Raw genomic sequence first — 144,179 nt, forward strand, 5'->3', positions numbered from 1 at the left:
AGAGTGCACTGGCACCACTGGGGATGCAGTGCAGTGAGTCCAGTGAGTGCACTGGCACCACTGGGGATGCAGTGCAGTGAGTCCAGAGAGTGCACTGGCACCACTGGGGAAGCAGTGCAGTGAGTCCAGAGAGTGCAGTGGCACCACTGGGGATGCAGTGCAGTGAGTCCAGAGAGTGCACTGGCAGCACTGGGGATGCAGTGCAGTGAGTCCAGAGAGTGCACTGGCACCACTGGGGATGCACTTCAGTGAGTCCAGAGAGTGCACTGGCACCACTGGGGATGCAGTGCTGTGACTCCAGAGAGTGCACTGGCACCACTGGGGATGCAGTGCAGTGAGTCCAGAGAGTGCACTGGCACCACTGGGGATGCGGTGCCGGGAGTCCAGAGAGTGCTTTGGCACCAGTGGGGATGCACTGCAGTTACTCCAGAGACTGCACTGGCACCACTGGGGATGCAGTGCAGTGAGTCCAGAGAGTGCACTGGCACCACTGGGGATGCACTGGAGTGAGTCCAGAGAGTGCACTGTCACCACTGGGGATGCAGTGCAGTGAGTCCACAGAGTGCACTGGCACCACTGGGGATGCAGTGCAGTGAGTCCAGAGAGTGCACTGGCACCACTGGGGATGCACTGCAGTGAATCCAGTGAGTGCACTGGCACCACTGGGAATGCAGAGAAGTGAGTCCAGAGAGTGCACTGGCACCACTGGGGATGCAGTGCAGTGAGTCCAGAGAGTGCACTGGCACCACTGGGTCTTCAGTGCAGTGAGTCCAGAGAGTGCACTGGCACCAATGGGGCTGCAGTGCAGTGAGTCCAAAGAGTGCACTGGCACCACTGGGAATGCACTGCAGTGAGTCCAGAGAGTGCACTGGCACCACTGGTGATGCAGTACAGTGAGTCCAGAGAGTGCACTGGCACCACTGGTGATGCACTGCAGTGAGTCCAGAGAGTGCACTGGCACCACTGGGGATGCACTTCAGTGAGTCCAGAGATTGCACTGGCACCACTGGGGATGCAGTGCAGTGAGTCCAGAGAGTGCACTGGCACCACTGGGGATGCAGTGCATTGAGTCCAGAGAGTGCACTGGCACAACTGGGGATGCACTTCAGTGAGTCCAGAGAGTGCACTGACACCACTGGGGATGCAGTGCAGTGAGTCCAGAGAGTGCACTGGCAGCACTGGGGATGCACTGCAGTGAGTCCAGAGAGTACACTGGCACCAGTGGGGATGCAGTGCAGTGAGTCCTGAGAGTGCACTGGCACCACTGGGGATGCACTGCAGTGAGTCCAGAGAGTGCACTGGCACCACTGGGGATGTGTCCAGTGAGTCCAGTGAGTGCACTGGCACCACTGGGGATGCAGTGCAGTGAGTCCAGAGAGTACACTGGCACCAGTGGGGATGCAGTGCAGTGAGTCCAGAGAGTGCACTGGCACCACTGGAGATGCAGTGCAGTCAGTACAGTGAGTGCACTGGCACCACTGGGGGTGCAGTACAGTGAGTCCAGAGAGTGCACTGGCACCACTGGGGATGCAGTGCAGTGAGTCCACAGAGTGCACTAGCACCACTGGGGATGCAGTGCAGTGAGTCCAGAGAGTGCGCTGGAACCACTGGGGATGCAGTGCAGTGAGTCCAGAGAGTGCACTGGCACCACTGGGGATGCAGTGCAGTGAGTCCAGAGAGTGCACTGGCACCAGTGGGGATGCACTGCAGTGAGTCCAGTGAGTGCACTGGCACCACTGGGGATGCAGTGCAGTGAGTCCAGAGAGTGCACTGGCACCACTGGGGAAGCAGTGCAGTGAGTCCAGAGAGTGCAGTGGCACCACTAGGGATGCAGTGCAGTGAGTCCAGAGAGTGCACTGGCAGCCCTGGGGATGCAGTGCAGTGAGTCCAGAGAGTGCACTGGCACCACTGGGGATGCACTTCAGTGAGTCCAGAGAGTGCACTGGCACCACTGGGGATGCAGTGCAGTGAGTCCAGAGAGTGCACTGGCACCACTGAGAATGCACTTCAGAGAGTCCAGAGAGTGCACTGGCACCACTGGGGATGCAGTGCAGTGAGTCCAGAGATTGCACAGGCACCACTGGGGATGCAGTGCTGTGACTCCAGAGAGCGCACAGGCACCACTGGGGATGCAGTGCAGTGAGTCCAGAGAGTGCACTGGCACCACTCGGGATGCACTGCAGTGAGTCCAGAGAGTGCACTGGCACCACTGGGGATGCACTGCAGTGAGTCCAGTGAGTGCACTGGCACCACTGGGGAAGCAGTGCAGTGAGTCCAGAGAGTGCAGAGGCACCACTGGTGATGCAGTTTAGTGAGTCCAGAGAGTGCACTGGCACCACTGGGGATGCAGTGCAGTGAATCCAGTGAGTGCACTGGCACCACTGGGGAACAGTGCAGTGAGTCCAGAGAGTGCACTGGCACCACTGGGGATGCAGTCCAGTGAGTCCAGAGAGTGCACTGGCACCACTGGGGATGCATTGCAGTGAGTCCAGAGAGTGCACTGGCACCACTGGGGATGCAGTGCAGTGAGTCCAGAGAGTGCGCTGGAACCACTGGGGATGCAGTGCAGTGAGTCCAGAGAGTGCACTGGCACCACTGGGGATGCAGTGCAGTGAGTCCAGAGAGTGCACTGGCACCAGTGGGGATGCACTGCAGTGAGTCCAGTGAGTGCACTGGCACCACTGGGGATGCAGTGCAGTGAGTCCAGAGAGTGCACTGGCACCACTGGGGAAGCAGTGCAGTGAGTCCAGAGAGTGCAGTGGCACCACTAGGGGTGCAGTGCAGTGAGTCCAGAGAGTGCACTGGCAGCACTGGGGATGCACTGCAGTGAGTCCAGAGAGTGCACTGGCACCACTGGGGATGCACTGCAGTGAGTCCAGAGAGTGCACTGGCACCACTGGGGATGCAGTGCAGTGAGTCCAGAGAGTGCACTGGCACCACTGAGAATGCACTTCAGTGAGTCCTGAGAGTGCACTGGCACCACTGGGGATGCAGTGCAGTGAGTCCAGAGATTGCACTGGCACCACTGGGGATGCAGTGCTGTGACTCCAGAGAGCGCACAGGCACCACTGGGGATGCAGTGCAGTGAGTCCAGAGAGTGCACTGGCACCACTCGGGATGCACTGCAGTGAGTCCAGAGAGTGCACTGGCACCAGTGGGGATGCACTGCAGTGAGTCCAGTGAGTGCACTGGCACCACTGGGGAAGCAGTGCAGTGAGTCCAGAGAGTGCAGAGGCACCACTGGTGATGCAGTTTAGTGAGTCCAGAGAGTGCACTGGCACCACTGGGGATGCACTGCAGTGAATCCAGTGAGTGCACTGGCACCACTGGGGATACAGTGCAGTGAGTCCAGAGAGTGCACTGGCACCACTGGGGATGCAGTGCAGTGAGTCCAGAGAGTGCACTGGCACCACTGGGGATGCATTGCAGTGAGTCCAGAGAGTGCACTGGCAACACAGATGATGCAGTACACTGAGTCCAGTGAGTGCACTGGCACCACTGGGGATGTAGTGCAGTGACTCGAGAGAGTGCACTTGCACCACTGGGGATGCAGTGCAGTGAGTCCAGAGAGTGCACTGGCACCACTGGGGATGCACTGCAGTGAGTCCAGAGAGTGCACTGGCACCACTGGGGATGCAGTGCAGTGAGTCCAGAGAGTGCACTGGCACCACTGGGGATGCACTGCAGTGAGTCCAGAGATTGCACTGGCACCACTGTGGATGCAGTGCAGTGAGTCCAGAGACTTCACTGGCACCACTGGGAATGCAGAGAAGTGAGTGCAGAGAGTGCACTGGCACCACTGGGGATGCAGTGCAGTGAGTCCAGAGAGTGCACTGGCACCCCTGGGGATGCAGTGCAGTGAGTCCAGAGAGGGCACTGGCACCACCTGTGATGCAGTGCAGTGAGTCCAGAGAGTGCACTGGCACCAATGGGGCTGCAGTGCAGTGAGTCCAAAGAGTGCACTGGCACCACTGGGAATGCACTGCAGTGAGTCCAGAGAGTGCACTGGCACCACTGGTGATGCAGTACAGTGAGTCCAGAGAGTGCACTGGCACCACTGGGGATGCAGTACCGTGAGTCCAGAGAGTGCACTGGCACCACTGGGGATGCACTTCAGTGAGTCCAGAGATTGCACTGGCACCACTGGGGATGCAGTGCAGTGAGTCCAGAGAGTGCACTGGCACCACTGGGGATGCAGTGCATTGAGTCCAGAGAGTGCACTGGCACAACTGGGGATGCACTTCAGTGAGTCCAGAGAGTGCACTGACACCACTGGGGATGCAGTGCAGTGAGTCCACAGAGTGCACTAGCACCACTGGGGATGCAGTGCAGTGAGTCCAGAGAGTGCGCTGGAACCACTGGGGATGCAGTGCAGTGAGTCCAGAGAGTGCACTGGCACCACTGGGGATGCAGTGCAGTGAGTCCAGAGAGTGCACTGGCACCACTGGGGATGCACTGCAGTGAGTCCAGTGAGTGCACTGTCACCACTGGGGATGCAGTACAGTGAGTCCAGAGAGTGCACTGGCACCACTGGGGAAGCAGTGCAGTGAGTCCAGAGAGTGCAGTGGCACCACTAGGGATGCAGTGCAGTGAGTCCAGAGAGTGCACTGGCAGCACTGGGGATGCAGTGCAGTGAGTCCAGAGAGTGCACTGGCACCACCGGGGATGCAGTGCAGTGAGTCCAGAGAGTGCACTGGCACCACTGGGGATGCAGTGCAGTGAGTCCAGAGAGTGCACTGGCACCACTGAGAATGCACTTCAGTGAGTCCAGAGAGTGCACTGGCACCACTGGGGATGCAGTGCAGTGAGTCCAGAGATTGCACTGGCACCACAGGGGATGCAGTGCTGTGACTCCAGAGAGCGCACAGGCACCACTGGGGATGCAGTACAGTGAGTCCAGAGAGTGCACTGGCACCACTCGGGATGCACTGCAGTGAGTCCAGAGAGTGCACTGGCACCAGTGGGGATGCACTGCAGTGAGTCCAGTGAGTGCACTGGCACCACTGGGGAAGCAGTGCAGTGAGTCCAGAGAGTGCAGAGGCACCACTGGTGATGCAGTTTAGTGAGTCCAGAGAGTGCACTGGCACCACTGGGGATGCAGTGCAGTGAGTCCAGTGAGTGTACTGGCACCACTGGGGATGCACTGCAGTGAGTCCAGAGAGTGCACTGGCACCACTGAGAATGCACTTCAGTGAGTCCAGAGAGTGCACTGGCACCACTGGGGATGCACTTCAGTGAGTCCAGAGAGTGCACTGGCACCACTGGGGATGCACTGCAGTGAGTCCAGAGAGTGCACTGGCACCACTGGGGATGCAGTGCTGTGACTCCAGAGAGTGCACTGGCACCACTGGGGATGCAGTGCAGTGAGTCCAGAGAGTGCACTGGCACCACTGGGGATGCGGTGCCGGGAGTCCAGAGAGTGCTTTGGCACCAGTGGGGATGCACTGCAGTTACTCCAGAGACTGCACTGGCACCACTGGGGATGCAGTGCAGTGAGTCCAGAGAGTGCACTGGCACCACTGGGGATGCACTGGAGTGAGTCCAGAGAGTGCACTGTCACCACTGGGGATGCAGTGCAGTGAGTCCACAGAGTGCACTGGCACCACTGGGGATGCAGTGCAGTGAGTCCAGAGAGTGCACTGGCACCACTGTGGATGCACTGCAGTGAATCCAGTGAGTGCACTGGCACCACTGGGGATACAGTGCAGTGAGTCCAGAGAGTGCACTGGCACCACTGGGGATGCAGTGCAGTGAGTACAGAGAGTGCACTGGCACCACTGGGGATGCATTGCAGTGAGTCCAGAGAGTGCACTGGCACCACAGATGATGCAGTACACTGAGTCCAGTGAGTGCACTGGCACCACTGGGGATGTAGTGCAGTGACTCGAGAGAGTGCACTTGCACCACTGGGGATGCAGTGCAGTGAGTCCAAAGAGTGCACTGGCACCACTGGGAATGCACTGCAGTGAGTCCAGAGAGTGCACTGGCACCACTGGTGATGCAGTACAGTGAGTCCAGAGAGTGCACTGGCACCACTGGGGATGCAGTGCAGTGAGTCCAGAGAGTGCACTGGCACCACTGGGGATGCACTTCAGTGAGTCCAGAGATTGCACTGGCACCACTGGGGATGCAGTGCAGTGAGTCCAGAGAGTGCACTGGCACCACTGGGGATGCAGTGCATTGAGTCCAGAGAGTGCACTGGCACAACTGGGGATGCACTTCAGTGAGTCCAGAGAGTGCACTGACACCACTGGGGATGCAGTGCAGTGAGTCCATAGAGTGCACTGGCAGCACTGGGGATGCACTGCAGTGAGTCCAGAGAGTACACTGGCACCAGTGGGGATGCAGTGCAGTGAGTCCAGAGAGTGCAGTGGCACCACTGGGGATGCACTGCAGTGAGTCCAGAGAGTGCACTGGCACCACTGGGGATGTGTCCAGTGAGTCCAGTGAGTGCACTGGCACCACTGGGGATGCAGTGCAGTGAGTCCAGAGAGTACACTGGCACCAGTGGGGATGCAGTGCAGTGAGTCCAGAGAGTGCACTGGCACCACTGGGGATGCAGTGCAGTCAGTCCAGTGAGTGCACTGGCACCACTGGGGGTGCACTCCAGTGAGTCCAGAGAGTGCACTGGCACCACTGGGGATGCAGTGCAGTGAGTCCACAGAGTGCACTAGCACCACTGGGGATGCAGTGCAGTGAGTCCAGAGAGTGCGCTGGAACCACTGGGGATGCAGTGCAGTGAGTCCAGAGAGTGCACTGGCACCACTGGGGATGCAGTGCAGTGAGTCAAGAGAGTGCAGTGGCACCACTTGGGATGCAGTGCAGTGAGTCCAGAGAGTGCACTGGCAGCACTGGGGATGCAGTGCAGTGAGTCCAGAGAGTGCACTGGCACCACTGGGGATGCAGTGCAGTGAGTCCAGAGAGTGCAGTGGCACCACTAGGGATGCAGTGCAGTGAGTCCAGAGAGTGCACTGGCAGCACTGGGGATGCAGTGCAGTGAGTCCAGAGAGTGCACTGGTACCACTGGGGATGCAGTTCAGTGAGTCCAGAGAGTGCACTGGCACCACTGGGGATGCAGTGCAGTGAGTCCAGAGAGTGCACTGGCACCACTGAGAATGCACTTCAGTGAGTCCAGAGAGTGCACTGGCACCACTGGGGATGCAGTGCAGTGAGTCCAGAGATTGCACTGGCACCACTGGGGATGCAGTGCTGTGACTCCAGAGAGCGCACAGGCACCACTGGGGATGCAGTGCAGTGAGTCCAGAGAGTGCACTGGCACCACTGGGGATGCACTGCAGTGAGCCCAGAGAGTGCACTGGCACCAGTGGGGATGCACTGCAGTGAGTCCAGTGAGTGCACTGGCACCACTGGGGAAGCAGTGCAGTGAGTCCAGAGAGTGCAGAGGCACCACTGGTGATGCAGTTTAGTGAGTCCAGAGAGTGCACTGGCATCACTGGGGATGCAGTGCAGTGAGTCCAGTGAGTGTACTGGCACCACTGGGGATGCACTGCAGTGAGTCCAGAGAGTGCACTGGCACCACTGAGAATGCACTTCAGTGAGTCCAGAGAGTGCACTGGCACCACTGGGGATGCACTGCAGTGAGTCCAGAGAGTGCACTGGCACCACTGGGGATGCACTGCAGTGAGTCCAGAGAGTGCACTGGCACCACTGGGGATGCAGTGCTGTGACTCAAGAGAGTGCACTGGCACCACTGGGGATGCTAGGCCTAGGAAGTGCTGGGGGAAGAACGTTAGGTTTACTCCTCTATATATTACCCCGAAGTGGGCTTTTGCTCATGTTTGGTGTAGGGTAAACCCAGTGAGTAGTGGGAATCAGTGAGTAAATCCTGCTAGAATGGCAAAGACGGCGCCTATGGATAGGACGTAGTGGAAGTGGGCAACTACGTAGTACGTGTCGTGCAGGGCGATGTCTAGGGAAGAGTTTGCAAGAACGATTCCTGTTAATCCTCCGATGGTAAATAGGAAGATAAATCCTAGAGCTCATAGTATTGGGGGGAGTCTCATTTGATTGTTCCTCCGTGCAGGGTGGCTAGTCAGCTAAATACTTTGATTCCGGTAGGGATGGCAATGATTATAGTGGCTGATGTAAAGTAGGCTCGGGTATCAACGTCTATTCCTACTGTAAACATGTGGTGAGCTCAGACGATGAATCCTAGGAAGCCGATGGATAGTATGGCTCAGACTATTCCCATGTAGCCGAAGGGCTCCTTTTTGCCTGAGTAGTACGTGACTACGTGTGAGATGATTCCGAACCCCGGTAGGATCAGAATATAGACTTCTGGGTGTCCGAAGAATCAGAATAGGTGTTGGTACAGGATTGGGTCTCCTCCTCCAGCGGGGTCGAAGAATGTGGTGTTTAGGTTTCGATCAGTTAGTAATATTGTAATACCGGCGGCGAGTACGGGGAGTGATAGAAGGAGTAGGATGGCGGTAATTAGTACGGATCAGACAAATAGTGGGGTTTGGTATTGTGAGAGTGCGGGGGGTTTTATGTTGATGGCTGTGGTGATAAAGTTGATGGCCCCAAGGATGGAGGAGATACCGGCTAAGTGGAGTGAGAAGATAGCCAGGTCTACTGAAGCTCCGGCGTGGGCAAGGTCACCTGCTAGGGGAGGGTAGACAGTTCAGCCTGTGCCGGCGCCAGCTTCTACAGTGGATGAGGCTAGTAGGAGGAGGAATGATGGGGGGAGGAGTCAAAAGCTTATGTTGTTTATTCGCGGGAATGCTATGTCGGGGGCACCGATTATGAGGGGGACTAATCAGTTGCCGAATCCTCCGATCATGATGGGTATGACTATAAAGAAGCTTATTACAAAGGCGTGAGCGGTAACGATTACATTGTAAATTTGGTCGTCGCCTAGGAGAGTTCCTGGTTGTCCTAGTTCTGCGCGGATTAATAGGCTGAGTGCGGTGCCGACTATTCCTGCTCATGCCCCGAAGATGAGGTACAGGGTGCCAATATCCTTATGGTTAGTGGAAAATAGTCATCGGTTGATGAAGGTGACGGGTAAGATGGCTGAGTGTTGAAGCGTTAGGCTGTAGTCCTTTTTAGAGAGGTTTAATTCCTCTTCTTATCGGCTCTGTAGTGAAATTCATGTTGAGTTGCAAGCTCATCGATGCGCACTAGGGTGCGTCAGGGTCTTTGTAGGCAGAAGCCAATTGGTTTAGGCATTTAGCTGTTAACTAGAGTTTTGTGGGATCGAAGCCCATCTGTCTAGGGAGGCTTTAGCTTAATTAAAGCGTCTGACTTGCATTCAGAAGATACAGGTTAATATTCTGTAAGTCTTAATGTGCAGAAACTAAGAGGGTTTAACTCTTATTTAAGGCTTTGAAGGCCTTCGGTTTGGGGTGTTATCCTAAGTTTCTAGACAATGGCATGTATTATTGGGGACAGGGGAAGTAAGAGGATTGATAGTGAGGCAAGGACCGCAGTAGGTGTGCTTGGGGCTTTGCTAGTGTATCATTGTTTTATGTGGTTAGAGGAGTTGGGGGGAAGGGTAATTGTTGAGTGGTATGCGAGGCGTAGGTAGAAGAAGAGGCTGAGCAGTGATAGCATGGCAATTGCCATGGCTGCTGGTGTTATTTCCTGTTTAGTTAGTTCTTGGATGATAAGTCACTTTGGTATAAAGCCTGTTAATGGGGGGAGGCCTGCTAGGGATAAAAGTACTAGTATTAGGGTGGCGTTTAGCACTGGGGTTTTTGTTCATGAGGTTGTGATCATGGATAGGTTAAGGGCTTTGATTTTGTTAAGGGCTAGGAATACGGCTGATGTTATGATTGTGTATAGGTAGAAGGTAAGTAAGGCCAATTTGGGGCTGTAAACTAGGATGATGGCGATTCAGCCTAAGTGGGAGATGGACGAGAAGGCTAGGATTTTGCGTGTTTGTGTTTGGTTCAGTCCTATTCAGCCTCCTAGTGCTGTTGAGGCTAGGGCCATGGCGGTGAGTAGAGCTGGGTCGAGGGATTTGGATGTTAGTAGGAGCAGGGTTAGTGGGGGGAATTTTATGAGGGTCGAGAGTAGCAGGGCTGTTATTAGTGGCGATCCTTGTAGTACTTCTGGGAATCAGAAGTGAAATGGCACTAGGCCCAGTTTAATAGCGATTGCTGCTGTCAGTAGTAGACAGGAGGTTGGGTGGTTTATTTGTGTGATGTCTCATTGGCCGGTGACTCAGGCATTGGTTATGCTAGAGAATAGGACCAGGGCGGAAGCAGCTGCTTGGGTTAGGAAGTATTTCGTTGCGGCTTCTACTGCTCGTGGGTGGTGGGATTTGGCAATTAGGGGAATGATGGCTAGTGCGTTGATCTCCAGTCCTGTCCAGGCCAGAACTCAGTGGTTGCTGGAAATTGTGATTGTGGTGCCCAAGATGAGGCTGAAGGTTATGATTGGGGTCGCGTAAGGGTTCATTAGTAGAGGAGGGGGTTAAACCATCATTTTCGGGGTATGGGCCCGATAGCTTGATTAGCTGACTCTACTAGAAAATAATATAAGGGAAGTATGGAGAATTTTGATTTCTCTTGTGTGGGTTCAATTCCTACTTTTCTAAGGTCAACAGGAAATGAGAGGGCTGTTATACCTCTATGTTCACTTTATCATAGTGACCCTTTGTAGTTCAGGCACATTTCCTTATGTAAGGAGGTAGGCCTGCATAGCAGATAGGTATGCTGATGTGTCAGAGGCACAGAGCTAGTGTGAGGGGTAGGAAGTTTTTTCATAGTAGGTGCATTAGTTGGTCATATCGGAATCGTGGGTATGAAGCTCGGACCCATAAGAAACCAGAAGATAGTAGGAGGACTTTTGTGGCTAGGATGACGGGGAATAGTTCTGTGGGTGGCCCTAGGGCGCTTGGGTTTAGGAATATGATGGCTGTAAGTGTATTTATTAGCATAATGTTCGCATATTCAGCTAGGAAGAATAAGGCGAAGGGTCCTGCGGCGTATTCAACGTTAAACCCTGAGACTAGCTCAGATTCACCCTCTGTGAGGTCAAAAGGAGCTCGGTTTGTCTCTGCTAGGGTGGATACGTATCATATTATTGCTAGGGGTCATGAGGAGAAAATGAAGTATAGAGGCTCCTGTGCGATGGCAAAGGAGCTGAGTGTGTAGCTTCCGCTTAGTATGATTATTGATAGCAGGATTATGGCCAGTGTCACTTCGTATGAAATGGTCTGTGCTACTGCCCGTAGGGCTCCGATTAGTGCGTATTTTGAGTTCGAGGCTCAGCCTGATCATAGGACTGAGTAGACGGCTAGGCTTGACATGGCTATTAGGAAGAGAACTCCAAGGTTTAGATCTGCTAGGGGAAATGGGAGTGGTAGTGGTGCTCAAGTGGTGAGGGCTAGGACAAGGGCTAGTATTGGTATCAGAATGAATAGAAGTGGGGAAGAGGTAGAGGGTCGGATGGGCTCTTTGGTAAATAGTTTCAGTCCGTCCGCAAATGGTTGAAGTAGGCCAAAAGGCCCGACAACGTTAGGGCCTTTGCGGGATTGTATGTAGCTTAGGATTTTCCGTTCTACTAGGGTTAGGAAGGCTACGGCAATCAGGATTGGGATGATGTATAGGAGGGATATAACGAGGCAGCTTAGTGTTGTTATTTGAATCATGGGTGAAGCTAGGGAGAGGATTTGAACCTCTGGGGAAAGGGCTTAAGCCTTCTGCACTTGCCGGGCTCTGCCACTCTAGCTGGTCCTTTTCTAGGATTGAAAGTGGTGGGGGAAGGCCCTCTTCACGGTTTAGTTGGTTTCACTGCTTAGAGGGGGGGGGCGTGCTTGTGGTATTGGCCCCACTTTCCCGGTCCTTTCGTACTGGGGAGAGTGTGTCATAGATAGAAACCGACCTGGATTGCTCCGGTCTGAACTCAGATCACGTAGGACTGTTAATCGTTGAACAAACGAACCCTTAATAGCGGCTGCACCATTAGGATGTCCTGATCCAACATCGAGGTCGTAAACCCCCCTGTCAATATGGGCTCTTGAGGGGGATTGCGCTGTTATCCCTGGGGTAGCTTGGTCCATTAATCAATTATATTGGGTCTGGTCACTGTTAGCACTTTGAGGGGTAGCTCTAGGTAAAGAGGTATGGTCTTGTTTTTGGAGGATTTGTTCTCCTCCAAGGTCGCCCCAACCGAAAAATATCGACCAGGCTCTGCGATGGTAGTGGCCCCAGTGGGGTTGATTGAGGATTCGCGGTGGTCGTTGATTTTTAAGTTCCACAGGGTCTTCTCGTCTTATGTTCACATCCCCGCTTTTGCACGGGGAGATCAATTTCACTGATTATCTGTGAGAGACAGTTAAGACCTCGTTTAGCCATTCATACAAGTCTCGATTTATGGGACAATTGATTGCGCTATCTTTGCACGGTTAGGATACCGCGGCCGTTAAACCTAAGTCACCGGGCAGGCATCACCTTCAATACTTGTTTAATTTGCTGAAGGCTATGTTTTTGGTAAACAGTCGGGCCTTATTAATTTGCCGAGTTCCTTTCACAGATTTTAATCGCTCTTATAGGCGCTCCTGAGTCGGGTTAACAGGGTTAGTTAATACGTGGTCTTGTAGGGGTTTTTGTATCTGTCTAGGTCTGTTAATAATGTTTCTATGTAAGCTTGCGCCGTTAGAGGGGTGTGGCCCTGTACATGAGGGGCCTAGGATGATTCCTAGGATTGTTATGAGGATGGCAGCGGTTTTGGTGATAAGGGGTATGGTTATTGGGGGGGTTTTGGTTGGTGTGATGAAAGAGGTAATGATTATTCCTGCTGTAATGCTGCCTGGGGCGAGTCGGGTTAGGGGGGCGGTGATTAGTGGGTTGTTTTCGTTTATTGATACTATTGGGGGGATTCGGGTTTGTCCAGCTTGGACTAGGATGGTTATGCGGATGCTGTAGGTTGCGGTGAATGCTGTGGCTATAAGGGTTAGGAGTAGGGCTCAAGTATTTAGGTATGATGTGTTTAAGCTTTCGATGATGAGGTCTTTTGAGTAGAATCCGGCTAGGAATGGGGTTCCTATCAGCGCCAGGTTTCCGATGGTTAGGCAGGAAGTAGTGACTGGGAGTATTTTCTGTAGGCCTCCTATCTTTCGGATATCTTGTTCTCCGTTTAGGTTGTGGATGATAGACCCTGAGCATAGGAATAGTATGGCTTTAAAGAAGGCATGGGTTGAGATGTGTAGGAAGGCTAGTTGTGGGAGGTTTAGTCCGATAGTGACTATTATTAGTCCTAGTTGGCTGGATGTTGAGAAAGCAATGATTTTTTTGATGTCATTTTGGGTTAGGGCGCATGTGGCAGCGAATAGGGTTGATAGAGCACCTAGGCATAGGCAGGCAGTTAGGGCTGTCTGGTTGGTGGCTAGCAGGGGGTGCATGCGGATGAGCAGGAAGATTCCGGCTACTACTATGGTACTGGAGTGCAGTAGGGCTGATACTGGGGTGGGGCCTTCTATTGCTGCGGGCAGTCATGGGTGGAGTCCAAATTGGGCGGATTTTCCTGCGGCTGCGAGGATTAATCCTATGAGGGGGAGGATTGGGGTTTGGTGGGGGTGTACGGCTTGTTGGATCTCTCAGGTGTTGAATGTTGAAGCTAGTCATGCTATGCTCAGGATCAGTCCGATGTCTCCGATTCGGTTGTAGATTACGGCTCGTAATCTACACAATCTCACTGCAGTGCATCTCCAATGGTGCCAGTGCACTCTCTGGACTCACTGCACTGCATCCCCAGTGGTGCCAGTGCACTCTCTGGACTCACTGAAGTGCATTCTCAGTGGTGCCAGTGCACTCTGTGGACTCACTGCAGTGCATCCCCAGTGGTGCCAGTGCGCTCTCTGGACTCACTGCAGTGCATCCCCAGTGGTGCCAGTGCACTCTCTGGACTCACTGCAGTGCATCCCCACTGGTGCCAGTGCACTCACTGGATTCACTGCACTACATTCCCAGTGGTGCTAGTTCACTCTCTGGACTCACTGCAGTGCATCCCAAGTGGTGCTAGTGCACTCTTTGGACTCACTGAAGTGCATTCTCAGTGGTGCCAGTGCACTCACTGGACTCACTGCAGTGCATCCCCAGTGGTGCCAGTGCGCTCTCTGGACTCACTGAAGTGCATTCTCAGTGGTGCCAGTGCACTCTCTGGACTCACTGCAGTGCATCCCCAGTGGTGCCAGTACACTCTCTGGACTCACTGCACTGCATCCCCAGTGGTGCTAGTGCACTCTGTGGACTCAATGCAGTGCATCCCCAGTGGTGCCAGTGCACTCTCTGGACTCACTGAAGGGCATTCTCAGTGGTGCCAGTGCACTCTCTGGACTCACTGCAGTGCATCACCAGTGGTGCCAGTGCACTCTCTGGACTCACCGCACCGCATCCCCAGTGGTGCCAGTGCACTCTCTGGAGTAACTGCAGTGCATCACCAGTGGTGCCAGTGCACTCTCTGGACTCACTGCACTGCATCCCCAGTGGTGCCAGTGCACTCTCTGGACTCACTGCACTGCATCCCCAGTGGTGCCAGAGTACTCTCTGGACTCACTGCACTGCATCCCCAGTGCTGCCTGTGCACTCTCTGGACTCACTGCACTGCATCCCCAGTGGTGCCACTGCACTCTCTGGACTCACTGCACTGCATCCCCAGTGGTGCCAGTGCACTCCCTGCACTCACTGCACTGCATCCCCAGTGGTGCCAGTGCACTCACTGGACTCACTGCAGTGCATTCCCTCTGGTGCCAGTGCACTCTCTGGACTCACTGCAGTGCATCCCCAGTGGTGCCAGTGCACTCTCTTGACTCACTGCACTGCATCCCCAGTGGTGCCAGTGCACTCTCTGGACTCACTGCAGTGCATCCCCAGTGGTGCCAGTGCACTCTCTGGACTCACTGAAGTGCATCCCCCGTGGTGCCAGTGCGATCTCTGGACTCACTGCACTGCATTCCCAGTGGTGCCAGTGCACACTCTGGACTCACTGCACTGCATACCCAGTGGTGCCAGAGCACTCTCTGGACTCACTGCACTGCATCCCCAGTGGAGCCAGTGCACTCTCTGGACTCACTGCACTGCATCCCCAGTGGTGCCAGTGCACTCTGTGGACTCACTGCAGTGCATCCCCAGTGGAGCCCGTGCACTCTCTGGACTCACTGAAGTGCATCCCCAGTGGTGCCAGTGCACTCTCTGGACTCACTGCACTGCATCCCCAGTGGTGCCAGTGCACTCTGTGGACTCACTGCAGTGCATCCCCAGTGGTGCCAGTGCACTCTCTGGACTCACTGAAGTGCATTCTCAGTGGTTCCAGTGCACTCTCTGGACTCACTGCAGTGCATCCCCAGTGGTGCCAGTACACTCACTGGACTGACTGCACTGCATCCCCAGTGGTGCTAGTGCAGTCTCTGGACTCACTGCACTGCATCGCCAGTGGTGCCAGAGCACTCTCTGGACTCACTGCAGTGCATCCCCAGTGGTGCCAGTGCACTCTCTGGACTCACTGTACTGCATCCCCAGTGGTGCCAGTGCACTCTGTGGACTCACTGCTGTGCATCCCCATTGGTGCCAGTGCACTCTCTGGACTCACTGCACTGCATCCCCAGTGGTGCCAGTGCACTCTCTGGACTCACTGCACTGCATCCCCAGTGGTGCAAGTGCACTCTCTGGACTCACTGCAGTGCATCCCCAGTGGTGCCAATGCACTCTCTGGACTCACTGCAGTGCATCCCCAGTGGTGCCAGTACACTCACTGGACTTACTGCACTGCATCCCCAGTGGTGCCAGTGCAGTCTCTGCACTCACTGAAGTGCATCCCCAGTGGTGCCAGTGAACTCTCTGGACTCACTGCAGTGCGTCCCCAGTGGTGCCAGTGCACTCTCTGGACTCACTGCACTGCATCCCCAGTGGTGCCAGTGCACTCTCTGGACTCACTGCACTGCATCCCCAGTGGTGCCAGTGCACTCTCTGGACTCACTGCACTGCATCTCCAATGGTGCCAGTGCACTCTCTGGACTCACTGCACTGCATCCCCAGTGGAGCCAGTGCACTCTCTGGACTCACTGAAGTGCATCCCCAGTGGTGCCAGTGCACTCTCTGGACTCACTGCACTGCATCCCCAGTGGTGCCAGTGCACTCTCTGGACTCACTGCACTGCATCCCCAGTGGTGCAAGTGCACTCTCTGGACTCACTGCAGTGCATCCCAAGTGGTGCCAATGCACTCTCTGGACTCACTGCAGTGCATCCCCAGTGGTGCCAGTACACTCACTGGACTCACTGCACTGCATCCCCAGTGCTGCCAGTGCAGTCTCTGCACTCACTGAAGTGCATCTCCAGTGGTGCCAGTGAACTCTCTGGACTCACTGCAGTGCATCCCCAGTGGTGCCAGTGCACTCTCTGGACTCACTGCACTGCATCCCCAGTGGTGCCAGTGCACTCTCTGGACTCACTGCACTGCATCCCCAGTGGTGCCAGTGCACTCTCTGGACTCACTGCAGTGCATCTCCAATGGTGCCAGTGCACTCTCTGGACTCACTGCACTGCATCCCCAGTGGTGCCAATGCACTCTCTGGACTCACTGCTGTGCATCCCCAGTGGTGCCAGTGCACTCTCTGGACTCACTGCACTGCATCTCCAATGGTGCCAATGCACTCTCTGGACTCACTGTACTGCATCCCCAGTGGTGCCAGTGCACTCTCTTGACTCACTGCACTGCATCCCCAGTGGTGCCAGTGCACTCACTGGATTCACTTCACTGCATCCCCAGTGGTGCTAGTGCACTCTCTGGACTCACTGCAGTGCATCCCCAGTGGTACCAGTGCACTCTCTGGACTCACTGAAGTGCATTCTCAGTGGTGCCAGTGCACTCTGTGGACTCACTGCAGTGCATCCCCAGTGGTGCCAGTGCGCTCTCTGGACTCACTGCAGTGCATCCCCAGTGGTGCCAATGCACTCTCTGGACTCACTGCACTGCATCCCCAGTGCTGCCAGTGCACTCTCTGGACTCACTGCACTGCATCCCCAGTGGTGCCAGTGCACTCTCTGGACTCACTGCACTGCATCCCCAGTGGTGCCAGTGCACTCTCTGGACTCACTACAGTGAATCCCCGGTGGTGCCAGTGCACTCTCTGGACTCACTGCACTGCATCCCAAGTGGTGCCAGTGCACTCTCTGGAGTCACTGCACTGCATCCCCAGTGGTGCCAGTGCACTCTCTCGAGTCACTGCACTACATCCCCAGTGGTGCCAGTGCACTCACTGGACTCACTGTACTGCATCATCAGTGGTGCCAGTGCACTCTCTGGACTCACTGCAGTGCATCCCCAGTGGTGCCAGTGCACTCTCTGGACTCACTGCACTGCATCCCCAGTGGTGCCAGTGCACTCTCTGGACTCACTGCAGTGCATCCCCAGTGGTGCCAGTGCACTCTCTGGACTCACTGCACTGCATCCCAAGTGGTGCCAGTGCACTCTCTGGAGTCACTGCACTGCATCCCCAGTGGTGCCAGTGCACTCTCTCGAGTCACTGCACTACATCCCCAGTGGTGCCAGTGCACTCACTGGACTCACTGTACTGCATCATCAGTGGTGCCAGTGCACTCTCTGGACTCACTGCAGTGCATTCCCAGTGGTGCCAGTGCACTCTCTGGACTCACTGCACTGCATCCCCAGTGGTGCCAGTGCACTCTCTGGACTCACTGCACTGCATCCCCAGTGGTGCAAGTGCACTCTCTGGACTCACTGCAGTGCATCCCAAGTGGTGCCAATGCACTCTCTGGACTCACTGCAGTGCATCCCCAGTGGTGCCAGTACACTCACTGGACTCACTGCACTGCATCCCCAGTGGTGCCAGTGCAGTCTCTGCACCCACTGAAGTGCATCCCCAGTGGTGCCAGTGAACTCTCTGGACTCACTGCAGTGCATCCCCAGTGGTGCCAGTGCACTCTCTGGACTCACTGCACTGCATCCCCAGTGGTGCCAGTGCACTCTCTGGACTCACTGCACTGCATCTCCAATGGTGCCAGTGCACTCTCTGGACTCACTGCACTGCATCCCCAGTGGAGCCAGTGCACTCTCTGGACTCACTGAAGTGCATCCCCATTGGTGCCAGTGCACTCTCTGGACTCACTGCACTGCATCCCCAGTGGTGCCAGTGCACTCTCTGGACTCACTGCACTGCATCCCCAGTGGTGCCAGTGCAGTCTCTGGACTCACTGCAGTGCATCCCCAGTGGTGCCAATGCACTCTCTGGACTCACTGTACTGCATCATCAGTGGTGCCAGTACACTCACTGGACTCACTGCACTGCATCCCCAGTGGTGCCAGTGCAGTCTCTGCACTCACTGAAGTGCATCTCCAGTGGTGCCAGTGAACTCTCTGGACTCACTGCAGTGCATCCCCAGTGGTGCCAGTGCACTCTCTGGACTCACTGCAGTGCATCCCAAGTGGTGCCAATGCACTCTCTGGACTCACTGCAGTGCATCCCCAGTGGTGCCAGTACACTCACTGGACTTACTGCACTGCATCCCCAGTGGTGCCAGTGCAGTCTCTGCACTCACTGAAGTGCATCCCCAGTGGTGCCAGTGAACTCTCTGGACTCACTGCAGTGCGTCCCCAGTGGTGCCAGTGCACTCTCTGGACTCACTGCACTGCATCCCCAGTGGTGCCAGTGCACTCTCTGGACTCACTGCAGTGCATCCCCAGTGGTGCCAGTGCACTCTCTGGACTCACTGCACTGCATCCCAAGTGGTGCCAGTGCACTCTCTGGAGTCACTGTACTGCATCCCCAGTGGTGCCAGTGCACTCTCTCGAGTCACTGCACTGCATCCCCAGTGGTGCCAGTGCACTCACTGGACTCACTGTACTGCATCATCAGTGGTGCCAGTGCACTCTCTGGACTCACTGCAGTGCATCCCCAGTGGTGCCAGTGCACTCTCTGGACTCACTGCACTGCATCCCCAGTGGTGCCAGTGCACTCTCTGGACTCACTGCACTGCATCCCCAGTGGTGCAAGTGCACTCTCTGGACTCACTGCAGTGCATCCCAAGTGGTGCCAATGCACTCTCTGGACTCACTGCAGTGCATCCCCAGTGGTGCCAGTACACTCACTGGACTCACTGCACTGCATCCCCAGTGGTGCCAGTGCAGTCTCTGCACTCACTGAAGTGCATCCCCAGTGGTGCCAGTGAACTCTCTGGACTCACTGCACTGCATCCCCAGTGGTGCCAGTGCACTCTCTGGACTCACTGCACTGCATCCCCAGTGGTGCCAGTGCACTCTCTGGACTCACTGCAGTGCATCCCCAGTGGTGCCAGTGCACTCTCTGGACTCACTGCACTGCATCTCCAATGGTGCCAGTGCACTCTCTGGACTCACTGCACTGCATCCCCAGTGGAGCCAGTGCACTCTCTGGACTCACTGAAGTGCATCCCCATTGGTGCCAGTGCACTCTCTGGACTCACTGCACTGCATCCCCAGTGGTGCCAGTGCACTCTCTGGACTCACTGCACTGCATCCCCAGTGGTGCCAGTGCACTCTCTGGACTCACTGCACTGCATCCCCAGTGGTGCCAGTGCACTCTCTGGACTCACTGCACTGCATCCCAAGTGGTGCCAGTGCACTCTCTGGAGTCACTGCACTGCATCCCCAGTGGTGCCAGTGCACTCTCTCGAGTCACTGCACTACATCCCCAGTGGTGCCAGTGCACTCACTGGACTCACTGTACTGCATCATCAGTGGTGCCAGTGCACTCTGTGGATTCACTGCTGTGCATCCCCATTGGTGCCAGTGCACTCTCTGGACTCACTGCACTGCATCCCCAGTGGTGCCAGTGCACTCTCTGGACTCACTGCACTGCATCCCCAGTGGTGCAAGTGCACTCTCTGGACTCACTGCAGTGCATCCCAAGTGGTGCCAATGCACTCTCTGGACTCACTGCAGTGCATCCCCAGTGGTGCCAGTACACTCACTGGACTTACTGCACTGCATCCCCAGTGGTGCCAGTGCAGTCTCTGCACTCACTGAAGTGCATCCCCAGTGGTGCCAGTGAACTCTCTGGACTCACTGCAGTGCGTCCCCAGTGGTGCCAGTGCACTCTCTGGACTCACTGCACTGCATCCCCAGTGGTGCCAGTGCACTCTCTGGACTCACTGCACTGCATCCCCAGTGGTGCCAGTGCACTCTCTGGACTCACTGCACTGCGTCTCCAATGGTGCCAGTGCACTCTCTGGACTCACTGCACTGCATCCCCAGTGGAGCCAGTGCACTCTCTGGACTCCCTGAAGTGCATCCCCAGTGGTGCCAGTGCACTCTCTGGACTCACTGCACTGCATCCCCAGTGGTGCCAGTGCACTCTCTGGACTCACTGCACTGCATCCCCAGTGGTGCAAGTGCACTCTCTGGACTCACTGCAGTGTATCCTAAGTGGTGCCAATGCACTCTCTGGACTCACTGCAGTGCATCCCCAGTGGTGCCAGTACACTCTCTGGACTCACTGCACTGCATCCCCAGTGGTGCCAGTGCAGTCTCTGCACTCACTGAAGTGCATCTCCAGTGGTGCCAGTGAACTCTCTGGACTCACTGCAGTGCATCCCCAGTGGTGCCAGTGCACTCTCTGGACTCACTGCACTGCATCCCCAGTGGTGCCAGTGCACTCTCTGGACTCACTGCACTGCATCCCCAGTGGTGCCAGTGCACTCTCTGGACTCACTGCAGTGCATCTCCAATGGTGCCAGTGCACTCTCGGGACTCACTGCACTGCATCCCCAGTGGTGCCAATGCACTCTCTGGACTCACTGCTGTGCATCCCCAGTGGTGCCAGTGCACTCTCTGGACTCACTGTACTGCATCTCCAATGGTGCCAATGCACTCTCTGGACTCACTGTACTGCATCCCCAGTGGTGCCAGTGCACTCTCTTGACTCACTGCACTGCATCCCCAGTGGTGCCAGTGCACTCACTGGATTCACTGCACTGCATCCCCAGTGGTGCTAGTGCACTCTCTGGACTCACTGCAGTGCATCCCCAGTGGTGCCAGTGCACTCTCTGGACTCACTGAAGTGCATTCTCAGTGGTGCCAGTGCACTCTGTGGACTCACTGCAGTGCATCCCCAGTGGTGCCAGTGCGCTCTCTGGACTCACTGCAGTGCATCCCCAGTGGTGCCAGTGCACTCTCTGGACTCACTGCACTGCATCCCCAGTGCTGCCAGTGCACTCTCTGGACTCACTGCACTGCATCCCCAGTGGTGCCAGTGCACTCTCTGGACTCACTGCACTGCATCCCCAGTGGTGCCAGTGCACTCTCTGGACTCACTACAGTGAATCCCCAGTGGTGCCAGTGCACTCTCTGGACTCACTGCACTGCATCCCCAGTGGTACCAGTGCACTCTGTGGACTCACTGCAGTGCATCCCCAGTGCTGCCAGTGCACTCTCTGGACTCACTGCACTGCATCCCCAGTGGTGCCAATGCACTCTCTGGACTCACTGCACTGCATCCCCAGTGGTGCCAGTGCACTCTCTGGACTCACTGCACTGCATCCCAAGTGGTGCCAGTGCACTCTCTGGAGTCACTGCACTGCATCCCCAGTGGTGCCAGTGCACTCTCTCGAGTCACTGCACTACATCCCCAGTGGTGCCAGTGCACTCACTGGACTCACTGTACTGCATCATCAGTGGTGCCAGTGCACTCTCTGGACTCACTGCACTGCATCCCCAGTGCTGCCAGTGCACTCTCTGGACTCACTGCACTGCATCCCCAGTGGTGCCAGTGCACTCTCTGGACTCACTGCAGTGCATCCCCAGTGGTGCCAGTGCACTCTCTGGACTCACTGCACTGCATCCCCAGTGGTGCCAATGCACTCTCTGGACTCACTGCACTGCATCCCCAGTGGTGCCAGTGCACTCTCTGGACTCACTGCAGTGCATCCCCAGTGGTGCCTGTGCACTCTCTGGACTCACTGCACTGCATCCCCAGTGGTGCCAGTGCACTCTCTGGACTCACTGCAGTGCATCCCAAGTGGTGCCAATGCACTCTCTGGACTCACTGCAGTGCATCCCCAGTGGTGCCAGTACACTCACTGGACTCACTGCACTGCATCCCCAGTGGTGCCAGTGCAGTCTCTGCACTCACTGAAGTGCATCCCCAGTGGTGCCAGTGAACTCTCTGGACTCACTGCAGTGCATCCCCAGTGGTGCCAGTGCACTCTCTGGACTCACTACAGTGAATCCCCAGTGGTGCCAGTGCACTCTCTGGACTCACTGCACTGCATCCCCAGTGGTACCAGTGCACTCTGTGGACTCACTGCAGTGCATCCCCAGTGCTGCCAGTGCACTCTCTGGACTCACTGCACTGCATCCCCAGTGGTGCCAATGCACTCTCTGGACTCACTGCACTGCATCCCCAGTGGTGCCAGTGCACTCTCTGGACTCACTGCACTGCATCCCAAGTGGTGCCAGTGCACTCTCTGGAGTCACTGCACTGCATCCCCAGTGGTGCCAGTGCACTCTCTCGAGTCACTGCACTACATCCCCAGTGGTGCCAGTGCACTCACTGGACTCACTGTACTGCATCATCAGTGGTGCCAGTGCACTCTCTGGACTCACTGCACTGCATCCCCAGTGCTGCCAGTGCACTCTCTGGACTCACTGCACTGCATCCCCAGTGGTGCCAGTGCACTCTCTGGACTCACTGCAGTGCATCCCCAGTGGTGCCAGTGCACTCTCTGGACTCACTGCACTGCATCCCCAGTGGTGCCAGTGCACTCTCTGGACTCACTGCACTGCGTCTCCAATGGTGCCAGTGCACTCTCTGGACTCACTGCACTGCATCCCCAGTGGAGCCAGTGCACTCTCTGGACTCCCTGAAGTGCATCCCCAGTGGTGCCAGTGCACTCTCTGGACTCACTGCACTGCATCCCCAGTGGTGCCAGTGCACTCTCTGGACTCACTGCACTGCATCCCCAGTGGTGCAAGTGCACTCTCTGGACTCACTGCAGTGTATCCTAAGTGGTGCCAATGCACTCTCTGGACTCACTGCAGTGCATCCCCAGTGGTGCCAGTACACTCTCTGGACTCACTGCACTGCATCCCCAGTGGTGCCAGTGCAGTCTCTGCACTCACTGAAGTGCATCTCCAGTGGTGCCAGTGAACTCTCTGGACTCACTGCAGTGCATCCCCAGTGGTGCCAGTGCACTCTCTGGACTCACTGCACTGCATCCCCAGTGGTGCCAGTGCACTCTCTGGACTCACTGCACTGCATCCCCAGTGGTGCCAGTGCACTCTCTGGACTCACTGCAGTGCATCTCCAATGGTGCCAGTGCACTCTCGGGACTCACTGCACTGCATCCCCAGTGGTGCCAATGCACTCTCTGGACTCACTGCTGTGCATCCCCAGTGGTGCCAGTGCACTCTCTGGACTCACTGTACTGCATCTCCAATGGTGCCAATGCACTCTCTGGACTCACTGTACTGCATCCCCAGTGGTGCCAGTGCACTCTCTTGACTCACTGCACTGCATCCCCAGTGGTGCCAGTGCACTCACTGGATTCACTGCACTGCATCCCCAGTGGTGCTAGTGCACTCTCTGGACTCACTGCAGTGCATCCCCAGTGGTACCAGTGCACTCTCTGGACTCACTGAAGTGCATTCTCAGTGGTGCCAGTGCACTCTGTGGACTCACTGCAGTGCATCCCCAGTGGTGCCAGTGCGCTCTCTGGACTCACTGCAGTGCATCCCCAGTGGTGCCAGTGCACTCTCTGGACTCACTGCACTGCATCCCCAGTGCTGCCAGTGCACTCTCTGGACTCACTGCACTGCATCCCCAGTGGTGCCAGTGCACTCTCTGGACTCACTGCACTGCATCCCCAGTGGTGCCAGTGCACTCTCTGGACTCACTACAGTGAATCCCCAGTGGTGCCAGTGCACTCTCTGGACTCACTGCACTGCATCCCCAGTGGTACCAGTGCACTCTGTGGACTCACTGCAGTGCATCCCCAGTGCTGCCAGTGCACTCTCTGGACTCACTGCACTGCATCCCCAGTGGTGCCAATGCACTCTCTGGACTCACTGCACTGCATCCCCAGTGGTGCCAGTGCACTCTCTGGACTCACTGCACTGCATCCCAAGTGGTGCCAGTGCACTCTCTGGAGTCACTGCACTGCATCCCCAGTGGTGCCAGTGCACTCTCTCGAGTCACTGCACTACATCCCCAGTGGTGCCAGTGCACTCACTGGACTCACTGTACTGCATCATCAGTGGTGCCAGTGCACTCTCTGGACTCACTGCACTGCATCCCCAGTGCTGCCAGTGCACTCTCTGGACTCACTGCACTGCATCCCCAGTGGTGCCAGTGCACTCTCTGGACTCACTGCAGTGCATCCCCAGTGGTGCCAGTGCACTCTCTGGACTCACTGCACTGCATCCCCAGTGGTGCCAATGCACTCTCTGGACTCACTGCACTGCATCCCCAGTGGTGCCAGTGCACTCTCTGGACTCACTGCAGTGCATCCCCAGTGGTGCCTGTGCACTCTCTGGACTCACTGCACTGCATCCCCAGTGGTGCCAGTGCACTCTCTGGACTCACTGCAGTGCATCCCAAGTGGTGCCAATGCACTCTCTGGACTCACTGCAGTGCATCCCCAGTGGTGCCAGTACACTCACTGGACTCACTGCACTGCATCCCCAGTGGTGCCAGTGCAGTCTCTGCACTCACTGAAGTGCATCCCCAGTGGTGCCAGTGAACTCTCTGGACTCACTGCAGTGCATCCCCAGTGGTGCCAGTGCACTCTCTGGACTCACTGCACTGCATCCCCAGTGGTGCCAGTGCACTCTCTGGACTCAATGCACTGCATCTCCAATGGTGCCAGTGCACTCTCTGGACTCACTGCACTGCATCCCCAGTGGAGCCAGTGCACTCTCTGGACTCACTGAAGTGCATCCCCATTGGTGCCAGTGCACTCTCTGGACTCACTGCACTGCATCCCCAGTGGTGCCAGTGCACTCTCTGGACTCACTGCACTGCATCCCCAGTGGTGCAAGTGCACTCTCTGGACTCACTGCAGTGCATCCCCAGTGGTGCCAATGCACTCTCTGGACTCACTGTACTGCATCATCAGTGGTGCCAGTACACTCACTGGACTCACTGCACTGCATCCCCAGTGGTGCCAGTGCAGTCTCTGCACTCACTGAAGTGCATCTCCAGTGGTGCCAGTGAACTCTCTGGACTCACTGCAGTGCATCCCCAGTGGTGCCAGTGCACTCTCTGGACTCACTGCAGTGCATCCCCAGTGGTGCCAATGCACTCTCTGGACTCACTGCAGTGCATCCCCAGTGGTGCCAGTACACTCACTGGACTTACTGCACTGCATCCCCAGTGGTGCCAGTGCAGTCTCTGCACTCACTGAAGTGCATCCCCAGTGGTGCCAGTGAACTCTCTGGACTCACTGCAGTGCGTCCCCAGTGGTGCCAGTGCACTCTCTGGACTCACTGCACTGCATCCCCAGTGGTGCCAGTGCACTCTCTGGACTCACTGCAGTGCATCCCCAGTGGTGCCAGTGCACTCTCTGGACTCACTGCACTGCATCCCAAGTGGTGCCAGTGCACTCTCTGGAGTCACTGCACTGCATCCCCAGTGGTGCCAGTGCACTCTCTCGAGTCACTGCACTACATCCCCAGTGGTGCCAGTGCACTCACTGGACTCACTGTACTGCATCATCAGTGGTGCCAGTGCACTCTCTGGACTCACTGCAGTGCATCCCCAGTGGTGCCAGTGCACTCTCTGGACTCACTGCACTGCATCCCCAGTGGTGCCAGTGCACTCTCTGGACTCACTGCACTGCATCCCCAGTGGTGCAAGTGCACTCTCTGGACTCACTGCAGTGCATCCCAAGTGGTGCCAATGCACTCTCTGGACTCACTGCAGTGCATCCCCAGTGGTGCCAGTACACTCACTGGACTCACTGCACTGCATCCCCAGTGGTGCCAGTGCAGTCTCTGCACTCACTGAAGTGCATCCCCAGTGGTGCCAGTGAACTCTCTGGACTCACTGCTGTGCATCCCCAGTGGTGCCAGTGCACTCTCTGGACTCACTGCACTGCATCCCCAGTGGTGCCAGTGCACTCTCTGGACTCACTGCACTGCATCCCCAGTGGTGCCAGTGCACTCTCTGGACTCACTGCACTGCATCTCCAATGGTGCCAGTGCACTCTCTGGACTCACTGCACTGCATCCCCAGTGGAGCCAGTGCACTCTCTGGACTCACTGAAGTGCATCCCCATTGGTGCCAGTGCACTCTCTGGACTCACTGCACTGCATCCCCAGTGGTGCCAGTGCACTCTCTGGACTCACTGCACTGCATCCCCGGTGGTGCAAGTGCACTCTCTGGACTCACTGCACTGCATCCCCAGTGGTGCCAATGCACTCTCTGGACTCACTGTACTGCATCATCAGTGGTGCCAGTACACTCACTGGACTCACTGCACTGCATCCCCAGTGGTGCCAGTGCAGTCTCTGCACTCACTGCACTGCATCCCCAGTGGTGCCAGTGCACTCTCTGGACTCACTGCACTGCATCCCCAGTGGTGCCAGTGCACTCTCTGGACTCACTGCACTGCATCCCCAGTGGTGCCAGTGCACTCTCTGGACTCACTGCACTGCATCCCAAGTGGTGCCAGTGCACTCTCTGGAGTCACTGCACTGCATCCCCAGTGGTGCCAGTGCACTCTCTCGAGTCACTGCACTACATCCCCAGTGGTGCCAGTGCACTCACTGGACTCACTGTACTGCATCATCAGTGGTGCCAGTGCACTCTGTGGATTCACTGCTGTGCATCCCCATTGGTGCCAGTGCACTCTCTGGACTCACTGCACTGCATCCCCAGTGGTGCCAGTGCACTCTCTGGACTCACTGCACTGCATCCCCAGTGGTGCAAGTGCACTCTCTGGACTGACTGCAGTGCATCCCAAGTGGTGCCAATGCACTCTCTGGACTCACTGCAGTGCATCCCCAGTGGTGCCAGTACACTCACTGGACTTACTGCACTGCATCCCCAGTGGTGCCAGTGCAGTCTCTGCACTCACTGAAGTGCATCCCCAGTGGTGCCAGTGAACTCTCTGGACTCACTGCAGTGCGTCCCCAGTGGTGCCAGTGCACTCTCTGGACTCACTGCACTGCATCCCCAGTGGTGCCAGTGCACTCTCTGGACTCACTGCACTGCGTCTCCAATGGTGCCAGTGAACTCTCTGGACTCACTGCACTGCATCCCCAGTGGAGCCAGTGCACTCTCTGGACTCACTGTACTGCATCCCCAGTGGTGCCAGTGCACTCTCTGGACTCACTGCACTGCATCCCCAGTGGTGCCAGTGCACTCTCTGGACTCACTGCACTGCATCCCCAGTGGTGCAAGTGCACTCTCTGGACTCACTGCAGTGTATCCCAAGTGGTGCCAATGCACTCTCTGGACTCACTGCAGTGCATCCCCAGTGGTGCCAGTACACTCTCTGGACTCACTGCACTGCATCCCCAGTGGTGCCAGTGCAGTCTCTGCACTCACTGAAGTGCATCTCCAGTGGTGCCAGTGAACTCTCTGGACTCACTGCAGTGCATCACCAGTGGTGCCAGTGCACTCTCTGGACTCACTGCACTGCATCCCCAGTGGTGCCAGTGCACTCTCTGGACTCACTGCACTGCATCCCCAGTGGTGCCAGTGCACTCTCTGGACTCACTGCAGTGCATCTCCAATGGTGCCAGTGCACTCTCGGGACTCACTGCACTGCATCCCCAGTGGTGCCAATGCACTCTCTGGACTCACTGCTGTGCATCCCCAGTGGTGCCAGTGCACTCTCTGGACTCACTGCACTGCATCTCCAATGGTGCCAATGCACTCTCTGGACTCACTGTACTGAATCCCCAGTGGTGCCAGTGCACTCTCTTGACTCACTGCACTGCATCCCCAGTGGTGCCAGTGCACTCACTGGATTCACTGCACTGCATCCCCAGTGGTGCTAGTGCACTCTCTGGACTCACTGCAGTGCATCCCCAGTGGTACCAGTGCACTCTCTGGACTCACTGAAGTGCATTCTCAGTGGTGCCAGTGCACTCTGTGGACTCACTGCAGTGCATCCCCAGTGGTGCCAGTGCGCTCTCTGGACTCACTGCAGTGCATCCCCAGTGGTGCCAGTGCACTCTCTGGACTCACTGCACTGCATCCCCAGTGCTGCCAGTGCACTCTCTGGACTCACTGCACTGCATCCCCAGTGGTGCCAGCGCACTCTCTGGACTCACTGCACTGCATCCCCAGTGGTGCCAGTGCACTCTCTGGACTCACTACAGTGAATCCCCAATGGTGCCAGTGCACTCTCTGGACTCACTGCACTGCATCCCCAGTGGTACCAGTGCACTCTGTGGACTCACTGCAGTGCATCCCCAGTGCTGCCAGTGCACTCTCTGGACTCACTGCACTGCATCACCATTGGTGCCAATGCACTCTCTGGACTCACTGCACTGCATCCCCAGTGGTGCCAGTGCACTCTCTGGACTCACTGCACTGCATCCCAAGTGGTGCCAGTGCACTCTCTGGAGTCACTGCACTGCATCCCCAGTGGTGCCAGTGCACTCTCTCGAGTCACTGCACTACATCCCCAGTGGTGCCAGTGCACTCACTGGACTCACTGTACTGCATCATCAGTGGTGCCAGTGCACTCTCTGGACTCACTGCAGTGCATCCCCAGTGGTGCCAGTGCACTCTCTGGACTCACTGCACTGCATCCCCAGTGGTGCCAGTGCACTCTCTGGACTCACTGCAGTGCATCCCCAGTGGTGCCAGTGCACTCTCTGGACTCACTGCACTGCATCCCAAGTGGTGCCAGTGCACTCTCTGGAGTCACTGCACTGCATCCCCAGTGGTGCCAGTGCACTCTCTCGAGTCACTGCACTACATCCCCAGTGGTGCCAGTGCACTCACTGGACTCACTGTACTGCATCATCAGTGGTGCCAGTGCACTCTCTGGACTCACTGCAGTGCATCCCCAGTGGTGCCAGTGCACTCTCTGGACTCACTGCACTGCATCCCCAGTGGTGCAAGTGCACTCTCTGGACTCACTGCAGTGCATCCCAAGTGGTGCCAATGCACTCTCTGGACTCACTGCACTGCATCCCCAGTGGTGCCAGTGCACTCTCTGGACTCACTGCACTGCATCCCCAGTGGTGCAAGTGCACTCTCTGGACTCACTGCAGTGCATCCCAAGTGGTGCCAATGCACTCTCTGGACTCACTGCAGTGCATCCCCAGTGGTGCCAGTACACTCACTGGACTCACTGCTGTGCATCCCCAGTGGTGCCAGTGCAGTCTCTGCACTCACTGAAGTGCATCCCCAGTGGTGCCAGTGAACTCTCTGGACTCACTGCAGTGCATCCCCAGTGGTGCCAGTGCACTCTCTGGACTCACTGCACTGCATCCCCAGTGGTGCCAGTGCACTCTCTGGACTCACTGCACTGCATCCCCAGTGGTGCCAGTGCACTCTCTGGACTCACTGCACTGCATCTCCAATGGTGCCAGTGCACTCTCTGGACTCACTGCACTGCATCCCCAGTGGAGCCAGTGCACTCTCTGGACTCACTGAAGTGCATCCCCATTGGTGCCAGTGCACTCTCTGGACTCACTGCACTGCATCCCCAGTGGTGCCAGTGCACTCTCTGGACTCACTGCACTGCATCCCCAGTGGTGCAAGTGCACTCTCTGGACTCACTGCAGTGCATCCCCAGTGGTGCCAATGCACTCTCTGGACTCACTGTACTGCATCATCAGTGGTGCCAGTACACTCACTGGACTCACTGCACTGCATCCCCAGTGGTGCCAGTGCAGTCTCTGCACTCACTGAAGTGCATCTCCAGTGGTGCCAGTGAACTCTCTGGACTCACTGCAGTGCATCCCCAGTGGTGCCAGTGCACTCTCTGGACTCACTGCACTGCATCCCCAGTGGTGCCAGTGCACTCTCTGGACTCACTGCACTGCATCCCCAGTGGTGCCAGTGCACTCTCTGGACTCACTGCACTGCATCCCCAGTGGTGCCAGTGCACTCTCTGGACTCACTGCACTGCATCCCCAGTGGTGCCAGTGCACTCTCTGGAGTCACTGCACTGCATCCCCAGTGGTGCCAGTGCACTCTCTCGAGTCACTGCACTACATCCCCAGTGGTGCCAGTGCACTCACTGGACTCACTGTACTGCATCATCAGTGGTGCCAGTGCACTCTCTGGACTCACTGCAGTGCATCCCCAGTGGTGCCAGTGCACTCTCTGGACTCACTGCACTGCATCCCCAGTGGTGCCAGTGCACTCTCTGGACTCACTGCACTGCATCCCCAGTGGTGCAAGTGCACTCTCTGGACTCACTGCAGTGCATCCCAAGTGGTGCCAATGCACTCTCTGGACTCACTGCAGTGCATCCCCAGTGGTGCCAGTACACTCACTGGACTCACTGCACTGCATCCCCAGTGGTGCCAGTGCAGTCTCTGCACTCACTGAAGTGCATCCCCAGTGGTGCCAGTGCAGTCTCTGGACTCACTGCAGTGCATCCCCAGTGGTGCCAGTGCACTCTCTGGACTCACTGCACTGCATCCCCAGTGGTGCCAGTGCACTCTCTGGACTCACTGCACTGCATCCCCAGTGGTGCCAGTGCACTCTCTGGACTCACTGCACTGCATCTCCAATGGTGCCAGTGCACTCTCTGGACTCACTGCACTGCATCCCCAGTGGAGCCAGTGCACTCTCTGGACTCACTGAAGTGCATCCCCATTGGTGCCAGTGCACTCTCTGGACTCACTGCACTGCATCCCCAGTGGTGCCAGTGCACTCTCTGGACTCACTGCACTGCATCCCCAGTGGTGCAAGTGCACTCTCTGGACTCACTGCAGTGCATCCCAAGTGGTGCCAATGCACTCTCTGGACTCACTGCAGTGCATCCCCAGTGGTGCCAGTACACTCACTGGACTCACTGCACTGCAGCCCCAGTGGTGCCAGTGCAGTCTCTGCACTCACTGAAGTGCATCTCCAGTGGTGCCAGTGAACTCTCTGGACTCACTGCAGTGCATCCCCAGTGGTGCCAGTGCACTCTCTGGACTCACTGCACTGCATCCCCAGTGGTGCCAGTGCACTCTCTGGACTCACTGCACTGCATCCCCAGTGGTGCCAGTGCACTCTCTGGACTCACTGCAGTGCATCTCCAATGGTGCCAGTGCACTCTCTGGACTCACTGCACTGCATCCCCAGTGGTGCCAATGCACTCTCTGGACTCACTGCTGTGCATCCCCAGTGGAGCCAGTGCACTCTCTGGACTCACTGCACTGCATCTCCAATGGTGCCAATGCACTCTCTGGACTCACTGTACTGCATCTCCAATGGTGCCAGTGCACTCTCTGGACTCACTGCACTGCATCCCCAGTGGAGCCAGTGCACTCTCTGGACTCACTGCAGTGCATCCCCAGTGGTACCAGTGCACTCTCTGGACTCACTGAAGTGCATTCTCAGTGGTGCCAGTGCACTCTGTGGACTCACTGCAGTGCATCCCCAGTGGTGCCAGTGCGCTCTCTGGACTCACTGCAGTGCATCCCCAGTGGAGCCCGTGCACTCTCTGGACTCACTGCACTGCATCCCCAGTGGTGCCAGTGCACTCTCTGGATTCACTGCACTGCATCCCCAGTGGTGCCAGTGCACTCTCTGGACTCACTGCACTGCATCCCCAGTGGTGCCAGTGCACTCTCTGGACTCACTGCACTGCATCCCCAGTGGTGCCAGTGCACTCTCTGGACTCACTGCACTGCATCCCCAGTGGTACCAGTGCACTCTGTGGACTCACTGCAGTGCATCCCCAGTGCTGAGAGTGCACTCTCTGGACTCACTGCACTGCATCCCCAGTGGTGCCAGTGCACTCTCTGGACTCACTGCACTGCATCCCAAGTGGTGCCAGTGCACTCTCTGGAGTCACTAAACTCCATCACCAGTGGTGCCAGTGCACTCTCTCGAGTCACTGCACTACATCCCCAGTGGTGCCAGTGCACTCACTGGACTCACTGTACTGCATCCCCAGTGGTGCCAGTGCGCTCTCTGGCCTCACTGAAGTGCATTCTCAGTGGTGCCAGTGCACACTCTGGACTCACTGCAGTGCATCCCCAGTGGTGCCAGTGCACTCTCTGGACTCACTGAAGTGCATTCTCAGTGGTGCCAGTGCACTCTCTGGACTCACTGCAGTGCATCCCCAGTGGTGCCAGTACACTCACTGGACTGACTGCACTGCATCCCCAGTGGTGCTAGTGCAGTCTCTGCACTCACTGCACTGCATCGCCAGTGGTGCCAGAGCACTCTCTGGACTCACTGCAGTGCATCCCCAGTGGTGCCAGTGCACTCTCTGGACTCACTGTACTGCATCCCCAGTGGTGCCAGTGCACTCTGTGGACTCACTGCTGTGCATCCCCATTGGTGCCAGTGCACTCTCTGGACTCACTGCACTGCATCCCCAGTGGTGCCAGTGCACTCTCTGGACTCACTGCACTGCATCCCCAGTGGTGCAAGTGCACTCTCTGGACTCACTGCAGTGCATCCCAAGTGGTGCCAATGCACTCTCTGGACTCACTGCAGTGCATCCCCAGTGGTGCCAGTACACTCACTGGACTTACTGCACTGCATCCCCAGTGGTGCCAGTGCAGTCTCTGCACTCACTGAAGTGCATCCCCAGTGGTGCCAGTGAACTCTCTGGACTCACTGCAGTGCGTCCCCAGTGGTGCCAGTGCACTCTCTGGACTCACTGCACTGCATCCCCACTGGTGCCAGTGCACTCTCTGGACTCACTGCACTGCATCCCCAGTGGTGCCAGTGCACTCTCTGGACTCACTGCACTGCATCTCCAATGGTGCCAGTGCACTCTCTGGACTCACTGCACTGCATCCCCAGTGGAGCCAGTGCACTCTCTGGACTCACTGAAGTGCATCCCCATTGGTGCCAGTGCACTCTCTGGACTCACTGCACTGCATCCCCAGTGGTGCCAGTGCACTCTCTGGACTCACTGCACTGCATCCCCAGTGGTGGAAGTGCACTCTCTGGACTCACTGCAGTGCATCCCAAGTGGTGCCAATGCACTCTCTGGACTCACTGCAGTGCATCCCCAGTGGTGCCAGTACACTCACTGGACTCACTGCACTGCATCCCCAGTGGTTCCAGTGCAGTCTCTGCACTCACTGAAGTGCATCTCCAGTGGTGCCAGTGAACTCTCTGGACTCACTGCAGTGCATCCCCAGTGGTGCCAGTGCACTCTCTGGACTCACTGCACTGCATCCCCAGTGGTGCCAGTGCACTCTCTGGACTCACTGCACTGCATCCCCAGTGGTGCCAGTGCACTCTCTGGACTCACTGCACTGCATCTCCAATGGTGCCAATGCACTCTCTGGACTCACTGTACTGCATCCCCAGTGGTGCCAGTGCACTCTCTTGACTCACTGCACTGCATCCCCAGTGGTGCCAGTGCACTCACTGGATTCACTGCACTGCATCCCCAGTGGTGCTAGTGCACTCTCTGGACTCACTGCACTGCATCCCCAGTGGTACCAGTGCACTCTCTGGACTCACTGAAGTGCATTCTCAGTGGTGCCAGTGCACTCTGTGGACTCACTGCAGTGCATCCCCAGTGGTGCCAGTGCGCTCTCTGGACTCACTGCAGTGCATCCCCAGTGGTGCCAGTGCACTCTCTGGACTCACTGCACTGCATCCCCAGTGCTGCCAGTGCACTCTCTGGACTCACTGCACTGCATCCCCAGTGGTGCCAGTGCACTCTCTGGACTCACTGCACTGCATCCCCAGTGGTGCCAGTGCACTCTCTGGACTCACTGCACTGCATCCCCAGTGGTGCCAGTGCACTCTCTGGACTCACTGCACTGCATCCCCAGTGGTACCAGTGCACTCTGTGGACTCACTGCAGTGCATCCCCAGTGCTGCCAGTGCACTCTCTGGACTCACTGCACTGCATCCCCAGTGGTGCCAATGCAATCTCTGGACTCACTGCACTGCATCCCCAGTGGTGCCAGTGCACTCTCTGGACTCACTGCACTGCATCCCAAGTGGTGCCAGTTCACTCTCTGGAGTCACTGCACTGCATCCCCAGTGGTGCCAGTGCACTCACTCGAGTCACTGCACTACATCCCCAGTGGTGCCAGTGCACTCACTGGACTCACTGTACTGCATCATCAGTGGTGCCAGTGCACTCTCTGGACTCACTGCAGTGCATCCCCAGTGGTGCCAGTGCACTCTCTGGACTCACTGCACTGCATCCCCAGTGGTGCCAGTGCACTCTCTGGACTCACTGCACTGCATCCCCAGTGGTGCCAGTGCACTCTCTGGACTCACTGCACTGCATCCCAAGTGGTGCCAGTGCACTCTCTGGAGTCACTGCACTGCATCCCCAGTGGTACCAGTGCACTCTGTGGACTCACTGCAGTGCATCCCCAGTGCTGAGAGTGCACTCTCTGGACTCACTGCACTGCATCCCCAGTGGTGCCAGTGCACTCTCTGGACTCACTGCACTGCATCCCAAGTGGTGCCAGTGCACTCTCTGGAGTCACTAAACTCCATCACCAGTGGTGCCAGTGCACTCTCTCGAGTCACTGCACTACATCCCCAGTGGTGCCAGTGCACTCACTGGACTCACTGTACTGCATCCCCATTGGTGCCAGTGCACTCTCTGGACTCACTGCAGTGCATCCCCAGTGGTGCCAGTGCACTCTCTGGACTCACTGCACTGCATCCCCAGTGGTGCCAGTGCACTCACTGGACTCACTATACTGCATCACCAGTGGTGCCAGTGCACTCTCTGGACTCACTGCACTGCATCCCCAGTGTTGCCAGTGCATTCACTGGACTCACTGTACTGCATCTCCAGTGGTGCCAGTGCACTCTCTGGACTCACTGCAGTGCATCACCAGTGGTGCCAGTGCACTCTCTGGACTCACTGCACTGCATCCCCAGTGCTGCCAGTGCACTCTCTGGACTCACTGCACTGCATCCCCAGTGGTGCCAGTGCACTCTCTGGACTCACTGCACTGCATCCCCAGTGGTGCCAGTGCACTCTCTGGACTCACTGCACTGCATCCCCAGTGGTGCCAGTGCACTCTCTGGACTCACTGCACTGCATCCCCAGTGGTACCAGTGCACTCTGTGGACTCACTGCAGTGCATCCCCAGTGCTGCCAGTGCACTCTCTGGACTCACTGCAGTGCATCCCCAGTGGTGCCAGTACGCTCTCTGGACTCACTGCACTGCATCCCCAGTGGTGCTAGTGCACTCTGTGGACTTACTGCAGTGCATCCCCAGTGGTGCCAGTGCACTCTCTGGACTCACTGAAAGGCATTCTCAGTGGTGCCAGTGCACTCTCTGGACTCACTGCAGTGCATCACCAGTGGTGCCAGTGCACTCTCTGGACTCACCGCACCGCATCCCCAGTGGTGCCAGTGCACTCTCTGGAGTAACTGCAGTGCATCACCAGAGGTGCCAGTGCACTCTCTGGACTCACTGCACTGCATCCCCATTGGTGCCAGTGCACTCTCTGGACTCACTGCACTGTATCCCCAGTGGTGCCAGAGCACTCTCTGGACTCACTGCACTGCATCCACAGTGGTGCCAGTGCACTCCCTGCACTCACTGCACTGCATCCCCAGTGGTGCCAGTGCACTCACTGGACTCACTGCAGTGCATTCCCTCTGGTGCCAGTGCACTCTATGGACTCACTGCACTGCATCCCCAGTGGTGCCAGTGCACTCTCTGGACTCACTGCAGTGCATCCCCAGTGGTGCCAGTGCACTCTGTGGACTCACTGCAGTGCATCCCCAGTGGTGCCAGTGCACTCTCTGGACTCACTGAAGTGCATCCCCCGTGGTGCCAGTGCGATCTCTGGACTCACTGCACTGCATTCCCAGTGGTGCCAGTGCACACTCTGGACTCACTGCACTGCATCCCCAGTGGTGCCAGTGCACTCTCTGGACTCACTGCAGTGCGTCCCCAGTTTTGCCTGTGCACTCTCTGGACTCACTGCACTGCATACCCAGTGGTGCCAGTGCACTCTCTGGACTAACTGCACTGCATCCCCATTGGAGCCAGTGCACTCTCTGGACTCACTGCACTGCATCCCCAGTGGTGCCAGTGCACTCTGTGGACTCACTGCAGTGCATCCCCAGTGGAGCCCGTGCACTCTCTGGACTCACTGAAGTGCATCCCCAGTGGTGCCAGTGCACTCTCTGGACTCACTGCACTGCATCCCCAGTGGTGCCAGTGCACTCTGTGGACTCACTGCAGTGCATCCCCAGTGGTGCCAGTGCACTCTCTGGACTCACTGAAGTGCATTCTCAGTGGTGCCAGTGCACTCTCTGGACTCACTGCAGTGCATCCCCAGTGGTGCCAGTACACTCACTGGACTGACTGCACTGCATCCCCAGTGGTGCTAGTGCACTCTCTGGACTCACTGCACTGCATCACCAGTGGTGCCAATGCACTCTCTGGACTCACTGCTGTGCATCCCCAGTGGTGCCAGTGCACTCTCTGGACTCACTGTACTGCATCCCCAGTGGTGCCAGTGCACTCTGTGGACTCACTGCTGTGCATCCCCATTGGTGCCAGTGCACTCTCTGGACTCACTGCAGTGCATCCCCAGTGGTGCCAGTGCACTCTCTGGACTCACTGCAGTGCATCCCCAGTGGTGCAAGTGCACTCTCTGGACTCACTGCAGTGCATCCCCAGTGGTGCAAGTGCACTCTCTGGACTCACTGCAGTGCATCCCCAATGGTGCCAGTACGCTCTCTGGACTCACTGCACTGCATCCCCAGTGGTGATAGTGCACTCTGTGGACTCACTGCAGTGCATCCCCAGTGGTGCCAGTGCACTCTCTGGACTCACTGAAAGGCATTCTCAGTGGTGCCAGTGCACTCTCTGGAGTAACTGCAGTGCATCACCAGAGGTGCCAGTGCACTCTCTGGACTCACTGCACTGCATCCCCAGTGGTGCCAGTGCACTCTCTGGACTCACTGCACTGTATCCCCAGTGGTGCCAGAGCACTCTCTGGACTCACTGCACTGCATCCCCAGTGCTGCCTGTGCACTCTCTGGACTCACTGCACTGCATCCCCAGTGGTGCCACTGCACTCTCTGGACTCACTGCACTGCATCCACAGTGGTGCCAGTGCACTCCATGCACTCACTGCACTGCATCCCCAGTGGTGCCAGTGCACTCACTGGACTCACTGCAGTGCATTCCCTCTGGTGCCAGTGCACTCTCTGGACTCACTGCACTGCATCCCCAGTGGTGCCAGTGCACTCTCTGGACTCACTGCACTGCATCCCCAGTGGTGCCAGTGCACTCTCTGGACTCACTGCAGTGCATCCCCATTGGTGCCAGTTTACTCTCTGGACTCACTGAAGTGCATCCCCCGTGGTGCCAGTGCACACTCTGGACTCACTGCACTGCATCCCCAGTGGTGCCAGTGCACTCTCTGGACTCACTGCAGTGCGTCCCCAGTTTTGCCTGTGCACTCTCTGGACTCACTGCACTGCATAACCAGTGGTGCCAGTGCACTCTCTGGACTAACTGCACTGCATCCCCATTGGAGCCAGTGCACTCTCTGGACTCACTGCACTGCATCCCCAGTGGTGCCAGTGCACTCTGTGGACTCACTGCAGTGCATCCCCAGTGGAGCCCGTGCACTCTCTGGACTCCCGGCACCGCATCCCCAGTGGTGCCAGTGCACTCTCTGGACTCACTGCACTGCATCACCTGTGGTGCCAGTGCACTCTGTGGACTCACTGCAGTGCATCCCCAGTGGTGCCAGTGCACTCTCTGGACTCACTGAAGTGCATTCTCAGTGGTGCCAGTGCACTCTCTGGACTCACTGCAGTGCATCCCCAGTGGTGCCAGTACACTCACTGGACTGACTGCACTGCATCCCCAGTGGTGCTAGTGCACTCTCTGGACTCACTGCACTGCATCCCCAGTGGTGCCAATGCACTCTCTGGACTCACTGCTGTGCATCCCCAGTGGTGCCAGTGCACTCTCTGGACTCACTGTACTGCATCCCCAGTGGTGCCAGTGCACTCTGTGGACTCACTGCTGTGCATCCCCATTGGTGCCAGTGCACTCTCTGGACTCACTGCACTGCATCCCCAGTGGTGCCAGTGCACTCTCTGGACTCACTGCAGTGCATCCCCAGTGGTGCAAGTGCACTCTCTGGACTCACTGCAGTGCATCCCAAGTGGTGCCAATGCACTCTCTGGACTCACTGCAGTGCATCCCCAGTGGTGCCAGTACACTCTGTGGACTCACTGCACTGCATCCCCAGTGGTGCCAGTGCAGTCTCTGCACTCACTGAAGTGCATCATCAGTGGTGCCAGTGCACTCTCTGGACTCACTGCAGTGCATCCCCAGTGGTGCCAGTGCACTCTCTGGACTCACTGCACTGCATCCCCAGTGGTGCCAGTGCACTCTCTGGACTCACTGCACTGCATCCCCAGTGGTGCCAGTGCACGCTCTGGACTCACTGCACTGCATCCCCAGTGGTGCCAGTGCACTCTCTGGACTCACTGCACTGCATCCCCAGTGGAGCCAGTGCACTCTGTGGACTCACTGAAGTGCATCCCCATTGGGGCCAGTGCACTCTCTGGACTCACTGCACTGCATCCCCAGTGGTGCCAGTGCACTCTCTGGACTCACTGCACTGCATCCCCAGTGGTGCCAGTGCCCTCTGTGGACTCACTGCAGTGCATCCCAAGTGGTGCCAATGCACTCTCTGGACTCACTGCAGTGCATCCCCAGTGCTGCCTGTGCACTCTCTGGACTCACTGCAGTGCATCCTAAGTGGTGCCAATGCACTCTCTGGACTCACTGCAGGGCATCCCCAGTGGTGCCAGTGCAGTCTCTGGACTCACTGAAGTACATCTCCAGTGGTGCCAGTGAACTCTCTGGACTCACTGCAGTGCATCCCAGTGGTGCCAGTGCACTCTCTGGACTCACTGAAGTGCATCCCCAGTGGTGCCAGTGCACTCTCTGGACTCACTGTACTGCATCATCAGTGGTGCCAGTGCACTCTCTGGACTCACTGCAGTGCATCCCCAGTGGTGCCAGTGCACTCTCTGGACTCACTGCACTGCATCTCCAATGGTGCCAGTGCACTCTCTGGACTCACTGCACTGCATCCCCAGTGGAGCCAGTGCACTCTCTGGACTCACTGAAGTGCATCCCCATTGGTGCCAGTGCACTCTCTGGACTCACTGCACTGCATCCCCAGTGGTGCCAGTGCACTCTCTGGACTCACTGCACTGCATCCCCAGTGGTGCAAGTGCACTCTCTGGACTCACTGCAGTGCATCCCAAGTGGTGCCAATGCACTCTCTGGACTCACTGCAGTGCATCCCCAGTGGTGCCAGTACACTCACTGGACTCACTGCACTGCAGCCCCAGTGGTGCCAGTGCAGTCTCTGCACTCACTGAAGTGCATCTCCAGTGGTGCCAGTGAACTCTCTGGACTCACTGCAGTGCATCCCCAGTGGTGCCAGTGCACTCTGTGGACTCACTGCAGTGCATCCCCAGTGCTGCCAGTGCACTCTCTGGACTCACTGCACTGCATCCCCAGTGCTGCCAGTGCACTCTCTGGACTCACTGCACTGCATCCCCAGTGGTGCCAATGCAATCTCTGGACTCACTGCACTGCATCCCCAGTGGTGCCAGTGCACTCTCTGGACTCACTGCACTGCATCCCAAGTGGTGCCAGTGCACTCTCTGGACTCACTGCACTGCATCCCCAGTGGTGCCAGTGCACTCTCTCGAGTCACTGCACTACATCCCCAGTGGTGCCAGTGCACTCACTGGACTCACTGTACTGCATCATCAGTGGTGCCAGTGCACTCTCTGGACTCACTGCAGTGCATCCCCAGTGGTGCCAGTGCACTCTCTGGACTCACTGCACTGCATCCCCAGTGGTGCCAGTGCACTCTCTGGACTCACTGCACTGCATCACCAGTGGTGCCAGTGCACTCTCTGGACTCACTGCACTGCATCCCAAGTGGTGCCAGTGCACTCTCTGGAGTCACTAAACTCCATCACCAGTGGTGCCAGTGCACTCTCTCGAGTCACTGCACTACATCCCCAGTGGTGCCAGTGCACTCACTGGACTCACTGTACTGCATCCCCAGTGGTGCCAGTGCGCTCTCTGGCCTCACTGAAGTGCATTCTCAGTGGTGCCAGTGCACTCTCTGGACTCACTGAAGTGCATTCTCAGTGGTGCCAGTGCACTCTCTGGACTCACTGCAGTGCATCCCCAGTGGTGCCAGTACACTCACTGGACTGACTGCACTGCATCCCCAGTGGTGCTAGTGCAGTCTCTGCACTCACTGCACTGCATCGCCAGTGGTGCCAGAGCACTCTCTGGACTCACTGCAGTGCATCCCCAGTGGTGCCAGTGCACTCTCTGGACTCACTGTACTGCATCCCCAGTGGTGCCAGTGCACTCTGTGGACTCACTGCTGTGCATCCCCATTGGTGCCAGTGCACTCTCTGGACTCACTGCACTGCATCCCCAGTGGTGCCAGTGCACTCTCTGGACTCACTGCACTGCATCCCCAGTGGTGCAAGTGCACTCTCTGGACTCACTGCAGTGCATCCCAAGTGGTGCCAATGCACTCTCTGGACTCACTGCAGTGCATCCCCAGTGGTGCCAGTACACTCACTGGACTTACTGCACTGCATCCCCAGTGGTGCCAGTGCAGTCTCTGCACTCACTGAAGTGCATCCCCAGTGGTGCCAGTGAACTCTCTGGACTCACTGCAGTGCGTCCCCAGTGGTGCCAGTGCACTCTCTGGACTCACTGCACTGCATCCCCAGTGGTGCCAGTGCACTCTCTGGACTCACTGCACTGCATCCCCAGTGGTGCAAGTGCACTCTCTGGACTCACTGCAGTGCATCCCAAGTGGTGCCAATGCACTCTCTGGACTCACTGCAGTGCATCCCCAGTGGTGCCAGTACACTCACTGGACTCACTGCAGTGCATCCCCAGTGCTGCCAGTGCAGTCTCTGCACTCACTGAAGTGCATCTCCAGTGGTGCCAGTGAACTCTCTGGACTCACTGCAGTGCATCCCCAGTGGTGCCAGTGCACTCTCTGGACTCACTGCACTGCATCCCCAGTGGTGCCAGTGCACTCTCTGGACTCACTGCACTGCATCCCCAGTGGTGCCAGTGCACTCTCTGGACTCACTGCACTGCATCTCCAATGGTGCCAATGCACTCTCTGGACTCACTGTACTGCATCCCCAGTGGTGCCAGTGCACTCTCTTGACTCACTGCACTGCATCCCCAGTGGTGCCAGTGCACTCACTGGATTCACTGCACTGCATCCCCAGTGGTGCTAGTGCACTCTCTGGACTCACTGCACTGCATCCCCAGTGGTGCCAGTGCACTCTCTGGACTCACTGCACTGCATCCCCAGTGGTGCCAGTGCACTCTCTGGACTCACTGCAGTGCATCTCCAATGGTGCCAGTGCACTCTCTGGACTCACTGCACTGCATCCCCAGTGGTGCCAGTGCACTCTCTGGACTCACTGCACTGCATCCCCAGTGCTGCCAGTGCACTCTCTGGACTCACTGCACTGCATCCCCAGTGGTGCCAGTGCACTCTCTGGACTCACTGCACTGCATCCCCAGTGGTGCCAGTGCACTCTCTGGACTCACTGCACTGCATCCCCAGTGGTGCCAGCGCACTCTCTGGACTCACTGCACTGCATCCCCAGTGGTACCAGTGCACTCTGTGGACTCACTGCAGTGCATCCCCAGTGCTGCCAGTGCACTCTCTGGACTCACTGCACTGCATCCCCAGTGGTGCCAATGCAATCTCTGGACTCACTGCACTGCATCCCCAGTGGTGCCAGTGCACTCTCTGGACTCACTGCACTGCATCCCAAGTGGTGCCAGTGCACTCTCTGGAGTCACTGCACTGCATCCCCAGTGGTGCCAGTGCACTCTCTCGAGTCACTGCACTACATCCCCAGTGGTGCCAGTGCACTCACTGGACTCACTGTACTGCATCATCAGTGGTGCCAGTGCACTCTCTGGACTCACTGCAGTGCATCCCCAGTGGTGCCAGTGCACTCTCTGGACTCACTGCACTGCATCCCCAGTGGTGCCAGTGCACTCTCTGGACTCACTGCACTGCATCCCCAGTGGTGCCAGTGCACTCTCTGGACTCACTGCACTGCATCCCAAGTGGTGCCAGTGCACTCTCTGGAGTCACTAAACTCCATCACCAGTGGTGCCAGTGCACTCTCTCGAGTCACTGCACTACATCCCCAGTGGTGCCAGTGCACTCACTGGACTCACTGTACTGCATCCCCAGTGGTGCCAGTGCGCTCTCTGGCCTCACTGAAGTGCATTCTCAGTGGTGCCAGTGCACTCTCTGGACTCACTGCAGTGCATCCCCAGTGGTGTCAGTGCACTCTCTGGACTCACTGAAGTGCATTCTCAGTGGTGCCAGTGCACTCTCTGGACTCACTGCAGTGCATCCCCAGTGGTGCCAGTACACTCACTGGACTGACTGCACTGCATCCCCAGTGGTGCTAGTGCAGTCTCTGCACTCACTGCACTGCATCGCCAGTGGTGCCAGAGCACTCTCTGGACTCACTGCAGTGCATCCCCAGTGGTGCCAGTGCACTCTCTGGACTCACTGTACTGCATCCCCAGTGGTGCCAGTGCACTCTGTGGACTCACTGCTGTGCATCCCCATTGGTGCCAGTGCACTCTCTGGACTCACTGCACTGCATCCCCAGTGGTGCCAGTGCACTCTCTGGACTCACTGCACTGCATCCCCAGTGGTGCAAGTGCACTCTCTGGACTCACTGCAGTGCATCCCAAGTGGTGCCAATGCACTCTCTGGACTCACTGCAGTGCATCCCCAGTGGTGCCAGTACACTCACTGGACTTACTGCACTGCATCCCCAGTGGTGCCAGTGCACTCTCTGCACTCACTGAAGTGCATCCCCAGTGGTGCCAGTGAACTCTCTGGACTCACTGCAGTGCGTCCCCAGTGGTGCCAGTGCACTCTCTGGACTCACTGCACTGCATCCCCACTGGTGCCAGTGCACTCTCTGGACTCACTGCACTGCATCCCCAGTGGTGCCAGTGCACTCTCTGGACTCACTGCACTGCATCTCCAATGGTGCCAGTGCACTCTCTGGACTCACTGCACTGCATCCCCAGTGGAGCCAGTGCACTCTCTGGACTCACTGAAGTGCATCCCCATTGGTGCCAGTGCACTCTCTGGACTCACTGCACTGCATCCCCAGTGGTGCCAGTGCACTCTCTGGACTCACTGCACTGCATCCCCAGTGGTGGAAGTGCACTCTCTGGACTCACTGCAGTGCATCCCCAGTGGTGCCAATGCACTCTCTGGACTCACTGCAGTGCATCCCCAGTGGTGCCAGTACACTCACTGGACTCACTGCAGTGCATCCCCAGTGCTGCCAGTGCAGTCTCTGCACTCACTGAAGTGCATCTCCAGTGGTGCCAGTGAACTCTCTGGACTCACTGCAGTGCATCCCCAGTGGTGCCAGTGCACTCTCTGGACTCACTGCACTGCATCCCCAGTGGTGCCAGTGCACTCTCTGGACTCACTGCACTGCATCCCCAATGGTGCCAATGCACTCTCTGGACTCACTGTACTGCATCCCCAGTGGTGCCAGTGCACTCTCTTGACTCACTGCACTGCATCCCCAGTGGTGCCAGTGCACTCACTGGATTCACTGCACTGCATCCCCAGTGGTGCTAGTGCACTCTCTGGACTCACTGCACTGCATCCCCAGTGGTACCAGTGCACTCTCTGGACTCACTGAAGTGCATTCTCAGTGGTGCCAGTGCACTCTGTGGACTCACTGCAGTGCATCCCCAGTGGTGCCAGTGCGCTCTCTGGACTCACTGCAGTGCATCCCCAGTGGTGCCAGTGCACTCTCTGGACTCACTGCACTGCATCCCCAGTGCTGCCAGTGCACTCTCTGGACTCACTGCACTGCATCCCCAGTGGTGCCAGTGCACTCTCTGGACTCACTGCACTGCATCCCCAGTGGTGCCAGTGCACTCTCTGGACTCACTGCACTGCATCCCCAGTGGTGCCAGTGCACTCTCTGGACTCACTGCACTGCATCCCCAGTGGTACCAGTGCACTCTGTGGACTCACTGCAGTGCATCCCCAGTGCTGCCAGTGCACTCTCTGGACTCACTGCACTGCATCCCCAGTGGTGCCAATGCAATCTCTGGACTCACTGCACTGCATCCCCAGTGGTGCCAGTGCACTCTCTGGACTCACTGCACTGCATCCCAAGTGGTGCCAGTGCACTCTCTGGAGTCACTGCACTGCATCCCCAGTGGTGCCAGTGCACTCTCTCGAGTCACTGCACTACATCCCCAGTGGTGCCAGTGCACTCACTGGACTCACTGTACTGCATCATCAGTGGTGCCAGTGCACTCTCTGGACTCACTGCAGTGCATCCCCAGTGGTGCCAGTGCACTCTCTGGACTCACTGCACTGCATCCCCAGTGGTGCCAGTGCACTCTCTGGACTCACTGCACTGCATCCCCAGTGGTGCCAGTGCACTCTCTGGACTCACTGCACTGCATCCCAAGTGGTGCCAGTGCACTCTCTGGAGTCACTGCACTGCATCCCCAGTGGTGCCAGTGCACTCTCTCGAGTCACTGCACTACATCCCCAGTGGTGCCAGTGCACTCACTGGACTCACTGTACTGCATCATCAGTGGTGCCAGTGCACTCTCTGGACTCACTGCAGTGCATCCCCAGTGGTGCCAGTGCACTCTCTGGACTCACTGCACTGCATCCCCAGTGGTGCAAGTGCACTCTCTGGACTCACTGCAGTGCATCCCAAGTGGTGCCAATGCACTCTCTGGACTCACTGCAGTGCATCCCCAGTGGTGCCAGTACACTCACTGGACTCACTGCACTGCATCCCCAGTGGTTCCAGTGCAGTCTCTGGACTCACTGCACTGCATCCCCAGTGGTGCCAGTGCACTCTCTGGACTCACTGCACTGCATCCCCAGTGGTGCCAGTGCACTCTCTGGACTCACTGCACGGCATCTCCAATGGTGCCAGTGCACTCTCTGGACTCACTGCACTGCATCCCCAGTGGAGCCAGTGCACTCTCTGGACTCACTGAAGTGCATCCCCATTGGTGCCAGTGCACTCTCTGGACTCACTGCACTGCATCCCCAGTGGTGCCAGTGCACTCTCTGGACTCACTGCACTGCATCCCCAGTGGTGCAAGTGCACTCTCTGGACTCACTGCAGTGCATCCCAAGTGGTGCCAATGCACTCTCTGGACTCACTGCAGTGCATCCCCAGTGGTGCCAGTACACTCACTGGACTCACTGCACTGCAGCCCCAGTGGTGCCAGTGCAGTCTCTGCACTCACTGAAGTGCATCTCCAGTGGTGCCAGTGAACTCTCTGGACTCACTGCAGTGCATCCCCAGTGGTGCCAGTGCACTCTCTGGACTCACTGCACTGCATCCCCAGTGTTGCCAGTGCACTCTCTGGACTCACTGCACTGCATCCCCAGTGGTGCCAGTGCACTCTCTGGACTCACTGCAGTGCATCTCCAATGGTGCCAGTGCACTCTCTGGACTCACTGCACTGCATCCCCAGTGGTGCCAATGCACTCTCTGGACTCACTGCTGTGCATCCCCAGTGGAGCCAGTGCACTCTCTGGACTCACTGCACTGCATCTCCAATGGTGCCAATGCACTCTCTGGACTCACTGTACTGCATCCCCAGTGGTGCCAGTGCACTCTCTTGACTCACTGCACTGCATCCCCAGTGGTGCCAGTGCACTCACTGGATTCACTGCACTGCATCCCCAGCGGTGCTAGTGCACTCTCTGGACTCACTGCAGTGCATCCCCAGTGGTACCAGTGCACTCTCTGGACTCACTGAAGTGCATTCTCAGTGGTGCCAGTGCACTCTGTGGACTCACTGCAGTGCATCCCCAGTGGTGCCAGTGCGCTCTCTGGACTCACTGCAGTGCATACCCAGTGGTGCCAGTGCACTCTCTGGACTCACTGCACTGCATCCCCAGTGCTGCCAGTGCACTCTCTGGACTCACTGCACTGCATCCCCAGTGGTGCCAGTGCACTCTCTGGACTCACTGCACTGCATCCCCAGTGGTGCCAGTGCACTCTCTGGACTCACTGCACTGCATCCCCAGTGGTGCCAGTGCACTCTCTGGACTCACTGCACTGCATCCCCAGTGGTACCAGTGCACTCTGTGGACTCACTGCAGTGCATCCCCAGTGCTGAGAGTGCACTCTCTGGACTCACTGCACTGCATCCCCAGTGGTGCCAGTGCACTCTCTGGACTCACTGCACTGCATCCCAAGTGGTGCCAGTGCACTCTCTGGAGTCACTAAACTCCATCACCAGTGGTGCCAGTGCACTCTCTCGAGTCACTGCACTACATCCCCAGTGGTGCCAGTGCACTCACTGGACTCACTGTACTGCATCCCCATTGGTGCCAGTGCACTCTCTGGACTCACTGCAGTGCATCCCCAGTGGTGCCAGTGCACTCTCTGGACTCACTGCACTGCATCCCCAGTGGTGCCAGTGCACTCACTGGACTCACTATACTGCATCACCAGTGGTGCCAGTGCACTCTCTGGACTCACTGCACTGCATCCCCAGTGTTGCCAGTGCATTCACTGGACTCACTGTACTGCATCTCCAGTGGTGCCAGTGCACTCTCTGGACTCACTGCAGTGCATCCCCAGTGGTGCCAGTGCACTCTCTGGACTCACTGCACTGCATCCCCAGTGCTGCCAGTGCACTCTCTGGACTCACTGCACTGCATCCCCAGTGGTGCCAGTGCACTCTCTGGACTCACTGCACTGCATCCCCAGTGGTGCCAGTGCACTCTCTGGACTCACTGCACTGCATCCCCAGTGGTGCCAGTGCACTCTCTGGACTCACTGCACTGCATCCCCAGTGGTACCAGTGCACTCTGTGGACTCACTGCAGTGCATCCCCAGTGCTGCCAGTGCACTCTCTGGACTCACTGCAGTGCATCCCCAGTGGTGCCAGTACGCTCTCTGGACTCACTGCACTGCATCCCCAGTGGTGCTAGTGCACTCTGTGGACTTACTGCAGTGCATCCCCAGTGGTGCCAGTGCACTCTCTGGACTCACTGAAAGGCATTCTCAGTGGTGCCAGTGCACTCTCTGGACTCACTGCAGTGCATCACCAGTGGTGCCAGTGCACTCTCTGGACTCACCGCACCGCATCCCCTGTGGTGCCAGTGCACTCTCTGGAGTAACTGCAGTGCATCACCAGAGGTGCCAGTGCACTCTCTGGACTCACTGCACTGCATCCCCAGTGGTGCCAGTGCACTCTCTGGACTCACTGCACTGTATCCCCAGTGGTGCCAGAGCACTCTCTGGACTCACTGCACTGCATCCCCAGTGCTGCCTGTGCACTCTCTGGACTCACTGCACTGCATCCCCAGTGGTGCCACTGCACTCTCTGGACTCACTGCACTGCATCCACAGTGGTGCCAGTGCACTCCCTGCACTCACTGCACTGCATCCCCAGTGGTGCCAGTGCACTCACTGGACTCACTGCAGTGCATTCCCTCTGGTGCCAGTGCACTCTCTGGACTCACTGCACTGCATCCCCAGTGGTGCCAGTGCACTCTCTGGACTCACTGCACTGCATCCCCAGTGGTGCCAGTGCACTCTGTGGACTCACTGCAGTGCATCCCCAGTGGTGCCAGTGCACTCTCTGGACTCACTGAAGTGCATCCCCAGTGGTGCCAGTGCACTCTCTGGACTCACTGCACTGCATCCCCAGTGGTGCCAGTGCACTCTGTGGACTCACTGCAGTGCATCCCCAGTGGTGCCAGTGCACTCTCTGGACTCACTGAAGTGCATTCTCAGTGGTGCCAGTGCACTCTCTGGACTCACTGCAGTGCATCCCCAGTGGTGCCAGTACACTCACTGGACTGACTGCACTGCATCCCCAGTGGTGCTAGTGCACTCTCTGGACTCACTGCACTGCATCACCAGTGGTGCCAATGCACTCTCTGGACTCACTGCTGTGCATCCCCAGTGGTGCCAGTGCACTCTCTGGACTCACTGTACTGCATCCCCAGTGGTGCCAGTGCACTCTGTGGACTCACTGCTGTGCATCCCCATTGGTGCCAGTGCACTCTCTGGACTCACTGCAGTGCATCCCCAGTGGTGCCAGTGCACTCTCTGGACTCACTGCAGTGCATCCCCAGTGGTGCAAGTGCACTCTCTGGACTCACTGCAGTGCATCCCAAGTGGTGCCAATGCACTCTCTGGACTCACTGCAGTGCATCCCCAATGGTGCCAGTACGCTCTCTGGACTCACTGCACTGCATCCCCAGTGGTGATAGTGCACTCTGTGGACTCACTGCAGTGCATCCCCAGTGGTGCCAGTGCACTCTCTGGACTCACTGAAAGGCATTCTCAGTGGTGCCAGTGCACTCTCTGGAGTAACTGCAGTGCATCACCAGAGGTGCCAGTGCACTCTCTGGACTCACTGCACTGCATCCCCAGTGGTGCCAGTGCACTCTCTGGACTCACTGCACTGTATCCCCAGTGGTGCCAGAGCACTCTCTGGACTCACTGCACTGCATCCCCAGTGCTGCCTGTGCACTCTCTGGACTCACTGCACTGCATCCCCAGTGGTGCCACTGCACTCTCTGGACTCACTGCACTGCATCCACAGTGGTGCCAGTGCACTCCCTGCACTCACTGCACTGCATCCCCAGTGGTGCCAGTGCACTCACTGGACTCACTGCAGTGCATTCCCTCTGGTGCCAGTGCACTCTCTGGACTCACTGCACTGCATCCCCAGTGGTGCCAGTGCACTCTCTGGACTCACTGCACTGCATCCCCAGTGGTGCCAGTGCACTCTCTGGACTCACTGCAGTGCATCCCCATTGGTGCCAGTTTACTCTCTGGACTCACTGAAGTGCATCCCCCGTGGTGCCAGTGCGATCTCTGGACTCACTGCACTGCATTCCCAGTGGTGCCAGTGCACACTCTGGACTCACTGCACTGCATCCCCAGTGGTGCCAGTGCACTCTCTGGACTCACTGCAGTGCGTCCCCAGTTTTGCCTGTGCACTCTCTGGACTCACTGCACTGCATAACCAGTGGTGCCAGTGCACTCTCTGGACTAACTGCACTGCATCCCCATTGGAGCCAGTGCACTCTCTGGACTCACTGCACTGCATCCCCAGTGGTGCCAGTGCACTCTGTGGACTCACTGCAGTGCATCCCCAGTGGAGCCCGTGCACTCTCTGGACTCCCGGCACCGCATCCCCAGTGGTGCCAGTGCACTCTCTGGACTCACTGCACTGCATCACCTGTGGTGCCAGTGCACTCTCTGGACTCACTGCAGTGCATCCCCAGTGGTGCCAGTGCACTCTCTGGACTCACTGAAGTGCATTCTCAGTGGTGCCAGTGCACTCTCTGGACTCACTGCAGTGCATCCCCAGTGGTGCCAGTACACTCACTGGACTGACTGCACTGCATCCCCAGTGGTGCTAGTGCACTCTCTGGACTCACTGCACTGCATCCCCAGTGGTGCCAATGCACTCTCTGGACTCACTGCTGTGCATCCCCAGTGGTGCCAGTGCACTCTCTGGACTCACTGTACTGCATCCCCAGTGGTGCCAGTGCACTCTGTGGACTCACTGCTGTGCATCCCCATTGGTGCCAGTGCACTCTCTGGACTCACTGCACTGCATCCCCAGTGGTGCCAGTGCACTCTCTGGACTCACTGCAGTGCATCCCCAGTGGTGCAAGTGCACTCTCTGGACTCACTGCAGTGCATCCCAAGTGGTGCCAATGCACTCTCTGGACTCACTGCAGTGCATCCCCAGTGGTGCCAGTACACTCTGTGGACTCACTGCACTGCATCCCCAGTGGTGCCAGTGCAGTCTCTGCACTCACTGAAGTGCATCCCCAGTGGTGCCAGTGAACTCTCTGGACTCACTGCAGTGCATCCCCAGTGGTGCCAGTGCACTCTCTGGACTCACTGCACTGCATCCCCAGTGGTGCCAGTGCACTCTCTGGACTCACTGCACTGCATCCCCAGTGGTGCCAGTGCACTCTCTGGACTCACTGCACTGCATCCCCAGTGGTGCCAGTGCACTCTCTGGACTCACTGCACTGCATCCCCAGTGGAGCCAGTGCACTCTCTGGACTCACTGAAGTGCATCCCCATTGGGGCCAGTGCACTCTCTGGACTCACTGCACTGCATCCCCAGTGGTGCCAGTGCACTCTCTGGACTCACTGCACTGCATCCCCAGTGGTGCCAGTGCCCTCTGTGGACTCACTGCAGTGCATCACAAGTGGTGCCAATGCACTCTCTGGACTCACTGCAGTGCATCCCCAGTGCTGCCTGTGCACTCTCTGGACTCACTGCAGTGCATCCTAAGTGGTGCCAATGCACTCTCTGGACTCACTGCAGGGCATCCCCAGTGGTGCCAGTGCAGTCTCTGGACTCACTGAAGTACATCTCCAGTGGTGCCAGTGAACTCTCTGGACTCACTGCAGTGCATCCCAGTGGTGCCAGTGCACTCTCTGGACTCACTGCACTGCATCCCCAGTGGTGCCAGTGCACTCTCTGGACTCACTGCACTGCATCCCAAGTGCAGAGTCGAGAGTGCACTGGCACCACTGGGGATGCAGTGCAGTGACTCCAGAGAGTGCACTGGCACCACTGGGGATGCACTGCAGTGAGTCCAGAGAGTGCACTGGCACCACTGATGATGCAGTACAGTGAGTCCAGTGAGTGCACTGGCACCACTGGGGATGTAGTGCAGTGACTCGAGAGAGTGCACTGGCACCACTGGGGATGCAGTGCAGTGACTCCAGAGAGTGCACTGGCACCACTGGGGATGCAGTGCAGTGAGTCCAGAGAGTGCACTGGCACCACTGGGGATGCAGTGCAGTGAGTCCAGAGAGTGCACTGGCACCACTGGGGATGCACTGCAGTGAGTCCAGAGAGTGCACTGGCACCACTGGGGATGCAGTGCAGTGAGTCCAGAGAGTGCACTGGCACCACTGGGGATGCACAGCAGTGAGTCCAGAGAGTGCATTGGCACCACTGGGGATGCAGTGCAGTGAGTCCAGAGAGTGCACTGGCACCACTGGGTATGCACTGCAGTGAGTCCAGAGAGCGCACTGGCACCACTGGGGATGCACTGCAGTGAGTCCACAGAGTGCACTGGCACCACTGAGAATGCACTTCAGTGAGTCCAGAGAGTGCACTGGTACCACTGGGGATGCACTGCAGTGAGTCCAGAGAGTGCACTAGCACCACTGGGGATGCAGTGCAGTGAATCCAGTGAGTGCACTGGCACCACTGGGGATGCAGTGCAGTGAGTCAAGAGAGTGCACTGGCACCACTGGGGATGCAGTACAGTGAGTCCAGAGAGTGCAGGACCCAATCCTGTACCAACACCTATTCTGATTCTTCGGACACCCAGAAGTCTATATTCTGATCCTACCGGGGTTCGGAATCATCTCACACGTAGTCACGTACTACTCAGGCAAAAAGGAGCCCTTCGGCTACATGGGAATAGTCTGAGCCATACTATCCATCGGCTTCCTAGGATTCATCGTCTGAGCTCACCACATGTTTACAGTAGGAATAGACGTTGATACCCGAGCCTACTTTACATCAGCCACTATAATCATTGCCATCCCTACCGGAATCAAAGTATTTAGCTGACTAGCCACCCTGCACGGAGGAACAATCAAATGAGACCCCCCCAATACTATGAGCTCTAGGATTTATCTTCCTATTTACCATCGGAGGATTAACAGGAATCGTTCTTGCAAACTCTTCCCTAGACATCGCCCTGCACGACACGTACTACGTAGTTGCCCACTTCCACTACGTCCTATCCATAGGCGCCGTCTTTGCCATTCTAGCAGGATTTACTCACTGATTCCCACTACTCACTGGGTTTACCCTACACCAAACATGAGCAAAAGCCCACTTCGGGGTAATATTTACAGGAGTAAACCTAACGTTCTTCCCCCAGCACTTCCTAGGCCTAGCAGGAATACCCCGACGATACTCGGACTATCCCGACGCCTACACACTATGAAACACCATTTCCTCCATCGGCTCCCTAATCTCAATAGTAGCCGTAATCATACTAATATTCATCATCTGAGAAGCCTTTTCGGCCAAACGAAAAGTCCTACAACCAGAACTAACTACCACAAACGTTGAATGAATCCACGGCTGCCCTCCCCCATACCATACTTTCGAGGAACCGGCCTTCGTCCAAGTACAAGAAAGGAAGGAATCGAACCCTCACATGCTGGTTTCAAGCCAACTGCATTAACCGCTCATGCTTCTTTCTTATGAGACGTTAGTAAACCAATTACATAGCCTTGTCAAGACTAAATCACAGGTAAAAATCCTGTACATCTCATGTGGCCAACCACTCCCAACTAGGATTCCAAGACGCCTCATCACCCATCATAGAAGAACTCGTTGAATTCCACGACCACGCCCTAATCGTTGCCCTAGCTATCTGCAGCCTAGTTCTCTACCTTTTAGCCCACATACTAACAGAAAAACTCTCGTCCAATGCTGTAGACGCCCAAGAAGTAGAGCTGATCTGGACAATCCTACCTGCTATCGTCCTGGTACTCCTCGCCCTCCCATCCCTACAAATCCTCTACATAATGGACAAAATCGATGAACCAGACCTCACCCTAAAAGCCATCGGCCACCAATGATACTGAAGCTACGAATACACAGACTTCAAAGACCTATCATTCGACTCCTACATAGTGCCCACCCCAGACTTACCCAACGGCCACTTCCGACTGCTAGAAGTTGACCACCGCGTAGTTATCCCAATAGAATCCCCCATCCGCGTGATCATTACTGCAGGAGACGTACTCCACTCCTGAGCAGTCCCAACGCTCGGAGTTAAAACAGACGCAATCCCAGGCCGACTAAACCAAACTTCATTCATTACCACCCGGCCTGGGATTTTTTACGGACAATGCTCAGAAATTTGCGGGGCTAATCACAGCTACATACCCATTGTAGTAGAATCAACCCCACTCCCACATTTCGAGGCCTGATCGTCCCTTCTATCATCATCCTAATCATTAAGAAGCTATGCAACAGCACTAGCCTTTTAAGCTAGCCAAAGAGGGACTTCCCCCTCCTTAATGATATGCCACAGCTTAACCCCGCACCATGATTTTCAATCATAATTATAACCTGATTAACCCTAGCACTCCTCATCCAACCAAAACTACTAGCCTTCACCACAACCAACCCCCCATCAAATAAGACCTCCCTCACTACCAAACCCACACCATGATCCTGACCATGAACCTAAGCTTCTTTGGCCAATTTTCCAGCCCCAATCTATTCGGCATCCCCTTAATCCTACTATCCCTACTCTTCCCAGCCCTACTATTCCCGTCCCCAAACAACCGATGAATCAACAACCGCCTTTCTACTATCCAAACATGACTCCTTCACCTAATCACAAAACAACTAATAGTCCCACTCAACAAAAATGGCCACAAATGAGCCATAATATTTACATCCCTAATAATCATACTTCTTACAATCAACCTTCTAGGCCTCCTTCCATATACATTCACCCCAACCACCCAACTATCTATGAACATAGCCCTAGCCTTCCCACTATGGCTCGCCACACTACTAACAGGCCTACGAAACCAACCATCAGCCTCTTTAGCCCACCTATTACCCGAAGGTACCCCTACACCCCTAATCCCCGCACTAATCCTGATCGAAACAACCAGCCTACTAATCCGCCCCCTAGCCCTCGGAGTCCGCCTTACAGCCAACCTTACAGCAGGACACTTACTCATCCAACTCATCTCTACAGCCTCCATTGCATTAATACCCACCCTTCCTGCAGTATCCATCCTAACAATAATCATCCTACTACTCCTAACCATCCTAGAAGTAGCAGTAGCCATAATCCAGGCCTACGTCTTCGTGCTCCTTCTAAGCCTATACTTACAAGAAAACATCTAATGGCACACCAAGCACACTCATACCACATAGTTGACCCAAGCCCTTGACCAATCTTCGGGGCAGCTGCCGCCCTACTCACAACCTCAGGATTAATCATGTGATTCCACTACAACTCATCCATACTACTAACCCTAGGCCTCATCTCAATACTCCTAGTAATACTCCAATGATGACGAGACATTGTACGAGAAAGCACCTTCCAAGGCCATCACACTCCCACAGTCCAAAAAGGCCTACGATACGGCATAATCCTTTTCATCACATCCGAAGCATTCTTCTTCTTAGGGTTCTTCTGAGCGTTCTTCCACTCGAGCCTGGCCCCAACCCCAGAACTAGGAGGCCAACGACCCCCAACAGGAATTAAACCACTCAACCCGATAGAAGTCCCCCTACTAAACACAGCCATCCTACTAGCCTCAGGCGTTACCGTAACGTGAGCCCATCACAGCATCACAGAAGGAAACCGAAAACACGCCATCCACGCCCTAACCCTAACGATCCTCCTGGGATTCTACTTCACAGCCCTACAAGCAATAGAATACCACGAAGCCCCATTCTCAATCGCCGATAGCGTCTACGGATCTACCTTCTTCGTTGCCACTGGATTCCACGGACTCCACGTAATCATCGGATCCTCCTTCCTGACCGTCTGCCTCTTCCGACTGATCAAGTTCCACTTTACATCAGACCACCACTTCGGATTCGAGGCAGCAGCCTGATACTGACACTTCGTAGACGTCATCTGACTATTCCTCTACATAACCATCTACTGATGAGGATCTTGCTCTTCTAGTATATTAATTACAATTGACTTCCAATCTCTAGAATCTGGTATAAACCCAGAGGAGAGCAATGAACGCACTCATGTTCATATTCGCCCTATCATCAATCCTAAGCGCCGCCCTAACCGCATTAAACTTCTGACTCGCCCAAATAAACCCCGACTCAGAGAAACTCTCACCGTACGAATGTGGATTCGACCCACTTGGATCTGCTCGATTACCATTCTCAGTCCGATTCTTCCTCAGTAGCCATCCTGTTCGTCCTATTCGACCTAGAAATCGCCCTCCTACTCCCCCTGCCATGAGCCGTCCAACTCCAATCCCCCCTAATGACCCTCACCTGAACTGTAGTGATCCTCCTTCTCCTAACACTCGGACTGGCCTATGAGTGAATTCAAGGGGGCCTAGAATGAGCAGAATAACAGAAAGTTAGTCTAACCAAAAAGATAGCTGGTTTCGACCCAGCAGATTACAGCCAACCCTGTAACTTTCTTATGTCGCCCCTACATTTAAGCTTCTACTCAGCCTTCATTTTCAGCGGACTAGGACTAGCCTTCCACCGAACCCACCTAGTATCCGCCCTACTATGCCTTGAAAGCATAATATTATCGATATTCGTAGGCCTATCAATATGATCCATCGAAAACCAAGTCTCCTCATTCACCATGGTACCAATTCTCATGCTAACCTTCTCAGCGTGTGAGGCGGGCACAGGCCTGGCCATCCTAGTAGCCTCCACCCGCACACATGGCTCCGACCATCTACACAACCTAAACCTCCTGCAATGCTAAAAATCATCCTACCCACAATCATACTTCTTCCAACAGCCCTGCTGTCTCCACCAAAATTTCTATGGACTAACACCACCTTATACAGCCTCCTAATCGCTGCCCTAAGCCTACAGTGATTAATCCCAACCTACTACCCCTACAAATTTTTATCCAACTGAACAGGAATTGACCAAATCTCATCCCCCCTCCTAGTACTATCCTGCTGACTACTCCCACTCATAATCATAGCAAGCCAAAACCACCTGCAACAAGAACCCCTACAACGCAAACGAATCTTTATCTCAACCTTAGTCGCAGTCCAGCCATTCATCCTACTAGCCTTTTCCACCACAGAACTAGCACTATTTTACATCTCATTTGAAGCAACCCTCATTCCCACCCTAATCTTAATCACCCGATGGGGGAACCAACCAGAACGCCTAAGCGCTGGCATCTACCTGCTATTCTACACGCCAGTAAGCTCTCTACCCCTGCTAATCACAATCATACACCTATACGTGAAAATTGGCACCCTGCACCTGCCAACCCTACAACTAACCCACCCAACCCTATCCACCTCATGGACAGGAATACTATCAGGTCTAGCACTGCTCATAGCATTCATAGTAAAAGCCCCACTATACGGCCTACACCTCTGACTGCCAAAAGCCCACGTAGAAGCACCCATCGCAGGCTCAATACTCCTCGCCGCCCTACTACTAAAGCTAGGAGGATACGGAATTATACGAGTCACTCTATTTATGGGCCCACTGTCCAACCTCCTGCACTACCCCTTCCTAACCCTGGCCCTATGAGGCGCCCTAATGACTAGCTCAATCTGCCTACGACAGACAGACCTAAAATCACTAATCGCTTATTCATCCGTTAGCCACATAGGCCTAGTTATCGCCGCAGGAATAATCCAAACCCACTGATCATTCTCAGGGGCAATGATCCTAATAATTTCCCATGGACTAACTTCCTCCATACTATTCTGCCTAGCCAACACAAACTATGAACGTACGCACAGCCGAATTCTACTACTCACACGAGGCCTACAACCTCTCCTACCACTCATAGCTACCTGATGATTGCTGGCCAATCTAACAAACATAGCCTTACCCCCAACAACAAACCTCATAGCAGAGCTAACCATTATAATCACCTTATTCAACTGATCTGCCTTCACGATCATCCTAACAGGAATCGCAACCCTACTAACCGCCTCCTACACCTTATTCATACTACTAATGACCCAACGAGGCTCAATCCCCTCCCACATCACATCTATGCAAAACTCAACCACGCGAGAACACCTGCTCATAACACTCCACATTATCCCAATATTCCTCCTAATCCTCAAACCCGAACTGATCTCCGGAATCCCCTCATGCAAGTATAGTTTAAACCAAACATTAGACTGTGATTCTAAGAATAGAAGTTCAAACCTTCTTACCTGCCGAGGGGAGGGTTTAACCAACAAGAGCTGCTAACTCTTACATCTGAGCCTAAAACCTCAGCCCCCTTACTTTTAAAGGATAACAGCAATCCACTGGTCTTAGGAACCACCCATCTTGGTGCAAATCCAAGTAAAAATAGTGAACCCCACACTACTAATCAACTCCCTCACACTACTCACGCTGACAATCCTCCTAACCCCAATCATCCTGCCATTTCTATTTAAAAACTTTAAAAACACCCCACAAGCCACCACCCGCGCTGTTAAAACCGCATTCCTAATTAGCCTAGCCCCTACAACCGCATTCATCTACTCGGGAGTAGAATCTGTCACCTGCCACTGGGAGTGAAAATTCATTATAAACTTTAAAATCCCCCTGAGCCTAAAAATAGACCAATACTCAATAACATTTCTTCCAATCGCCCTATTTGTAACATGATCAATCCTACAATTCGCCATATGATACATGGCCTCAGAGCCATACGTAACAAAATTTTTCACCTACCTACTGACATTCCTAGTCGCCATACTCCTCCTAACAACCGCAAACAACATATTCCTCCTATTCGTAGGCTGGGAAGGAGTACGAATCATGTCCTTCCTTCTCATCGGCTGATGACAAGGCCGAGCAGATGCCAACACCGCCGCCCTACGAGCCGTAATCTACAACCGAATCGGAGACGTCGGACTGATCCTGAGCATAGCATGACTAGCTTCAACATTCAACACCTGAGAGATCCAACAAGCCGTACACCCCCACCAAACCCCAATCCTCCCCCTCATAGGATTAATCCTCGCAGCCGCAGGAAAATCCGCCCAATTTGGACTCCACCCATGACTGCCCGCAGCAATAGAAGGCCCCACCCCAGTATCAGCCCTACTGCACTCCAGTACCATAGTAGTAGCCGGAATCTTCCTGCTCATCCGCATGCACCCCCTGCTAGCCACCAACCAGACAGCCCTAACTGCCTGCCTATGCCTAGGTGCTCTATCAACCCTATTCGCTGCCACATGCGCCCTAACCCAAAATGACATCAAAAAAATCATTGCTTTCTCAACATCCAGCCAACTAGGACTAATAATAGTCACTATCGGACTAAACCTCCCACAACTAGCCTTCCTACACATCTCAACCCATGCCTTCTTTAAAGCCATACTATTCCTATGCTCAGGGTCTATCATCCACAACCTAAACGGAGAACAAGATATCCGAAAGATAGGAGGCCTACAGAAAATACTCCCAGTCACTACTTCCTGCCTAACCATCGGAAACCTGGCGCTGATAGGAACCCCATTCCTAGCCGGATTCTACTCCAAAGACCTCATCATCGAAAGCTTAAACACATCATACCTAAATACTTGAGCCCTACTCCTAACCCTTATAGCCACAGCATTCACCGCAACCTACAGCATCCGCATAACCATCCTAGTCCAAGCTGGACAAACCCGAATCCCCCCAATAGTATCAATAAACGAAAACAACCCACTAATCACCGCCCCCCTAACCCGACTCGCCCTAGGCAGCATTACAGCAGGAATAATCATTACCTCTTTCATCACACCAACCAAAACCCCCCCAATAACCATACCCCTTATCACCAAAACCGCTGCCATCCTCATAACAATCCTAGGAATCATCCTAGGCCCCTCATGTACAGGGCCACACCCCTCTAACGGCGCAAGCTTACATAGAAACATTATTAACAGACCTAGACAGATACAAAAACCCCTACAAGACCACGTATTAACTAACCCTGTTAACCCGACTCAGGAGCGCCTATAAGAGCGATTAAAATCTGTGAAAGGAACTCGGCAAATTAATAAGGCCCGACTGTTTACCAAAAACATAGCCTTCAGCAAATTAAACAAGTATTGAAGGTGATGCCTGCCCGGTGACTTAGGTTTAACGGCCGCGGTATCCTAACCGTGCAAAGATAGCGCAATCAATTGTCCCATAAATCGAGACTTGTATGAATGGCTAAACGAGGTCTTAACTGTCTCTCACAGATAATCAGTGAAATTGATCTCCCCGTGCAAAAGCAGGGATGTGAACATAAGACGAGAAGACCCTGTGGAACTTAAAAATCAACGACCACCGCGAATCCTCAATCAACCCCACTGGGGCCACTACCATCGCAGAGCCTGGTCGATATTTTTCGGTTGGGGCGACCTTGGAGGAGAACAAATCCTCCAAAAACAAGACCATACCTCTTTACCTAGAGCTACCCCTCAAAGTGCTAACAGTGACCAGACCCAATATAATTGATTAATGGACCAAGCTACCCCAGGGATAACAGCGCAATCCCCCTCAAGAGCCCATATCGACAGGGGGGTTTACGACCTCGATGTTGGATCAGGACATCCTAATGGTGCAGCCGCTATTAAGGGTTCGTTTGTTCAACGATTAACAGTCCTACGTGATCTGAGTTCAGACCGGAGCAATCCAGGTCGGTTTCTATCTATGACACACTCTCCCCAGTACGAAAGGACCGGGAAAGTGGGGCCAATACCACAAGCACGCCCCCCCCCCTCTAAGCAGTGAAACCAACTAAACCGTGAAGAGGGCCTTCCCCCACCACTTTCAATCCTAGAAAAGGACCAGCTAGAGTGGCAGAGCCCGGCAAGTGCAGAAGGCTTAAGCCCTTTCCCCAGAGGTTCAAATCCTCTCCCTAGCTTCACCCATGATTCAAATAACAACACTAAGCTGCCTCGTTATATCCCTCCTATACATCATCCCAATCCTGATTGCCGTAGCCTTCCTAACCCTAGTAGAACGGAAAATCCTAAGCTACATACAATCCCGCAAAGGCCCTAACGTTGTCGGGCCTTTTGGCCTACTTCAACCATTTGCGGACGGACTGAAACTATTTACCAAAGAGCCCATCCGACCCTCTACCTCTTCCCCACTTCTATTCATTCTGATACCAATACTAGCCCTTGTCCTAGCCCTCACCACTTGAGCACCACTACCACTCCCATTTCCCCTAGCAGATCTAAACCTCGGAGTTCTCTTCCTAATAGCCATGTCAAGCCTAGCCGTCTACTCAGTCCTATGATCGGGCTGAGCCTCGAACTCAAAATACGCACTAATCGGAGCCCTACGGGCAGTAGCACAGACCATTTCATACGAAGTGACACTGGCCATAATCCTGCTATCAATAATCATACTAAGCGGAAGCTACACACTCAGCTCCTTTGCCATCGCACAGGAGCCTCTATACTTCATTTTCTCCTCATGACCCCTAGCAATAATATGATACGTATCCACCCTAGCAGAGACAAACCGAGCTCCTTTTGACCTCACAGAGGGTGAATCTGAGCTAGTCTCAGGGTTTAACGTTGAATACGCCGCAGGACCCTTCGCCTTATTCTTCCTAGCTGAATATGCGAACATTATGCTAATAAATACACTTACAGCCATCATATTCCTAAACCCAAGCGCCCTAGGGCCACCCACAGAACTATTCCCCGTCATCCTAGCCACAAAAGTCCTCCTACTATCTTCTGGTTTCTTATGGGTCCGAGCTTCATACCCACGATTCCGATATGACCAACTAATGCACCTACTATGAAAAAACTTCCTACCCCTCACACTAGCTCTGTGCCTCTGACACATCAGCATACCTATCTGCTATGCAGGCCTACCTCCTTACATAAGGAAATGTGCCTGAACTACAAAGGGTCACTATGATAAAGTGAACATAGAGGTATAACAGCCCTCTCATTTCCTGTTGACCTTAGAAAAGTAGGAATTGAACCCACACAAGAGAAATCAAAATTCTCCATACTTCCCTTATATTATTTTCTAGTAGAGTCAGCTAATCAAGCTATCGGGCCCATACCCCGAAAATGATGGTTTAACCCCCTCCTCTACTAATGAACCCTTACGCGACCCCAATCATAACCTTCAGCCTCATCTTGGGCACCACAATCACAATTTCCAGCAACCACTGAGTTCTGGCCTGGACAGGACTGGAGATCAACACACTAGCCATCATTCCCCTAATTGCCAAATCCCACCACCCACGAGCAGTAGAAGCCGCAACGAAATACTTCCTAACCCAAGCAGCTGCTTCCGCCCTGGTCCTATTCTCTAGCATAACCAATGCCTGAGTCACCGGCCAATGAGACATCACACAAATAAACCACCCAACCTCCTGTCTACTACTGACAGCAGCAATCGCTATTAAACTGGGCCTAGTGCCATTTCACTTCTGATTCCCAGAAGTACTACAAGGATCGCCACTAATAACAGCCCTGCTACTCTCGACCCTCATAAAATTCCCCCCACTAACCCTGCTCCTACTAACATCCAAATCCCTCGACCCAGCTCTACTCACCGCCATGGCCCTAGCCTCAACAGCACTAGGAGGCTGAATAGGACTGAACCAAACACAAACACGCAAAATCCTAGCCTTCTCGTCCATCTCCCACTTAGGCTGAATCGCCATCATCCTAGTTTACAGCCCCAAATTGGCCTTACTTACCTTCTACCTATACACAATCATAACATCAGCCGTATTCCTAGCCCTTAACAAAATCAAAGCCCTTAACCTATCCATGATCACAACCTCATGAACAAAAACCCCAGTGCTAAACGCCACCCTAATACTAGTACTTTTATCCCTAGCAGGCCTCCCCCCATTAACAGGCTTTATACCAAAGTGACTTATCATCCAAGAACTAACTAAACAGGAAATAACACCAGCAGCCATGGCAATTGCCATGCTATCACTGCTCAGCCTCTTCTTCTACCTACGCCTCGCATACCACTCAACAATTACCCTTCCCCCCAACTCCTCTAACCACATAAAACAATGATACACTAGCAAAGCCCCAAGCACACCTACTGCGGTCCTTGCCTCACTATCAATCCTCTTACTTCCCCTGTCCCCAATAATACATGCCATTGTCTAGAAACTTAGGATAACACCCCAAACCGAAGGCCTTCAAAGCCTTAAATAAGAGTTAAACCCTCTTAGTTTCTGCACATTAAGACTTACAGAATATTAACCTGTATCTTCTGAATGCAAGTCAGACGCTTTAATTAAGCTAAAGCCTCCCTAGACAGATGGGCTTCGATCCCACAAAACTCTAGTTAACAGCTAAATGCCTAAACCAATTGGCTTCTGCCTACAAAGACCCTGACGCACCCTAGTGCGCATCGATGAGCTTGCAACTCAACATGAATTTCACTACAGAGCCGATAAGAAGAGGAATTAAACCTCTGTAAAAAGGACTACAGCCTAACGCTTCAACACTCAGCCATCTTACCCGTCACCTTCATCAACCGATGACTATTTTCCACTAACCATAAGGATATTGGCACCCTGTACCTCATCTTCGGGGCATGAGCAGGAATAGTCGGCACCGCACTCAGCCTATTAATCCGCGCAGAACTAGGACAACCAGGAACTCTCCTAGGCGACGACCAAATTTACAATGTAATCGTTACCGCTCACGCCTTTGTAATAATCTTCTTTATAGTCATACCCATCATGATCGGAGGATTCGGCAACTGATTAGTCCCCCTCATAATCGGTGCCCCCGACATAGCATTCCCGCGAATAAACAACATAAGCTTTTGACTCCTCCCCCCATCATTCCTCCTCCTACTAGCCTCATCCACTGTAGAAGCTGGCGCCGGCACAGGCTGAACTGTCTACCCTCCCCTAGCAGGTAACCTTGCCCACGCCGGAGCTTCAGTAGACCTGGCTATCTTCTCACTCCACTTAGCCGGTATCTCCTCCATCCTTGGGGCCATCAACTTTATCACCACAGCCATCAACATAAAACCCCCCGCACTCTCACAATACCAAACCCCACTATTTGTCTGATCCGTACTAATTACCGCCATCCTACTCCTTCTATCACTCCCCGTACTCGCCGCCGGTATTACAATATTACTAACTGATCGAAACCTAAACACCACATTCTTCGACCCCGCTGGAGGAGGAGACCCAATCCTGTACCAACACCTATTCTGATTCTTCGGACACCCAGAAGTCTATATTCTGATCCTACCGGGGTTCGGAATCATCTCACACGTAGTCACGTACTACTCAGGCAAAAAGGAGCCCTTCGGCTACATGGGAATAGTCTGAGCCATACTATCCATCGGCTTCCTAGGATTCATCGTCTGAGCTCACCACATGTTTACAGTAGGAATAGACGTTGATACCCGAGCCTACTTTACATCAGCCACTATAATCATTGCCATCCCTACCGGAATCAAAGTATTTAGCTGACTAGCCACCCTGCACGGAGGAACAATCAAATGAGACCCCCCCAATACTATGAGCTCTAGGATTTATCTTCCTATTTACCATCGGAGGATTAACAGGAATCGTTCTTGCAAACTCTTCCCTAGACATCGCCCTGCACGACACGTACTACGTAGTTGCCCACTTCCACTACGTCCTATCCATAGGCGCCGTCTTTGCCATTCTAGCAGGATTTACTCACTGATTCCCACTACTCACTGGGTTTACCCTACACCAAACATGAGCAAAAGCCCACTTCGGGGTAATATTTACAGGAGTAAACCTAACGTTCTTCCCCCAGCACTTCCTAGGCCTAGCAGGAATACCCCGACGATACTCGGACTATCCCGACGCCTACACACTATGAAACACCATTTCCTCCATCGGCTCCCTAATCTCAATAGTAGCCGTAATCATACTAATATTCATCATCTGAGAAGCCTTTTCGGCCAAACGAAAAGTCCTACAACCAGAACTAACTACCACAAACGTTGAATGAATCCACGGCTGCCCTCCCCCATACCATACTTTCGAGGAACCGGCCTTCGTCCAAGTACAAGAAAGGAAGGAATCGAACCCTCACATGCTGGTTTCAAGCCAACTGCATTAACCGCTCATGCTTCTTTCTTATGAGACGTTAGTAAACCAATTACATAGCCTTGTCAAGACTAAATCACAGGTAAAAATCCTGTACATCTCATGTGGCCAACCACTCCCAACTAGGATTCCAAGACGCCTCATCACCCATCATAGAAGAACTCGTTGAATTCCACGACCACGCCCTAATCGTTGCCCTAGCTATCTGCAGCCTAGTTCTCTACCTTTTAGCCCACATACTAACAGAAAAACTCTCGTCCAATGCTGTAGACGCCCAAGAAGTAGAGCTGATCTGGACAATCCTACCTGCTATCGTCCTGGTACTCCTCGCCCTCCCATCCCTACAAATCCTCTACATAATGGACAAAATCGATGAACCAGACCTCACCCTAAAAGCCATCGGCCACCAATGATACTGAAGCTACGAATACACAGACTTCAAAGACCTATCATTCGACTCCTACATAGTGCCCACCCCAGACTTACCCAACGGCCACTTCCGACTGCTAGAAGTTGACCACCGCGTAGTTATCCCAATAGAATCCCCCATCCGCGTGATCATTACTGCAGGAGACGTACTCCACTCCTGAGCAGTCCCAACGCTCGGAGTTAAAACAGACGCAATCCCAGGCCGACTAAACCAAACTTCATTCATTACCACCCGGCCTGGGATTTTTTACGGACAATGCTCAGAAATTTGCGGGGCTAATCACAGCTACATACCCATTGTAGTAGAATCAACCCCACTCCCACATTTCGAGGCCTGATCGTCCCTTCTATCATCATCCTAATCATTAAGAAGCTATGCAACAGCACTAGCCTTTTAAGCTAGCCAAAGAGGGACTTCCCCCTCCTTAATGATATGCCACAGCTTAACCCCGCACCATGATTTTCAATCATAATTATAACCTGATTAACCCTAGCACTCCTCATCCAACCAAAACTACTAGCCTTCACCACAACCAACCCCCCATCAAATAAGACCTCCCTCACTACCAAACCCACACCATGATCCTGACCATGAACCTAAGCTTCTTTGGCCAATTTTCCAGCCCCAATCTATTCGGCATCCCCTTAATCCTACTATCCCTACTCTTCCCAGCCCTACTATTCCCGTCCCCAAACAACCGATGAATCAACAACCGCCTTTCTACTATCCAAACATGACTCCTTCACCTAATCACAAAACAACTAATAGTCCCACTCAACAAAAATGGCCACAAATGAGCCATAATATTTACATCCCTAATAATCATACTTCTTACAATCAACCTTCTAGGCCTCCTTCCATATACATTCACCCCAACCACCCAACTATCTATGAACATAGCCCTAGCCTTCCCACTATGGCTCGCCACACTACTAACAGGCCTACGAAACCAACCATCAGCCTCTTTAGCCCACCTATTACCCGAAGGTACCCCTACACCCCTAATCCCCGCACTAATCCTGATCGAAACAACCAGCCTACTAATCCGCCCCCTAGCCCTCGGAGTCCGCCTTACAGCCAACCTTACAGCAGGACACTTACTCATCCAACTCATCTCTACAGCCTCCATTGCATTAATACCCACCCTTCCTGCAGTATCCATCCTAACAATAATCATCCTACTACTCCTAACCATCCTAGAAGTAGCAGTAGCCATAATCCAGGCCTACGTCTTCGTGCTCCTTCTAAGCCTATACTTACAAGAAAACATCTAATGGCACACCAAGCACACTCATACCACATAGTTGACCCAAGCCCTTGACCAATCTTCGGGGCAGCTGCCGCCCTACTCACAACCTCAGGATTAATCATGTGATTCCACTACAACTCATCCATACTACTAACCCTAGGCCTCATCTCAATACTCCTAGTAATACTCCAATGATGACGAGACATTGTACGAGAAAGCACCTTCCAAGGCCATCACACTCCCACAGTCCAAAAAGGCCTACGATACGGCATAATCCTTTTCATCACATCCGAAGCATTCTTCTTCTTAGGGTTCTTCTGAGCGTTCTTCCACTCGAGCCTGGCCCCAACCCCAGAACTAGGAGGCCAACGACCCCCAACAGGAATTAAACCACTCAACCCGATAGAAGTCCCCCTACTAAACACAGCCATCCTACTAGCCTCAGGCGTTACCGTAACGTGAGCCCATCACAGCATCACAGAAGGAAACCGAAAACACGCCATCCACGCCCTAACCCTAACGATCCTCCTGGGATTCTACTTCACAGCCCTACAAGCAATAGAATACCACGAAGCCCCATTCTCAATCGCCGATAGCGTCTACGGATCTACCTTCTTCGTTGCCACTGGATTCCACGGACTCCACGTAATCATCGGATCCTCCTTCCTGACCGTCTGCCTCTTCCGACTGATCAAGTTCCACTTTACATCAGACCACCACTTCGGATTCGAGGCAGCAGCCTGATACTGACACTTCGTAGACGTCATCTGACTATTCCTCTACATAACCATCTACTGATGAGGATCTTGCTCTTCTAGTATATTAATTACAATTGACTTCCAATCTCTAGAATCTGGTATAAACCCAGAGGAGAGCAATGAACGCACTCATGTTCATATTCGCCCTATCATCAATCCTAAGCGCCGCCCTAACCGCATTAAACTTCTGACTCGCCCAAATAAACCCCGACTCAGAGAAACTCTCACCGTACGAATGTGGATTCGACCCACTTGGATCTGCTCGATTACCATTCTCAGTCCGATTCTTCCTCAGTAGCCATCCTGTTCGTCCTATTCGACCTAGAAATCGCCCTCCTACTCCCCCTGCCATGAGCCGTCCAACTCCAATCCCCCCTAATGACCCTCACCTGAACTGTAGTGATCCTCCTTCTCCTAACACTCGGACTGGCCTATGAGTGAATTCAAGGGGGCCTAGAATGAGCAGAATAACAGAAAGTTAGTCTAACCAAAAAGATAGCTGGTTTCGACCCAGCAGATTACAGCCAACCCTGTAACTTTCTTATGTCGCCCCTACATTTAAGCTTCTACTCAGCCTTCATTTTCAGCGGACTAGGACTAGCCTTCCACCGAACCCACCTAGTATCCGCCCTACTATGCCTTGAAAGCATAATATTATCGATATTCGTAGGCCTATCAATATGATCCATCGAAAACCAAGTCTCCTCATTCACCATGGTACCAATTCTCATGCTAACCTTCTCAGCGTGTGAGGCGGGCACAGGCCTGGCCATCCTAGTAGCCTCCACCCGCACACATGGCTCCGACCATCTACACAACCTAAACCTCCTGCAATGCTAAAAATCATCCTACCCACAATCATACTTCTTCCAACAGCCCTGCTGTCTCCACCAAAATTTCTATGGACTAACACCACCTTATACAGCCTCCTAATCGCTGCCCTAAGCCTACAGTGATTAATCCCAACCTACTACCCCTACAAATTTTTATCCAACTGAACAGGAATTGACCAAATCTCATCCCCCCTCCTAGTACTATCCTGCTGACTACTCCCACTCATAATCATAGCAAGCCAAAACCACCTGCAACAAGAACCCCTACAACGCAAACGAATCTTTATCTCAACCTTAGTCGCAGTCCAGCCATTCATCCTACTAGCCTTTTCCACCACAGAACTAGCACTATTTTACATCTCATTTGAAGCAACCCTCATTCCCACCCTAATCTTAATCACCCGATGGGGGAACCAACCAGAACGCCTAAGCGCTGGCATCTACCTGCTATTCTACACGCCAGTAAGCTCTCTACCCCTGCTAATCACAATCATACACCTATACGTGAAAATTGGCACCCTGCACCTGCCAACCCTACAACTAACCCACCCAACCCTATCCACCTCATGGACAGGAATACTATCAGGTCTAGCACTGCTCATAGCATTCATAGTAAAAGCCCCACTATACGGCCTACACCTCTGACTGCCAAAAGCCCACGTAGAAGCACCCATCGCAGGCTCAATACTCCTCGCCGCCCTACTACTAAAGCTAGGAGGATACGGAATTATACGAGTCACTCTATTTATGGGCCCACTGTCCAACCTCCTGCACTACCCCTTCCTAACCCTGGCCCTATGAGGCGCCCTAATGACTAGCTCAATCTGCCTACGACAGACAGACCTAAAATCACTAATCGCTTATTCATCCGTTAGCCACATAGGCCTAGTTATCGCCGCAGGAATAATCCAAACCCACTGATCATTCTCAGGGGCAATGATCCTAATAATTTCCCATGGACTAACTTCCTCCATACTATTCTGCCTAGCCAACACAAACTATGAACGTACGCACAGCCGAATTCTACTACTCACACGAGGCCTACAACCTCTCCTACCACTCATAGCTACCTGATGATTGCTGGCCAATCTAACAAACATAGCCTTACCCCCAACAACAAACCTCATAGCAGAGCTAACCATTATAATCACCTTATTCAACTGATCTGCCTTCACGATCATCCTAACAGGAATCGCAACCCTACTAACCGCCTCCTACACCTTATTCATACTACTAATGACCCAACGAGGCTCAATCCCCTCCCACATCACATCTATGCAAAACTCAACCACGCGAGAACACCTGCTCATAACACTCCACATTATCCCAATATTCCTCCTAATCCTCAAACCCGAACTGATCTCCGGAATCCCCTCATGCAAGTATAGTTTAAACCAAACATTAGACTGTGATTCTAAGAATAGAAGTTCAAACCTTCTTACCTGCCGAGGGGAGGGTTTAACCAACAAGAGCTGCTAACTCTTACATCTGAGCCTAAAACCTCAGCCCCCTTACTTTTAAAGGATAACAGCAATCCACTGGTCTTAGGAACCACCCATCTTGGTGCAAATCCAAGTAAAAGGAGTGAACCCCACACTACTAATCAACTCCCTCACACTACTCACGCTGACAATCCTCCTAACCCCAATCATCCTGCCATTTCTATTTAAAAACTTTAAAAACACCCCACAAGCCACCACCCGCGCTGTTAAAACCGCATTCCTAATTAGCCTAGCCCCTACAACCGCATTCATCTACTCGGGAGTAGAATCTGTCACCTGCCACTGGGAGTGAAAATTCATTATAAACTTTAAAATCCCCCTGAGCCTAAAAATAGACCAATACTCAATAACATTTCTTCCAATCGCCCTATTTGTAACATGATCAATCCTACAATTCGCCATATGATACATGGCCTCAGAGCCATACGTAACAAAATTTTTCACCTACCTACTGACATTCCTAGTCGCCATACTCCTCCTAACAACCGCAAACAACATATTCCTCCTATTCGTAGGCTGGGAAGGAGTACGAATCATGTCCTTCCTTCTCATCGGCTGATGACAAGGCCGAGCAGATGCCAACACCGCCGCCCTACGAGCCGTAATCTACAACCGAATCGGAGACGTCGGACTGATCCTGAGCATAGCATGACTAGCTTCAACATTCAACACCTGAGAGATCCAACAAGCCGTACACCCCCACCAAACCCCAATCCTCCCCCTCATAGGATTAATCCTCGCAGCCGCAGGAAAATCCGCCCAATTTGGACTCCACCCATGACTGCCCGCAGCAATAGAAGGCCCCACCCCAGTATCAGCCCTACTGCACTCCAGTACCATAGTAGTAGCCGGAATCTTCCTGCTCATCCGCATGCACCCCCTGCTAGCCACCAACCAGACAGCCCTAACTGCCTGCCTATGCCTAGGTGCTCTATCAACCCTATTCGCTGCCACATGCGCCCTAACCCAAAATGACATCAAAAAAATCATTGCTTTCTCAACATCCAGCCAACTAGGACTAATAATAGTCACTATCGGACTAAACCTCCCACAACTAGCCTTCCTACACATCTCAACCCATGCCTTCTTTAAAGCCATACTATTCCTATGCTCAGGGTCTATCATCCACAACCTAAACGGAGAACAAGATATCCGAAAGATAGGAGGCCTACAGAAAATACTCCCAGTCACTACTTCCTGCCTAACCATCGGAAACCTGGCGCTGATAGGAACCCCATTCCTAGCCGGATTCTACTCAAAAGACCTCATCATCGAAAGCTTAAACACATCATACCTAAATACTTGAGCCCTACTCCTAACCCTTATAGCCACAGCATTCACCGCAACCTACAGCATCCGCATAACCATCCTAGTCCAAGCTGGACAAACCCGAATCCCCCCAGTAGTATCAATAAACGAAAACAACCCACTAATCACCGCCCCCCTAACCCGACTCGCCCTAGGCAGCATTACAGCAGGAATAATCATTACCTCTTTCATCACACCAACCAAAACCCCCCCAATAACCATACCCCTTATCACCAAAACCGCTGCCATCCTCATAACAATCCTAGGAATCATCCTAGGCCCCTCATGTACAGGGCCACACCCCTCTAACGGCGCAAGCTTACATAGAAACATTATTAACAGACCTAGACAGATACAAAAACCCCTACAAGACCACGTATTAACTAACCCTGTTAACCCGACTCAGGAGCGCCTATAAGAGCGATTAAAATCTGTGAAAGGAACTCGGCAAATTAATAAGGCCCGACTGTTTACCAAAAACATAGCCTTCAGCAAATTAAACAAGTATTGAAGGTGATGCCTGCCCGGTGACTTAGGTTTAACGACCGCGGTATCCTAACCGTGCAAAGATAGCGCAATCAATTGTCCCATAAATCGAGACTTGTATGAATGGCTAAACGAGGTCTTAACTGTCTCTCACAGATAATCAGTGAAATTGATCTCCCCGTGCAAAAGCAGGGATGTGAACATAAGACGAGAAGACCCTGTGGAACTTAAAAATCAACGACCACCGCGAATCCTCAATCAACCCCACTGGGGCCACTACCATCGCAGAGCCTGGTCGATATTTTTCGGTTGGGGCGACCTTGGAGGAGAACAAATCCTCCAAAAACAAGACCATACCTCTTTACCTAGAGCTACCCCTCAAAGTGCTAACAGTGACCAGACCCAATATAATTGATTAATGGACCAAGCTACCCCAGGGATAACAGCGCAATCCCCCTCAAGAGCCCATATCGACAGGGGGGTTTACGACCTCGATGTTGGATCAGGACATCCTAATGGTGCAGCCGCTATTAAGGGTTCGTTTGTTCAACGATTAACAGTCCTACGTGATCTGAGTTCAGACCGGAGCAATCCAGGTCGGTTTCTATCTATGACACACTCTCCCCAGTACGAAAGGACCGGGAAAGTGGGGCCAATACCACAAGCACGCCCCCCCCCTCTAAGCAGTGAAACCAACTAAACCGTGAAGAGGGCCTTCCCCCACCACTTTCAATCCTAGAAAAGGACCAGCTAGAGTGGCAGAGCCCGGCAAGTGCAGAAGGCTTAAGCCCTTTCCCCAGAGGTTCAAATCCTCTCCCTAGCTTCACCCATGATTCAAATAACAACACTAAGCTGCCTCATTATATCCCTCCTATACATCATCCCAATCCTGATTGCCGTAGCCTTCCTAACCCTAGTAGAACGGAAAATCCTAAGCTACATACAATCCCGCAAAGGCCCTAACGTTGTCGGGCCTTTTGGCCTACTTCAACCATTTGCGGACGGACTGAAACTATTTACCAAAGAGCCCATCCGACCCTCTACCTCTTCCCCACTTCTATTCATTCTGATACCAATACTAGCCCTTGTCCTAGCCCTCACCACTTGAGCACCACTACCACTCCCATTTCCCCTAGCAGATCTAAACCTCGGAGTTCTCTTCCTAATAGCCATGTCAAGCCTAGCCGTCTACTCAGTCCTATGATCAGGCTGAGCCTCGAACTCAAAATACACACTAATCGGAGCCCTACGGGCAGTAGCACAGACCATTTCATACGAAGTGACACTGGCCATAATCCTGCTATCAATAATCATACTAAGCGGAAGCTACACACTCAGCTCCTTTGCCATCGCACAGGAGCCTCTATACTTCATTTTCTCCTCATGACCCCTAGCAATAATATGATACGTATCCACCCTAGCAGAGACAAACCGAGCTCCTTTTGACCTCACAGAGGGTGAATCTGAGCTAGTCTCAGGGTTTAACGTTGAATACGCCGCAGGACCCTTCGCCTTATTCTTCCTAGCTGAATATGCGAACATTATGCTAATAAATACACTTACAGCCATCATATTCCTAAACCCAAGCGCCCTAGGGCCACCCACAGAACTATTCCCCGTCATCCTAGCCACAAAAGTCCTCCTACTATCTTCTGGTTTCTTATGGGTCCGAGCTTCATACCCACGATTCCGATATGACCAACTAATGCACCTACTATGAAAAAACTTCCTACCCCTCACACTAGCTCTGTGCCTCTGACACATCAGCATACCTATCTGCTATGCAGGCCTACCTCCTTACATAAGGAAATGTGCCTGAACTACAAAGGGTCACTATGATAAAGTGAACATAGAGGTATAACAGCCCTCTCATTTCCTGTTGACCTTAGAAAAGTAGGAATTGAACCCACACAAGAGAAATCAAAATTCTCCATACTTCCCTTATATTATTTTCTAGTAGAGTCAGCTAATCAAGCTATCGGGCCCATACCCCGAAAATGATGGTTTAACCCCCTCCTCTACTAATGAACCCTTACGCGACCCCAATCATAACCTTCAGCCTCATCTTGGGCACCACAATCACAATTTCCAGCAACCACTGAGTTCTGGCCTGGACAGGACTGGAGATCAACGCACTAGCCATCATTCCCCTAATTGCCAAATCCCACCACCCACGAGCAGTAGAAGCCGCAACGAAATACTTCCTAACCCAAGCAGCTGCTTCCGCCCTGGTCCTATTCTCTAGCATAACCAATGCCTGAGTCACCGGCCAATGAGACATCACACAAATAAACCACCCAACCTCCTGTCTACTACTGACAGCAGCAATCGCTATTAAACTGGGCCTAGTGCCATTTCACTTCTGATTCCCAGAAGTACTACAAGGATCGCCACTAATAACAGCCCTGCTACTCTCGACCCTCATAAAATTCCCCCCACTAACCCTGCTCCTACTAACATCCAAATCCCTCGACCCAGCTCTACTCACCGCCATGGCCCTAGCCTCAACAGCACTAGGAGGCTGAATAGGACTGAACCAAACACAAACACGCAAAATCCTAGCCTTCTTGTCCATCTCCCACTTAGGCTGAATTGCCATCATCCTAGTTTACAGCCCCAAATTGGCCTTACTTACCTTCTACCTATACACAATCATAACATCAGCCGTATTCCTAGCCCTTAACAAAATCAAAGCCCTTAACCTATCCATGATCACAACCTCATGAACAAAAACCCCAGTGCTAAACGCCACCCTAATACTAGTACTTTTATCCCTAGCAGGCCTCCCCCCATTAACAGGCTTTATACCAAAGTGACTTATCATCCAAGAACTAACTAAACAGGAAATAACACCAGCAGCCATGGCAATTGCCATGCTATCACTGCTCAGCCTCTTCTTCTACCTACGCCTCGCATACCACTCAACAATTACCCTTCCCCCCAACTCCTCTAACCACATAAAACAATGATACACTAGCAAAGCCCCAAGCACACCTACTGCGGTCCTTGCCTCACTATCAATCCTCTTACTTCCCCTGTCCCCAATAATACATGCCATTGTCTAGAAACTTAGGATAACACCCCAAACCGAAGGCCTTCAAAGCCTTAAATAAGAGTTAAACCCTCTTAGTTTCTGCACATTAAGACTTACAGAATATTAACCTGTATCTTCTGAATGCAAGTCAGACGCTTTAATTAAGCTAAAGCCTCCCTAGACAGATGGGCTTCGATCCCACAAAACTCTAGTTAACAGCTAAATGCCTAAACCAATTGGCTTCTGCCTACAAAGACCCTGACGCACCCTAGTGCGCATCGATGAGCTTGCAACTCAACATGAATTTCACTACAGAGCCGATAAGAAGAGGAATTAAACCTCTGTAAAAAGGACTACAGCCTAACGCTTCAACACTCAGCCATCTTACCCGTCACCTTCATCAACCGATGACTATTTTCCACTAACCATAAGGATATTGGCACCCTGTACCTCATCTTCGGGGCATGAGCAGGAATAGTCGGCACCGCACTCAGCCTATTAATCCGCGCAGAACTAGGACAACCAGGAACTCTCCTAGGCGACGACCAAATTTACAATGTAATCGTTACCGCTCACGCCTTTGTAATAAGCTTCTTTATAGTCATACCCATCATGATCGGAGGATTCGGCAACTGATTAGTCCCCCTCATAATCGGTGCCCCCGACATAGCATTCCCGCGAATAAACAACATAAGCTTTTGACTCCTCCCCCCATCATTCCTCCTCCTACTAGCCTCATCCACTGTAGAAGCTGGCGCCGGCACAGGCTGAACTGTCTACCCTCCCCTAGCAGGTAACCTTGCCCACGCCGGAGCTTCAGTAGACCTGGCTATCTTCTCACTCCACTTAGCCGGTATCTCCTCCATCCTTGGGGCCATCAACTTTATCACCACAGCCATCAACATAAAACCCCCCGCACTCTCACAATACCAAACCCCACTATTTGTCTGATCCGTACTAATTACCGCCATCCTACTCCTTCTATCACTCCCCGTACTCGCCGCCGGTATTACAATATTACTAACTGATTGAAACCTAAACACCACATTCTTCGACCCCGCTGGAGGAGGAGACCCAATCCTGTACCAACACCTATTCTGATTCTTCGGACACCCAGAAGTCTATATTCTGATCCTACCGGGGTTTGGAATCATCTCACACGTAGTCACGTACTACTCAGGCAAAAAGGAGCCCTTCGGCTACATGGGAATAGTCTGAGCCATACTATCCATCGGCTTCCTAGGATTCATCGTCTGAGCTCACCACATGTTTACAGTAGGAATAGACGTTGATACCCGAGCCTACTTTACATCAGCCACTATAATCATTGCCATCCCTACCGGAATCAAAGTATTTAGCTGACTAGCCACCCTGCACGGAGGAACAATCAAATGAGACCCCCCCAATACTATGAGCTCTAGGATTTATCTTCCTATTTACCATCGGAGGATTAACAGGAATCGTTCTTGCAAACTCTTCCCTAGACATCGCCCTGCACGACACGTACTACGTAGTTGCCCACTTCCACTACGTCCTATCCATAGGCGCCGTCTTTGCCATTCTAGCAGGATTTACTCACTGATTCCCACTACTCACTGGGTTTACCCTACACCAAACATGAGCAAAAGCCCACTTCGGGGTAATATTTACAGGAGTAAACCTAACGTTCTTCCCCCAGCACTTCCTAGGCCTAGCAGGAATACCCCGACGATACTCGGACTATCCCGACGCCTACACACTATGAAACACCATTTCCTCCATCGGCTCCCTAATCTCAATAGTAGCCGTAATCATACTAATATTCATCATCTGAGAAGCCTTTTCGGCCAAACGAAAAGTCCTACAACCAGAACTAACTACCACAAACGTTGAATGAATCCACGGCTGCCCTCCCCCATACCATACTTTCGAGGAACCGGCCTTCGTCCAAGTACAAGAAAGGAAGGAATCGAACCCTCACATGCTGGTTTCAAGCCAACTGCATTAACCGCTCATGCTTCTTTCTTATGAGACGTTAGTAAACCAATTACATAGCCTTGTCAAGACTAAATCACAGGTAAAAATCCTGTACATCTCATGTGGCCAACCACTCCCAACTAGGATTCCAAGACGCCTCATCACCCATCATAGAAGAACTCGTTGAATTCCACGACCACGCCCTAATCGTTGCCCTAGCTATCTGCAGCCTAGTTCTCTACCTTTTAGCCCACATACTAACAGAAAAACTCTCGTCCAATGCTGTAGACGCCCAAGAAGTAGAGCTGATCTGGACAATCCTACCTGCTATCGTCCTGGTACTCCTCGCCCTCCCATCCCTACAAATCCTCTACATAATGGACAAAATCGATGAACCAGACCTCACCCTAAAAGCCATCGGCCACCAATGATACTGAAGCTACGAATACACAGACTTCAAAGACCTATCATTCGACTCCTACATAGTGCCCACCCCAGACTTACCCAACGGCCACTTCCGACTGCTAGAAGTTGACCACCGCGTAGTTATCCCAATAGAATCCCCCATCCGCGTGATCATTACTGCAGGAGACGTACTCCACTCCTGAGCAGTCCCAACGCTCGGAGTTAAAACAGACGCAATCCCAGGCCGACTAAACCAAACTTCATTCATTACCACCCGGCCTGGGAATTTTTACGGACAATGCTCAGAAATTTGCGGGGCTAATCACAGCTACATACCCATTGTAGTAGAATCAACCCCACTCCCACATTTCGAGGCCTGATCGTCCCTTCTATCATCATCCTAATCATTAAGAAGCTATGCAACAGCACTAGCCTTTTAAGCTAGCCAAAGAGGGACTTCCCCCTCCTTAATGATATGCCACAGCTTAACCCCGCACCATGATTTTCAATCATAATTATAACCTGATTAACCCTAGCACTCCTCATCCAACCAAAACTACTAGCCTTCACCACAACCAACCCCCCATCAAATAAGACCTCCCTCACTACCAAACCCACACCATGATCCTGACCATGAACCTAAGCTTCTGTGACCAATTTTCCAGCCCCAATCTATTCGGCATCCCCTTAATCCTACTATCCCTACTCTTCCCAGCCCTACTATTCCCGTCCCCAAACAACCGATGAATCAACAACCGCCTTTCTACTATCCAAACATGACTCCTTCACCTAATCACAAAACAACTAATAGTCCCACTCAACAAAAATGGCCACAAATGAGCCATAATATTTACATCCCTAATAATCATACTTCTTACAATCAACCTTCTAGGCCTCCTTCCATATACATTCACCCCAACCACCCAACTATCTATGAACATAGCCCTAGCCTTCCCACTATGGCTCGCCACACTACTAACAGGCCTACGAAACCAACCATCAGCCTCTTTAGCCCACCTATTACCCGAAGGTACCCCTACACCCCTAATCCCCGCACTAATCCTGATCGAAACAACCAGCCTACTAATCCGCCCCCTAGCCCTCGGAGTCCGCCTTACAGCCAACCTTACAGCAGGACACTTACTCATCCAACTCATCTCTACAGCCTCCATTGCATTAATACCCACCCTTCCTGCAGTATCCATCCTAACAATAATCATCCTACTACTCCTAACCATCCTAGAAGTAGCAGTAGCCATAATCCAGGCCTACGTCTTCGTGCTCCTTCTAAGCCTATACTTACAAGAAAACATCTAATGGCACACCAAGCACACTCATACCACATAGTTGACCCAAGCCCTTGACCAATCTTCGGGGCAGCTGCCGCCCTACTCACAACCTCAGGATTAATCATGTGATTCCACTACAACTCATCCATACTACTAACCCTAGGCCTCATCTCAATACTCCTAGTAATACTCCAATGATGACGAGACATTGTACGAGAAAGCACCTTCCAAGGCCATCACACTCCCACAGTCCAAAAAGGCCTACGATACGGCATAATCCTTTTCATCACATCCGAAGCATTCTTCTTCTTAGGGTTCTTCTGAGCGTTCTTCCACTCGAGCCTGGCCCCAACCCCAGAACTAGGAGGCCAACGACCCCCAACAGGAATTAAACCACTCAACCCGATAGAAGTCCCCCTACTAAACACAGCCATCCTACTAGCCTCAGGCGTTACCGTAACGTGAGCCCATCACAGCATCACAGAAGGAAACCGAAAACACGCCATCCACGCCCTAACCCTAACGATCCTCCTGGGATTCTACTTCACAGCCCTACAAGCAATAGAATACCACGAAGCCCCATTCTCAATCGCCGATAGCGTCTACGGATCTACCTTCTTCGTTGCCACTGGATTCCACGGACTCCACGTAATCATCGGATCCTCCTTCCTGACCGTCTGCCTCTTCCGACTGATCAAGTTCCACTTTACATCAGACCACCACTTCGGATTCGAGGCAGCAGCCTGATACTGACACTTCGTAGACGTCATCTGACTATTCCTCTACATAACCATCTACTGATGAGGATCTTGCTCTTCTAGTATATTAATTACAATTGACTTCCAATCTCTAGAATCTGGTATAAACCCAGAGGAGAGCAATGAACGCACTCATGTTCATATTCGCCCTATCATCAATCCTAAGCGCCGCCCTAACCGCATTAAACTTCTGACTCGCCCAAATAAACCCCGACTCAGAGAAACTCTCACCGTACGAATGTGGATTCGACCCACTTGGATCTGCTCGATTACCATTCTCAGTCCGATTCTTCCTCAGTAGCCATCCTGTTCGTCCTATTCGACCTAGAAATCGCCCTCCTACTCCCCCTGCCATGAGCCGTCCAACTCCAATCCCCCCTAATGACCCTCACCTGAACTGTAGTGATCCTCCTTCTCCTAACACTCGGACTGGCCTACGAGTGAATTCAAGGGGGCCTAGAATGAGCAGAATAACAGAAAGTTAGTCTAACCAAAAAGATAGCTGGTTTCGACCCAGCAGATTACAGCCAACCCTGTAACTTTCTTATGTCGCCCCTACATTTAAGCTTCTACTCAGCCTTCATTTTCAGCGGACTAGGACTAGCCTTCCACCGAACCCACCTAGTATCCGCCCTACTATGCCTTGAAAGCATAATATTATCGATATTCGTAGGCCTATCAATATGATCCATCGAAAACCAAGTCTCCTCATTCACCATGGTACCAATTCTCATGCTAACCTTCTCAGCGTGTGAGGCGGGCACAGGCCTGGCCATCCTAGTAGCCTCCACCCGCACACATGGCTCCGACCATCTACACAACCTAAACCTCCTGCAATGCTAAAAATCATCCTACCCACAATCATACTTCTTCCAACAGCCCTGCTGTCTCCACCAAAATTTCTATGGACTAACACCACCTTATACAGCCTCCTAATCGCTGCCCTAAGCCTACAGTGATTAATCCCAACCTACTACCCCTACAAATTTTTATCCAACTGAACAGGAATTGACCAAATCTCATCCCCCCTCCTAGTACTATCCTGCTGACTACTCCCACTCATAATCATAGCAAGCCAAAACCACCTGCAACAAGAACCCCTACAACGCAAACGAATCTTTATCTCAACCTTAGTCGCAGTCCAGCCATTCATCCTACTAGCCTTTTCCACCACAGAACTAGCACTATTTTACATCTCATTTGAAGCAACCCTCATTCCCACCCTAATCTTAATCACCCGATGGGGGAACCAACCAGAACGCCTAAGCGCTGGCATCTACCTGCTATTCTACACGCCAGTAAGCTCTCTACCCCTGCTAATCACAATCATACACCTATACGTGAAAATTGGCACCCTGCACCTGCCAACCCTACAAGTAACCCACCCAACCCTATCCACCTCATGGACAGGAATACTATCAGGTCTAGCACTGCTCATAGCATTCATAGTAAAAGCCCCACTATACGGCCTACACCTCTGACTGCCAAAAGCCCACGTAGAAGCACCCATCGCAGGCTCAATACTCCTCGCCGCCCTACTACTAAAGCTAGGAGGATACGGAATTATACGAGTCACTCTATTTATGGGCCCACTGTCCAACCTCCTGCACTACCCCTTCCTAACCCTGGCCCTATGAGGCGCCCTAATGACTAGCTCAATCTGCCTACGACAGACAGACCTAAAATCACTAATCGCTTATTCATCCGTTAGCCACATAGGCCTAGTTATCGCCGCAGGAATAATCCAAACCCACTGATCATTCTCAGGGGCAATGATCCTAATAATTTCCCATGGACTAACTTCCTCCATACTATTCTGCCTAGCCAACACAAACTATGAACGTACGCACAGCCGAATTCTACTACTCACACGAGGCCTACAACCTCTCCTACCACTCATAGCTACCTGATGATTGCTGGCCAATCTAACAAACATAGCCTTACCCCCAACAACAAACCTCATAGCAGAGCTAACCATTATAATCACCTTATTCAACTGATCTGCCTTCACGATCATCCTAACAGGAATCGCAACCCTACTAACCGCCTCCTACACCTTATTCATACTACTAATGACCCAACGAGGCTCAATCCCCTCCCACATCACATCTATGCAAAACTCAACCACGCGAGAACACCTGCTCATAACACTCCACATTATCCCAATATTCCTCCTAATCCTCAAACCCGAACTGATCTCCGGAATCCCCTCATGCAAGTATAGTTTAAACCAAACATTAGACTGTGATTCTAAGAATAGAAGTTCAAACCTTCTTACCTGCCGAGGGGAGGGTTTAACCAACAAGAGCTGCTAACTCTTACATCTGAGCCTAAAACCTCAGCCCCCTTACTTTTAAAGGATAACAGAATCCACTGGTCTTAGGAACCACCCATCTTGGTGCAAATCCAAGTAAAAATAGTGAACCCCACACTACTAATCAACTCCCTCACACTACTCACGCTGACAATCCTCCTAACCCCAATCATCCTGCCATTTCTATTTAAAAACTTTAAAAACACCCCACAAGCCACCACCCGCGCTGTTAAAACCGCATTCCTAATTAGCCTAGCCCCTACAACCGCATTCATCTACTCGGGAGTAGAATCTGTCACCTGCCACTGGGAGTGAAAATTCATTATAAACTTTAAAATCCCCCTGAGCCTAAAAATCGACCAATACTCAATAACATTTCTTCCAATCGCCCTATTTGTAACATGATCAATCCTACAATTCGCCATATGATACATGGCCTCAGAGCCATACGTAACAAAATTTTTCACCTACCTACTGACATTCCTAGTCGCCATACTCCTCCTAACAACCGCAAACAACATATTCCTCCTATTCGTAGGCTGGGAAGGAGTACGAATCATGTCCTTCCTTCTCATCGGCTGATGACAAGGCCGAGCAGATGCCAACACCGCCGCCCTACGAGCCGTAATCTACAACCGAATCGGAGACGTCGGACTGATCCTGAGCATAGCATGACTAGCTTCAACATTCAACACCTGAGAGATCCAACAAGCCGTACACCCCCACCAAACCCCAATCCTCCCCCTCATAGGATTAATCCTCGCAGCCGCAGGAAAATCCGCCCAATTTGGACTCCACCCATGACTGCCCGCAGCAATAGAAGGCCCCACCCCAGTATCAGCCCTACTGCACTCCAGTACCATAGTAGTAGCCGGAATCTTCCTGCTCATCCGCATGCACCCCCTGCTAGCCACCAACCAGACAGCCCTAACTGCCTGCCTATGCCTAGGTGCTCTATCAACCCTATTCGCTGCCACATGCGCCCTAACCCAAAATGACATCAAAAAAATCATTGCTTTCTCAACATCCAGCCAACTAGGACTAATAATAGTCACTATCGGACTAAACCTCCCACAACTAGCCTTCCTACACATCTCAACCCATGCCTTCTTTAAAGCCATACTATTCCTATGCTCAGGGTCTATCATCCACAACCTAAACGGAGAACAAGATATCCGAAAGATAGGAGGCCTACAGAAAATACTCCCAGTCACTACTTCCTGCCTAACCATCGGAAACCTGGCGCTGATAGGAACCCCATTCCTAGCCGGATTCTACTCAAAAGACCTCATCATCGAAAGCTTAAACACATCATACCTAAATACTTGAGCCCTACTCCTAACCCTTATAGCCACAGCATTCACCGCAACCTACAGCATCCGCATAACCATCCTAGTCCAAGCTGGACAAACCCGAATCCCCCCAATAGTATCAATAAACGAAAACAACCCACTAATCACCGCCCCCCTAACCCGACTCGCCCTAGGCAGCATTACAGCAGGAATAATCATTACCTCTTTCATCACACCAACCAAAACCCCCCCAATAACCATACCCCTTATCACCAAAACCGCTGCCATCCTCATAACAATCCTAGGAATCATCCTAGGCCCCTCATGTACAGGGCCACACCCCTCTAACGGCGCAAGCTTACATAGAAACATTATTAACAGACCTAGACAGATACAAAAACCCCTACAAGACCACGTATTAACTAACCCTGTTAACCCGACTCAGGAGCGCCTATAAGAGCGATTAAAATCTGTGAAAGGAACTCGGCAAATTAATAAGGCCCGACTGTTTACCAAAAACATAGCCTTCAGCAAATTAAACAAGTATTGAAGGTGATGCCTGCCCGGTGACTTAGGTTTAACGGCTGCGGTATCCTAACCGTGCAAAGATAGCGCAATCAATTGTCCCATAAATCGAGACTTGTATGAATGGCTAAACGAGGTCTTAACTGTCTCTCACAGATAATCAGTGAAATTGATCTCCCCATGCAAAAGCGGGGATGTGAACATAAGACGAGAAGACCCTGTGGAACTTAAAAATCAACGACCACCGCGAATCCTCAATCAACCCCACTGGGGCCACTACCATCGCAGAGCCTGGTCGATATTTTTCGGTTGGGGCGACCTTGGAGGAGAACAAATCCTCCAAAAACAAGACCATACCTCTTTACCTAGAGCTACCCCTCAAAGTGCTAACAGTGACCAGACCCAATATAATTGATTAATGGACCAAGCTACCCCAGGGATAACAGCGCAATCCCCCTCAAGAGCCCATATCGACAGGGGGGTTTACGACCTCGATGTTGGATCAGGACATCCTAATGGTGCAGCCGCTATTAAGGGTTCGTTTGTTCAACGATTAACAGTCCTACGTGATCTGAGTTCAGACCGGAGCAATCCAGGTCGGTTTCTATCTATGACACACTCTCCCCAGTACGAAAGGACCGGGAAAGTGGGGCCAATACCACAAGCACGCCCCCCCCCTCTAAGCAGTGAAACCAGCTAAACCGTGAAGAGGGCCTTCCCCCACCACTTTCAATCCTAGAAAAGGACCAGCTAGAGTGGCAGAGCCCGGCAAGTGCAGAAGGCTTAAGCCCTTTCCCCAGAGGTTCAAATCCTCTCCCTAGCTTCACCCATGATTCAAATAACAACACTAAGCTGCCTCGTTATATCCCTCCTATACATCATCCCAATCCTGATTGCCGTAGCCTTCCTAACCCTAGTAGAACGGAAAATCCTAAGCTACATACAATCCCGCAAAGGCCCTAACGTTGTCGGGCCTTTTGGCCTACTTCAACCATTTGCGGACGGACTGAAACTATTTACCAAAGAGCCCATCCGACCCTCTACCTCTTCCCCACTTCTATTCATTCTGATACCAATACTAGCCCTTGTCCTAGCCCTCACCACTTGAGCACCACTACCACTCCCATTTCCCCTAGCAGATCTAAACCTCGGAGTTCTCTTCCTAATAGCCATGTCAAGCCTAGCCGTCTACTCAGTCCTATGATCGGGCTGAGCCTCGAACTCAAAATACGCACTAATCGGAGCCCTACGGGCAGTAGCACAGACCATTTCATACGAAGTGACACTGGCCATAATCCTGCTATCAATAATCATACTAAGCGGAAGCTACACACTCAGCTCCTTTGCCATCGCACAGGAGCCTCTATACTTCATTTTCTCCTCATGACCCCTAGCAATAATATGATACGTATCCACCCTAGCAGAGACAAACCGAGCTCCTTTTGACCTCACAGAGGGTGAATCTGAGCTAGTCTCAGGGTTTAACGTTGAATACGCCGCAGGACCCTTCGCCTTATTCTTCCTAGCTGAATATGCGAACATTATGCTAATAAATACACTTACAGCCATCATATTCCTAAACCCAAGCGCCCTAGGGCCACCCACAGAACTATTCCCCGTCATCCTAGCCACAAAAGTCCTCCTACTATCTTCTGGTTTCTTATGGGTCCGAGCTTCATACCCACGATTCCGATATGACCAACTAATGCACCTACTATGAAAAAACTTCCTACCCCTCACACTAGCTCTGTGCCTCTGACACATCAGCATACCTATCTGCTATGCAGGCCTACCTCCTTACATAAGGAAATGTGCCTGAACTACAAAGGGTCACTATGATAAAGTGAACATAGAGGTATAACAGCCCTCTCATTTCCTGTTGACCTTAGAAAAGTAGGAATTGAACCCACACAAGAGAAATCAAAATTCTCCATACTTCCCTTATATTATTTTCTAGTAGAGTCAGCTAATCAAGCTATCGGGCCCATACCCCGAAAATGATGGTTTAACCCCCTCCTCTACTAATGAACCCTTACGCGGCCCCAATCATAACCTTCAGCCTCATCTTGGGCACCACAATCACAATTTCCAGCAACCACTGAGTTCTGGCCTGGACAGGACTGGAGATCAACGCACTAGCCATCATTCCCCTAATTGCCAAATCCCACCACCCACGAGCAGTAGAAGCCGCAACGAAATACTTCCTAACCCAAGCAGCTGCTTCCGCCCTGGTCCTATTCTCTAGCATAACCAATGCCTGAGTCACCGGCCAATGAGACATCACACAAATAAACCACCCAACCTCCTGTCTACTACTGACAGCAGCAATCGCTATTAAACTGGGCCTAGTGCCATTTCACTTCTGATTCCCAGAAGTACTACAAGGATCGCCACTAATAACAGCCCTGCTACTCTCGACCCTCATAAAATTCCCCCCACTAACCCTGCTCCTACTAACATCCAAATCCCTCGACCCAGCTCTACTCACCGCCATGGCCCTAGCCTCAACAGCACTAGGAGGCTGAATAGGACTGAACCAAACACAAACACGCAAAATCCTAGCCTTCTCGTCCATCTCCCACTTAGGCTGAATCGCCATCATCCTAGTTTACAGCCCCAAATTGGCCTTACTTACCTTCTACCTATACACAATCATAACATCAGCCGTATTCCTAGCCCTTAACAAAATCAAAGCCCTTAACCTATCCATGATCACAACCTCATGAACAAAAACCCCAGTGCTAAACGCCACCCTAATACTAGTACTTTTATCCCTAGCAGGCCTCCCCCCATTAACAGGCTTTATACCAAAGTGACTTATCATCCAAGAACTAACTAAACAGGAAATAACACCAGCAGCCATGGCAATTGCCATGCTATCACTGCTCAGCCTCTTCTTCTACCTACGCCTCGCATACCACTCAACAATTACCCTTCCCCCCAACTCCTCTAACCACATAAAACAATGATACACTAGCAAAGCCCCAAGCACACCTACTGCGGTCCTTGCCTCACTATCAATCCTCTTACTTCCCCTGTCCCCAATAATACATGCCATTGTCTAGAAACTTAGGATAACACCCCAAACCGAAGGCCTTCAAAGCCTTAAATAAGAGTTAAACCCTCTTAGTTTCTGCACATTAAGACTTACAGAATATTAACCTGTATCTTCTGAATGCAAGTCAGACGCTTTAATTAAGCTAAAGCCTCCCTAGACAGATGGGCTTCGATCCCACAAAACTCTAGTTAACAGCTAAATGCCTAAACCAATTGGCTTCTGCCTACAAAGACCCTGACGCACCCTAGTGCGCATCGATGAGCTTGCAACTCAACATGAATTTCACTACAGAGCCGATAAGAAGAGGAATTAAACCTCTGTAAAAAGGACTACAGCCTAACGCTTCAACACTCAGCCATCTTACCCGTCACCTTCATCAACCGATGACTATTTTCCACTAACCATAAGGATATTGGCACCCTGTACCTCATCTTCGGGGCATGAGCAGGAATAGTCGGCACCGCACTCAGCCTATTAATCCGCGCAGAACTAGGACAACCAGGAACTCTCCTAGGCGACGACCAAATTTACAATGTAATCGTTACCGCTCACGCCTTTGTAATAAGCTTCTTTATAGTCATACCCATCATGATCGGAGGATTCGGCAACTGATTAGTCCCCCTCATAATCGGTGCCCCCGACATAGCATTCCCGCGAATAAACAACATAAGCTTTTGACTCCTCCCCCCATCATTCCTCCTCCTACTAGCCTCATCCACTGTAGAAGCTGGCGCCGGCACAGGCTGAACTGTCTACCCTCCCCTAGCAGGTAACCTTGCCCACGCCGGAGCTTCAGTAGACCTGGCTATCTTCTCACTCCACTTAGCCGGTATCTCCTCCATCCTTGGGGCCATCAACTTTATCACCACAGCCATCAACATAAAACCCCCCGCACTCTCACAATACCAAACCCCACTATTTGTCTGATCCGTACTAATTACCGCCATCCTACTCCTTCTATCACTCCCCGTACTCGCCGCCGGTATTACAATATTACTAACTGATTGAAACCTAAACACCACATTCTTCGACCCCGCTGGAGGAGGAGACCCAATCCTGTACCAACACCTATTCTGATTCTTCGGACACCCAGAAGTCTATATTCTGATCCTACCGGGGTTTGGAATCATCTCACACGTAGCCACGTACTACTCAGGCAAAAAGGAGCCCTTCGGCTACATGGGAATAGTCTGAGCCATACTATCCATCGGCTTCCTAGGATTCATCGTCTGAGCTCACCACATGTTTACAGTAGGAATAGACGTTGATACCCGAGCCTACTTTACATCAGCCACTATAATCATTGCCATCCCTACCGGAATCAAAGTATTTAGCTGACTAGCCACCCTGCACGGAGGAACAATCAAATGAGACCCCCCCAATACTATGAGCTCTAGGATTTATCTTCCTATTTACCATCGGAGGATTAACAGGAATCGTTCTTGCAAACTCTTCCCTAGACATCGCCCTGCACGACACGTACTACGTAGTTGCCCACTTCCACTACGTCCTATCCATAGGCGCCGTCTTTGCCATTCTAGCAGGATTTACTCACTGATTCCCACTACTCACTGGGTTTACCCTACACCAAACATGAGCAAAAGCCCACTTCGGGGTAATATTTACAGGAGTAAACCTAACGTTCTTCCCCCAGCACTTCCTAGGCCTAGCAGGAATACCCCGACGATACTCGGACTATCCCGACGCCTACACACTATGAAACACCATTTCCTCCATCGGCTCCCTAATCTCAATAGTAGCCGTAATCATACTAATATTCATCATCTGAGAAGCCTTTTCGGCCAAACGAAAAGTCCTACAACCAGAACTAACTACCACAAACGTTGAATGAATCCACGGCTGCCCTCCCCCATACCATACTTTCGAGGAACCGGCCTTCGTCCAAGTACAAGAAAGGAAGGAATCGAACCCTCACATGCTGGTTTCAAGCCAACTGCATTAACCGCTCATGCTTCTTTCTTATGAGACGTTAGTAAACCAATTACATAGCCTTGTCAAGACTAAATCACAGGTAAAAATCCTGTACATCTCATGTGGCCAACCACTCCCAACTAGGATTCCAAGACGCCTCATCACCCATCATAGAAGAACTCGTTGAATTCCACGACCACGCCCTAATCGTTGCCCTAGCTATCTGCAGCCTAGTTCTCTACCTTTTAGCCCACATACTAACAGAAAAACTCTCGTCCAATGCTGTAGACGCCCAAGAAGTAGAGCTGATCTGGACAATCCTACCTGCTATCGTCCTGGTACTCCTCGCCCTCCCATCCCTACAAATCCTCTACATAATGGACAAAATCGATGAACCAGACCTCACCCTAAAAGCCATCGGCCACCAATGATACTGAAGCTACGAATACACAGACTTCAAAGACCTATCATTCGACTCCTACATAGTGCCCACCCCAGACTTACCCAACGGCCACTTCCGACTGCTAGAAGTTGACCACCGCGTAGTTATCCCAATAGAATCCCCCATCCGCGTGATCATTACTGCAGGAGACGTACTCCACTCCTGAGCAGTCCCAACGCTCGGAGTTAAAACAGACGCAATCCCAGGCCGACTAAACCAAACTTCATTCATTACCACCCGGCCTGGGAATTTTTACGGACAATGCTCAGAAATTTGCGGGGCTAATCACAGCTACATACCCATTGTAGTAGAATCAACCCCACTCCCACATTTCGAGGCCTGATCGTCCCTTCTATCATCATCCTAATCATTAAGAAGCTATGCAACAGCACTAGCCTTTTAAGCTAGCCAAAGAGGGACTTCCCCCTCCTTAATGATATGCCACAGCTTAACCCCGCACCATGATTTTCAATCATAATTATAACCTGATTAACCCTAGCACTCCTCATCCAACCAAAACTACTAGCCTTCACCACAACCAACCCCCCATCAAATAAGACCTCCCTCACTACCAAACCCACACCATGATCCTGACCATGAACCTAAGCTTCTTTGACCAATTTTCCAGCCCCAATCTATTCGGCATCCCCTTAATCCTACTATCCCTACTCTTCCCAGCCCTACTATTCCCGTCCCCAAACAACCGATGAATCAACAACCGCCTTTCTACTATCCAAACATGACTCCTTCACCTAATCACAAAACAACTAATAGTCCCACTCAACAAAAATGGCCACAAATGAGCCATAATATTTACATCCCTAATAATCATACTTCTTACAATCAACCTTCTAGGCCTCCTTCCATATACATTCACCCCAACCACCCAACTATCTATGAACATAGCCCTAGCCTTCCCACTATGGCTCGCCACACTACTAACAGGCCTACGAAACCAACCATCAGCCTCTTTAGCCCACCTATTACCCGAAGGTACCCCTACACCCCTAATCCCCGCACTAATCCTGATCGAAACAACCAGCCTACTAATCCGCCCCCTAGCCCTCGGAGTCCGCCTTACAGCCAACCTTACAGCAGGACACTTACTCATCCAACTCATCTCTACAGCCTCCATTGCATTAATACCCACCCTTCCTGCAGTATCCATCCTAACAATAATCATCCTACTACTCCTAACCATCCTAGAAGTAGCAGTAGCCATAATCCAGGCCTACGTCTTCGTGCTCCTTCTAAGCCTATACTTACAAGAAAACATCTAATGGCACACCAAGCACACTCATACCACATAGTTGACCCAAGCCCTTGACCAATCTTCGGGGCAGCCGCCGCCCTACTCACAACCTCAGGATTAATCATGTGATTCCACTACAACTCATCCATACTACTAACCCTAGGCCTCATCTCAATACTCCTAGTAATACTCCAATGATGACGAGACATTGTACGAGAAAGCACCTTCCAAGGCCATCACACTCCCACAGTCCAAAAAGGCCTACGATACGGCATAATCCTTTTCATCACATCCGAAGCATTCTTCTTCTTAGGGTTCTTCTGAGCGTTCTTCCACTCGAGCCTGGCCCCAACCCCAGAACTAGGAGGCCAACGACCCCCAACAGGAATTAAACCACTCAACCCGATAGAAGTCCCCCTACTAAACACAGCCATCCTACTAGCCTCAGGCGTTACCGTAACGTGAGCCCATCACAGCATCACAGAAGGAAACCGAAAACACGCCATCCACGCCCTAACCCTAACGATCCTCCTGGGATTCTACTTCACAGCCCTACAAGCAATAGAATACCACGAAGCCCCATTCTCAATCGCCGATAGCGTCTACGGATCTACCTTCTTCGTTGCCACTGGATTCCACGGACTCCACGTAATCATCGGATCCTCCTTCCTGACCGTCTGCCTCTTCCGACTGATCAAGTTCCACTTTACATCAGACCACCACTTCGGATTCGAGGCAGCAGCCTGATACTGACACTTCGTAGACATCATCTGACTATTCCTCTACATAACCATCTACTGATGAGGATCTTGCTCTTCTAGTATATTAATTACAATTGACTTCCAATCTCTAGAATCTGGTATAAACCCAGAGGAGAGCAATGAACGCACTCATGTTCATATTCGCCCTATCATCAATCCTAAGCGCCGCCCTAACCGCATTAAACTTCTGACTCGCCCAAATAAACCCCGACTCAGAGAAACTCTCACCGTACGAATGTGGCTTCGACCCACTTGGATCTGCTCGATTACCATTCTCAGTCCGATTCTTCCTCAGTAGCCATCCTGTTCGTCCTATTCGACCTAGAAATCGCCCTCCTACTCCCCCTGCCATGAGCCGTCCAACTCCAATCCCCCCTAATGACCCTCACCTGAACTGTAGTGATCCTCCTTCTCCTAACACTCGGACTGGCCTACGAGTGAATTCAAGGGGGCCTAGAATGAGCAGAATAACAGAAAGTTAGTCTAACCAAAAAGATAGCTGGTTTCGACCCAGCAGATTACAGCCAACCCTGTAACTTTCTTATGTCGCCCCTACATTTAAGCTTCTACTCAGCCTTCATTTTCAGCGGACTAGGACTAGCCTTCCACCGAACCCACCTAGTATCCGCCCTACTATGCCTTGAAAGCATAATATTATCGATATTCGTAGGCCTATCAATATGATCCATCGAAAACCAAGTCTCCTCATTCACCATGGTACCAATTCTCATGCTAACCTTCTCAGCGTGTGAGGCGGGCACAGGCCTGGCCATCCTAGTAGCCTCCACCCGCACACATGGCTCCGACCATCTACACAACCTAAACCTCCTGCAATGCTAAAAATCATCCTACCCACAATCATACTTCTTCCAACAGCCCTGCTGTCTCCACCAAAATTTCTATGGACTAACACCACCTTATACAGCCTCCTAATCGCTGCCCTAAGCCTACAGTGATTAATCCCAACCTACTACCCCTACAAATTTTTATCCAACTGAACAGGAATTGACCAAATCTCATCCCCCCTCCTAGTACTATCCTGCTGACTACTCCCACTCATAATCATAGCAAGCCAAAACCACCTGCAACAAGAACCCCTACAACGCAAACGAATCTTTATCTCAACCTTAGTCGCAGTCCAGCCATTCATCCTACTAGCCTTTTCCACCACAGAACTAGCACTATTTTACATCTCATTTGAAGCAACCCTCATTCCCACCCTAATCTTAATCACCCGATGGGGGAACCAACCAGAACGCCTAAGCGCTGGCATCTACCTGCTATTCTACACGCCAGTAAGCTCTCTACCCCTGCTAATCACAATCATACACCTATACGTGAAAATTGGCACCCTGCACCTGCCAACCCTACAACTAACCCACCCAACCCTATCCACCTCATGGACAGGAATACTATCAGGTCTAGCACTGCTCATAGCATTCATAGTAAAAGCCCCACTATACGGCCTACACCTCTGACTGCCAAAAGCCCACGTAGAAGCACCCATCGCAGGCTCAATACTCCTCGCCGCCCTACTACTAAAGCTAGGAGGATACGGAATTATACGAGTCACTCTATTTATGGGCCCACTGTCCAACCTCCTGCACTACCCCTTCCTAACCCTGGCCCTATGAGGCGCCCTAATGACTAGCTCAATCTGCCTACGACAGACAGACCTAAAATCACTAATCGCTTATTCATCCGTTAGCCACATAGGCCTAGTTATCGCCGCAGGAATAATCCAAACCCACTGATCATTCTCAGGGGCAATGATCCTAATAATTTCCCATGGACTAACTTCCTCCATACTATTCTGCCTAGCCAACACAAACTATGAACGTACGCACAGCCGAATTCTACTACTCACACGAGGCCTACAACCTCTCCTACCACTCATAGCTACCTGATGGTTGCTGGCCAATCTAACAAACATAGCCTTACCCCCAACAACAAACCTCATAGCAGAGCTAACCATTATAATCACCTTATTCAACTGATCTGCCTTCACGATCATCCTAACAGGAATCGCAACCCTACTAACCGCCTCCTACACCTTATTCATACTACTAATGACCCAACGAGGCTCAATCCCCTCCCACATCACATCTATGCAAAACTCAACCACGCGAGAACACCTGCTCATAACACTCCACATTATCCCAATATTCCTCCTAATCCTCAAACCCGAACTGATCTCCGGAATCCCCTCATGCAAGTATAGTTTAAACCAAACATTAGACTGTGATTCTAAGAATAGAAGTTCAAACCTTCTTACCTGCCGAGGGGAGGGTTTAACCAACAAGAGCTGCTAACTCTTACATCTGAGCCTAAAACCTCAGCCCCCTTACTTTTAAAGGATAACAGCAATCCACTGGTCTTAGGAACCACCCATCTTGGTGCAAATCCAAGTAAAAGTAGTGAACCCCACACTACTAATCAACTCCCTCACACTACTCACGCTGACAATCCTCCTAACCCCAATCATCCTGCCATTTCTATTTAAAAACTTTAAATACACCCCACAAGCCACCACCCGCGCTGTTAAAACCGCATTCCTAATTAGCCTAGCCCCTACAACCGCATTCATCTACTCGGGAGTAGAATCTGTCACCTGCCACTGGGAGTGAAAATTCATTATAAACTTTAAAATCCCCCTGAGCCTAAAAATAGACCAATACTCAATAACATTTCTTCCAATCGCCCTATTTGTAACATGATCAATCCTACAATTCGCCATATGATACATGGCCTCAGAGCCATACGTAACAAAATTTTTCACCTACCTACTGACATTCCTAGTCGCCATACTCCTCCTAACAACCGCAAACAACATATTCCTCCTATTCGTAGGCTGGGAAGGAGTACGAATCATGTCCTTCCTTCTCATCGGCTGATGACAAGGCCGAGCAGATGCCAACACCGCCGCCCTACGAGCCGTAATCTACAACCGAATCGGAGACGTCGGACTGATCCTGAGCATAGCATGACTAGCTTCAACATTCAACACCTGAGAGATCCAACAAGCCGTACACCCCCACCAAACCCCAATCCTCCCCCTCATAGGATTAATCCTCGCAGCCGCAGGAAAATCCGCCCAATTTGGACTCCACCCATGACTGCCCGCAGCAATAGAAGGCCCCACCCCAGTATCAGCCCTACTGCACTCCAGTACCATAGTAGTAGCCGGAATCTTCCTGCTCATCCGCATGCACCCCCTGCTAGCCACCAACCAGACAGCCCTAACTGCCTGCCTATGCCTAGGTGCTCTATCAACCCTATTCGCTGCCACATGCGCCCTAACCCAAAATGACATCAAAAAAATCATTGCTTTCTCAACATCCAGCCAACTAGGACTAATAATAGTCACTATCGGACTAAACCTCCCACAACTAGCCTTCCTACACATCTCAACCCATGCCTTCTTTAAAGCCATACTATTCCTATGCTCAGGGTCTATCATCCACAACCTAAACGGAGAACAAGATATCCGAAAGATAGGAGGCCTACAGAAAATACTCCCAGTCACTACTTCCTGCCTAACCATCGGAAACCTGGCGCTGATAGGAACCCCATTCCTAGCCGGATTCTACTCAAAAGACCTCATCATCGAAAGCTTAAACACATCATACCTAAATACTTGAGCCCTACTCCTAACCCTTATAGCCACAGCATTCACCGCAACCTACAGCATCCGCATAACCATCCTAGTCCAAGCTGGACAAACCCGAATCCCCCCAATAGTATCAATAAACGAAAACAACCCACTAATCACCGCCCCCCTAACCCGACTCGCCCTAGGCAGCATTACAGCAGGAATAATCATTACCTCTTTCATCACACCAACCAAAACCCCCCCAATAACCATACCCCTTATCACCAAAACTGCTGCCATCCTCATAACAATCCTAGGAATCATCCTAGCCCTAGAACTATCGAACATAACACACACCCTCACTCACCCCAAACCAAACCCCCTCATAAACTTCTCCTCTGCATTAGGGTACTTCAACCCCCTAGTACACCGATTCTTCTCCAAAAACCTACTAGAAAAGGGACAAAACATTGCCCTACACTTGATCGACCTCTCCTGACTCAAAAAAATAGGGCCAGAGGGCCTTGCTGAACTACAAGTAGCCGCAAGCAAAGCCGCAACCTCAATACACACAGGGCTAATTAAGGCCTACCTAGGATCCTTCGCCCTCTCCATCCTGGTAATAATCCTAATAACACACAGACTCACTAATGGCCCCTAACATCCGCAAATCCCATCCCCTACTAAAAATAATCAACAACTCCCTAATCGACCTACCCGCCCCCTCCAACATCTCTGCCTGATGAAACTTCGGCTCCCTTCTAGCCATCTGCTTAGCCACACAAATCCTAACAGGCCTGCTACTAGCCATACACTACACCGCAGACACTTCACTCGCCTTCTCCTCAGTAGCTCACACATGCCGAGACGTCCAGTACGGATGGCTCATCCGCAACCTCCACGCCAACGGTGCTTCGCTCTTCTTTATCTGCATCTACTTACACATCGGACGAGGCCTCTACTACGGCTCCTACCTATACAAAGAAACCTGAAACACAGGAGTAATCCTCCTACTCACCCTAATAGCAACTGCCTTCGTAGGGTATGTCCTACCATGAGGACAAATGTCATTCTGAGGGGCCACCGTAATCACCAACCTATTCTCAGCCATCCCGTACATTGGGCAAACTCTAGTAGAATGAGCCTGAGGAGGATTCTCAGTAGACAATCCAACCTTAACCCGATTATTCGCCATCCACTTCCTACTGCCCTTCCTAATTGCAGGAATCACCCTAGTCCACCTAACCTTCCTACACGAATCAGGCTCAAATAACCCACTAGGAATCGTATCAGACTGCGACAAAATCCCATTCCACCCATACTTCTCCATTAAAGACAGCTTAGGGCTTACCCTAATAATCACCCCTCTAATAGCACTAGCCCTATTTTCACCGAAACTCCTGGTTCTTGGAATCCTAGTTGGGAGTGGTTGGCCACATGAGATGTACAGGATTTTTACCTGTGATTTAGTCTTGACAAGGCTATGTAATTGGTTTACTAACGTCTCATAAGAAAGAAGCATGAGCGGTTAATGCAGTTGGCTTGAAACCCATCCCCAGTGGTGCCAGTGCACTCTCTGAACTCACTGAAGTGCATCCCCAGTGGTGCCAGTGCACTCTCTGCACTCACTGCACTGCATTCCCAGTGGTGCCAGTGCGCTCTCTGGAGTCACAGCACTGCATCTCCAGTGGTGCCAGCGCACTGTCTGGACTCACTGCAGTGCATCCCCAGTGGTGTCAGTGCACTCTCTGGACTCACTGTACTGCACCCCCAGTGGTACCAGTGCACTCACTGGACTGACTGCACTGCATCCCCAGTGGTGCCAGTGTGCTCTCTGGAGTCACAGCACTGCATCCCCAGTGGTGCCAGTGCACTCACTGGACTCACTGCACTGCATCACAGGTGGTGCCAGTGCACTCTCTGGACTCACTGCAGTGAATCCCCGGTGGTGCCAGTGTACTCTCTGCAGTCACTGCACTGCATCCCCAGTGGTGCCAGTGCACTCTCTGGACTCACTGCAGTGCATTCCCAGTGGTGCCAGTGCACTCTTTGGACTCACTGCACTGCAGCCCCATTGGTGCCAGTGCACTCTCTGGACTCACTGCACTGCATCACAGGTGGTGCCAGTGCACTCTCTGGACTCACTGCACTGCATCCCCAGTGGTGCCAGTGCACTCTCTGGACTCACTGCATTGCATCCCCAGTGGTGCCAGTGCACTCTCTGCACTCACTTCTCTGCATTCCCAGTGGTGCCAGTGAAGTCTCTGGACTCACTGCACTGCATCCACAGTGGTGCCAGTGCAATCTCTGGACTCACTGCAGTGCATCACCAGTGGTGCCAGTGCACTCTCTGGACTCACTGCACTGCATCCCCAGTGGTGCCAGTGCACTCTCTGGACTCACAGCAGTGCATCCCCAGTGGTGCCAGTGCACTCTCTGGACTCACTGAAGTGCATCCCCAGTGGTGCAAGTGCACTCACTGGACTCACTGGACTGCATCATCTGTGGTGCCAGTGCACTCTCTGGACTCACTGCAATGCATCCCCAGTGGTGCCAGTGCACTCTCTGGACTCACTGCACTGCATCCCCAGTGGTGCCAGTGCACTCTCTGGACTCACTGCACTGTATCCCCAGTGGTGCCAGTGCACTCACTGGATTCACTGCAGTGCATCCCAGGTGGTGCCAGTGCACTCTCTGGACTCACTGCAGTGCATCCCCAGTGGTGCCAGTGCACTCTGTGGACTCACTGCACTGCATCCCCAGTGGTGACAGTGCACTCTCTGGACTCACTGCAGTGCATCCCCAGTGGTGACAGTGCACTCTCTGGACTCACTGCAGTGCATCCCCAGTGGTGCCAGTGCACTCTCTGGACTCACTGCACTGCATCCCCAGTGGTGCCAGTGCAGTCTCTGGAGTAACTGCAGTGCATCCCCACTGGTGCCAAAGCACTCTCTGGACTCCCGGCACCGCATCCCCAGTGGTGCCAGTGCACTCTCTGGACTCACTGCACTGCATCCCCAGTGGTGCCAGTGCACTCTCTGGAGTCACAGCACTGCATCCCCAGTGGTGCCAGTGCACTCTGTGGACTCACTGAAGTGCATTCTCAGTGGTGCCAGTGCAATCTCCGGAGTCACAGCACTGCATCCCCAGTGGTGCCAGTGCACTCTCTGGACTCACTGCACTGCATCCCCAGTGGTGACAGTGCACTCTCTGGACTCACTGCAGTGCATCCCCAGTGGTGACAGTGCACTCTCTGGACTCACTGCAGTGCATCCCCAGTGGTGCCAGTGCACTCTCTGGACTCACTGCACTGCATCCCCAGTGGTGCCAGTGCAGTCTCTGGAGTAACTGCAGTGCATCCCCACTGGTGCCAAAGCACTCTCTGGACTCCCGGCACCGCATCCCCAGTGGTGCCAGTGCACTCTCTGGACTCACTGCACTGCATCCCCAGTGGTGCCAGTGCACTCTCTGGAGTCACAGCACTGCATCCCCAGTGGTGCCAGTGCACTCTCTGGACTCACTGAAGTGCATCCCCAGTGGTGCCAGTGCACTCTCTGGACTCACTGCACTGCATCCCCAGTGGTGCCAGTGCACTCTCTGGACTCACTTCAGTGCATCCCCAGTGGTGCCAGTACACTCTCTGGACTCACTGCACTGCATCCCCAGTGGTGCCAGTGCACTCTCTGGACTCACTGCAGTGCATCCCCAGTGGTGCCAGTGCACTCTCTGGACTCACTGCACTGCATCCCCAGTGGTGCCAGTGCAATCTCTGGACTCACTGTAGTGCATCCCCAGTGGTGCCAGTGCACTCTCTGGACTCACTGCAGTGCATCCCCAGTGGTGCCAGTGTACTCTCTGGACTCACTGCAGTGCATTCCCAGTGGTGCCAGTGCACTCTTTGGACTCACTGCACTGCAGCCCCATTGGTGCCAGTGCACTCTCTGGACTCACTGCACTGCATCACAGGTGGTGCCAGTGCACTCTCTGGACTCACTGCACTGCATCCCCAGTGGTGCCAGTGCACTCTCTGGACTCACTGCATTGCATCCCCAGTGGTGCCAGTGCACTCTCTGCACTCACTTCTCTGCATTCCCAGTGGTGCCAGTGAAGTCTCTGGACTCACTGCACTGCATCCACAGTGGTGCCAGTGCAATCTCTGGACTCACTGCAGTGCATCACCAGTGGTGCCAGTGCACTCTCTGGACTCACTGCACTGCATCCCCAGTGGTGCCAGTGCACTCTCTGGACTCACAGCAGTGCATCCCCAGTGGTGCCAGTGCACTCTCTGGACTCACTGAAGTGCATCCCCAGTGGTGCAAGTGCACTCACTGGACTCACTGGACTGCATCATCTGTGGTGCCAGTGCACTCTCTGGACTCACTGCAATGCATCCCCAGTGGTGCCAGTGCACTCTCTGGACTCACTGCACTGCATCCCCAGTGGTGCCAGTGCACTCTCTGGACTCACTGCACTGTATCCCCAGTGGTGCCAGTGCACTCACTGGATTCACTGCAGTGCATCCCAGGTGGTGCCAGTGCACTCTCTGGACTCACTGCACTGCATCCCCAGTGGTGCCAGTGCACTCTGTGGACTCACTGCACTGCATCCCCAGTGGTGACAGTGCACTCTCTGGACTCACTGCAGTGCATCCCCAGTGGTGACAGTGCACTCTCTGGACTCACTGCAGTGCATCCCCAGTGGTGCCAGTGCACTCTCTGGACTCACTGCACTGCATCCCCAGTGGTGCCAGTGCAGTCTCTGGAGTAACTGCAGTGCATCCCCACTGGTGCCAAAGCACTCTCTGGACTCCCGGCACCGCATCCCCAGTGGTGCCAGTGCACTCTCTGGACTCACTGCACTGCATCCCCAGTGGTGCCAGTGCACTCTCTGGAGTCACAGCACTGCATCCCCAGTGGTGCCAGTGCACTCTCTGGACTCACTGAAGTGCATTCTCAGTGGTGCCAGTGCACTCTCCGGAGTCACAGCACTGCATCCCCAGTGGTGCCAGTGCACTCTCTGGACTCACTGCACTGCATCCCCAGTGGTGACAGTGCACTCTCTGGACTCACTGCAGTGCATCCCCAGTGGTGACAGTGCACTCTCTGGACTCACTGCAGTGCATCCCCAGTGGTGCCAGTGCACTCTCTGGACTCACTGCACTGCATCCCCAGTGGTGCCAGTGCAGTCTCTGGAGTAACTGCAGTGCATCCCCACTGGTGCCAAAGCACTCTCTGGACTCCCGGCACCGCATCCCCAGTGGTGCCAGTGCACTCTCTGGACTCACTGCACTGCATCCCCAGTGGTGCCAGTGCACTCTCTGGAGTCACAGCACTGCATCCCCAGTGGTGCCAGTGCACTCTCTGGACTCACTGAAGTGCATCCCCAGTGGTGCCAGTGCACTCTCTGGACTCACTGCACTGCATCCCCAGTGGTGCCAGTGCACTCTCTGGACTCACTTCAGTGCATCCCCAGTGGTGCCAGTACACTCTCTGGACTCACTGCACTGCATCCCCAGTGGTGCCAGTGCACTCTCTGGACTCACTGCAGTGCATCCCCAGTGGAGCCAGTGCACTCTCTGGACTCACTGCAGTGCATCCGCAGTGGTGCCATTGCATTCTCTGGACTCACTTCACTGCATCTCAAGTGGTGCCAGTGCACTCTCTGGACTCACTGCACTGCATCCCCAGTGCTGCCAGTGCACTCTCTTGAGTCACTGCACTGCATCCCCTGTGGTGCAAGAGCACTCTCTGGACTCACAGCAGTGCATCACCAGTGGTGCCAGTGCACTCTCTGGACTCACTGCACTACATCCCCAGTGGTGCCAGTGCACTCTCTGGACTCACTGCACTGCATCCCCAGTGGTGCTAGTGCACTGTGTGGACTCACTGTACTGCATCCCCAGTGGTGCCAGTGCAATCTCTGGACTCACTGCACTGCATCCCCAGTGGTGCCAGTGCACTCTCAGGACTCACTGCACTGCATCCCCAGTGGTGCCAGTGCACTCTCTGGACTCACTGCACTGCATCCCCAGTAGTGACAGTGCACTCTCTGGACTCACTGCAGTGCATCCCCAGTGGTGCCAGTGCACTCTCTGGACTCACTGCACTGCATCCCCAGTACTGCCAGTGCACTCTCTGGACTCACTGCACTGCATCCCCAGTGGTGCCAGTGCACTCACTGGATTCAATGCACTGCATCCCCAGTGGTGCCAGTGCACTCTCTGGACTCACTGCACTGCATCCCCAGTGGTGCCACTGCACTCTCTGGACTCACTGCAGTGCATCCCCAGTGGTGCCAGTGCACTCTCTGGACTCATTGAAGTGCATTCTCAGTGGTGCCAGTGCACTCTCTGGACTCACTGCAGTGCATCCCCAGTGGTGCCAGTACACTCTCTGGACTCACTGCACTGCATCCCCAGTGGTGCCAGTGCACTCTCTGGACTCACTAAACTGCATCCCCAGTGGTGCCAGTGCACTCTCTGGACTCACTGCAGTGCATCCCCAGTGGTGCCAGTGCACTCTCTGGACTCACTGCAGTGCATCCCCACTGGTGCCAGTGCACTCTCTGGACTCACTGCACTGCATCCCCGGTGGTGCCAGTGCAGTCTCTGGAGTAACTGCACTGCATCCCCACTGGTACCAAAGCACTCTCTGAACTCCCAGCACCGCATCCCCAGTGGTGCCAGTGCACTCTCTGGACTCACTGCACTGCATCCCCAGTGGTGCCAGTGCACTCTCTGGACTCACTGCACTGCATCCCCAGTGGTGCCAGTGCACTCTCTGGACTCACTGCAGTGCATCCCCAGTGGTGCCACTGCACTCTCTGGACTCACTGCAGTGCATCCCCAGTGGTGCCAGTGCACTCTCTGGACTCACTGAAGTGCATTCTCAGTGGTGCCAGTACACTCACTGGACCCACTGCACTGCATCCCCAGTGGTGCCAGTGCACTCACTGGACTTACTGCAGTGCATCCCCACTGGTGCCAGTGCACTCTCTGGGCTCACTGCAGTGCATCCCCAGTGGTGCCAGTGCACTCTCTGGACTCACTGCACTGCATCCCCAGTGGTGCCAGTGCACTCTCTGGACTCACTGAACTGCATCCCCAGTGGTGCCAGTGCACTCTATGGACTCACTGCACTGCATCCCCAGTGCTGCCAGTGCACTCTCTGGACTCACTGCACTGCATCCCCAGTAGTGCTAGTGCACTCTGTGGACTCACTGCAGTGCATCCCCAGTGGTGCCAGTGCACTCTCTGGACTCACTGCAGTGCACCCCCAGTGGTGCCAGTGCACTCTCTGGACTCACTGCAGTGCATCCCCAGTGGTGCCAGTACACTCTCTGGACTCACTGCAGTGCATCCCCAGTGGTGCCAGTGCACTCTCTGGACTCACTGCAGTGCATCCCCAGTGGTGCCAGTGCACTCTCTGGACTCACTGCACTGCATCCCCAGTGGTGCCAGTGCAGTCTCTGGAGTAACTGCAGTGCATCCCCACTGGTGCCAAAGCACTCTCTGGACTCCCGGCACCGCATCCCCAGTGGTGCCAGTGCACTCTCTGGACTCACTGCACTGCATCGCCAGTGGTGCCAGTGCACTCTCTGGAGTCACAGCACTGCATCCCCAGTGGTGCCAGTGCACTCTCTGGACTCACTGAAGTGCATCCCCAGTGGTGCCAGTGCACTCTCTGGACTCACTGAAGTGCATTCTCAGTGGTGCCAGTGCACTCTCCGGAGTCACAGCACTGCATCCCCAGTGGTGCCAGTGCACTCTCTGGACTCACTGCACTGCATCCCCAGTGGTGACAGTGCACTCTCTGGACTCACTGCACTGCATCCCCAGTGGTGACAGTGCACTCTCTGGACTCACTGCAGTGCATCCCCAGTGGTGCCAGTGCACTCTCTGGACTCACTGCACTGCATCCCCAGTGGTGCCAGTGCAGTCTCTGGAGTAACTGCAGTGCATCCCCACTGGTGCCAAAGCACTCTCTGGACTCCCGGCACCGCATCCCCAGTGGTGCCAGTGCACTCTCTGGACTAACTGCACTGCATCCCCAGTGGTGCCAGTGCACTCTCTGGAGTCACAGCACTGCATCCCCAGTGGTGCCAGTGCACTCTCTGGACTCACTGAAGTGCATCCCCAGTGGTGCCAGTGCACTCTCTGGACTCACTGAAGTGCATTCTCAGTGGTGCCAGTGCACTCTCTGGACTCACTTCAGTGCATCCCCAGTGGTGCCAGTGCACTCTCTGGACTCACTGCACTGCATCCCCAGTGCTACCAGTGCACTCTCTTGAGTCACTGCACTGCATCCCCTGTGGTGCAAGAGCACTCTCTGGACTCACAGCAGTGCATCACCAGTGGTGCCAGTGCACTCTCTGGACTCACTGCACTGCATCCCCAGTGGTGCCAGTGCACTCTCTGGACTCACTGCACTGCATCCCCAGTGGTGCTAGTGCACTGTGTGGACTCACTGTACTGCATCCCCAGTGGTGCCAGTGCAATCTCTGGACTCACTGCACTGCATCCCCAGTGGTGCCAGTGCACTCTCAGGACTCACTGCACTGCATCCCCAGTGGTGCCAGTGCACTCTCTGGACTCACTGCACTGCATCCCCAGTAGTGACAGTGCACTCTCTGGACTAACTGCAGTGCATCCCCAGTGGTGCCAGTGCACTCTCTGGACTCACTGCACTGCATCCCCAGTAGTGCCAGTGCACTCTCTGGACTCACTGCACTGCATCCCCAGTGGTGCCAGTGCACTCACTGGATTCAATGCACTGCATCCCCAGTGGTGCCAGTGCACTCTCTGGACTCACTGCACTGCATCCCCAGTGGTGCCACTGCACTCTCTGGACTCACTGCAGTGCATCCCCAGTGGTGCCAGTGCACTCTCTGGACTCATTGAAGTGCATTCTCAGTGGTGCCAGTGCACTCTCTGGACTCACTGCAGTGCATCCCCAGTGGTGCCAGTACACTCTCTGGACTCACTGCACTGCATCCCCAGTGGTGCCAGTGCACTCTCTGGACTCACTAAACTGCATCCCCAGTGGTGCCACTGCACTCTCTGGACTCACTGCAGTGCATCCGCAGTGGTGCCAGTGCACTCTCTGGGCTCACTGCAGTGCATCCCCAGTGGTGCCAGTGCACTCTCTGGACTCACTGCACTGCATCCCCAGTGGTGCCAGTGCGCTCTCTGGAGTCACAGCACTGCATCCCCAGTGGTGCCAGTGCAATCTCTGGACTCACTGCACTGCATTCCCAGTGGTGCCAGTGCACTCTCTGGACTCACTGCACTGCATCCCCGGTGGTGCCAGTGCAGTCTCTGGAGTAACTGCACTGCATCCCCACTGGTACCAAAGCACTCTCAGAACTCCCAGCACCGCATCCCCAGTGGTGCCAGTGCACTCTCTGGACTCACTGCACTGCATCCCCAGTGGTGCCAGTGCACTCTCTGGACTCACTGCACTGCATCCCCAGTGGTGCCAGTGCACTCTCTGGACTCACTGCAGTGCATCCCCAGTGGTGCCACTGCACTCTCTGGACTCACTGCAGTGCATCCCCAGTGGTGCCAGTGCACTCTCTGAACTCACTGAAGTGCATTCTCAGTGGTGCCTGTACACTCACTGGACCCACTGCACTGCATCCCCAGTGGTGCCAGTGCACTCACTGGACTTACTGCAGTGCATCCCCACTGGTGCCAGTGCACTCTCTGGGCTCACTGCAATGCATCCCCATTGGTGCCAGTGCACTCTCTGGACTCACTGCACTGCATCCCCAGTGGTGCCAGTGCACTCTCTGGACTCACTGAACTGCATCCCCAGTGGTGCCAGTGCACTCTCTGGACTCACTGCACTGCATCCCCAGTGCTGCCAGTGCACTCTCTGGACTCACTGCACTGCATCCCCAGTAGTGCTAGTGCACTCTGTGGACTCACTGCAGTGCATCCCCAGTGGTGCCAGTGCACTCTCTGGACTCACTGCAGTGCACCCCCAGTGGTGCCAGTGCACTCTCTGGACTCACTGCAGTGCATCCCCAGTGGTGCCAGTACACTCTCTGGACTCACTGCAGTGCATCCCCAGTGGTGCCAGTGCACTCTCTGGACTCACTGCAGTGCATCCCCAGTGGTGCCAGTGCACTCTCTGGACTCACTGCACTGCATCCCTAGTGGTGCCAGTGCACTCTCTGGACTCACTGCACTGCATCCCCAGTGGTGCCAGTGCAGTCTCTGGAGTAACTGCAGTGCATCCCCACTGGTGCCAAAGCACTCTCTGGACTCCCGGCACCGCATCCCCAGTGGTGCCAGTGCACTCTCTGGACTCACTGCACTGCATCCCCAGTGGTGCCAGTGCACTCTCTGGAGTCACAGCACTGCATCCCCAGTGGTGCCAGTGCACTCTCTGGACTCACTGAAGTGCATCCCCAGTGGTGCCAGTGCACTCTCTGGACTCACTGAAGTGCATTCTCAGTGGTGCCAGTGCACTCTCCGGAGTCACAGCACTGCATCCCCAGTGGTGCCAGTGCACTCTCTGGACTCACTGCACTGCATCCCCAGTGGTGACAGTGCACTCTCTGGACTCACTGCAGTGCATCCCCCGTGGTGACAGTGCACTCTCTGGACTCACTGCAGTGCATCCCCAGTGGTGCCAGTGCACTCTCTGGACTCACTGCACTGCATCCCCAGTGGTGCCAGTGCAGTCTCTGGAGTAACTGCAGTGCATCCCCACTGGTGCCAAAGCACTCTCTGGACTCCCAGCACCGCATCCCCAGTGGTGCCAGTGCACTCTCTGGACTCACTGCACTGCATCCCCAGTGGTGCCAGTGCACTCTCTGGAGTCACAGCACTGCATCCCCAGTGGTGCCAGTGCACTCTCTGGACTCACTGAAGTGCATCCCCAGTGGTGCCAGTGCACTCTCTGGACTCACTGAAGTGCATTCTCAGTGGTGCCAGTGCACTCTCTGGACTCAGTGCACTGCATCCCCAGTGGTGCCAGTACACTCTCTGGACTCACTGCAGTGCATCCCCAGTGGTGCCAGTGCACTCTCTGGACTCACTGCAGTGCATCCCCAGTGGAGCCAGTGCACTCTCTGGACTCACTGCAGTGCATCTCAAGTGGTGCCAGTGCACTCTCTGGACTCACTGCAGTGCATCCCCAGTGCTGCCAGTGCACTCTCTTGAGTCACTGCACTGCATCCCCTGTGGTGCAAGAGCACTCTCTGGACTCACAGCAGTGCATCACCAGTGGTGCCAGTGCACTCTCTGGACTCACTGCACTGCATCCCCAGTGCTGCCAGTGCACTCTCTGGACTCACTGCACTGCATCCCCAGTGGTGCTAGTGCACTGTGTGGACTCACTGTACTGCATCCCCAGTGGTGCCAGTGCAATCTCTGGACTCACTGCACTGCATCCCCAGTGGTGCCAGTGCACTCTCAGGACTCACTGCACTGCATCCCCAGTGGTGCCAGTGCACTCTCTGGACTCACTGCACTGCATCCCCAGTAGTGACAGTGCACTCTCTGGACTCACTGCAGTGCATCCCCAGTGGTGCCAGTGCACTCTCTGGACTCACTGCACTGCATCCCCAGTAGTGCCAGTGCACTCTCTGGACTCACTGCACTGCATCCCCAATGGTGCCAGTGCACTCACTGGATTCAATGCACTGCATCCCCAGTGGTGCCAGTGCACTCTCTGGACTCACTGCACTGCATCCCCAGTGGTGCCACTGCACTCTCTGGACTCACTGCAGTGCATCCCCAGTGGTGCCAGTGCACTCTCTGGACTCATTGAAGTGCATTCTCAGTGGTGCCAGTGCACTCTCTGGACTCACTGCAGTGCATCCCCAGTGGTGCCAGTACACTCTCTGGACTCACTGCACTGCATCCCCAGTGGTGCCAGTGCACTCTCTGGACTCACTAAACTGCATCCCCAGTGGTGCCACTGCACTCTCTGGACTCACTGCAGTGCTTCCCCAGTGGTGCCAGTGCACTCTCTGGACTCACTGCAGTGCATCCCCACTGGTGCCAGTGCACTCTCTGGGCTCACTGCAGTGCATCCCCAGTGGTGCCAGTGCACTCTCTGGACTCACTGCACTGCATCCCCAGTGGTGCCAGTGCACTCTCTGGACTCGCGTCACTGCATCCCCAGTGGTGCCAGTGCACTCTCTGGACTCGCGTCACTGCATACCCAGTGGTGCCAGTGCACTCTCTGGACTCACTGAAGTGCATCCCCAGTGCTGCCAGTGCACTCTCTGGACTCACTGCACTGCATCCCCAGTAGTGCTAGTGCACTCTGTGGACTCACTGCAGTGCATCCCCAGTGGTGCCAGTGCACTCTCTGGACTCACTGCAGTGCATCCCCAGTGGTGCCAGTGCACTCTCTGGACTCACTGCAGTGCATCCCCAGTGGTGCCAGTACACTCTCTGGACTCACTGCAGTGCATCCCCAGTGGTGCCAGTGCACTCTCTGGACTCACTGCAGTGCATCCCCAGTGGAGCCAGTGCACTCTCTGGACTCACTGCAGTGCATCCGCAGTGGTGCCATTGCACTCTCTGGACTCACTGCACTGCATCCCCAGTGGTGCCAGTGCACTCTCTGGACTCACTGCACTGCATCCCCAGTGCTGCCAGTGCACTCTCTTGAGTCACTGCACTGCATCCCCTGTGGTGCAAGAGCACTCTCTGGACTCACAGCAGTGCATCACCTGTGGTGCCAGTGCACTCTCTGGACTCAATGCACTGCATCCCCAGTGGTGCCAGTGCACTCTCTGGACTCACTGCACTGCATCCCTAGTGGTGCCAGGGCACTCTCTGCAGACACTGCAGTGCATCCCCAACGGTGACAGTGCACTCTCTGGACTCACTGCACTGCATCCCCAGTGGTGCCAGTGCACTCTCTGGACTCACTGCACTGCATCCCCAGTGCTGCCAGTGCACTCTCTGGACTCACTGCACTGCATCCCCAGTAGTGCTAGTGCACTCTGTGGACTCACTGCAGTGCATCCCCAGTGGTGCCAGTGCACTCTCTGGACTCACTGAAGTGCATTCTCAGTGGTGCCTGTACACTCACTGGACCCACTGCACTGCATCCCCACTGGTGCCAGTGCACTCACTGGACTTACTGCAGTGCATCCCCACTGGTGCCAGTGCACTCTCTGGGCTCACTGTACTGCACCCCCAGTGGTGCCAGTGCACTCTCTGGACTCACTGCACTGCATCCCCAGTGGTGCCAGTGCACTCTCTGGACTCACTGCACTGCATCCCCAGTGGTGCCAGTGCACTCTCTGGACTCACTGCACTGCATCCCCAGTGCTGCCAGTGCACTCTCTGGACTCACTGCACTGCATCCCCAGTAGTGCTAGTGCACTCTGTGGACTCACTGCAGTGCATCCCCAGTGGTGCCAGTGCACTCTCTGGACTCACTGCAGTGCACCCCCAGTGGTGCCAGTGCACTCTCTGGACTCACTGCAGTGCATCCCCAGTGGTGCCAGTACACTCTCTGGACTCACTGCAGTGCATCCCCAGTGGTGCCAGTGCACTCTCTGGACTCACTGCACTGCTTCCCCAGTGGTGCCAGTGCACTCTCTGGACTCACTGCACTGCATCCCCAGTGGTGCCAGTGCAGTCTCTGGAGTAACTGCAGTGCATCCCCACTGGTGCCAAAGCACTCTCTGGACTCCCGGCACCGCATCCCCAGTGGTGCCAGTGCACTCTCTGGACTCACTGCACTGCATCCCCAGTGGTGCCAGTGCACTCTCTGGAGTCACAGCACTGCATCCCCAGTGGTGCCAGTGCACTCTCTGGACTCACTGAAGTGCATCCCCAGTGGTGCCAGTGCACTCTCTGGACTCACTGAAGTGCATTCTCAGTGGTGCCAGTGCACTCTCCGGAGTCACAGCACTGCATCCCCAGTGGTGCCAGTGCACTCTCTGGACTCACTGCACTGCATCCCCAGTGGTGACAGTGCACTCTCTGGACTCACTGCAGTGCATCCCCCGTGGTGACAGTGCACTCTCTGGACTCACTGCAGTGCATCCCCAGTGGTGCCAGTGCACTCTCTGGACTCACTGCACTGCATCCCCAGTGGTGCCACTGCACTCTCTGGACTAACTGCAGTGCATCCCCACTGGTGCCAAAGCACTCTCTGGACTCCCGGCACCGCATCCCCAGTGGTGCCAGTGCACTCTCTGGACTCACTGCACTGCATCCCAAGTGGTGCCAGTGCACTCTCTGGAGTCACAGCACTGCATCCCCAGTGGTGCCAGTACACTCTCTGGACTCACTGAAGTGCATCCCCAGTGGTGCCAGTGCACTCTCTGGACTCACTGAAGTGCATTCTCAGTGGTGCCAGTGCACTCTCTGGACTCACTTCAGTGCATCCCCAGTGGTGCAAGTACACTCTCTGGACTCACTGCAGTGCATCCCCAGTGGTGCCAGTGCACTCTCTGGACTCACTGCAGTGCATCCCCAGTGGAGCCAGTGCACTCTCTGGACTCACTGCAGTGCATCTCAAGTGGTGCCAGTGCACTCTCTGGACTCACTGCACTGCATCCCCAGTGCTGCCAGTGCACTCTCTGGACTCACTGCACTGCATCCCCAGTGGTGCTAGTGCACTGTGTGGACTCACTGTACTGCATCCCCAGTGGTGCCAGTGCAATCTCTGGACTCACTGCACTGCATCCCCAGTGGTGCCAGTGCACTCTCAGGACTCACTGCACTGCATCCCCAGTGGTGCCAGTGCACTCTCTGGACTCACTGCACTGCATCCCCAGTAGTGACAGTGCACTCTCTGGACTCACTGCAGTGCATCCCCAGTGGTGCCAGTGCACTCTCTGGACTCACTGCACTGCATCCCCAGTAGTGCCAGTGCACTCTCTGGACTCACTGCACTGCATCCCCAATGGTGCCAGTGCACTCACTGGATTCAATGCACTGCATCCCCAGTGGTGCCAGTGCACTCTCTGGACTCACTGCACTGCATCCCCAGTGGTGCCACTGCACTCTCTGGACTCACTGCAGTGCATCCCCAGTGGTGCCAGTGCACTCTCTGGACTCATTGAAGTGCATTCTCAGTGGTGCCAGTGCACTCTCTGGACTCACTGCAGTGCATCCCCAGTGGTGCCAGTACACTCTCTGGACTCACTGCACTGCATCCCCAGTGGTGCCAGTGCACTCTCTGGACTCACTAAACTGCATCCCCAGTGGTGCCACTGCACTCTCTGGACTCACTGCAGTGCTTCCCCAGTGGTGCCAGTGCACTCTCTGGACTCACTGCAGTGCATCCCCACTGGTGCCAGTGCACTCTCTGGGCTCACTGCAGTGCATCCCCAGTGGTGCCAGTGCACTCTCTGGTCTCACTGCACTGCATCCCCAGTGGTGCCAGTGCGCTCTCTGGAGTCACAGCACTGCATCCCCAGTGGTGCCAGTGCACTCTCTGGACTCACTGCACTGCATCCCCAGTGGTGCCAGTGCAGTCTCTGGAGTAACTGCACTGCATCCCCAGTGCTGCCAGTGCACTCTCTGGACTCACTGCACTGCATCCCCAGTCGTGCTAGTGCACTCTCTGGACTCACTGCAGTGCATCCCCAGTGGTGCCAGTGCACTCTCTGGACTCACTGCAGTGCATCCCCAGTGGTGCCAGTGCACTCTCTGGACTCACTGCAGTGCATCCCCAGTGGTGCCAGTACACTCTCTGGACTCACTGCATTGCATCCCCAGTGGTGCCAGTGCACTCTCTGGACTCACTGCAGTGCATCCCCAGTGGAGCCAGTGCACTCTCTGGACTCACTGCAGTGCATCCGCAGTGGTGCCATTGCACTCTCTGGACTCACTGCACTGCATCCCCAGTGGTGCCAGTGCACTCTCTGGACTCACTGCACTGCATCCCCAGTGCTGCCAGTGCACTCTCTTGAGTCACTGCACTGCATCCCCTGTGGTGCAAGAGCACTCTCTGGACTCACAGCAGTGCATCACCTGTGGTGCCAGTGCACTCTCTGGACTCAATGCACTGCATCCCCAGTGGTGCCAGTGCACTCTCTGGACTCACTGCACTGCATCCCTAGTGGTGCCAGGGCACTCTCTGCAGACACTGCAGTGCATCCCCAACGGTGACAGTGCACTCTCTGGATTCACTGCACTGCATCCCCAGTGGTGCCAGTGCACTCTCTGGACTCACTGCACTGCATCCCCAGTGCTGCCAGTGCACTCTCTGGACTCACTGCACTGCATCCCCAGTAGTGCTAGTGCACTCTGTGGACTCACTGCAGTGCATCCCCAGTGCTGCCAGTGCACTCTCTGGACTCACTGCAGTGCATCCCCAGTGGTGCCAGTGCACTCTCTGGACTCACTGCACTGCATCCCCAGTGGTGCCAGTACACTCTCTGGACTCACTGCAGTGCATCCCCAGGGTGCCAGTGCACTCTCTGGACTCACTGCAGTGCATCCCCAGTGGAGCCAGTGCACTCTCTGGACTCACTGCAGTGCATCCGCAGTGGTGCCATTGCACTCTCTGGACTCACTGCACTGCATCCCCAGTGGTGCCAGTGCACTCTCTGGACTCACTGCACTGCATCCCCAGTGCTGCCAGTGCACTCTCTTGAGTCACTGCACTGCATCCCCTGTGGTGCAAGAGCACTCTCTGGACTCACAGCAGTCCATCACCAGTGGTGCCAGTGCACTCTCTGGACTCACTGCACTGCATCCCCAGTGCTGCCAGTGCACTCTCTGGACTCACTGCACTGCATCCCCAGTGGTGCTAGTGCACTGTGTGGACTCACTGTACTGCATCCCCAGTGGTGCCAGTGCAATCTCTGGACTCACTGCAGTGCATCCCCAGTGGTGCCAGTGCACTCTCTGGACTCACTGAAGTGCATTCTCAGTGGTGCCAGTGCACTCTCTGGACTCACTGCACTGCATCCCCAGTAGTGCCAGTGCACTCTCTGGACTCACTGCAGTGCATCCCCAGTGGTGCCAGTGCACTCTCTGGACTCACTGCACTGCTTCCCCAGTGGTGCCAGTGCACTCTTTCGAGTCACTGCAGTTCATCCCCAGTGGTGCCAGTGCACTCTCTGGACTCACTGGAGTGCATCACCTGTGGTGCCAGTGCACTCTCTGGACTCACTGCACTGCATCCCCAGTGTTGCCAGTGCACTCTCTGGACTCACTGCACTGCATCCCCACTGGTGCCAGTGCACTCTCTGGACTCACTGAAGTGCATTCTCAGTGGTGCCAGTGCACTCTCTGGACTCACTGCAGTGCATCCCCAGTAGTGACAGTGCACTCTCTGGACTCACTGCAGTGCATCCCCAGTGGTGCCAGTGCACTCTCTGGACTCACTGCACTGCTTCCCCAGTGGTGCCAGTGCACTCTTTCGAGTCACTGCAGTGCATCCCCAGTGGTGCCAGTGCAGTCTCTGCACTCACTGAAGTGCATCTCCAGTGGTGCCAGTGAACTCTCTGGACTCACTGCAGTGCATCCCAGTGGTGCCAGTGCACTCTCTGGACTCACTGCACTGCATCCCCACTGGTGCCAGTGCACTCTCTGGACTCACTGCACTGCATCCCCAGTGGTGCCAGTGCACTCTCTGGACTCACTGCACTGCATCTCCAATGGTGCCAGTGCACTCTCTGGACTCACTGCACTGCATCCCCAGTGGTGCCAATGCACTCTCTGGACTCACTGCTGTGCATCCCCAGTGGTGCCAGTACACTCACTGGACTGACTGAAGTGCATTCCCATTGGTGACAGTGAAGTCTTTGGACTCACTGCACTCCATCCCCACTGGTGCCTTTGCACTCCCTGGACTCACTGCACTGCTCCAGCCGCGGCAGCCGCTCCAGCCGCGGTAGCCCTCCAGCCGCGGCAGCCGCTCCACTCGGTAGCGGCTGGAGCGGCTGCCGCGGTTGGAGCGGCTGGAGCGGCTGCCGCGGCTGGAGCGGCTGCCGCGGATGGAGAGGCTGGCGCGGCTGGAGGGGCTGGAGCGGCTGCCGCGGCTGGAGCGGCTGGAGCGGCTGCCGCGGCTGGAGCGTCTGCCGCGGCTTGAGGGGCTACCGCGGGGTTGACTCGGCTGGAGCGGATGCCGAGGCTGGAACGGCACTCTCTGGACTCACTGAAATGCATTCTCAGTGGTGCCAGTGCACTCTCTGGACTCACTGCACTGCATCCCCAGTGGTGCTAGTGCACTCTGGACTCACTGCAGTGCATCCCCAGTGGTGCCATTGCACTCTCTGGACTCACTGCACCGCATTCCCACTGGTGCCAGTGCGCTCTCTGGACTCACTGCACTGCATCCCCAATGGAGCCAGTGCACTCTCTGGACTCACTGCACCGCATCCCCAGTGGTGTCAGTGCACTCTCTGGACTCCCGGCACCGTATCCCCAGTGGTGCCAGTGCACTCTCTGGACTCACGGCACTGCATCCACAGTGGTGCCAGTGCACTCTCTGGACTAACTGCAGTGCATCCCCAGTGGTGCCAAAGCACTCTCTGGACTCACTGCAGTGCATCCCCAGTGGTGCCAGTGCACTCTCTGGACTCGCGGCACTGCATCCGCAGTGGTGTCAGTGCACTCTCTGCAGTCACTGTAGTGCATTCCCAGTGTTGCCGGGGCACTCTCTGGACTCACTGCAGTGCATCCCCAGTGGTGCCAGTGCACTCTCTGGACTCACTGCACTGCATCCCCAGTGGTGCCAGTGCGCTCTCTGGACTCACTGCAGGGCATCCCCAGTGGTGCCAGTGCACTCTCTTGACTCACTGCACTGCATCCCCAGTCCTGCCAGTGCACTCTCTTGACTCACTGCACTGCATCCCCATTGGTGCCAGTGCACTCTCTGGACTCACTGAAGTGCAATCTCAGTGGAGCCAGTGCACTCTCTGGACTCACTGCAGTGCATCCCCAGTGGTGCCAGTACACTCACTGGACTGACTGAAGTGCATCCCCAGTGGTGTCAGTGCACTCACTGGAGTCACTGCACTGCATCCCCAGTGGTGCAAGTGCACTCCCTGGACTCACTGCACTGCATTCCCAGTGGTGACAGTGAAGTCTTTGGACTCACTGCACTCCATCCCCACTGGTGCCTTTGCACTCCCTGGACTCACTGCACTGCTCCAGCCGCGGCAGCCGCTCCAGCCGCGGTAGCCCTCCAGCCGTGGCAGCCGCTCCACTCGGTAGCGGCTGGAGCGGCTGCCGCGGTTGGAGCGGCTGGAGCGGCTGCCGCGGCTGGAGCGGCTGCCGCGGATGGAGAGGCTGGCGCGGCTGGAGGGGCTGGAGCGGCTGCCGCGGCTGGAGCGTCTGCCGCGGCTGGAGGGCCTACCGCGGGGTTGACTCGGCTGGAGCGGATACCGAGGCTGGAACGGCACTCTCTGGACTCACTGAAATGCATTCTCAGTGGTGCCAGTGCACTCTCTGGACTCACTGCTCTGCATCCCCATTGGTGCTAGTGCCCTCTGGACTCACTGCAGTGCATCCCCAGTGGTGCCATTGCACTCTCTGGACTCACTGCACCGCATTCCCACTGGTGTCAGTGCACTCTGTGGACTCACTGCACTGCATCCCCAGTGGTGCCAAAGCACTCTCTGGGCTCCAGGCACCGCATCCCCAGTGGTGCCAGTGCATTCGCTGGACTCACGGCACTGCATCCACAGTGGTGCCAGTGCACTCTCTGGACTGACTGCAGTGCAACCCCAGTGGTGCCAAAGCACTCTCTGGACTCCCGGCACCGCATCCCCAGTGGTGCCAGTGCACTCTCTGGACTCGCGGCACTGCATCCCCAGTGGTGCCAGTGCACTCTCTGGACTCACAGCACTGCATGCCCAGTGGTGCCAGTGCACTCTCTGGACTCACTGCATTGCATCCCCAGTGGTGCCAGTGCACTCTCTGGACTCACTGCACTGCATCCCCAGTCCTGCCAGTGCACTCTCTGGACTCACTGCACTGCATCCCCAATGGTGCCAGTGCACTCTCTTTACTCACTGCACTGCATCCCCAAGGTGCCAGTGCACTCTCTGGACTCACTGCACTGCTCCAGCCGCGGCAGCCTCTCCAGGCGCACCAGCCGCGGCATCCGCTCCAGCCTCGGCATCCGCTCCAGCCGCGTTAACCGCTCCAGCCGCGGTAGCTCCTCCAGCCGCGCCAGCCGCTCCAGCCGCGGCAGCCGCTCCAGCCGCTCCAGCCGCGGCATCCGCTCCAGCCGCTCCAGCCGCGGCAGCCGCTCCAACCGCGGCAGCCGCTCCAGCCGCGGCAGCCGCTCCAGCCGCTACCGAGTGGAGCGGCTGCCACGGCTGGAGGGCTACCGCGGCTGGAGCGGCTGCCGCGGCTGGAGCAGTGCAGTGAGTCCAGGGAGTGCAAAGGCACGAGTGGGGATGGAGTGCAGTGAGTCCAAAGACTTCACTGTCACCACTGGGGATGCAGTGCAGTGAGTCCAGAGAGTGCACTGGCACCACTGGGGATGCCCTGCAGTGAGTCCAGAGAGTGCATTGGCACCACTGGGGATGCACTACAGTGAGTCCAGGGATAGCACTGGCACCACTGGGGATGCAGTGCAGTGAGTCCAGAGAGTGCACTGGCACCACTGGGGATGCCCTGCAGTGAGCCCAGAGAGTGCACTGGCACCAGTGGGGATGCAGTGCAGTGAGTCCAGTGAGTGCACTGGCACCACTGGGGATGCAGTGCAGTGAGTCCAGAGAGTGCACTGGCACCACTGGGGATGCAGTGCAGTGAGTCCAGAGAGTGCACTGGCACCACAGGTGATGCACTCCAGTGAGTCCAGAGAGTGCACTTGCACCACGGGGGATGCACTGCAGTGAGTCCAGAGAGCGCACTTGCACCACTGGGGATGCACTGCAGTGAGTCCACAGAGTGCAATGGCACCACTGGGGATGCAGTGCAGTGAGTCCAGAGAGTGCACTGGCACCACTGGGGATGCACTGCAGTGAGTCCAGAGAGTGCACTGGCACCAATGGAGCTTCAGTGCAGTGAGTCCAGAGAGTGCACTGGCACCACTGGGGATGCAGTGCAGTGAGTCCAGAGAGTGCACTGGCACCACTGAAAATGCACTTCAGTGTGTCCAGAGAGTGCACTGGCACCACTGGGGATGCACTGCAGTGAGTCCAGAGAGTGCACTAGCGCCACTGGGGATGCAGTGCAGTGAGTCCAGAGAGTGCACTGGCACCACTGGGGATGCACTGCAGTGAGTCCAGTGAGTGCACTGGCACCACTGGTGATGCAGTGCAATGAGTCCAGAGAGTGCACTGGCACCACAGGTGATGCAGTGCAGTGAGTCCAGAGAGTGGCGCTCCAGCCTCGTTTTCCGCTCCAACCGCGTCAGCCTCTCCAGCCGCGTTAGCCCCTCCAGCCGCGGCAGCCGCTCCAGCCGCGGCAGCCGCCCCAGCCGCGGTAACCGCTCCAAACGCGGCAGGAGCTCCAGCCGGGGCAGCCGCTCCAGCCGCTCTAGCCGCGGCAGCCGCTCCAGCCGCTACCGAGTGGAGCGGCTGCCACGGCTGGAGCGGTTGCCGCGGTTGGAGCGCCTGCCGCGTTTGGAGCGGCTGCCGCGGCTGGAGTAGTGCAGTGAGTCCAGAGAGTGCACTGGCACCACTGGGGATGCACTTCAGTGTGTCCAGAGAGTGCACTGGCACCACTGGTGATGCACTGCAGTGAGTCCAGAGAGTGCACTGGCACCAATGTGGATTCAGTGCAGTGAGTCCAGAGAGAGCACTGGCAGCACTGGGGATGCACTGCAGTGAGTCCAGAGAGTGCACTGGCACCACTTGGGATGCAGTGCAGTGAGTCCAGAGAGTGCATTAGCACCACTGGGGATGCATTGACGCGAGTCCAGAGAGTGCACTGGCACCAATGGGGATGCACTGCAGTCACTCCAGAGAGTGCACTGGCACCACTGGGGATGCGGTGCAGTGAGTCCAGAGAGTGCTCTGGCACCACTGGGGATGCAGTGCAGTGAGTCCAGAGAGTGCACTGGCAGCACTGGGGATGCAGTGCAGTGAGTCCAGAGAGTGCACTTGCACCACTGGGGATGCAGTGCACTGAGTCCAGAGAGTGCACTGGCACCACTGGGGATGCAGTACAGTGAGTCCAGAGAGTGCACTGGCACCACTGGGGATGCAGTGCACTGAGTCCAGAGAGTGCACTGGCACCACTGGGGATGCAGTACAGTGAGTCCAGAGAGTGCACTGGCACCACTGGGGATGCAGTGCAGTGAGTCCAGAGAGTGCACTGGCACCACTGGGGATGCACTGCAGTGAGTCCAGAGTGCACTAGCACCACTGGGGATGCACTTCAGTGAGTCCAGAGAGTGCACTGGCACCACCGGGAATGCACTGCAGTGAGTCCAGAGAGTGCACTGGCACCACTGGGGATGCACTTCAGTGAGTCCAGAGAGTGCACTGGCACCACAGGTGATGCAGTGCAGTGAGTCCAGAGAGTGCACTGGCACCACTGGGGATGCAGTGCAGTGAGTCCAGAGAGTGCACTGGCACCACAGGTGATGCACTCCAGTGAGTCCAGAGAGTGCACTGGCACCACTGGGGATGCAGTGCAGTGAGTCCAGAGAGTGCACTGGCACCACTGGGGATGCAGTGCAGTGAGTCCAGAGAGTGCACTGGCACCACTGGGGATGCACTGCAGTGAGTCCAGAGTGCACTAGCACCACTGGGGATGCACTGCAGTGAGTCCAGAGAGTGCACTGGCACCACCGGGAATGCACTGCAGTGAGTCCAGAGAGTGCACTGGCACCACTGGGGATGCACTTCAGTGAGTCCAGAGAGTGCACTGGCACCACTGGGTATGCAGTGACGCGAGTCCAGAGAGTGCACTGGCACCACTGGGGATGCAGTGACGCGAGTCCAGAGAGTGCACTGGCACCACTGGGGATGCACTGCAGTCACTCCAGAGAGTGCACTGGCACCACTGGGGATGCACTGCAGTCACTCCAGAGAGTGCACTGGCACCACTGGGGATGCAGTGCAGTGAGTCCAGAGAGTGCACGGGCTCCACTGGGGATGCAGTGCAGTGAGTCCAGAGAGTGCACTGGCAACACTGGGGATGCAGTGCAGTGAGTCCAGAGAGTGCACTGGCACCACTGGGGATGCAGTGCAGTGAGTCCAGAGAGTGCACTGGCACCATTGGAGATGCAGTGCAGTGAGTCCAGAGAGTGCACTGGCACCACTGGGGATGCAGTGCAGTGAGTCCAGAGAGTGCACTGGCACCACTGGGGATGCACTGCAGTGAGTCCAGAGAGTTCACTGGCACCACTGGAGATGCACTTCAGTGAGTGCAGAGACTGCACTGGCACCACTGGGGATGCAGTGCAGTGAGTCCAGAGAGTGTACTGGCACCACTTGGGATGCAGTGCAGTGAGTCCAGAGAGTGCATTAGCACCACTGGGGATGCATTGACGCGAGTCCAGAGAGTGCACTGGCACCACTGGGGATGCACTGCAGTCACTCCAGAGAGTGCACTGGCACCACTGGGGATGCGGTGCAGTGAGTCCAGAGAGTGCACTGGCACCACTGGGGATGCAGTGCAGTGAGTCCAGAGAGTGCACTGGCACCACTGGGGATGCAGTGCAGTGAGTCCAGAGAGTGCACTTGCACCACTGGGGATGCAGTGCACTGAGTCCAGAGAGTGCACTGGCACCACTGGGGATGCAGTACAGTGAGTCCAGAGAGTGCACTGGCACCACTGGGGATGCAGTGCAGTGAGTCCAGAGAGTGCACTGGCACCACTGGGGATGCACTGCAGTGAGTCCAGAGTGCACTAGCACCACTGGGGATGCACTGCAGTGAGTCCAGAGAGTGCACTGGCACCACCGGGAATGCACTGCAGTGAGTCCAGAGAGTGCACTGGCACCACTGGGGATGCACTTCAGTGAGTCCAGAGAGTGCACTGGCACCACAGGTGATGCAGTGCAGTGAGTCCAGAGAGTGCACTGGCACCACAGGTGATGCACTCCAGTGAGTCCAGAGAGTGCACTGGCACCACTGGGGATGCAGTGCAGTGAGTCCAGAGAGTGCACTGGCACCACTGGGGATGCAGTGCAGTGAGTCCAGAGAGTGCACTGGCACCACTGGGGATGCACTGCAGTGAGTCCAGAGTGCACTAGCACCACTGGGGATGCACTGCAGTGAGTCCAGAGAGTGCACTGGCACCACCGGGAATGCACTGCAGTGAGTCCAGAGAGTGCACTGGCACCACTGGGGATGCACTTCAGTGAGTCCAGAGAGTGCACTGGCACCACTGGGTATGCAGTGACGCGAGTCCAGAGAGTGCACTGGCACCACTGGGGATGCAGTGACGCGAGTCCAGAGAGTGCACTGGCACCACTGGGGATGCACTGCAGTCACTCCAGAGAGTGCACTGGCACCACTGGGGATGCACTGCAGTCACTCCAGAGAGTGCACTGGCACCACTGGGGATGCAGTGCAGTGAGTCCAGAGAGTGCACGGGCTCCACTGGGGATGCAGTGCAGTGAGTCCAGAGAGTGCACTGGCAACACTGGGGATGCAGTGCAGTGAGTCCAGAGAGTGCACTGGCACCACTGGGGATGCAGTGCAGTGAGTCCAGAGAGTGCACTGGCACCATTGGAGATGCAGTGCAGTGAGTCCAGAGAGTGCATTGGCACCACTTGGGATGCACTGCAGTGAGTCCAGAGAGTGCACTTGCACCACTGGGGATGCAGTGCAGTGAGTCCAGAGAGTGCACTGACACCACTGGGGATGCAGTGCAGTGAGTCCAGAGAGTGCACTGGCACCATTGGAGATGCAGTGCAGTGAGTCCAGAGAGTGCACTGGCACCACTGGGGATGCAGTGCAGTGAGTCCAGAGAGTGCACTGGCACCACTGGGGATGCAGTGCAGTGAGTCCAGAGAGTGCACTGGCACCACTGGGGATGCACTGCAGTGAGTCCAGAGAGTTCACTGGCACCACTGGAGATGCACTTCAGTGAGTGCAGAGACTGCACTGGCACCACTGGGGATGCAGTGCAGTGAGTCCAGAGAGTGTACTGGCACCACTGGGGATGCACTGCAGTGAGTCCAGAGAGTGCATTGGCACCACTTGGGATGCACTGCAGTGAGTCCAGAGAGTGCACTTGCACCACTGGGGATGCAGTGCAGTGAGTCCAGAGAGTGCACTGACACCACTGGGGATCCAGTGCAGTGAGTCCAGAGAGTGCACTGGCACCAATGGGGATGCACTGCAGTGAGTCCACAGAGTGCACTGGCACCACTGGGGATGCAGTGCAGTGAGTCCAGAGAGTGCACTGGCACCACTGGTGATGCAGTACAGTGAGTCCAGAGAGTGCACTGGCACCACTGGGGATGCACAGCAGTGAGTCCAGAGAGTGCATTGGCACCACTGGGTATGCAGTGCAGTGAGTCCAGAGAGTGCACTGGCACCATTGGAGATGCAGTGCAGTGAGTCCAGAGAGTGCACTGGCACCAGTGGGGATGCAGTGCAGTGAGTCCAGAGAGTGCACTGGCACCACTGGGATGCACTGCAGTGAGTCCAGAGAGTTCACTGGCACCACTGGAGATGTACTTCAGTGAGTCCAGAGACTGCACTGGCACCACTGGGGATGCACTGCAGTGAGTCCACAGAGGGCACTGGCACCACTGGGGATGCAGTGCAGTGAGTCCAGAGAGTGCACTGGCACCACTGGGGATGCACTGCAGTGAGTCCAGAGAGTGCTCTGGCACCAATGGGGATGCACTTCAGTGAGTCCACAGAGTGCACTGGCTCCACTGGGGATGCAGTGCAGTGAGTCCAGAGAGTGCACTGGCACCACTGGGGATGCAGTGCAGTGAGTCCAGAGAGTGCACTGGCACCACTGGGGATGCAGTGCAGTGAGTCCAGAGAGTGCACTGGCACCACTGGGGATGCAGTGCAGTGAGTCCAGAGAGTGCACTGGCACCACTGGGGATGCACTGCAGTGAGTCCAGAGAGTTCACTGGCACCACTGGGGATGCACTTCAGTGAGTGCAGAGACTGCACTGGCACCACTGGGGATGCAGTGCAGTGAGTCCACAGAGTGTACTGGCACCACTGGGGATGCACTGCAGTGAGTCCAGAGAGTGCATTGGCACCACTTGGGATGCACTGCAGTGAGTCCAGAGAGCGCACTTGCACCACTGGGGATGCACTGCAGTGAGTCCAGAGAGTGCACTGGCACCACTGGGGATGCAGTGCAGTGAGTCCAGAGAGTGCACTGGCACCAATGGGGATGCACAGCAGTGAGTCCACAGAGTGCACTGGCACCACTGGGGATGCAGTACAGTGAGTCCAGAGAGTGCACTGGCACCACTGGGGATGCACAGCAGTGAGTCCAGAGAGTGCATTGGCACCACTGGGGATGCAGTGCAGTGAGTCCAGAGAGTGCACTAGCACCACTGGGGATGCAGTGCAGTCAGTCCAGTGAGTGTACTGGCACCACTGGGGATGCACTGCAGTGAGTCCAGAGAGTGCACTGGCACCACTGAGAATGCACTTCAGTGAGTCCAGAGAGTGCACTGGCACCACTGGGGATGCAGTGCAGTGAGTCCACAGAGTGCACTGGCACCACAGGTGATGCAGTGCAGTGAGTCCAGAGAGTGCACTGGCATCACTGGGGATGCACTTCAGTGAGTCCAGAGAGTGCACGGGCTCCACTGGGGATGCACTGCAGTGAGTCCACAGAGTGCACTGGCACCACTGGGGATGCAGTGCAGTGAGTCCAGAGAGTGCACTGGCTCCAATGTAGATGCAGTGCAGTTAGTCCAGAGAGTGCACTGGCACCACTGGGTATGCAGTGCAGTGAGTCCAGAGAGTGCACAGGCAAAACTGGGGACGCACTGCAGTGAGTCCAGAGAGTGCACTGGCACCACTGGGGATGCAGTGCAGTGAGTCCAGAGTGTGCACTGGCACCACTGGGAATGCAGTGCAGTGAGTCCAGAGATCGCACTGGCACCACGGGGGATGCACTTCAGTGAGTCCAGAGAGTGCACTGGCACCACTGGGGATGCACTGCAGTGAGTCCACAGAGTGCACTGGCACCACTGGGGATGCACTGCAGTGAGTCCAGAGAGTGCACTGGCACCACTGGGGATGCAGTGCAGTGAGTCCAGAGAGTGCACTGGCACCAGAGAGAATGCACTGCAGTGAGTCCAGTGAGTGCACTGGCACCACTGGGGATGCAGTGCAGTGAGTGCAGGGAGTGCACTGGCACCACTGTGGATGCAGTGCAGTTAGTCCAGAGAGTGCAGTGGCACCACTGGGGATGCAGTGCAGTGAGTCCAGAGAGTGCACAGGCAGCACTGGGGATGCAGTGCAGTGAGTCCAGAGAGTGCTCTGGCACCACTGGGGATACAGTGCAGTGAGTCCAGAGAGTGCACTGGCACCACTGGGGATGCAGTGCAGTGAGTCCAGAGAGTGCACTGGCACCTCTGGTGATGCACTGCAGTTACTCCAGAGAGTGCACTGGCACCACTGGGGATGCGGTGCGGTGAGTCCAGAGAGTGCACTGGCACCACTGGTGATGCACTGCAGTGAGTCCAGAGAGTGCACTGGCACCACTGAGAATGCCTTTCAGTGAGTCCAGAGAGTGCACTGGCACCACTGGGGATGCACTGCAGTGAGTCCACAGAGTGCACTAGCACCACTGGGGATGCAGTGCAGTGAGTCCAGAGAGCGTACTGGCACCACTGGGGATGCACTGCAGTGAGTCCAGAGAGTGCACTGGCACCACTTGGGATGCACTGCAGTGAGTCCAGAGAGTGCACTTGCACCACTGGGGATGCACTGCAGTGAGTCCAGAGAGTGCACTGGCACCACTGGGGATGCAGTGCAGTGAGTCCAGAGAGTGCACTGGCACCAATGGGGATGCACAGCAGTGAGTCCACAGAGTGCACTGGCACCACTGGGGATGCAGTACAGTGAGTCCAGAGAGTGCACTGGCACCACTGGGGATGCACAGCAGTGAGTCCAGAGAGTGCATTGGCACCACTGTGGATGCAGTGCAGTGAGTCCAGAGAGTGCACTAGCACCACTGGGGATGCAGTGCAGTCAGTCCAGTGAGTGTACTGGCACCACTGGGGATGCACTGCAGTGAGTAAAGAGAGTGCACTGGCACCACTGAGAATGCACTTCAGTGAGTCCAGAGAGTGCACTGGCACCACTGGGGATGCACTGCAGTGAGTCCACAGAGTGCACTGGCACCACTGGGGATGCAGTGCAGTGAGTCCAGAGAGTGCACTGGCACCACTGGGGATGCACTTCAGTGAGTCCAGAGAGTGCACGGGCTCCACTGGGGATGCACTGCAGTGAGTCCACAGAGTGCACTGGCACCACTGGGGATGCACTGCAGTGAGTCCAGAGTGTGCACTGGCTCCAAAGGGGATGCAGTGCAGTTAGTCCAGAGAGTGCACTGGCACCACTGGGTATGCAGTGCAGTGAGTCCAGAGAGTGCACAGGCAAAACTGGGGACGCAATGCAGTGAGTCCAGAGAGTGCACTGGCACCACTGGGGATGCAGTGCAGTGAGTCCAGAGTGTGCACTGGCACCACTGGGAATGCAGTGCAGTGAGTCCAGAGATCGCACTGGCACCACTGGGGATGCAGTGCAGTGAGTCCAGTGAGTGCACTGGCACCACTGGGGATGCAGTGCAGTGAGTGCAGGGAGTGCACTGGCACCACTGGGGATGCAGTGCAGTGAGTCCAGAGAGTGCAGTGGCACCACTGGGGATGCAGTGCAGTGAGTCCAGAGAGTGCACAGGCAGCACTGGGGATGCAGTGCAGTGAGTCCAGAGAGTGCTCTGGCACCACTGGGGATACAGTGCAGTGAGTCCAGAGAGTGCACTGGCACCACTGGGGATGCAGTGCAGTGAGTCCAGAGAGTGCACTGGCACCTCTGGTGATGCACTGCAGTTACTCCAGAGAGTGCACTGGCACCACTGGGGATGCGGTGCGGTGAGTCCAGAGAGTGCACTGGCACCACTGGTGATGCACTGCAGTGAGTCCAGAGAGTGCACTGGCACCACTGAGAATGCCTTTCAGTGAGTCCAGAGAGTGCACTGGCACCACTGGGGATGCACTGCAGTAAGTCCAGAGAGTGCACTAGCACCACTGGGGATGCAGTGCAGTGAGTCCAGAGAGCGTACTGGCACCACTGGGGATGCACTGCAGTGAGTCCAGAGAGTGCACTGGCACCACTGAGAATGCACTTCAGTGAGGCCAGAGAGCGCACTGGCACCACTGGGGATGCAGTGCAGTGAGTCCAGAGAGTGGACTGGCACCACTGAGAATGCACTTCAGTGAGTCCAAAGAGTGCACTGGCACCACTGGGGATGCACTGCAGTGAGTCCAGAGAGTGAACTAGCACCACTGGGAATGTAGTGCAGTGAGTCCAGTGAGTGCACTGGCACCAGTGGGGATGCACTGCAGTGAGTCCAGAGAGTGCACTGGCACCACTGGGGATGCACTGCAGTGAGTCCAGAGAGTGCACTGGCACCACTGGAGATGCAGTACAGTGAGTCCAGTGAATGCACTGGCAACACTGGGGATGCAGTGCAGTGAGTCCAGAGAGTGCACTGGCACCACTGGTGATGCAGTATAGTGAGTGCAGAGACTGCACTGGCAGCACTGGGGATGCACTGCAGTGAGTCCAGTGAGTGCACTGGCACCACTGGGGATGCACTGCAGTGAGTCCAGAGAGTGCACTGGCACCACTGATGATGCAGTACAGTGAGTCCAGTGAGTGCACTGGCACCACTGGGGATGTAGTGCAGTGACTCGAGAGAGTGCACTGGCACCACTGGTGATGCAGTTTAGTGACTCCAGAGAGTGCACTGGCACCACTTGGGATGCAGTGCAGTGAGTCCAGAGAGTGCACTGGCACCACTGGGGATGCAGTGCAGTGAGTCCAGAGAGTGCATTGGCACCACTGGGGATGCAGTGCAGTGAGTCCAGAGAGTGCACTGGCAGCACTGGGGATGCACTGCAGTGAGTCCACAGAGTGCACTGGCACCACTGGGGATGCACTGCAGTGAGTCCAGAGAGTGCACTGGCACCACTGGGGATGCAGTGCAGTGAGTCCAGAGAGTGCACTGGCACCACTGGGGATGCAGTGCAGTGAGTCCAGAGAGTGCACTGGCAGCACTGGGGATGCAGTGCAGTGAGTCCAGAGAGTGCACTGGCACCACTGGGTATGCACTGCAGTGAGTCCAGAGAGTGCATTGGCACCACTGGGGATGCAGTGCAGTGAGTCCAGAGAGTGCACTGGCACCATTGGAGATGCACTGCAGTGAGTCCAGAGAGTGCACTGGCACCAATGGGGATGCAGTGCAGTGAGTCCAGAGAGTGTACTGGCACCACTGGGGATGCACTGCAGTGAGTCCAGAGAGTGCATTGGCACCACTTGGGATGCACTGCAGTGAGTCCAGAGAGTGCACTTGCACCACTGGGGATGCAGTGCAGTGAGTCCAGAGAGTGCACTGGCACCACTGGGGATGCAGTGCAGTGAGTCCAGAGAGTGCACTGGCACCAATGGGGATGCACTTCAGTGAGTCCAGAGAGTGCACTGGCTCCACTGGGGATGCAGTGCAGTGAGTCCAGAGAGTGCACTGGCACCATTGGAGATGCAGTGCAGTGAGTCCAGAGAGTGCACTGGCACCACTGGGGATGCAGTGCAGTGAGTCCAGAGAGTGCACTGGCACCACTGGGGATGCAGTGCAGTGAGTCCAGAGAGTGCACTGGCACCACTGGGGATGCACTGCAGTGAGTCCAGAGAGTTCACTGGCACCACTGGGGATGCACTTCAGTGAGTGCAGAGACTGCACTGGCAGCACTGGGGATGCAGTGCAGTGAGTCCAGTGAGTGTACTGGCACCACTGGGGATGCACTGCAGTGAGTCCAGAGAGTGCATTGACACCACTTGGGATGCACTGCAGTGAGTCCAGAGAGTGCACTTGCACCACTGGGGATGCAGTGCAGTGAGTCCAGAGAGTGCACTGGCACCACTGGGGATGCAGTGCAGTGAGTCCAGAGAGTGCACTGGCACCACTGGGGATGCACTGCCGTGAGTCCAGAGAGTGCACTGGCACCACTGATGATGCAGTACAGTGAGTCCAGTGAGTGCACTGGCACCACTGGGGATGTAGTGCAGTGACTCGAGAGAGTGCACTGGCACCACTGGGGATGCAGTGCAGTGACTCCAGAGAGTGCACTGGCACCACTTGGGATGCAGTGCAGTGAGTCCAGAGAGTGCACTGGCACCACTGGGGATGCAGTGCAGTGAGTCCAGAGAGTGCACTGGCACCACTGGGGATGCAGTGCAGTGAGTCCAGAGAGTGCACTGGCAGCACTGGGGATGCACTGCAGTGAGTCCACAGAGTGCACTGGTACCACTGGGGATGCAGTGCAGTGAGTCCAGAGAGTGCACTGGCACCACTGGGGATGCAGTGCAGTGAGTCCAGAGAGTGCACTGGCACCACTGGGGATGCAGTGCAGTGAGTCCAGAGAGTGCACTGGCACCACTGGGGATGCAGTGCAGTGAGTCCAGAGAGTGCACTGGCAGCACTGGGGATGCAGTGCAGTGAGTCCAGAGAGTGCACTGGCACCACTGGGGATGCACTGCAGTGAGTCCAGAGAGCGCACTGGCACCACTGGTGATGCACTGCAGTGAGTCCACAGAGTGCATTGGCACCACTGAGAATGCACTTCAGTGAGTCCAGAGAGTGCACTGGTACCACTGGGGATGCAGTGCAGTGAGTCCAGAGAGTGCACTAGCACCACTGGGGATGCAGTGCAGTGAATCCAGTGAGTGCACTGGCACCACTGGGGATGCAGTGCAGTGAGTCAAGAGAGTGCACTGGCACCACTGGGGATGCAGTACAGTGAGTCCAGAGAGTGCATTGGCACCATTGGAGATGCAGTGCAGTGAGTCCAGAGAGTGCACTGGCACCACTGGGGATGCAGTGCAGTGAGTCCAGAGAGTGCACTGGCACCACTGGGGATGCAGTGCAGTGAGTCCAGAGAGTGCACTGGCACCACTGGGGATGCACTGCAGTGAGTCCAGAGAGTTCACTGGCACCACTGGAGATGCACTTCAGTGAGTGCAGAGACTGCACTGGCAGCACTGGGGATGCAGTGCAGTGAGTCCAGTGAGTGTACTGGCACCACTGGGGATGCACTGCAGTGAGTCCAGAGAGTGCATTGGCACCACTTGGGATGCACTGCAGTGAGTCCAGAGAGTGCACTTGCACCACTGGGGATGCAGTGCAGTGAGTCCAGAGAGTGCACTGGCACCACTGGGGATGCAGTGCAGTGAGTCCAGAGAGTGCACTGGCACCAATGGGGATGCACTTCAGTGAGTCCAGAGAGTGCACTGGCTCCACTGGGGATGCAGTGCAGTGAGTCCAGAGAGTGCACTGGCACCATTGGAGATGCCGTGCAGTGAGTCCAGAGAGTGCACTGGCACCACTGGGGATGCAGTGCAGTGAGTCCAGAGAGTGCACTGGCACCACTGGGGATGCAGTGCAGTGAGTCCAGAGAGTGCACTGGCACCACTGGGGACGCACTGCAGTGAGTCCAGAGAGTTCACTGGCACCACTGGGGATGCACTTCAGTGAGTGCAGAGACTGCACTGGCACCACTGGGGATGCAGTGCAGTGACTCCAGAGAGTGCACTGGCACCACTGGGGATGCACTGCAGTGAGTCCAGAGAGTGCACTGGCACCACTGGGGATGCAGTACAGTGAGTCCAGAGAGTGCACTGGCACCACTGGGGATGCACAGCAGTGAGTCCAGAGAGTGCATTGGCACCACTGGGGATGCAGTGCAGTGAGTCCAGAGAGTGCACTGGCACCACTGGGTATGCACTGCAGTGAGTCCAGAGAGCGCACTGGCACCACTGGGGATGCACTGCAGTGAGTCCACAGAGTGCACTGGCACCACTGAGAATGCACTTCAGTGAGTCCAGAGAGTGCACTGGTACCACTGGGGATGCACTGCAGTGAGTCCAGAGAGTGCACTAGCACCACTGGGGATGCAGTGCAGTGAATCCAGTGAGTGCACTGGCACCACTGGGGATGCAGTGCAGTGAGTCAAGAGAGTGCACTGGCACCACTGGGGATGCAGTACAGTGAGTCCAGAGAGTGCATTGGCACCATTGGAGATGCAGTGCAGTGAGTCCAGAGAGTGCACTGGCACCACTGGGGATGCACAGCAGTGAGTCCAGAGAGTGCATTGGCACCACTGGGGATGCAGTGCAGTGAGTCCAGAGAGTGCACTGGCACCATTGGAGATGCACTGCAGTGAGTCCAGAGAGTGCACTGGCACCACTGGGGATGCAGTGCAGTGAGTCCAGAGAGTGCACTGGCACCACTGGGGATGCAGTGCAGTGAGTCCAGAGACTGCACTGGCACCACTGGGGATGCAGTGACGCGAGTCCAGAAAGTATGGTATGGGGGAGGGCAGCCGTGGATTCATTCAACGTTTGTGGTAGTTAGTTCTGGTTGTAGGACTTTTCGTTTGGCCGGAAAGGCTTCTCAGATGATGAATATTAGTATGATTACGGCTACTATTGAGATTAGGGAGCCGATGGAGGAAATGGTGTTTCATAGTGTGTAGGCGTCGGGATAGTCCGAGTATCGTCGGGGTATTCCTGCTAGGCCTAGGAAGTGCTGGGGGAAGAACGTTAGGTTTACTCCTGTAAATATTACCCCGAAGTGGGCTTTTGCTCATGTTTGGTGTAGGGTAAACCCAGTGAGTAGTGGGAATCAGTGAGTAAATCCTGCTAGAATGGCAAAGACGGCGCCTATGGATAGGACGTAGTGGAAGTGGGCAACTACGTAGTACGTGTCGTGCAGGGCGATGTCTAGGGAAGAGTTTGCAAGAACGATTCCTGTTAATCCTCCGATGGTAAATAGGAAGATAAATCCTAGAGCTCATAGTATTGGGGGGGGTCTCATTTGATTGTTCCTCCGTGCAGGGTGGCTAGTCAGCTAAATACTTTGATTCCGGTAGGGATGGCAATGATTATAGTGGCTGATGTAAAGTAGGCTCGGGTATCAACGTCTATTCCTACTGTAAACATGTGGTGAGCTCAGACGATGAATCCTAGGAAGCCGATGGATAGTATGGCTCAGACTATTCCCATGTAGCCGAAGGGCTCCTTTTTGCCTGAGTAGTACGTGACTACGTGTGAGATGATTCCGAACCCCGGTAGGATCAGAATATAGACTTCTGGGTGTCCGAAGAATCAGAATAGGTGTTGGTACAGGATTGGGTCTCCTCCTCCAGCGGGGTCGAAGAATGTGGTGTTTAGGTTTCGATCAGTTAGTAATATTGTAATACCGGCGGCGAGTACGGGGAGTGATAGAAGGAGTAGGATGGCGGTAATTAGTACGGATCAGACAAATAGTGGGGTTTGGTATTGTGAGAGTGCGGGGGGTTTTATGTTGATGGCTGTGGTGATAAAGTTGATGGCCCCAAGGATGGAGGAGATACCGGCTAAGTGGAGTGAGAAGATAGCCAGGTCTACTGAAGCTCCGGCGTGGGCAAGGTCACCTGCTAGGGGAGGGTAGACAGTTCAGCCTGTGCCGGCGCCAGCTTCTACAGTGGATGAGGCTAGTAGGAGGAGGAATGATGGGGGGAGGAGTCAAAAGCTTATGTTGTTTATTCGCGGGAATGCTATGTCGGGGGCACCGATTATGAGGGGGACTAATCAGTTGCCGAATCCTCCGATCATGATGGGTATGACTATAAAGAAGCTTATTACAAAGGCGTGAGCGGTAACGATTACATTGTAAATTTGGTCGTCGCCTAGGAGAGTTCCTGGTTGTCCTAGTTCTGCGCGGATTAATAGGCTGAGTGCGGTGCCGACTATTCCTGCTCATGCCCCGAAGATGAGGTACAGGGTGCCAATATCCTTATGGTTAGTGGAAAATAGTCATCGGTTGATGAAGGTGACGGGTAAGATGGCTGAGTGTTGAAGCGTTAGGCTGTAGTCCTTTTTACAGAGGTTTAATTCCTCTTCTTATCGGCTCTGTAGTGAAATTCATGTTGAGTTGCAAGCTCATCGATGCGCACTAGGGTGCGTCAGGGTCTTTGTAGGCAGAAGCCAATTGGTTTAGGCATTTAGCTGTTAACTAGAGTTTTGTGGGATCGAAGCCCATCTGTCTAGGGAGGCTTTAGCTTAATTAAAGCGTCTGACTTGCATTCAGAAGATACAGGTTAATATTCTGTAAGTCTTAATGTGCAGAAACTAAGAGGGTTTAACTCTTATTTAAGGCTTTGAAGGCCTTCGGTTTGGGGTGTTATCCTAAGTTTCTAGACAATGGCATGTATTATTGGGGACAGGGGAAGTAAGAGGATTGATAGTGAGGCAAGGACCGCAGTAGGTGTGCTTGGGGCTTTGCTAGTGTATCATTGTTTTATGTGGTTAGAGGAGTTGGGGGGAAGGGTAATTGTTGAGTGGTATGCGAGGCGTAGGTAGAAGAAGAGGCTGAGCAGTGATAGCATGGCAATTGCCATGGCTGCTGGTGTTATTTCCTGTTTAGTTAGTTCTTGGATGATAAGTCACTTTGGTATAAAGCCTGTTAATGGGGGGAGGCCTGCTAGGGATAAAAGTACTAGTATTAGGGTGGCGTTTAGCACTGGGGTTTTTGTTCATGAGGTTGTGATCATGGATAGGTTAAGGGCTTTGATTTTGTTAAGGGCTAGGAATACGGCTGATGTTATGATTGTGTATAGGTAGAAGGTAAGTAAGGCCAATTTGGGGCTGTAAACTAGGATGATGGCGATTCAGCCTAAGTGGGAGATGGACGAGAAGGCTAGGATTTTGCGTGTTTGTGTTTGGTTCAGTCCTATTCAGCCTCCTAGTGCTGTTGAGGCTAGGGCCATGGCGGTGAGTAGAGCTGGGTCGAGGGATTTGGATGTTAGTAGGAGCAGGGTTAGTGGGGGGAATTTTATGAGGGTCGAGAGTAGCAGGGCTGTTATTAGTGGCGATCCTTGTAGTACTTCTGGGAATCAGAAGTGAAATGGCACTAGGCCCAGTTTAATAGCGATTGCTGCTGTCAGTAGTAGACAGGAGGTTGGGTGGTTTATTTGTGTGATGTCTCATTGGCCGGTGACTCAGGCATTGGTTATGCTAGAGAATAGGACCAGGGCGGAAGCAGCTGCTTGGGTTAGGAAGTATTTCGTTGCGGCTTCTACTGCTCGTGGGTGGTGGGATTTGGCAATTAGGGGAATGATGGCTAGTGCGTTGATCTCCAGTCCTGTCCAGGCCAGAACTCAGTGGTTGCTGGAAATTGTGATTGTGGTGCCCAAGATGAGGCTGAAGGTTATGATTGGGGTCGCGTAAGGGTTCATTAGTAGAGGAGGGGGTTAAACCATCATTTTCGGGGTATGGGCCCGATAGCTTGATTAGCTGACTCTACTAGAAAATAATATAAGGGAAGTATGGAGAATTTTGATTTCTCTTGTGTGGGTTCAATTCCTACTTTTCTAAGGTCAACAGGAAATGAGAGGGCTGTTATACCTCTATGTTCACTTTATCATAGTGACCCTTTGTAGTTCAGGCACATTTCCTTATGTAAGGAGGTAGGCCTGCATAGCAGATAGGTATGCTGATGTGTCAGAGGCACAGAGCTAGTGTGAGGGGTAGGAAGTTTTTTCATAGTAGGTGCATTAGTTGGTCATATCGGAATCGTGGGTATGAAGCTCGGACCCATAAGAAACCAGAAGATAGTAGGAGGACTTTTGTGGCTAGGATGACGGGGAATAGTTCTGTGGGTGGCCCTAGGGCGCTTGGGTTTAGGAATATGATGGCTGTAAGTGTATTTATTAGCATAATGTTCGCATATTCAGCTAGGAAGAATAAGGCGAAGGGTCCTGCGGCGTATTCAACGTTAAACCCTGAGACTAGCTCAGATTCACCCTCTGTGAGGTCAAAAGGAGCTCGGTTTGTCTCTGCTAGGGTGGATACGTATCATATTATTGCTAGGGGTCATGAGGAGAAAATGAAGTATAGAGGCTCCTGTGCGATGGCAAAGGAGCTGAGTGTGTAGCTTCCGCTTAGTATGATTATTGATAGCAGGATTATGGCCAGTGTCACTTCGTATGAAATGGTCTGTGCTACTGCCCGTAGGGCTCCGATTAGTGCGTATTTTGAGTTCGAGGCTCAGCCTGATCATAGGACTGAGTAGACGGCTAGGCTTGACATGGCTATTAGGAAGAGAACTCCGAGGTTTAGATCTGCTAGGGGAAATGGGAGTGGTAGTGGTGCTCAAGTGGTGAGGGCTAGGACAAGGGCTAGTATTGGTATCAGAATGAATAGAAGTGGGGAAGAGGTAGAGGGTCGGATGGGCTCTTTGGTAAATAGTTTCAGTCCGTCCGCAAATGGTTGAAGTAGGCCAAAAGGCCCGACAACGTTAGGGCCTTTGCGGGATTGTATGTAGCTTAGGATTTTCCGTTCTACTAGGGTTAGGAAGGCTACGGCAATCAGGATTGGGATGATGTATAGGAGGGATATAACGAGGCAGCTTAGTGTTGTTATTTGAATCATGGGTGAAGCTAGGGAGAGGATTTGAACCTCTGGGGAAAGGGCTTAAGCCTTCTGCACTTGCCGGGCTCTGCCACTCTAGCTGGTCCTTTTCTAGGATTGAAAGTGGTGGGGGAAGGCCCTCTTCACGGTTTAGTTGGTTTCACTGCTTAGAGGGGGGGGGCGTGCTTGTGGTATTGGCCCCACTTTCCCGGTCCTTTCGTACTGGGGAGAGTGTGTCATAGATAGAAACCGACCTGGATTGCTCCGGTCTGAACTCAGATCACGTAGGACTGTTAATCGTTGAACAAACGAACCCTTAATAGCGGCTGCACCATTAGGATGTCCTGATCCAACATCGAGGTCGTAAACCCCCCTGTCGATATGGGCTCTTGAGGGGGATTGCGCTGTTATCCCTGGGGTAGCTTGGTCCATTAATCAATTATATTGGGTCTGGTCACTGTTAGCACTTTGAGGGGTAGCTCTAGGTAAAGAGGTATGGTCTTGTTTTTGGAGGATTTGTTCTCCTCCAAGGTCGCCCCAACCGAAAAATATCGACCAGGCTCTGCGATGGTAGTGGCCCCAGTGGGGTTGATTGAGGATTCGCGGTGGTCGTTGATTTTTAAGTTCCACAGGGTCTTCTCGTCTTATGTTCACATCCCCGCTTTTGCACGGGGAGATCAATTTCACTGATTATCTGTGAGAGACAGTTAAGACCTCGTTTAGCCATTCATACAAGTCTCGATTTATGGGACAATTGATTGCGCTATCTTTGCACGGTTAGGATACCGCGGCCGTTAAACCTAAGTCACCGGGCAGGCATCACCTTCAATACTTGTTTAATTTGCTGAAGGCTATGTTTTTGGTAAACAGTCGGGCCTTATTAATTTGCCGAGTTCCTTTCACAGATTTTAATCGCTCTTATAGGCGCTCCTGAGTCGGGTTAACAGGGTTAGTTAATACGTGGTCTTGTAGGGGTTTTTGTATCTGTCTAGGTCTGTTAATAATGTTTCTATGTAAGCTTGCGCCGTTAGAGGGGTGTGGCCCTGTACATGAGGGGCCTAGGATGATTCCTAGGATTGTTATGAGGATGGCAGCGGTTTTGGTGATAAGGGGTATGGTTATTGGGGGGGTTTTGGTTGGTGTGATGAAAGAGGTAATGATTATTCCTGCTGTAATGCTGCCTGGGGCGAGTCGGGTTAGGGGGGCGGTGATTAGTGGGTTGTTTTCGTTTATTGATACTATTGGAGGGATTCGGGTTTGTCCAGCTTGGACTAGGATGGTTATGCGGATGCTGTAGGTTGCGGTGAATGCTGTGGCTATAAGGGTTAGGAGTAGGGCTCAAGTATTTAGGTATGATGTGTTTAAGCTTTCGATGATGAGGTCTTTTGAGTAGAATCCGGCTAGGAATGGGGTTCCTATCAGCGCCAGGTTTCCGATGGTTAGGCAGGAAGTAGTGACTGGGAGTATTTTCTGTAGGCCTCCTATCTTTCGGATATCTTGTTCTCCGTTTAGGTTGTGGATGATAGACCCTGAGCATAGGAATAGTATGGCTTTAAAGAAGGCATGGGTTGAGATGTGTAGGAAGGCTAGTTGTGGGAGGTTTAGTCCGATAGTGACTATTATTAGTCCTAGTTGGCTGGATGTTGAGAAAGCAATGATTTTTTTGATGTCATTTTGGGTTAGGGCGCATGTGGCAGCGAATAGGGTTGATAGAGCACCTAGGCATAGGCAGGCAGTTAGGGCTGTCTGGTTGGTGGCTAGCAGGGGGTGCATGCGGATGAGCAGGAAGATTCCGGCTACTACTATGGTACTGGAGTGCAGTAGGGCTGATACTGGGGTGGGGCCTTCTATTGCTGCGGGCAGTCATGGGTGGAGTCCAAATTGGGCGGATTTTCCTGCGGCTGCGAGGATTAATCCTATGAGGGGGAGGATTGGGGTTTGGTGGGGGTGTACGGCTTGTTGGATCTCTCAGGTGTTGAATGTTGAAGCTAGTCATGCTATGCTCAGGATCAGTCCGACGTCTCCGATTCGGTTGTAGATTACGGCTCGTAGGGCGGCGGTGTTGGCATCTGCTCGGCCTTGTCATCAGCCGATGAGAAGGAAGGACATGATTCGTACTCCTTCCCAGCCTACGAATAGGAGGAATATGTTGTTTGCGGTTGTTAGGAGGAGTATGGCGACTAGGAATGTCAGTAGGTAGGTGAAAAATTTTGTTACGTATGGCTCTGAGGCCATGTATCATATGGCGAATTGTAGGATTGATCATGTTACAAATAGGGCGATTGGAAGAAATGTTATTGAGTATTGGTCTATTTTTAGGCTCAGGGGGATTTTAAAGTTTATAATGAATTTTCACTCCCAGTGGCAGGTGACAGATTCTACTCCCGAGTAGATGAATGCGGTTGTAGGGGCTAGGCTAATTAGGAATGCGGTTTTAACAGCGCGGGTGGTGGCTTTTGGGGTGTTTTTAAAGTTTTTAAATAGAAATGGCAGGATGATTGGGGTTAGGAGGATTGTCAGCGTGAGTAGTGTGAGGGAGTTGATTAGTAGTGTGGGGTTCACTACTTTTACTTGGATTTGCACCAAGATGGGTGGTTCCTAAGACCAGTGGATTGCTGTTATCCTTTAAAAGTAAGGGGGCTGAGGTTTTAGGCTCAGATGTAAGAGTTAGCAGCTCTTGTTGGTTAAACCCTCCCCTCGGCAGGTAAGAAGGTTTGAACTTCTATTCTTAGAATCACAGTCTAATGTTTGGTTTAAACTATACTTGCATGAGGGGATTCCGGAGATCAGTTCGGGTTTGAGGATTAGGAGGAATATTGGGATAATGTGGAGTGTTATGAGCAGGTGTTCTCGCGTGGTTGAGTTTTGCATAGATGTGATGTGGGAGGGGATTGAGCCTCGTTGGGTCATTAGTAGTATGAATAAGGTGTAGGAGGCGGTTAGTAGGGTTGCGATTCCTGTTAGGATGATCGTGAAGGCAGATCAGTTGAATAAGGTGATTATAATGGTTAGCTCTGCTATGAGGTTTGTTGTTGGGGGTAAGGCTATGTTTGTTAGATTGGCCAGCAATCATCAGGTAGCTATGAGTGGTAGGAGAGGTTGTAGGCCTCGTGTGAGTAGTAGAATTCGGCTGTGCGTACGTTCATAGTTTGTGTTGGCTAGGCAGAATAGTATGGAGGAAGTTAGTCCATGGGAAATTATTAGGATCATTGCCCCTGAGAATGATCAGTGGGTTTGGATTATTCCTGCGGCGATAACTAGGCCTATGTGGCTAACGGATGAATAAGCGATTAGTGATTTTAGGTCTGTCTGTCGTAGGCAGATTGAGCTAGTCATTAGGGCGCCTCATAGGGCCAGGGTTAGGAAGGGGTAGTGCAGGAGGTTGGACAGTGGGCCCATAAATAGAGTGACTCGTATAATTCCGTATCCTCCTAGCTTTAGTAGTAGGGCGGCGAGGAGTATTGAGCCTGCGATGGGTGCTTCTACGTGGGCTTTTGGCAGTCAGAGGTGTAGGCCGTATAGTGGGGCTTTTACTATGAATGCTATGAGCAGTGCTAGACCTGATAGTATTCCTGTCCATGAGGTGGATAGGGTTGGGTGGGTTAGTTGTAGGGTTGGCAGGTGCAGGGTGCCAATTTTCACGTATAGGTGTATGATTGTGATTAGCAGGGGTAGAGAGCTTACTGGCGTGTAGAATAGCAGGTAGATGCCAGCGCTTAGGCGTTCTGGTTGGTTCCCCCATCGGGTGATTAAGATTAGGGTGGGAATGAGGGTTGCTTCAAATGAGATGTAAAATAGTGCTAGTTCTGTGGTGGAAAAGGCTAGTAGGATGAATGGCTGGACTGCGACTAAGGTTGAGATAAAGATTCGTTTGCGTTGTAGGGGTTCTTGTTGCAGGTGGTTTTGGCTTGCTATGATTATGAGTGGGAGTAGTCAGCAGGATAGTACTAGGAGGGGGGATGAGATTTGGTCAATTCCTGTTCAGTTGGATAAAAATTTGTAGGGGTAGTAGGTTGGGATTAATCACTGTAGGCTTAGGGCAGCGATTAGGAGGCTGTATAAGGTGGTGTTAGTCCATAGAAATTTTGGTGGAGACAGCAGGGCTGTTGGAAGAAGTATGATTGTGGGTAGGATGATTTTTAGCATTGCAGGAGGTTTAGGTTGTGTAGATGGTCGGAGCCATGTGTGCGGGTGGAGGCTACTAGGATGGCCAGGCCTGTGCCCGCCTCACACGCTGAGAAGGTTAGCATGAGAATTGGTACCATGGTGAATGAGGAGACTTGGTTTTCGATGGATCATATTGATAGGCCTACGAATATCGATAATATTATGCTTTCAAGGCATAGTAGGGCGGATACTAGGTGGGTTCGGTGGAAGGCTAGTCCTAGTCCGCTGAAAATGAAGGCTGAGTAGAAGCTTAAATGTAGGGGCGACATAAGAAAGTTACAGGGTTGGCTGTAATCTGCTGGGTCGAAACCAGCTATCTTTTTGGTTAGACTAACTTTCTGTTATTCTGCTCATTCTAGGCCCCCTTGAATTCACTCGTAGGCCAGTCCGAGTGTTAGGAGAAGGAGGATCACTACAGTTCAGGTGAGGGTCATTAGGGGGGATTGGAGTTGGACGGCTCATGGCAGGGGGAGTAGGAGGGCGATTTCTAGGTCGAATAGGACGAACAGGATGGCTACTGAGGAAGAATCGGACTGAGAATGGTAATCGAGCAGATCCAAGTGGGTCGAATCCACATTCGTACGGTGAGAGTTTCTCTGAGTCGGGGTTTATTTGGGCGAGTCAGAAGTTTAATGCGGTTAGGGCGGCGCTTAGGATTGATGATAGGGCAAATATGAACATGAGTGCGTTCATTGCTCTCCTCTGGGTTTATACCAGATTCTAGAGATTGGAAGTCAATTGTAATTAATATACTAGAAGAGCAAGATCCTCATCAGTAGATGGTTATGTAGAGGAATAGTCAGATGATGTCTACGAAGTGTCAGTATCAGGCTGCTGCCTCGAATCCGAAGTGGTGGTCTGATGTAAAGTGGAACTTGATCAGTCGGAAGAGGCAGACGGTCAGGAAGGAGGATCCGATGATTACGTGGAGTCCGTGGAATCCAGTGGCAACGAAGAAGGTAGATCCGTAGACGCTATCGGCGATTGAGAATGGGGCTTCGTGGTATTCTATTGCTTGTAGGGCTGTGAAGTAGAATCCCAGGAGGATCGTTAGGGTTAGGGCATGGATGGCGTGTTTTCGGTTTCCTTCTGTGATGCTGTGATGGGCTCACGTTACGGTAACGCCTGAGGCTAGTAGGATGGCTGTGTTTAGTAGGGGGACTTCTATCGGGTTGAGTGGTTTAATTCCTGTTGGGGGTCGTTGGCCTCCTAGTTCTGGGGTTGGGGCCAGGCTCGAGTGGAAGAACGCTCAGAAGAACCCTAAGAAGAAGAATGCTTCGGATGTGATGAAAAGGATTATGCCGTATCGTAGGCCTTTTTGGACTGTGGGAGTGTGATGGCCTTGGAAGGTGCTTTCTCGTACAATGTCTCGTCATCATTGGAGTATTACTAGGAGTATTGAGATGAGGCCTAGGGTTAGTAGTATGGATGAGTTGTAGTGGAATCACATGATTAATCCTGAGGTTGTGAGTAGGGCGGCGGCTGCCCCGAAGATTGGTCAAGGGCTTGGGTCAACTATGTGGTATGAGTGTGCTTGGTGTGCCATTAGATGTTTTCTTGTAAGTATAGGCTTAGAAGGAGCACGAAGACGTAGGCCTGGATTATGGCTACTGCTACTTCTAGGATGGTTAGGAGTAGTAGGATGATTATTGTTAGGATGGATACTGCAGGAAGGGTGGGTATTAATGCAATGGAGGCTGTAGAGATGAGTTGGATGAGTAAGTGTCCTGCTGTAAGGTTGGCTGTAAGGCGGACTCCGAGGGCTAGGGGGCGGATTAGTAGGCTGGTTGTTTCGATCAGGATTAGTGCGGGGATTAGGGGTGTAGGGGTACCTTCGGGTAATAGGTGGGCTAAAGAGGCTGATGGTTGGTTTCGTAGGCCTGTTAGTAGTGTGGCGAGCCATAGTGGGAAGGCTAGGGCTATGTTCATAGATAGTTGGGTGGTTGGGGTGAATGTATATGGAAGGAGGCCTAGAAGGTTGATTGTAAGAAGTATGATTATTAGGGATGTAAATATTATGGCTCATTTGTGGCCATTTTTGTTGAGTGGGACTATTAGTTGTTTTGTGATTAGGTGAAGGAGTCATGTTTGGATAGTAGAAAGGCGGTTGTTGATTCATCGGTTGTTTGGGGACGGGAATAGTAGGGCTGGGAAGAGTAGGGATAGTAGGATTAAGGGGATGCCGAATAGATTGGGGCTGGAAAATTGGTCAAAGAAGCTTAGGTTCATGGTCAGGATCATGGTGTGGGTTTGGTAGTGAGGGAGGTCTTATTTGATGGGGGGTTGGTTGTGGTGAAGGCTAGTAGTTTTGGTTGGATGAGGAGTGCTAGGGTTAATCAGGTTATAATTATGATTGAAAATCATGGTGCGGGGTTAAGCTGTGGCATATCATTAAGGAGGGGGAAGTCCCTCTTTGGCTAGCTTAAAAGGCTAGTGCTGTTGCATAGCTTCTTAATGATTAGGATGATGATAGAAGGGACGATCAGGCCTCGAAATGTGGGAGTGGGGTTGATTCTACTACAATGGGTATGTAGCTGTGATTAGCCCCGCAAATTTCTGAGCATTGTCCGTAAAAAATCCCAGGCCGGGTGGTAATGAATGAAGTTTGGTTTAGTCGGCCTGGGATTGCGTCTGTTTTAACTCCGAGCGTTGGGACTGCTCAGGAGTGGAGTACGTCTCCTGCAGTAATGATCACGCGGATGGGGGATTCTATTGGGATAACTACGCGGTGGTCAACTTCTAGCAGTCGGAAGTGGCCGTTGGGTAAGTCTGGGGTGGGCACTATGTAGGAGTCGAATGATAGGTCTTTGAAGTCTGTGTATTCGTAGCTTCAGTATCATTGGTGGCCGATGGCTTTTAGGGTGAGGTCTGGTTCATCGATTTTGTCCATTATGTAGAGGATTTGTAGGGATGGGAGGGCGAGGAGTACCAGGACGATAGCAGGTAGGATTGTCCAGATCAGCTCTACTTCTTGGGCGTCTACAGCATTGGACGAGAGTTTTTCTGTTAGTATGTGGGCTAAAAGGTAGAGAACTAGGCTGCAGATAGCTAGGGCAACGATTAGGGCGTGGTCGTGGAATTCAACGAGTTCTTCTATGATGGGTGATGAGGCGTCTTGGAATCCTAGTTGGGAGTGGTTGGCCACATGAGATGTACAGGATTTTTACCTGTGATTTAGTCTTGACAAGGCTATGTAATTGGTTTACTAACGTCTCATAAGAAAGAAGCATGAGCGGTTAATGCAGTTGGCTTGAAACCAGCATGTGAGGGTTCGATTCCTTCCTTTCTTGTACTTGGACGAAGGCCGGTTCCTCGAAAGTATGGTATGGGGGAGGGCAGCCGTGGATTCATTCAACGTTTGTGGTAGTTAGTTCTGGTTGTAGGACTTTTCGTTTGGCCGGAAAGGCTTCTCAGATGATGAATATTAGTATGATTACGGCTACTATTGAGATTAGGGAGCCGATGGAGGAAATGGTGTTTCATAGTGTGTAGGCGTCGGGATAGTCCGAGTATCGTCGGGGTATTCCTGCTAGGCCTAGGAAGTGCTGGGGGAAGAACGTTAGGTTTACTCCTGTAAATATTACCCCGAAGTGGGCTTTTGCTCATGTTTGGTGTAGGGTAAACCCAGTGAGTAGTGGGAATCAGTGAGTAAATCCTGCTAGAATGGCAAAGACGGCGCCTATGGATAGGACGTAGTGGAAGTGGGCAACTACGTAGTACGTGTCGTGCAGGGCGATGTCTAGGGAAGAGTTTGCAAGAACGATTCCTGTTAATCCTCCGATGGTAAATAGGAAGATAAATCCTAGAGCTCATAGTATTGGGGGGGGTCTCATTTGATTGTTCCTCCGTGCAGGGTGGCTAGTCAGCTAAATACTTTGATTCCGGTAGGGATGGCAATGATTATAGTGGCTGATGTAAAGTAGGCTCGGGTATCAACGTCTATTCCTACTGTAAACATGTGGTGAGCTCAGACGATGAATCCTAGGAAGCCGATGGATAGTATGGCTCAGACTATTCCCATGTAGCCGAAGGGCTCCTTTTTGCCTGAGTAGTACGTGACTACGTGTGAGATGATTCCGAACCCCGGTAGGATCAGAATATAGACTTCTGGGTGTCCGAAGAATCAGAATAGGTGTTGGTACAGGATTGGGTCTCCTCCTCCAGCGGGGTCGAAGAATGTGGTGTTTAGGTTTCGATCAGTTAGTAATATTGTAATACCGGCGGCGAGTACGGGGAGTGATAGAAGGAGTAGGATGGCGGTAATTAGTACGGATCAGACAAATAGTGGGGTTTGGTATTGTGAGAGTGCGGGGGGTTTTATGTTGATGGCTGTGGTGATAAAGTTGATGGCCCCAAGGATGGAGGAGATACCGGCTAAGTGGAGTGAGAAGATAGCCAGGTCTACTGAAGCTCCGGCGTGGGCAAGGTCACCTGCTAGGGGAGGGTAGACAGTTCAGCCTGTGCCGGCGCCAGCTTCTACAGTGGATGAGGCTAGTAGGAGGAGGAATGATGGGGGGAGGAGTCAAAAGCTTATGTTGTTTATTCGCGGGAATGCTATGTCGGGGGCACCGATTATGAGGGGGACTAATCAGTTGCCGAATCCTCCGATCATGATGGGTATGACTATAAAGAAGCTTATTACAAAGGCGTGAGCGGTAACGATTACATTGTAAATTTGGTCGTCGCCTAGGAGAGTTCCTGGTTGTCCTAGTTCTGCGCGGATTAATAGGCTGAGTGCGGTGCCGACTATTCCTGCTCATGCCCCGAAGATGAGGTACAGGGTGCCAATATCCTTATGGTTAGTGGAAAATAGTCATCGGTTGATGAAGGTGACGGGTAAGATGGCTGAGTGTTGAAGCGTTAGGCTGTAGTCCTTTTTACAGAGGTTTAATTCCTCTTCTTATCGGCTCTGTAGTGAAATTCATGTTGAGTTGCAAGCTCATCGATGCGCACTAGGGTGCGTCAGGGTCTTTGTAGGCAGAAGCCAATTGGTTTAGGCATTTAGCTGTTAACTAGAGTTTTGTGGGATCGAAGCCCATCTGTCTAGGGAGGCTTTAGCTTAATTAAAGCGTCTGACTTGCATTCAGAAGATACAGGTTAATATTCTGTAAGTCTTAATGTGCAGAAACTAAGAGGGTTTAACTCTTATTTAAGGCTTTGAAGGCCTTCGGTTTGGGGTGTTATCCTAAGTTTCTAGACAATGGCATGTATTATTGGGGACAGGGGAAGTAAGAGGATTGATAGTGAGGCAAGGACCGCAGTAGGTGTGCTTGGGGCTTTGCTAGTGTATCATTGTTTTATGTGGTTAGAGGAGTTGGGGGGAAGGGTAATTGTTGAGTGGTATGCGAGGCGTAGGTAGAAGAAGAGGCTGAGCAGTGATAGCATGGCAATTGCCATGGCTGCTGGTGTTATTTCCTGTTTAGTTAGTTCTTGGATGATAAGTCACTTTGGTATAAAGCCTGTTAATGGGGGGAGGCCTGCTAGGGATAAAAGTACTAGTATTAGGGTGGCGTTTAGCACTGGGGTTTTTGTTCATGAGGTTGTGATCATGGATAGGTTAAGGGCTTTGATTTTGTTAAGGGCTAGGAATACGGCTGATGTTATGATTGTGTATAGGTAGAAGGTAAGTAAGGCCAATTTGGGGCTGTAAACTAGGATGATGGCGATTCAGCCTAAGTGGGAGATGGACGAGAAGGCTAGGATTTTGCGTGTTTGTGTTTGGTTCAGTCCTATTCAGCCTCCTAGTGCTGTTGAGGCTAGGGCCATGGCGGTGAGTAGAGCTGGGTCGAGGGATTTGGATGTTAGTAGGAGCAGGGTTAGTGGGGGGAATTTTATGAGGGTCGAGAGTAGCAGGGCTGTTATTAGTGGCGATCCTTGTAGTACTTCTGGGAATCAGAAGTGAAATGGCACTAGGCCCAGTTTAATAGCGATTGCTGCTGTCAGTAGTAGACAGGAGGTTGGGTGGTTTATTTGTGTGATGTCTCATTGGCCGGTGACTCAGGCATTGGTTATGCTAGAGAATAGGACCAGGGCGGAAGCAGCTGCTTGGGTTAGGAAGTATTTCGTTGCGGCTTCTACTGCTCGTGGGTGGTGGGATTTGGCAATTAGGGGAATGATGGCTAGTGCGTTGATCTCCAGTCCTGTCCAGGCCAGAACTCAGTGGTTGCTGGAAATTGTGATTGTGGTGCCCAAGATGAGGCTGAAGGTTATGATTGGGGTCGCGTAAGGGTTCATTAGTAGAGGAGGGGGTTAAACCATCATTTTCGGGGTATGGGCCCGATAGCTTGATTAGCTGACTCTACTAGAAAATAATATAAGGGAAGTATGGAGAATTTTGATTTCTCTTGTGTGGGTTCAATTCCTACTTTTCTAAGGTCAACAGGAAATGAGAGGGCTGTTATACCTCTATGTTCACTTTATCATAGTGACCCTTTGTAGTTCAGGCACATTTCCTTATGTAAGGAGGTAGGCCTGCATAGCAGATAGGTATGCTGATGTGTCAGAGGCACAGAGCTAGTGTGAGGGGTAGGAAGTTTTTTCATAGTAGGTGCATTAGTTGGTCATATCGGAATCGTGGGTATGAAGCTCGGACCCATAAGAAACCAGAAGATAGTAGGAGGACTTTTGTGGCTAGGATGACGGGGAATAGTTCTGTGGGTGGCCCTAGGGCGCTTGGGTTTAGGAATATGATGGCTGTAAGTGTATTTATTAGCATAATGTTCGCATATTCAGCTAGGAAGAATAAGGCGAAGGGTCCTGCGGCGTATTCAACGTTAAACCCTGAGACTAGCTCAGATTCACCCTCTGTGAGGTCAAAAGGAGCTCGGTTTGTCTCTGCTAGGGTGGATACGTATCATATTATTGCTAGGGGTCATGAGGAGAAAATGAAGTATAGAGGCTCCTGTGCGATGGCAAAGGAGCTGAGTGTGTAGCTTCCGCTTAGTATGATTATTGATAGCAGGATTATGGCCAGTGTCACTTCGTATGAAATGGTCTGTGCTACTGCCCGTAGGGCTCCGATTAGTGCGTATTTTGAGTTCGAGGCTCAGCCCGATCATAGGACTGAGTAGACGGCTAGGCTTGACATGGCTATTAGGAAGAGAACTCCGAGGTTTAGATCTGCTAGGGGAAATGGGAGTGGTAGTGGTGCTCAAGTGGTGAGGGCTAGGACAAGGGCTAGTATTGGTATCAGAATGAATAGAAGTGGGGAAGAGGTAGAGGGTCGGATGGGCTCTTTGGTAAATAGTTTCAGTCCGTCCGCAAATGGTTGAAGTAGGCCAAAAGGCCCGACAACGTTAGGGCCTTTGCGGGATTGTATGTAGCTTAGGATTTTCCGTTCTACTAGGGTTAGGAAGGCTACGGCAATCAGGATTGGGATGATGTATAGGAGGGATATAACGAGGCAGCTTAGTGTTGTTATTTGAATCATGGGTGAAGCTAGGGAGAGGATTTGAACCTCTGGGGAAAGGGCTTAAGCCTTCTGCACTTGCCGGGCTCTGCCACTCTAGCTGGTCCTTTTCTAGGATTGAAAGTGGTGGGGGAAGGCCCTCTTCACGGTTTAGTTGGTTTCACTGCTTGGAGGGGGGGGGCGTGCTTGTGGTATTGGCCCCACTTTCCCGGTCCTTTCGTACTGGGGAGAGTGTGTCATAGATAGAAACCGACCTGGATTGCTCCGGTCTGAACTCAGATCACGTAGGACTGTTAATCGTTGAACAAACGAACCCTTAATAGCGGCTGCACCATTAGGATGTCCTGATCCAACATCGAGGTCGTAAACCCCCCTGTCGATATGGGCTCTTGAGGGGGATTGCGCTGTTATCCCTGGGGTAGCTTGGTCCATTAATCAATTATATTGGGTCTGGTCACTGTTAGCACTTTGAGGGGTAGCTCTAGGTAAAGAGGTATGGTCTTGTTTTTGGAGGATTTGTTCTCCTCCAAGGTCGCCCCAACCGAAAAATATCGACCAGGCTCTGCGATGGTAGTGGCCCCAGTGGGGTTGATTGAGGATTCGCGGTGGTCGTTGATTTTTAAGTTCCACAGGGTCTTCTCGTCTTATGTTCACATCCCCGCTTTTGCACGGGGAGATCAATTTCACTGATTATCTGTGAGAGACAGTTAAGACCTCGTTTAGCCATTCATACAAGTCTCGATTTATGGGACAATTGATTGCGCTATCTTTGCACGGTTAGGATACCGCGGCCGTTAAACCTAAGTCACCGGGCAGGCATCACCTTCAATACTTGTTTAATTTGCTGAAGGCTATGTTTTTGGTAAACAGTCGGGCCTTATTAATTTGCCGAGTTCCTTTCACAGATTTTAATCGCTCTTATAGGCGCTCCTGAGTCGGGTTAACAGGGTTAGTTAATACGTGGTCTTGTAGGGGTTTTTGTATCTGTCTAGGTCTGTTAATAATATTTCTATGTAAGCTTGCGCCGTTAGAGGGGTGTGGCCCTGTACATGAGGGGCCTAGGATGATTCCTAGGATTGTTATGAGGATGGCAGCGGTTTTGGTGATAAGGGGTATGGTTATTGGGGGGGTTTTGGTTGGTGTGATGAAAGAGGTAATGATTATTCCTGCTGTAATGCTGCCTGGGGCGAGTCGGGTTAGGGGGGCGGTGATTAGTGGGTTGTTTTCGTTTATTGATACTATTGGGGGGATTCGGGTTTGTCCAGCTTGGACTAGGATGGTTATGCGGATGCTGTAGGTTGCGGTGAATGCTGTGGCTATAAGGGTTAGGAGTAGGGCTCAAGTATTTAGGTATGATGTGTTTAAGCTTTCGATGATGAGGTCTTTTGAGTAGAATCCGGCTAGGAATGGGGTTCCTATCAGCGCCAGGTTTCCGATGGTTAGGCAGGAAGTAGTGACTGGGAGTATTTTCTGTAGGCCTCCTATCTTTCGGATATCTTGTTCTCCGTTTAGGTTGTGGATGATAGACCCTGAGCATAGGAATAGTATGGCTTTAAAGAAGGCATGGGTTGAGATGTGTAGGAAGGCTAGTTGTGGGAGGTTTAGTCCGATAGTGACTATTATTAGTCCTAGTTGGCTGGATGTTGAGAAAGCAATGATTTTTTTGATGTCATTTTGGGTTAGGGCGCATGTGGCAGCGAATAGGGTTGATAGAGCACCTAGGCATAGGCAGGCAGTTAGGGCTGTCTGGTTGGTGGCTAGCAGGGGGTGCATGCGGATGAGCAGGAAGATTCCGGCTACTACTATGGTACTGGAGTGCAGTAGGGCTGATACTGGGGTGGGGCCTTCTATTGCTGCGGGCAGTCATGGGTGGAGTCCAAATTGGGCGGATTTTCCTGCGGCTGCGAGGATTAATCCTATGAGGGGGAGGATTGGGGTTTGG

The sequence above is a fragment of the Anser brachyrhynchus genome (genome assembly GCF_964034855.1).
Source record: "Anser brachyrhynchus genome assembly, contig: SCAFFOLD_39, whole genome shotgun sequence".
Lineage (NCBI taxonomy): Eukaryota > Metazoa > Chordata > Aves > Anseriformes > Anatidae > Anser > Anser brachyrhynchus.